Consider the following 144179-nt stretch of genomic DNA (forward strand, 5'->3'; position numbering starts at 1 on the left):
CAAAATTAAGAAATTCCTCAACTGTTTCAAAATCATGTTAAGAAAATGTATGCCTGGAGCTAAAAGGCATTCTGGTTCACTGCCACCCCAGCTACTGTCAACAGGCTGGAGCACCAGAGTGCACACCAGGGCCTCACCTGACTGCCACGCCACATCCCCACTGGGCCTTCCTTCCTAGTTACTGGCAGCCCCCAGAACGTGGATGCATGCACACACTCACACACAGACAGATGCCAGACACCAACTGTCTGCAGAAAGCCAGGCTTTGTGGCTGAGCCCCAGTTGGAGATATCACCCTTGAAAGTCATCACAGGTTTTGGAATGTGTGGAGACAGGGTCTGAGTTTTGGCTCAGCTACTTACTACCTACTTTGGTCAAGTTATTTTGTCCATTAAACTCTGCTTCCTTTGCCTGTAAAATGGAGCTTTTTGGGGGCCACATGTGAGAATTGAATGAGGTTCGGGCATTGGGCTGTTGTAGTATGAATCTTAACAGGTCTTATTAATAAAATCAAACTTGGGGCCAGTTATTGAGGTGAATGCTGGAAGATCAGAGAAGCAGATCAAGCCACAGCCATATCACCACAGGCTGTTGGTTCCACCAAACAGCAGTTAACAGTGAACAACACTTCAAAGGATTATGACAGCTGGGGTTTCAGGCTTGTGTGGTTCTTCAAATTTAAGAATATCAGTAACTATCCCAAAGCCAGCACTTGGGGGGCAGAGACAGGAGGATTATTATGGGGTTGAGTCCAGCCTGGACTAAATAGTAAAGTTCTAGACCAGACTGAACTAAGAGTGAGATCCTATTTTGAATGAATAAATGCATAAATAAATCAGAAACAATACCTAGTTACAGGCATTAACAAAATAACTGTGAAGCAATGGAATGCTATTCATTTCCAACCCTGTTTCTTGGATCTGGCTTCTGTGTGGCCCACCTCACTCCATGACTTCTGGGTCAAATTTGTGACTACGTAACTGGAGTTTAGTGCTCCACCTCCATGTCCTCTGTACTCCTGGGGTCAGATGCAATCTCAGGATTTTCCCATCAGACACCTCAAGGAGGGAGAAGTGGCCCCCTCTTTGGGTTACCTGTGCTTTGGGAGCCCATGCTGTTATTGGCTGCTGATGTCCCGGGGCCGTGGCCTGTGGTGCTTTCTCAGCTGTGACTTAGGCGGTCTGGTCAGTGGCGCATTCTGTCTCATCCTCCAGAACCTCCTCATGCCCTTCCCTCACTCATAGCAGCTAGGCCTGACCCTTCCTTCTTCTAGGGTGTGGGCTGAGTCATCCTTCTAAGGGAGGTGGGTGTCACCCAGGTCTCTGCGGCTCCTTCTCTCAGCTGACTATGAGCTCACGGAGCTCTACAAGCTACATTTGGGGCTATGAAAAACTGGGTTCAAGTCACCATTCTTCTGGCTTCCCTTTTCCAGAGGGTGAAAGGCCCGGATGAGCGAGTTCAACTGGGATGCAGAGCCCACTGCGTGTCCTTCGCTCATAGCCATGTCCTCCCTTTCAGGGACACAACACAGTTCTTCTCTGCTCACGTCAGAGCTCACAGTGAAAAGAAAGGGTAATTTATTAGTTACCCCCTGCTCTTCCTCTGTAACTCTCTCTTCCTCAGCACAAAGCTTGACTACTTTGTGTAAGTTGCAATCACACACGCACACATTCACTTGCACACACACACACACACACACATCCACTTGCACACACTGACCTTCACAGTCTCTCTCTCTCTCTCTCTCTCTCTCTCTCTCTCTCTCTCTCTCTCTCTCTCTCTCAGGAAAGGAACTGATTCTCCAAGTTTGTGGGTGTTTTCCTGGTTCCTTTACCCCTCAACCAGCAGAGAATAGAACGTCTTTGAAATGCTGCGCTAAGGAGTTTGCCTCTCTTGTTATCAACAGCCATTTATGGTGATTAAAGGGATCAGCGGGCTATGTGAGTGCCCAGCTATTAGCTGCCATAAATGGATACTCTTCACATTCTGTCTTCTCATAAGTTACACTGGTTATCACTGAGCTCGTGGTGGAAAGAGGTCTGCCAGGCTGCTCAGTCCTGGAGTGCACAGACTTGCCTCCAGCGAGCTCAGTCTGCAGAGGGCTCAGAATCCAATCTAACTCCTGCGTCTCATTCTGATCTTTCTACTGATTTTATTTTTGCTTTTTAAGGCAGGGATTCTCTGGGTAGTCCTGGCTATCCTGGAACATGTTCTGTAGACCAGGACATTAAATGCCTCTGCACTTGAGAGGCAGAGGCAGGCAGATCTCTGTGAGTTGGAGGCTAGTTGGTGGTTTACACAATGAGTTCCAGGACAGCCAAGGCTATTACACAGAGAAACCCTGTCTTGAAAAACAAAACAAAACAAAAAGTCACTCTAAGGTAGATGCAATGTGTTTTGACAACAGAACAGCCTACATCGCAGCTGGATTAGGCAGCATGGATCCGTGGAGCATGTATGTTTGTGTGTTTGAGGCACATTGTCGATAAGAAGCTAGAACTCAAAAACTGTTTTGAAGATATTAGGCTTCTGAATTTGTGAGGTTTTTATTACTCTACTTATACAAGAATAGATTTTAATAGCTAAAAAAGATTAATGCCACCACTCTTGGCATGTGAGTACTTCCTTAGGGTGTTTGAAATGCCAATTCACTGTCTGTATAATGTAGATTGATGTTAACTTACACACAAGCATGTATCAGTGTTCATACTGAAGCTTTTTTTTTTTTTTTAGAAGATGCTGCCCCTTTATTTAAAAAGTTTTTAAATGAATTTAAGCAAAAGTAATATACATTTGTACAACAACTGGCCATTTCTGGAACAGAAACCCAGCATTGGTAATATTATTGAATAAATGTAAATGTTAAATAGCATTATTAAGTATTAAATATTAAATATTAAGTAGCATGTATCAGTGTTCATACTGAAGCTTTTTAATCAATTTTTCACACAGTGTAACAGTAGACCTTCTTGTTCTTGGTTTAGCCCCTCATTATGATGAAACACATCCTATAAAAAATCCTATAAAAACTTCCTAAGAAATGGTTTATGGAAAATAATACTTTAAAGGTGTTGTTGTCTTATGATATACTTTGAGATCTTTATTTAAATTTTTTTTAATGTTTTAGTTTTTTGAGACAGAGTTTCTCCATGTAGCTTTGGAGCCTGTCCTGGAACTCACTCTGTAGACTGGGCTGGCCTTGAACTCATAGAGATCTGTCTGCCTCTGCCTCCTGAGTGCTGGGACTAAAGGCGAGGCGTGTCTGGAGTACTTTGAGATCTTGATTGAAAGCATCTTTATTCTATCTTCACAACAGTGGATATTTGGCTGGGTATAGGATTTCAAGTCAGAAATGGCTTTCTCTTAAAGTTTTCAAGCCACTGTTTCACTATGAAACCAATGTTCTCTTTGTGGAGACATTAGTTCCCACATCTCTGTCTCTAGCTCTCTTGGCCTGCAGCATAGCTGCTGTCCTGGTGGTATAGTGCTCGCTCATTAGCTTCCCAAGGATTCTCTTTGCCTCTATTTTTAGTTCATGAAATCCATGTGTCATGTGACCTGAATTAGCCTGGCCATTCCACGTCTTTTAGATTGCTTTAGTAAATACTCATGGACTTTACTGTCTCTCTCTCTCCCTCTCCCTCTCCCTCTCCCTCTCCCTCTCCCTCTCCCTCCTCTCTCTCTCTCTCTCTCTCTCTCTCTCTCTCTCTCTCTCTCTCTCTCTCTCTCTCAGACAGGGTTTCTCTGTGTAGCCCTGGCTGTTCTGGAACTCAGTCTGTAGACCAGGCTAGCCTTGAACTCAGAGATCCGAATGCCTCTGTCTCCTGAGTGCTGGGATTAAAGGCGTACCACTGCCCAGCCCTATAAGTTTCTTCTTGATAATACTATTGAAAAATGACACCATCTCTACCCTTTAAGATCTCTACCCAAAGTTTTAGAATTTTATTTGATATATTGATAAAATCTTACATTTACATATTTTCCTAAGGATCTGGCAAGACAATTCAATCTACAAAATTGTCCTTTGACTTGGGAAACTTTATTACTCTCTTGAATAAAAATCTCCTTTATTCTCTTTTCTGGAGCCCCTGCTGATTCAAAAGCCATACTTCTTTGAGACCTAGCCTACCTAGTTCATCTCTGCTCCCTTCTTTCCTTTCTTTGTTTTTGAGTTGCTTTCTAGGAAATTCCTTTGATCTCATGTCCCAACATTAATGTTGCCTTTTTAGTCTCTTCTGTCATGCTTTGCTAAGAATGCTTTTTGCTCGTTACAGATTTGTTCTTTCACAGCCTTTGCATTATCCCTAATTTCTCCAGGAAGTAGTAACTGCATGTGAAGAACTTTCTACCTTGTGTTGTAGACTTCTCTATATATTTTGGTCTCTGCCTTTTATACTGCAGAACTGCCTCCATTGTCTGGTGGGTGATCCTCAGTTTCCCTTTCATGTTCAGGGATGTAGCGCTAAAAGTCTGATGACCTTTGACCGCTGACCTTTTCCTAAAGTAATCTGAGTCTGAGAACACCAGTTGCCAGCATCTTTAGGTATTTTCTCTTAGATCAGACTTCCTGGGATAAAGTTCCCTCCCAGCTTCCTGAGAAGGAAGAGTGAGAGTTGGAGGTGCAAGCAGGGTCTTCCTATCCCGTGGATCATAACTTCTGCTAACCCACCCCAGCTCAGGATCATCACTTCTGCTAACCCACCCCAGCTCAGGATCATCACTTCTGCTAACCCACCCCAGCTCAGGATCATCACTTCTGCTAACCCACCCCGGCTCAGGATCATCACTTCTGCTAACCCACCCCGGCTCAGGATCATCACTTCTGCTAACCCACCCCGGCTCAGGATCATCACTTCTGCTAACCCACCCCGGCTCAGTTCTCGTTGGTTCCTGTTGTCCCTCTGTTCACGGACCTGTTATGTCCCTTCCAGGACACCATCTTCAGATCAAGCACACTGGGGGTCTGTCTCCTTGAGACAATCTATCCTCCCATCCTTAGTTCTTGCCTTCTGTTTTCAGAGATACCTGCAGCCTCTACTTCCTGATTTCAGCTAAGCCAGTCTCCATCACTCACCTGCCTTCAGCTTTCAAAATGTAGCCAGCTGTTGCTGTCTCTGTCCCATTTCCCCTTTTTCATCTGGGTTTGTGTGCTTAAAAAGAAATCCATTTTCTTCTGTCTCATAAAGGTCTGTGGAGATTGCTGAGATAAAAGCTGTGTTTAATTTGCCACCATTTTATTTTTAAAAATGATTTAAATTTTTGTTCTTTATTTTGATGTGTGTGTGTGTATTATATGTGTGCACACGTGGAGGCCACATGACAATATCAGGTGTTTCCTTCTATTCTCCACCTTCTACTTTCAGAGTCTCACTGTACCTGGAGCTTGGGGCTCAGTGGGTCATCTAGGTGGTAGAAGGAGAGAACCGATTTCTTCTGTTTCTCCTGAAACCTTTACATGTGTGCCATGGTATGCTCATGTGCCTGTGCATGTACACACACACACACACACACACACACACACACCCCGAAAAAGTCCTGGAGCTCACCAATTGACCAGGCTGGCTGGCCAGTGACTTTAGGGATGCTCCTGGAGCCAACTCTCAGTGCTGGGCTTGTATGTGCTTGTCACCATGCTCATGATTTGCCTTTTTTTTTTTTTTTTTTTTTTTTTAGCTGAAGCTTGAACCCAGGGCCTTCTGTAAGCGCTCTACCACAGAGCTAAGTCCCCCCCCCCCCCCCCCCCTTTTTTTTTTTTTTTTTTTTTTTAAAGCAAAAGGGTCTCAATTTTTCTGGTCCCTCTGATCTAACTTGGAAACTATCTAGACTAGATGGGCTGATGCATCACGTTGAATATCCTCTGCAGCCTTGTTCCATTTCTCCCCACTGCTCAGGTTCTCCATACAACAGCCCGAATCCCACAGGCCATCTGCTCTGCCACCAGATTGCTGAACACCAGGGACTGGTGTTACCTCAGAGGCTTCCCCACCAGTTTCAGCTTCACTCTCAAACTACAGTCCTTTGGTACATCCAGTCACTGGCAGTTTCATGCACTTGATCTTGCTAGCAAGTCCCCATCACTTCCCTATTCCTCTGTGTTTTCACCCAGAAATGACTTTGTCATCGTCCAGAGAAAATAAAAGCAGCCGAATGTGAACTTCCTCTACTCTCTTCTTTCCTACCACATCAAAGGATCTACGTCTGCCGCCGACCAGACCTCCCTACTCAGCACATGCTGGCCCCTCTGTGATAGGCTCTTTCTGAACTGTCTGGGCTGTCTCTCCCACCACAGACACCATAGGGTGGCTTTTGGGCCCAAGCTGCCTGCATCTTTCGGAAACTGCCCCGTGTCCTCTGTGATTTCTGTCTATGACCTCTTTAGCACATTCCTTTTAGCTTAGAAACAATGTGAAAATTTCCATCTCTCTGTCTCTGTCTCTGTCTCTCTGTCTCTGTCTCTCTCTGTCTCTCTGTCTCTCTCTCTCTCTCTCTCTCTCTCTCTGTGTGTGTGTGTGTGTGTGTGTGTGTGTGTGTGTGTGTGTGTGTGTGTGTGTAACCCAGGGCCTGCCACATACTGGGCAAGTGTTTCCTCCCTGAAGCACTTCACACAATCGGCACCCACATCCTTGCGCCAGACCCCACAACTCCCCATCTGCTTCTCCCAAGCTTGTAGTGACTCTTTTCTACAGTGTCTTTGGGATATCGATGCCCTCAGGTGTTCCATCCCAGCCTGTATAAGGCTTTCCTAATGGCTCTCATACGAACCCTGCAGCCTTTCCTACCATGTGAATGACCGGCTCTCCTGCCTGGTTTTCTCTTCTGAATTCAGGTCTGCCTTTCCATCCGCTACTGACGGATTCCCACTGGGACACTCCACAGGATGTTCAAGCTCAGTGTGTCCCAAACTGGAATCATGATTTCAGTCCTTAAAATTGTAATGATATGCTTTTGCTATCTCTGAAAACTGAGAAAAGTTACTGTATTCCAGTCTGGAAAACTGCATGACAATAGTTTCCTTATAGAATTAAATGATACCATCCTATCTCATGATGTATGCTGCTATAGCCCAGAAATTCATGTGCTGGGAATTTAGTCCCCATGTGACAATATTAGGAAGTAGAGTCAAATGGGAGGTGTTTAGGTCATGGGGACACTACCCTCATGGATGGATTAATTTCATTATTCCAGGAATGAGTTCACTCCATGTGAAAGGGTGTGGGACCCCTCTTGTCTCTCTCTCTCTCATCCTGTTTTGTCTTTCATAGGATATAATAGCAAGCCCCTTCTAGATGCCTCTTGCTCTTGGACTTTCCATCCTCTAGAACCATGAGCAAATAGGTTTCTGTTCATTAAATTTCCAAATCCAAAATAATATATAGTTGTAGATGGATGAGGTAGGGTGGAGAGGACTGGAATGGGTGGGTCAAGCAGGGACGGGGAGGGATGAGGGAATCGAGGGAGGGAACATGGGGAAAGACAGCTCAATTAAGGCCACTGGAGGGGTGGTCTGGAAACCTAACACAGTAGAAACTTCTAAAACACATACCCATATATGAAGGTGACCTAAATGAAATTGCCAAATAATGGGAGAGACAAAGCCCCAACTGCACATATCTTGTTACCACATGAGGCTTCTAGTACCAGGATGGGTTACATCTAATTAAGGGAGGTGGTTTGTTTGTTTGTTTGTTTGTTTGTTTGTTTCAAGGCAGGGTTTCTCTGTGTAGCCTGGGGTTCCTGGAACTTGCTCTATAGACCAGGCTAGCTTTGAATTCACAGAGCTCCACCTGCCTCTGCTTCCAGAGTTCTGGGATTAAAGGTGTGGGCCATGACTGCCTGGCATACATCTAACTGAGTTATTGACCAAAGGGGTCCATGGGAAACACCAAACAACCTAGGCTGTTGCCAAAGCTATAGGCTGCTCTCCACAAACTGACAGCAAGGCCTTATTGCTGAAGACAACATCTACACAACTCACTGAACACAGAGTGTTGAGCTGGTGCCTGACTAGATCCTTTACCCCCACAGGCTAAAGTTTTTGGTACCAGAAAGCACTCTGCATGCTTCCGAGGGAAAAATGTAAATACAAACCCAGCTATGAGCCCTTTGATCTTCAATGGTGTCCTGCCTGCAAGGTATGCTACAGCAATAGTGCCATAATGTTAGGGAAAGTAACCAACCAATATCTGATTTAACTTAAGGCCTACTCCATGAGATGGAACTCATACTCAGTGCTACTTGGGTGACCAAGAACCTGAGACTAGAGACCTAGCTTAAAACAAAATGCTACTGTCTACTAAAGGAACATAGCAACAAAATGACACCTAATGACATTCTGCCACACTCATAGATCAGTGCCTTTCTCAGCCATCATCAGCGACACTTCCTCTGCAGCACATGGGAGCAAATGCAAAGACCCACAGCCAAACAATATGTAAAGACCTTGGAAAACACATGCCTAAACTGATGTCTCCATCAAATCCATCCCCTCAGGGTTTAGGGAACTCTGATGAAGAGGAGGTCAAAAGAATGCAAGAGCCAGAGGGGATAGAGGATGCCAAGAAATCAAGGCCTCCTAAAGACAACAGGCTAAGGCACATATCACCTCACAGAGACTGAGGCAGCATGCACAGGGTCTGCACAGGCCTGCACCAGACAAGTTCCTAGAGCTGACAGCAGAAATGGACACATGCCCCATCCCTAACCCAGAGGGTATCTTCAACTGATAATCACTTGCAAATGAAAATGTTGTTTTCTCCAAGGAAGTTCTCACTGGGATAATTAGCCGCATGACTAGCAGTAGATGGCCAAAAGTAAACAAATGCAATGGTATGTTTGGTAGTTCCTTATCTTACAATGTTGTGTTAGGGCTCTTTCTTTTAATTTTATCATTTCTTAATTTCTTCCCTTTTTTTTTAACTGTATAGGTCCTTCATGTATATATTATGACTTCTGGTTTTGTGTTTTTATGGGACTCCTGAGTGTGTGAACGAGTGGGTCTCTGTGTCTATATCTGTTTCTTGTGCTTTTTCCTGGGCTCTTTTCCTTCTGTTTGTTTTGTCCTATTCTGATGTATTTGTGTTTGTTTTTATCTTTATTAGATTTTATTTTCTATTATATTACTATCCCTTAGAAGCCTGTTTGTTTCACAATGAGACAGAAAGGGCGCAGATCTGGATGGGAGGGGAGGTGGGGAGGAACAGGGAGAAGAATCTGCAGTCAATATATATATGAAAAAAAATCTTATGTCGCCTTCTCCTAGGGCCCGCTGTGGAGTGGCCATTATCAACTCTACTAACAAGGGCTTGTAATGTGCCTGGAGGTCTAGGTGTTGGGGTCTGGTCTGCTCTGTCAGATCATGAAGGATCCTGTTTGCCAATCCATGCTCTGCCTTTATTCTTGGATGAATGCTCAGCTCCAGTTGTTTTTTTTTTTTTTTTTTTTTTTTGTTGTTTGTTTTTTTTTTTTGTTTGTTTGTTTTTGAGCTGAGGATCAAACCCAGGGCCTTGCACTTGCTAGGCAAGCGCTCTACCACTGTCAGCTCCAGTTTTTAAATTGCTCCAAGAAAAACTCCTCTTCAGTCACAGCTCTGAACAAAACTACCAGACCTATCAACTCACTTTGCAAACGGAAAGAGATTACTCCAAGGAGGCCATGCTGATGTGGACAAAGTTCCTTTTGTCCTACGTCTGGTGTTCCTTCTACTGCATCAGAGTCCCAGACTGCGTCGGTAGAACTGACGGTGCCAACAGGCATGCCTTGAGAGCAGTGTCCTGCCTCGAAATGAGCATAACATGATTGAGGTGAATTCAGTTTAATGTACTTCTCAGAACCTTCCCTGCTAACGTGCATCTGATTCTCCCAAAGCAAGCACTCGTAGGCTATGCTTTCCAAACTCAGGGACAGAGAGTCTTCGGGAACAGTTCTTGACCTCTTATGAAGTTGGTATAGTGTGGAACAGTTGGAGAACAGCTTTCCCCCGCAGCAGAACTCTTGATTTGAAGAAACAAGGGGCACTGCAATAAGCAAGAGCTTCTGGTACTATAAACTGACCCTCCAAGAGATTGTGTTTGTCAGGAAGAAGGGAGAATCTCCAGAGTCCTGGGTGGAGACGGACTCCAAAGAGAAAGGACATTTGGGGTAATGACCCTACATAGCACAGGCTTTGGAGGTAACAGAACTTAGCAGAAGGGGTCTAAGAGCGAAGCTAGATTATCAAAGAATGTAAACCTTCTAACTAGCAAGGGTCCCTCTAAGCACAAGAATGATAGCACCCTCATTTTGTTTTCTCCAACAAATAAACTTGTCTCTGAGGCCTCGTCACCATGGTCCGTAGCATATCCTGTGACACTCATTTCCTGTGTTCTCTCTCCTTCTCATAGATCATTCTGGAAACCAAGCTTGTCAAGTCAGTAACACTTGGGGGAGATGACTTCTGGTCTTGGGGTATCCCCAGGATAGTCAGTAGTATAGCTCTTGTTAAAATGTAGGCTCCAGCTTAGAATGCCATTGTCTCTCCAGTCAGGAATCTGAGATGATCCTCCAGGCACTGTATCCCAGACAGAACTCAGAGACTGGGACCCTGGCAGCACTCAGGGCAACTGCTCAGTGTCCAAAGACAAGCTCCTCATGGTACCTGAGATGCTCCTCTTCGAAGCTGCGGTTGGCTGGGTCTACACCTTCTTGCCTGGAAGCTTTGTTCCCATGCCACCCATCTCACTTCCACTCTCAGAACATCCAATTCACCTTCTTCAGCATCACCTCCCCATCCCTCACCCCTGGGACAGGCTTTCTCTGTGTAACAGACTCGGCTGTCCTGGAACTAACTCAGTAAATCAGGCTGGCCTTGAACTCACAGAGCTCCGCCTGCCTCTGCCTCCCAAGTCCTGGCATTAAAGGTGTGCACCAGCAATGGCCTTATTTATTTTTTATATAGGGTTTTATATAGTCCAGGGTAATCTCAGATTTACTAGGTAGTCAAATACAGCCTTGAATTTACAATCTTCCTGCCTCTGCCTCCCAAATACTGGAATTATAGACACATCTCATAGATCTGGTTTATGCTCTGTTAAAGATCAAACCCAGGGTTTCATGTATACTAGATAAGCTCTCTACTGACTATATCCTCTGCCCAAGGACCCTTTTAAATGGGGGAAATGTCTCTTCTTTCTTGGGCTAATGATGTCTCTGACAGTACCATTTAAAAAAAAAAAAGGTGCTTTCTGAAAACACACTATATCACAAAAACACAGAGAAGGCTCATAGAGTGGCTATCATTATATTTTTATTATATTGTTTTGAGACAAGCCAGTCTCCAAGGTGCTGTGAGATCAAAACACCAACAAAAGGGCAAAGAGATTCAGGATTACACAGAATGTAGTTCATCAGGTGACTTGCTGACAGCAGTCAGTCCTGGGCTGCAACAAGACCAAGGGGACCCTTACAGTTTGGGTCAGAAGGAGAGCTGCATGTATTGGCTAGGACAAAAGTGATCTCATGAAAGTGGAATGTACCTGGTTTATCTTAAGCTAGTATCAAAGAGACAGGCACATTCCTAGCACCATGGCCCAGCTGTAAAACTCCATATGCCACTCTAATGGTTGTGTCTATGTACAGTTTGCTGGGAAACTATGCAGGAAAACTCAATCAGGTTATTCTGGGCCTGATATTCTCTGCTACAACTCAAGATGGCTGCCATTATGTCAAGATGAATTCATCCAATAAAGAGACCAGCAAAAAGAAATCCACTTCAATGGGGCCCAGTTCCTGTGGGAACTCCTTCGCTAATGTTTAGAGGAAACCATGGAATGATTCTGACATGAGTGACAAGGACATTCCTGTGATCTCTGCTATAGCGCAGGTGTCTGGAAAGTGTCACGCACAGGAGTGAGTGTGTGGAGGGCTTGTTTGATGGCAACAGCAGTGAATAGCATAAATATGGTGGCCACAGGAAGGCTGGCTGTGATGCTTGAAGCACGAAAACTTGATTAAGCTATGGTGCCCAATTGTTTGGTAAATACCAGTGATAGTAATGACATGCAAATATATTTTAGATGTAATTAATGTTTAACTCTGTAGACTCTGAGATTACTTTCCACTGGGTGGGTGGGCCCCATCTTGTTAGTTGTAGCCCTAACAGCAAAGACTGGTTTCTATACAACAAAGGAACCTGGGCTGAGTTTCTAGTCCATAAGTTTCGGCCTCAGGGCTTGAACATTAACTCTTCCCTCTATGTTCAATGCCTTTGGCTGCTACAGATTTCAGCCTTGCCTGTCCCACCGTCATGTGAGCTAATTCCTTAAAATCCCTCTCTGTCTCAGTGTCTGTGGCTCTCTGTCTGTCTTTCTCCACACATGCACATTCATACTATTTTGAGCATGACCATATTCATGCAATTCTTAATTAAAGGGACGTCTAGAATGAACAGGACCTCGGGTTTCATTCCTAACACTTCAAAACCAAACAAATTCATAAATACCCGCCCCCCCAAAATGAAAGAGAACTTAAGTGACCAGATGGAAGCAGAGAGCAGAGGAGGGGCATGCTTATTACCCCTGCCCCCAATCCCCAATCCCTTTCCTGAAGTTGGGGACAACACAGGAAAGAGAAGGGACCAGTGAGGCAGGGAAGCAGACTTACCCACATAGGTGGAAAACAAGAAAGTATCTAGGTAGTACCATGCCATTTCTGGGTTCTGAGAATCAAAAAGCAAACTCTTGGTGAAAGAAGAGCACTCACCTGGATCTGAAGGCCTAGAAAGTTCCATTGGTCTGCAGGGAAGTTTCTCTTTCAGCAGGTCCCTAATCCTTTGCCCCAGGCAGCCATTCTCAGCTGGTGTCAGCCATGAGCAGCAAACTCAAGCATCCCAACTGTATTTTTCTTCCTCTTTTTGCTCTCTATACCACCCTGCTCTTTCTCTGGCTCTCATATAGGATCCATATCTTGCCGGGCATTGGTGGTGCACGCCTTTAATCCCAGCACTCGGGAGGCAGAGCCAGGTGGATCTCTGTGAGTTCGAGGCAAGCCTGGGCTACCAAGTGAGTTCCAGAGAAGGTGCAAAGCTACACAGAGAAACCCTGTCTCGAAAAACAAACAAACAAAAAAAGAATCCATATCTCAGTTTTCTTTATGGCCATAAACGCAGGTGCACTCACCGTGGCTTGTAACACGCTGCACTGCTGACGGGCAGGTGCTTCCCAGTGACTTCTGTAATCATATGAAAACAGTGCAGTGGTGACTGCTTTGGTTGGCACTTTTCAACTTGACACAAACTCAAGTCATCTGGGAAGAGGAAACCTCAATTGAGGAGCTACCTCCATCAGATTGGCCTGTGAGCAGCTCTGGGGAGAAGGGTGCATTTTCCAGACGGACGATTGAAGCAGGAGGGTGCAGCCCACTGTAAACAGTGCTGCCCTGGACAGGTGGTGGTCCTGGGTTGTCTAAGAAAACAAGCTGAGCAAGCCAGAGAAAGACGTTTCATGGTCTCTCCTTTAGTGTCTGCCTCCAGGTTCCTGTTTGAGTTCTTACCCCGAGTCCCCTCAATGATGAACTGTGGTGTGGAAGCATACAAATAAATGGAATTATTTATTTATTTTTATTGTTTTGGTTGGTTTTTTGAGACAGGGTTTCTCTGTGTAACAGCCCTAGCTGTCCTGTAGACCACACTGGCCTCAAACTCACAGAGCTCCGTCTGTCTCTGCCTCTCGAGTGCTAGGATTAAAGGCATAATGGAATAAACCCATTCTTTCCCAAGTTGCTTTTGGTCCTGGTGTTTATCACAGCAATAAAAAGCTACCTAGGACCGTAGCCTCACTTGTGCACCTGATGTGCAAACACATCTTCAGATTGAAGTACTGGAAGTGGAAGAGCTGAGCTACAAAGAGTATACGCCTGTGAAGTGGAGAGATAATTGTCAAATTATCTGTACAGGAGCCTCCAGTGATTTTTCACTCTATCAATCATGTATGGAAGTACCTGTTTCCCCACACTGTGACCAATACCACACTGTCAAACTGCTAGAAACTGGCCCAGTTTCTATTGGTCACAGTGTTTTATATTTTTTTTATTGTTTTGGTTGGGTTTTTGAGACAGGGTTTCTCTGTGTAGCCCTAGCTGTCCTGGAACTAGCTTTTGTAGACCAGGCTGGCCTTGAACTCACAGAGCTCCACCTGCCTCTGCCTCCCCAGTGCTAGGATTAAAGGCATGTACCACCACCACCCAGCCCATGGTGACTCTTAAAAAGGAAAACATTTAAATGGGGGCTTGCTTACAGTTTCAGAGGTTTAGTTCATTATCGGCATGGCAGGAAGCATGGCAGCATGCCTGCAGACATGGTGCTGGAGAAGGAGCTGAGAGTTCTACACTTTGATCTACAGGCAGCAGGAAAAGATCTGGCTTGAGTTTCTGAGACCTCAAAGCCCACCACCCTAGTGAGGCACTCCCTCCAACAAAGCCACACCTACTCCAACTAAGCCACACCTCCTAATAGTGTCACTCCCTATGAACCTATAGGGATCATTTTTATTCAAACCACTACACCATCTAATCATTAGATTAGATTCTAATAGGTTAAAGTATAGATTATTGATTAGGGAAGGTTAATTTTTCTTTTTCACTATGGTTAAGGATGCTGGAGAGACTGCTCAGCTTTAAAAATACTGACTGCTGTTCCAGAGGGCCAGGGTTTGATTCCCAGAATCCACATGGTGGCTCACAACCATCTGTAACTCCAGTTTCAGGGCATCTGACACTTCTGTCCTCTGTAGGGACTGCATGCAAGTGGTATACAGACAAACATGTGGGCAAAATACCCATACACGTAAAATAAAAATAAAAATTTTAAAAGACATTTAGAATTAAGTGTTTTAATACATTTCCAAATTATTTGCAATTTCTGTGGATTGTCTGGGGTTTTTTTTTTGCCTATTTTTATTGTTGTTGAATTATAGATTGTGTGTGTATGTGTGTGTGAGTGTACACCAATGTCTGTTTATGTCAGCTGGCAAAAGTTCCTCACATAACACAGTTCTTTGACTGCGGTGAAACTGCAAAGATTTCTGTCTTTTGTTTTTTGCCTTTGTTTATAGTTATTTTGTCATGCAGAAATATTTTATTTCTTATGAATGGATCCCCTCAAAAAATTGAGAAATCATGTAAAAGAAAGCAGATGGTATCAAATTAGCAGCAAAACAAGATCAGAGAAAACCACGTCGTAAAACACACCCAGAAAAGGTCCTGCTTTGGAGGTGGGAGTGACTTTGGAACAGCTCCAAGTTCAGGGTCAAGGGACTCAAAGAAGGGGAGGGTGCCCCTGGGCAAACACCAGCTTGTTTAATTTAGAGCATCTGGTTGGAGGATCTTCATTCTGTTCCTCCTGTGCTGAGCAGGCCTTAGCAGCAGAGTTGTCCCCTGGAGAGTGACTTCTGAGCTGAGACCAGGGAGGCAGAAGGATGTCCTGGCAGCAAGAAACCCCAGGATAGAGAAAGCATGGGTAGGAAATAAACCTGCAGAGGGTCTATGTGCTCCCCAGAGCACACCACTAGAACCTGCACCTCCAGACACTAGTGGCTGGAGAGATGGTAGAGTAGTTAAGAGCAATCATTACTCTTCCTAAGGACCTGGGTTCAAATCCCAGTACCCACATGGTAGCTTGCAGCTGTCTGTAATTCAATTTCCAGGCTCTTCTGGTTCCATGGCACCAGGCATGAAAATGATGCTCCAACACACATGCAGGAAAACCACCCATACAGAGAATTTTTTTCTTTTTTTAAGTTCACAATACACAAGACCGGGGTGACAGATAACTGATGGTTAGGAGATCATGGAGGAAACCAACCCTGAAAGAGAGCAGAGAAGACAGATGTCCGGAAGAGTCAGAACAGATGTCAGAACGGAGAGAGAAGTTTAAAGTATAGTAACCTATCGCTTTAGACGGCGAACATGGACTCTGGAATCAAATGGTGGATTTGTTCAATGTTCAGCTGTACCGTTCAGCTGTACCATTTTCTAGATGTATGGAAAGTATTGGGACCATTTCCAAAATCATGCCTCATTTTTCTCATCTATAAAATGGGATCTAAATAATACCAATCGTATGTGATTAGTTTGAAAATTAACTGAGATGATTAGATAAAAACACTTAGTTCAGTAATGGGTTAATAATAAATGCTCGGTAAACACAGGTTTTATTTTTATTAAATCTACAGACAACTTTGGCAGTTGGTGCTTGCCTTCCATGAGGGTTCCTCTTGTTCTTTCTGCTGCAGCACGTTACAGTAAACAGAGGTGTGCTGGCATTGTGGGGAAAGCTGGGAAATTAGGCTAGCTGCTTGGCTTTAGAACCATCTCCTGCTCGTCCTCACCAGGATTGCACTCAGCTACAGGAGAGCACTGCTGTGGGGTTCACATCCCCAACTGTGCAGACACTGTCACAACTGAAAAGAACAGTCTTTGGGTTTTCTCTCACTTTTTCCTTTTTCTTGTGCCCCCAAATTTCAAATCTATCTTTTTTTTTTTTTTCTTTTTGGCTTTTCAAGACAGGGTTTCTCTGTGTAGTTTTGGTACCTGTCCTGGAACTCACTCTGTAGCCCAGGCTGGCCTCGAACTCACAGAGATCCACCTGGCTCTGCCTCCCCAGTGCTGGGATTAAAGGTGTGTGCCACTGCCGCCACCCAGTCTTTTTTTTTTTTTTTTTTTTTCCAAAAAAAAAAAAAAATCATCATCAAGTCCTTGAAAGGACTCTAAAGCAAGCATCTAGTCAGTAGTCTAAAGTCATGTGTGGCTCTTCTTACCTCAGGGAACAGTTGCTTGGAATGTGAATAAGCTCAAATCAAGTGCAGACCTGCAGGTGGCTTTATTCAGAAGACTCTGCTAGGCTTTCTCCCTAAATAAAGGCCTGTGTTCTGATAAACAGATTAAACACTTTGAGTACAGTAAGAAAAAGCCATCGCAGCAGAGTTCCCAGTGGCTCCAATATGACAGAAACTTCCTTCTCACGTAAGTCTGCCCAGGCGTAAGTAAGCTGATGAGTAAGGAGTCACAGGCCATTCCCACTGTCCTGCTCCACCTCTGTTCAGGCCCTGTGCTCACGAGGCCGCCACACCAGCATGAAAAGGAGATCACAAGTCGCAGAATCCCACCTTGTGAGAATTTAGGTAAATCGCAAGGTAGGCTGGGGATTGGCATAGCCAAAACTGTATGAGTGTTGACAAAGAGGAGAATGGATTCAGGGGGCAATGAATGTCTCTTCCCTTTGGCTCCAATCACATCCCTAACCCAAGGTCCAGGTGGTCACCCACGTCCATCTTTTCTAAGATACTCATGATAGATCATAAATATGGACACCTTCTACTGACAGACCTCCAGGCTTTCAATCTTCTGGCAGACAGTATTGCTAAAGTTATCTCTAATATTAACTCTTATACAAATACACAGATATATGCATAAGGTTAACTCCTTGATGCTGAATCACTGGGTCAGTAGGTATCAGCTTTTGTAGCCATCATGCCATTGTCAAACTGCCTTCTGGAGGATTTGCATCAGTTGAAACCCCAAACCAGCAATGTATTAAAGTGTCAGTTTCCCCACATCTGTGCCAATAGAATGTGTTAATAAACTTTTGACTTTTGCTGTACTGGTGAGAAATAGTTCCTCACTGCAGTTTTAATATGACTTCTAACCCAGCCACTCTGTTCCTTTTACTATCACAAATAGGCATCTCCAGGCTTTAGTCCATGGAACTAACTAAGAAGGATTCTCATGTTTTTTTTTTTTTCTTGAAAAAAAAAATGGGGCTGGAGAGATGCTCAGTAGTCAAGAGCACTTACTATTTTTGCAGAGGATCTGGGTTTGATTCCCTGAACCCACATGGTAGCTTACAACTGTCCATAACTTCAGTTTCAGGGGGATCTGATGCCCTCTTCTGATGTTAGGTACAGACACCCACATGATTCATAGACATACTGTGACAAAATTACTCATACACATACACTAAAAGAAATCTAAAAATAATTTTTTATTAAATATGTTTATTAATTTTTTTCCATTTTACATACCAACCCCAGTTCCCCCTCCCTCCCTTTCTCCCACCTCCTCACCTCCTTCCCACTCTGCCCCCATCCACTCCTCAGAGTGGGTAAGGCCTCCCATGGTAGTCAACAAAGTCTGGCATATCAAGTTGAAGGAGAGCCTAGCCCCTCTCCATTGTATCAAGGCTGAGCAAGGTATCCCACCACAGGGAATGGACTCCAAAAAGCCAGTTCATGCATCTGGGATAAGTCCTAGAAATAATTTTTAAAAGTAATTTTATTTAACTTTATTTTATATGCATTGGTGTGAAGGTGTCAGATCTCCTGGAACTGAAATAACAGACAGTTGTGAGCCACCATGTGGGTGCTGGGAATTGAAGCCGAGTCTTCTGGAAGAGCAGCCAGTGCTCTTAATCACTAAGCCATCTCTCCAGCTCCCCCAAATAAAATTTAGAATAAAAATTACATATATGCCTGTATTTGTGTGAATGTATGCACACACATGCACACGAGCACACACACATGTAGAGGATAGAGGTTGATGCTTGGCATCTTCCCCAACTGCTCAGCTGCTTATCTTTTTGAGACAGGGTCTCTTTCTGACTGGGATGGTTGGTCAGCAAGCCCCAGAGATCCTCCTGTCACTAGTCCCCACTGCTCTGGTACTAGAAGTATGTAAATATCTGGTTTTTCTTTTCTTTCTCGTTTTCCTTTTCTTTTCTTTTTTGGTTTTTCGAGACAGGGTTTCTTTGTGTAGCTTTGTGCCTTTCCTGGAACCCACTCTGTAGGCCAGGCTGGCCTCGAATGCACAGAGATCCGCCTGCCTCTGCCTCCCAAGGCGTGCGCCACCACCGCCGCCCGGCTATATCTAGCTTTTTATTAAGGTCTGGAGATTCAAACTCTGGTCCTCAGAGGTGTGTGGTAAGCACTTTACCAAACTGAGTGGACTCCACATCCATTTCAAATGCCAATGAAATGTTTTACTTTGATGAAAGTTGTATCATTTTGTAGCATTTCTTTTACACTTTAATAAGTCTGGTGTTTGTGGGTTTTTGCTGTTTATAAGAGACAAAGACCACACTACGGCTGTTACAATCACTGCCTGCTTCAGTGTCTGCTTTGTGTAACTCATGCAATTAGTGAACTGTTTAAAGTGCGGTGAAAAAATGTAACCCATCCAAATGAAATCCCAAACAATCTGGACGTTCAAGCTAGACCATCGCTCCCCAGTAGAAATACAGGTGCGCTAGCTGGGTGGCTTTCAAGAGGGTGAAAAAGAAACAAGAGAGAGGAATTTTAACAATGTAATTTAGCACACACTATGTAAAATAGTATCACTTCGCCACGTGACCAGTGTAACTCAGATGAATGAAACTTGTACATTCTTCCAACCTGGTGAGAATTTTCATTAGCAGCCTATTTCAGTGGCTACCAGCCACGCATCAAGCACTCATCTGCCACCCGTGCCTGGCTGACATGTTTGGTCCCACGGGTGGAGTTCTGGAGAGCTCTATGTGGAGAGGTGGAGAGGAGGAGGTGGAAGCAGGTGAAAGTTCTTGTTTTGCTTAAAGTTCCAGAGAGCTACTGAGTGGGATATGCAATATTCGGTATACGATACACGATGTTGTCAACAAATGGTTCCCCATATGGAAAAAATAAAACTGTGTCATATGCTGCGCATAAACATACTTTCCATTGGATGAAGAAACCAAATTTTTTTTAAAGAGAAAAGAACAAAAGCATTAAAAGTACAAAAAATTATTAATTGGAAGGTCCTTCTTAAGCAAGACACGAGATACAGAAACCATAATGGAAAAGATGGACAGTTAAAAAAATAAAAACCCAAAGTGAAAGGAAAAGGGATATAGAGAAAGAACTGCAAATGAGTTAGACAACCAACCAAAAACCGTGCAAAAGTTACAAGCACTCAGTATTTTATTTCTAGTGTGTGTGTGTACGTGTGTATGGGCATGCACACACCATGGTGCATGTGTCCTTTTACCTGTACATCAGCCCCAGGGATGGTCAATTCCAGGACTGAATCCTAGTCATCAGGCTTGCTTGGCAGGTGCTTCTGCCCACAGAGCCATTCACAGCCCCCTTAATGGACACTTTAAAATGCAAATTAAAGAGCACAAATCATTCTCGCTATACATATTGGCTGTGTAAAGGATGCAAGTGTACAGAATGCTCAAGCTAACTTCTGATTGAAGGCAGTAAAGATCAAACAATAACGAACCACTTTTTTTCTTCCAGTTACTGTGATAAAACAATGACAAACCATCTTGGGGGAAGAAAGGGTTTATTTGGCTCACAGCTTACAGTCCTTCATTGAGGGAAGCCAAGGCAGGAACTCAAAGTAAGAACCTAAAGTCGGAACTCAAGCAGATACCCTGTCGGAACGCTGCTTACTGGTTTGCTCAGCTTGCTTTCTTATACCCAACCAGGACCACTTATAGGGTGAGGCCCTGCTATATCAACCACCAATCAAGAAACTGCCCTATAGACTTGACCAAAGGCCAATCTGACAGAGGCAGTTCTTCAAGTGAGGTTCTGTAGCAGGCTTTCTCAGAAAACCAGCCCCCAAATCATGACATAGAGACTTATTGTTAGTTATGAATGCTCGGCTTTATTTTATACCTGTCCCACTAGCTCTTATAACTTAATTTGACTTGTTTCTCTTCATCTATTCATCTACATTTTTTTGTTTGTTTGTTTTTTCGAGACAGGGTTTCTCTGTAGCTTTGGAGCCTGTCCTGGACTAGCTCTGTAGCCCAGGCTGGCCTCGAACTCACAGAGATCCGCCTGGCTCTGGCTCCCGAGTGCTGGGATTACCACCACCGCCTGGCCTTCTTCTACATTTTGCTTCAGGGCTTTTTACCTTTCTTTCATTCTGTGTGTCCTACTTTCCTGCTTCCTCCATGTCTGTTTATCTAGCGGGTTGCCTGGCTGGCTGGCTCCAGCCTCTCCCTCTCTTTTTCCCTGGTACTTTCTCAAGCCTACATTTCTCCTCCTATTTATTCTCTCTGCCCACCAGCCCTGCCTATCCCTCTACTGCCTAGCTATTGACTGACTGTTCAGCTTTTTATTAGACCATTCAGGCACATTAGGCAGACAAGGTGAAACAAATGCAACACACTTTACATAGTTAAACAAATACAACATAAACAAATGTAACGCACTTTTACATAGTTAAAGCAATATTCCACAACAAGTTTCCTTCCTAGATGACTCTAGTTTGTATCGAGTTGACAACAACGAACACAATTACCTTTTAAGCTCTCTGGTAGAAATGTACACTGGTAAAGTCTTTTTAGGAGCAATTGAAAAGAATATCAAAATTAAAATGTAACTCCCTTTGGCTCAGTGATTTCATTTCATGGAATCCACCCTCTGAAACATCTACCTATGTGCACCAGGATGTGTGTGCAAGGAAGTAAAATGTAGTGCTGGAGCAGGTTAGATCACTCAGGGTCCATCCGAATCAGGAGTACCCAGGGTGTCTCTGGGTACTTTGTCATATGAGACTCCTTAACATCTCAAGTTATTTTGATGAGTTAAAGGAGCAAACCACGGGGTTAGGAGAGGAGCCTGGTCTATAGAGTGATTGTGGAGCATGCATGAGGTCCAGAGCTTGTTCTCCAGCACGCAAATAAACCAGGCATGGTGGAACGTGTATAATCCCAGCACTCAAGAAGTGAAGGAAGGAGGATCAGAAGTTCAAGGACATCCTCTAGGACCTTGAGGTCAGCCTGGGATAGCAGCCCTGTCTCCTCTCTCTCTCTCTCTCTCTCTCTCTCTCTCTCTCTCTCTCTCTCTCTCTTCCTTATAAAGGAAAACATTTAATTGGGGGTTGGCTTACAGTTCGGAGGTTTAGTCCATTGTCATCATGGTGGCAGCCCTGTCTCAAAACAAAACAAAACAAAACAACAAAAACAAAACAGACAAAAAACTAAAAAAAAACCCCAAAAACAAAAACAAAAAACCCAAAGAAAAAACCCCACCACAATCACATAAATCATGATTTTATGTATGAAATGGAAAATTTTAAAACACAGTTGTGGCTCTAATATGTATGGCTGTGTTAATGCCTAGAGAAAGGGCTGTGGGACAGGCACCAAGCTAGGTGGTAGGGAAGAACAGTGAGGGTACATGAGAAGGGGAAGTTCACTTTTTTGTTTGTTTGTTTGTTTTGAGATATGGTTTCTCTGTAGCTTTGGAGCCTGTCCTGGACTAGCTCTGTAGCCCAGGCTGGCCTGCGAACTCACAGAGATCCACCTGCCTCTGCCTCTTGAGTGCTGGGATTACAGGCGTGCACCACCAGCCCAGCATGGAAGTTCACTTTTTATGCCATGTTCTTCTTTGCTGTCTGACCTATCTGCAATGGAGAAAGGTTTACAGAGTGGCATCCTCAGGTGATGCAGCAGATGATGCCAGTGGAGATGTAAGCGGGTCAGGGACAGGGGTGCTGGCATCCCTGGCTCTGTGAATTCTAGGCTGCCTGGATATCTATCTTTGTGGGTACCAGCCAGTGGAGACACCGAGGCTATGCCAGAGCCATGCAAAGAACACCTGTCAACTCTATCTGACCAGCCTGCAGTGTTTCCAAGCACCCATCCTGTGGCATCTCATGCCTAAAGCTGCCCCGCTCTTACAGTAGTGAATACTGAGTGCTATGGTATTTTATGACTTTTCTTAATTTTGTCTTCTGGAGAAGAATAAGGTCAACCATGGTGACAGGCAAAACCAAGGAGGCTGGGGGTGGGTGTGTAGAGTGTGGTCATGGCTGTGGCTTTCATTTTCCCTGGGGGCAAAGAAGCCTCAGGCTGAGGTCGGGGAGCTTCCCAGCATCTAGATGTTGAGGCATATTGGGAAATGTCAGAAATTGCCACCCACACCTTGGCAGGGAAGGGAAGAGGCTCAGAGGGCTACATAGTGTGGAGACCTTTTCTTGACATTAGGAAGAGTCTAGGATTAGATTCTGAGAGTGCTGTAACAGTGTTGTTATTTTATTCTTATTCAGAGATTAACACGTGAATATAGATGTGAAGGAGGTGAGAAATGAAGCAATATGGATGTCAGAGGGAAGAACATTCCAAGGCTGAGGAAGGATTGTGTCTAAGGTTGGAAGAAGAGCCAGAAAGCCATTGTTGCCGCCATGGTAGATGAAGGAGACTAGGAGGTACCGCCAGAAGGATGGGAGAGAGGTAGGCCTTTGAGAACTGCCTCCTTCACAACTTGAGAGAACTTTGCCTCTCCCCCCTCCCCCCCTTTTTTTTTTGGTTTTTCGAGACAGAGTTTCTCTGTGTAGCTTTGGCACCTTTCCTGGAACTCACTCTGTAGACCAGGCTGGCCTTGAACTCACAGAGATCCACCTGACTCTGCCTCTCAAGTGCTGGGACTAAAGGTGTGCGGCACCACTGCCGGGAAAACTTGGCCTTTTATTTTAGATGAGCTGGGGAACCACAGGGAGACAGAAAGCCAGTGAATGACACATCAGGCTGGTGTTTTAGAGGATGCCTCTGGCTGGTGTGTTAGGAACACACTGTGAGTGAGGGACAGAGTGGCAGGCAGGCGCCCTGGGGTGGTAAGGGGTGTGGGTGTGGGGGTGTGGGTGTGGGGAGGCACCTGCAACAGATCAAAGGAGAGGCAGGAGCTGAGCCTTTCTTAACTGGGTGGCCAATACCAGAATCACCTTTAGGGCTCATGAAAACACAGGTTGATACCCAATTCCAGTTGCTCCCTCTCTTAGTCTGGGGGAGGCCCAGGAATTTGCATTTCTATAAGTCCCTGGTGGTGCAGCTGGTTTGGAAATCACACCCAGGGACCCTGTAAGTCTCCTTCACAGCACTGATGAAAACTTGCAATTAGTAATTAATTGCTCATTGTAAATACTCAAGGAAGCTCTTTGTCATTCCTGTGTCCCTAGGGCCTCACATGAGGCCCAGCAGAAATGGGTGTTGGGCACAGGCTCTTGGCCATGCTTGGGATTATCGAAGGAACTTTTGGAAGATTCCTCATTTGAACTGTTAGATAGCGTTGGTGATGAAATTCACAGAAGTGGTGACTCAAGGGAAGGATTCATGGCGCTTACCCAGTGTCTGCCCAGGTGCTTCTCCAGCTAAGTCCTTGTAAAAGCCCTGCAAGTCAGGCCTTAGCGCTTCTGTTTTACGAAGGAAGAAACCAAGGCTCAGAGTTTCATTTTCCCAAGGCCACACCATTAGTAAATACCAGAACCTAGCCTGGCCTGACTGACAGCTCTGGGCTGCATTATATCATACTGTCTCAAGATGTCACTGGCCAAAGATGTGGAAGGATGAAAGGCCCGCTAGAAGTCTCAGCTTCCTTTCTTGGAGAGTATTAGCTTGTTGCAAAAATGTAGACACCGTATCATCGCCTTAAAGGACCCCCCCCCCCCACCTCCCTTTTGTTTTCTTGAGTAGAGAGCCCTGTTCACACAGCATGTTCCCAGCCTCAGGTCCTTCCTGGTAGATCCCTGGCTCTGCACTCGGGAGCAGCGGCCACAGCTGACTTTTCTGTTTTTCATCCTTCACTGATGGCATGCTTTTCTTCAGTTCATGCCCACTTCCTAGTCTCTTCCTGCAGGGCTATGGGCACTGTATTCTGTGCTGGGAAACTGAAGCTTGACAAATTGAGGCCAGCTTGTCTCCAAATGGAATCCATCCCTCTCACTACAGGAGAGAGTCGGGGGGAAATCATGGTCCAATACTTCCCTCCCTCCCCAGCCTCTCTCTATCCTGGCAGGGGATAAAAATAGCATCTCTCAGGACCTGAGTGTGGATGGGGCAACTGTGAGCTTGAAGCTGGGCAGGGCAGAGAGCAGCTGCTCCCCACAGGCAAGGAGGGAGGCATGTGGTCAGGGCACAGGCCACAAGGATGGAATGACCCTGATCTGGAGGAACTGAGGAGGGAAGCCTGAGAGCCAACCTGAGTGGCTCTTGGAGTGATCTTGACTGTCATGGTCAGGGGCTCCCTAAAATTCTTTATCAGTGTCTCTGGGGTATATCAGAGATTCTTAACCTGTTTAGGGAGACAAGGGCTTCCTAGAGCAAGCAATGAAATGTAAAAACCACTTTTGCATATGTGGAAGCATCCATGCACACAGACGGCAATTCACAGCACACATTGTCACATACACTGCATGCTTTGGGGGGAGGGGCTGACATGGGCCACAGGTTAAAACCCCAGATACATGTTGACTTACAGCGAAGTAGAACTAGAACAAGAAATTCAAAGAACACACATAAAAACAAGCTTGCTGTGCTTGTTTACGGAGCACTTGGGAAGAAGAGGCAGGAAGAGCTCTGTGAGTTTGAGGCCTGCCTGATACACATAGCAAGTTCCAGGCCGGTGAGGGCTACATAATGAGACCTTGTCTCAAAAAACGAAAACTCATGCCAAAACAAAAAGCAAAACCCAAAATACAAAATAAAATAAGCTTACTAAAGTTTGCCAAGGTCTTTCTGGAAAGTGTGTGGCATACAGATCCCAAGGAACAGACGCGCTAATGTAGAGGCTGACCTCTGATGATGGTATTAGGGAAGAGTTCTCTTTAGAAAACGCATCCAAGACTTGGGGCGCACCTGGGGAAGAATGAAGGGACCGGAGGCTTCACTGTAAAGTAGACCAATTCAGCCCAGGCCTCCACAACATGGGCCGGGGACTGACTATCTTTACAGAGGGTGCACCCAGGCCCTTTCGCCTGGTCAGGTCAATTTTTTTGATTAATTTGTTCCTCTTTATTTCATTTCTTTGCTTGGCGCATTTCACACACTGTAAACAACGTACGTTATTTATATCAACCCCGACGCGCGGACTTCATGTCCGCGACGCCCCCGCGGGCACGCGCGCTCTAGACCCGGGCGCTCTCGGCCAGGCGGAGCGTGCGTGCGCGCCCTCGCGCGGCCGGGCACGCGCACGCGCGCGTCTCCGCCGGCAGCTCCCTCCCCCCGGCCCTCCCGTTCCCGGGCGGCCGGTCTGAAGCGGCGGCGCAATGAGCTGGCCGGCCGCCCCCGGCTCGGGGCTGTGAGGCGCTCGGGGCCGGGGTGCGCGGCGGCGCGGCGGGCGGCGGACGCTCCTGCTCGGCGGCGGCCATGCGCGCGGGCCGGGGCGGAGTCCCGGGGACCGGCGGCCTGAGGGCCCCGCCGCCGCCGCTGCTGCTGCTGCTGCTGGCGCTGCTGCCCGCCGCCGCCCCGCGGTCCCCGGCCCTGGCCGCCGCTCCCGCGGGGCCCAGCGTGAGCCTCTACCTGAGCGAGGACGAGGTGCGCCGGCTGCTCGGTGAGTGGCGCCGCTCCCGGGGCCTCGTGAGCCCCGCGGTGCTGCGGCTGAGCCGCCCGCGCGCGCAGTCTCCGCAGCCCCTCTGCGCGTGTCACTCTAGGCCGCGGAGCTCCGGAGCCTCGGAGTCGGCGCTCGGGACCCGGGTGGCCGTCCCTTAGCCTGCTGTGGGTGGCCCAGAGGCCACGCTGCTGCGCGCGTGCTTTCTGGTTAGCGAGTGGGGGCAAGGTGAGCCGGGCGCCCCGGGTGTGTGGGCATCCTGCACACCTTCGGGCCGACCCGACCTGCAGCTCGGAGGTTTGGCTTGGGTTCGTTGAGTTTGACCTGGTGCTGCAATTCCAGGCCACTCGCCTGCTCTGCAGACCCCTGAAGCGAGAGAAGTTGGCTTTGGTTCCGTGGGTGGTTGCGTTTACCTGTTTAGCTCCGTTGTTTGGGGAGTCTGTTTGGAACACGATTCTCCCCCTCCGCTTGGAACTTCGTGGATTCTGAGAGCAGCCCTTCAAAGAAGGCCTGGCCAGCCATCAAAAGGAAGTCTCTGGTCGCTGAGGATACCCAACTTTCACCTTCTTTTGTGCATTAATGCAGTCCCTTCACTCTCAGGGTGTGGCGTTTCTGAGTGGAGTGTTGGAACGGAAAAGTTCGCCTCCTAAACATCCATTATCTGTCATTTTTATTTTAGTGGGCGCGCATCTCCATCTCTCTCTCTCTCTCTCTCTCTCTCTCTCTCTCTCGTGCGTGTGTGAGTGTGTGTGTGTGTTGTGTTAGAGGAATTTCTTTTCTTTTCTCTCTCTCTCTCTCTCTCTCTCTCTCTCTCTCTCTCTCTCTCTCTCTCTCTTTTTGAGACAGGGACTCTATGTAGCCTGGGCTGTACTGGAACCCACTATGTAGACCAGGTTGGCCTCAAGCTCAGAGATCCACCAGCCTGTTAATCTTTTAGTGGAGTTTCTTAAGGTAGGTTGAGAGAGCTCAGCATCGGAATGAAATTGCTTTTAGCAGACTGTTTAGACATTGCTTTATGTGTGGGTTGGTACTCTTTAACCAAAGAGAAATTGTGTTTTTGTAACGTCCTGTCTTAATCCTCCTTAGAGTCTAGTTGAATTAATTGAATTTTGTCTAGCAGAATTGAAACTGCATCCAAGTTACTCCTGGAGCATGGAAGAAGGGCTTAGGAAAAATAATGATTGTAAAGCAACTCATAGGCATGCTTTTGTAAAGTGTTGTCTTTTGTTGTTGCTGTTTAAAGAACTTACATAATTGTGACTTTGTTGACATGTACTTCCTCTCCTCCTGTCTCAGCCAGGATTGCAGGGGGACAGAGACAGCTAGCTGCAGACATGGACAGTGTTTGTATGTATCTACCACTGCACTTTAGAATTTTGCTACTCTGTCTGTCTATCTATCTATCTATCTATCTATCTATCTATGTGTGTACCATGATATGTTGTGTTTATTTGTGTGTGTGTGTGTGTGTTGTGTGGAGGTCAGAGGACAACTTGATGGAGTAGACTGTTCCGCTCCACAGTATGGGTCCCAGGGCTTGAGCTGAGATGATACAGCTTGACAGCAAGCCCCTTTAACTGTGAGCCATCTTGCTGGGGAGCAATGTGGATTTATATATGTTACTTCTTCTCAAGTTCTTGTTACCCAGTGGGGTAAGCTTTAAATAACCTGCTTACGGTAACAGGACTTATTTCATACATTACATATATAGTTTCTACCCACACAGAACAGTGCTTGCTGGCTGCAGACTAAGTTTAAGGCATGAAGATATTGTGCATATGGAAGTTTGATTATGGCATGTTGGAAAAGAGACCACTTCTCATTAGTACCTGAAAGGATTCTTTTGTAGCCAGGGACTGATTTTCTTAGGATTTGTAGTTGCATAAGCTCCTGATGCTGAGCACTTGGCGAGTATGTCCAGAAGTGAGCAGTGTGTGGAGTGGAGGTGGGAACTGGCCTCCTTGAACTCTCTCATCCCCCGTGGGTATTTTCTGCCGTGCAGACTGAGTTGACCTGTTACAGGGTGGCCTCTAGAACGTCACCTACCAGAGCTAGGGCCTCTTGCTGTCCCTTAGCGTCTCCCTCAATATGCTGCCTTTGTCTGAGTGGCAAACAGTAAGGAGTGGGATGTATCTAGGGCCTCCTGAATGTGGCTGTTATGGTGTGCAAGACTACTTGAGATAGTGCTTTCCTACTGCACTCTCGAATGCTTAAAAGGTTGAGTGCCTTCCAGAAGCTTAGACAATCTTCATTTCACAATGTTTCGTGGACAGTGGATTCAGAATGCCGAGGAAAAGCTTAGAAGTCAGTCGTGACAACTTTATATGTTGAACTGGTTGTGTTTCACAGAAGTGGTTTTAATGCAGTCACTCCAAGCACACAGCCAAAACCAATCCAATAGTAAAAAGGGGCTGAAACCAGAAACTGCCAGCAACCCGCCTTTGGCCTCTTTTTACCTGGGCCCCATTCCCCAGTGCTCATAGTTCCCTAAACTGTTCTTCTGTTTATTTTTCCTTGTTTTTCTTTTGAATTTCTAGACCAGTGTGCAATGAGCATTTGTCTGCTGGAATCATCCCTGTACCCTGTACTCTCTAGTGCACTTTAAAAAAGCAAGCAAGCAAACAAACAAAAACAAAACAAAACTTTAAATGACTTATTTTTATTTCATGTGCATTGGAGTTTTGCCTATATGAGAGTGTTGGATCTCCTGGAACTGGAGTTATAAACAGTTGTGAGCCACCATCTGGGTGCTGGGAATTGAACTCGGGTCCTCTGGAAGAGCAGCCAGTATTCTTAACCACTGAGTCGTCTCTCCAGCCCCTCCAGTGCATTTTAAAACCAGCAGTCAGTATTGAAATTACTGTGTACAAATACATTGCCCTTTTCTGAATTAAATAGAAGCTGGTTGCCCCACCCCCACCCTGATTTTGTTTTCCCCAGAGCAAATAGTTGGATTTTAAGCTTTTCTGATTAGTCTGCTTTGCGTCTCTGCATATATATTCCCTCAGGTACATGCCGAGTGCCTTTGGTTTCCCACCCCCACTCCAGGTAGCGTATCAAGACATCTGTTAGTTCCATTGGATTTTTCTTAGCGATGTCTTGATTTAGTGTCATCCATACTCTTGCTTCAGGCTAGACAGTAGCACTTGGTGTGCCTCTCTGTCCTCTCTTGGTCTTGGTCGCTTGTCCTCTGTTTCCTTGATTTGCTTTCCTTTGCTGCCTGTGTGTGTGTGTGTGTGTGTGTGTGTGTGTCCTCAGTAGAGTCCTAAGGATGGGGTGCATGGGAAAGAACAATTATTTGAGGTCCTACATGCCTGAAAATTTTCATTTTATCCTCATACTTTGTAGATGGTCTGGCTGACTTTAGAATTTTAGATTGAACGTGATTTTTGTTTACAATTCGGGCTGTATCTTCTCTTATAAGAATTTCAGATAAAAAAATCCAAAGCCATTTTTAAATATCCCTCCCCCCTCCCTCCCCCACCAGGTTTTAGAATTTCAGAGTGTTTTCCTCTGGCATTCTGAAGTTTTATAAGCAGGCATGTGGGGTTATTTGTTAATTTGGATGCAAAGCCTTCAGATTTGGGGAGTGTCTGCTCACTTTCTAAGTAATATCCCATGCCTTATTTTTTTTTTTTCCTATGCTTTTTCTGAGATGGCTGTCCTGTGTCTGTTGATTCTCCACGTTGAACTTCCAATTTTTTTCATCTTACCTTTTACTTCTTCGTATTGAGGCTGGTGGACAGAGTTCTCCCTCTCGGTTTTGTCTTTCCACCTTGTTTAAAAAGATGTTTGTCATTTTTAGAATCTTTGTTCCCTGCGTTTCATTGTGTCTTACGAGTGTGTCATCTTCATTTTTTCTCTGAGGCACATGTTACTTTTTATTTTGGCTTTTATGTTTCAGTTCCTCCGTTTACAGTCATAGATGGGTGATTCTTGGTTTGTGTAGTGGAGAGTGAGATGCTGGGATTGACCGGAGAGATGTCGACAATTCCCCTTGTCTGTTGGGGTGCAGGTGGACTTTGCACTGGAAGCCTGTCGAAATACCAGAACTTTTATCTGATTAGGGTTCTGCTCAGTGTCGGTGAAGACTCTAGAAACTTCCTGTCTCTGGAATGCTGGGTGATAAATTAGCTGTCAGGATTTGGGTTACCTGGTTGGGGGAGGAATGGAAGTTATCACCCTTCAGGCTATAGACTTTGACTTCTGGTTATAATTTTCCCGCCCTTTGCCTCTATTTCCTTAGACCTTTGGTCTCCTGCTGAACTTGGGGACCTACAGCTTTGAGTATTGGCACAGTGGCTCCTTCCTTGTGAGGCCTGAGCTTCTAGGCTACCTTTGGTACCTCCTAGATACTTCCAGGGCTGAGCCCCTTAGGGGTCATGGGGGTAGTGTTCTTTCCTACCTGCTTTCCATCATTCAAAAGTTTGCTAAAATCTGATGTTTCCCCCGTTACTATCTAAAGGCATTGGTCATTCTTGGCTGAGTAATGGCAGCTAAGCCTGGGCCTTACTGAAGATGACATGTGGACAGTGGTGGTCAGTAGTGGTGGACAGAGTGCTGCTGATGTGTGGTGGGGGTTTGCCCGTGTCAAATACATAGTCCTTTACCCTGTACAAAAGCAGGTGCTGATACAAAATTCCATAAATGGAAGTGCTTAGAAGCAACAGAAATGTACTTTTCACAGTTCTGGATGCTGGGAAAGCCAACATCAATGTGCTGGTGGCTGGGTTTCTGGTGAGGGCTTTCTTTGTGCTTCATAGATATCCTTAGCTGTGTTCTCACACAGTCGGTGTGTGAAATGAGCTCTGTGGTCTTCATTATAGGGGCACTAATTCCACTCACGTCTTTATGGCCTAATTCCCTCTCAAAGGCCCTGATTGCTTATCTGTCTTCCAATGGGGGTTAGAATTGTAACCTGAATTCTGGGGGACACAAAGGTTTTTACCTTCGCAATGAGCGAACAGGCTTGTAATGGGTCCTTGGTCTGTGCCCACTGCGTGGAGTCCTGGTGGAAGTCTGCTTTTTCTGAAGACTTCTCAAATCTTTGGAGTGTTTAATCTCTGTGTAGTTTTCCCACGTCACTGGGCCCTGCCTCCTGCCTCTTAATATTATCCTCAGCAGACTACAGTACTGGCTAGCTGTGTCCACATTTTAACGATGAGGACCTTGATTCTGAGTGTTGTGGACATTGAGAAGGCAGTTGTCCTTGAACCTGAATCCCTGCTGCTTCTGTCAGCCCTGGAGCAGCTGCAGTTAAGCCAGAGCGTAAGCAGTGCTGGTTTGTGGTCCTGGTGACTGTCAGTGTGTGCTCCATACTTGCTGGAGCAGATGCCAGTGGGTGGGAAGTCATGGTGACAGTGATGGCCATGATAGGGAGTTGTAGTCTCTAAGGATGAAGACAGCTTCTGAAAGAATGGGCCAGTTAAACATTTCCTCTAGAGAGCTTGCTTCTTTCAAACTAAATTGCTTCTGGGAGCTTCCTGATTGTTCACGTCTCATTTCAAGTCAGTTCACTCTAGTCTTAGACACTTGCTCTTCAGTCTAGGGAAGAAAATGGAAGTCAGTGTATTGTAGGGAGATGACTGACCATGATTAGATTCCTCTCCTTGGGGAGCTGAGGATTTTGTGGGGGGATTTTTCCACGTAGGACTGTAGCTCTGAGATAAAGAGTTCCAGTGTGGATTGATACGATATTGGAGGAGTGATCACTTTTGACTGTGATTGATAGGGCTAAGTGATGGGCTTTTTCTCTGGCTGATGGGAATTTTTTGTAGGAATAATTACTTTTAAGAGAGGGAAGAGAGGCTTGTAGAATTTGGGGAAGGAGACCCAGGAAAGAAATCATTACGCCTCGTCCCAAGGTTGAGCTGGACAGCAGAAGAGAGGCACTGAAGGCCAGGGAGAGCGTGTGGCGGCAGATGTGTGTGGAATAGAACTCAGGAGTGGCCGGGGTGAGACCAGTGAGCACAGAAGAGGCAGAGAAGACAGCTGGGAGGTCGGCAGGTGGTGGATTAGGGATTTGAACTGTTTCTTAGGGAATGGAAAAGTATTGGAGTATTTGGGCAGTACTTCAGAGGTGGAGGCAGGAGGATCAGGACTTCCAGTCCAGCCTTGTATACGTGAGACTCTTGACTAGTGTCCCCCCCCCCCCAAATAAAACCCAGCCAACAAAACAAAACACCCCAATACAAGGAAAGCAGGATTTAGGAATGGAGAGTGTAGTCGGTACTGGATTATAGAAAGGATAAGACACCTGTCATGGTATGTGGGTTGGGGGAGCAGGTGAAGAGGTGGGGTGGATTTATTGCAAAGAATTGGGGTGCTTAATGGAGGGAGACCTCAGGGCTAAAGAGAAGGTGTTCTCCAGAGTCCATGGTTTAGATTTGGTTGTCTGAGCCAAAGGACCCTGTCTTTTTGGGAAAGGCAGTTGAGGAGAAGAAAAATGTGATGAGCCAAGTATTCTTCCCGGCCAAGCTCCTCTCTTTCCTCCAGAATCTCAGGCCAAATACTTGATTGGGGAAGGATGATGTCCTCTATGCTGGTGGCACTGGCATAACCTGCCACAGGGTGGCTTTGGCAGGAGTGCGTTAGCATCCTGAATTGAACCCTTAACCCTAGGCGTTACGTTGGGGTTGGTGGTATTGGCACAGCTTAATGTGAGCCCATGTGTTCTTCATTGGGAGAGCGGGGCTGAGATATTGCGCAATTGTGGGTTTGGATTTCTTTCTCCCTTGCACATATGGAGGAAAATTCTATCCAATTATGGCTAAACTTGTCCCCTGTGAGTCACATCCTGAGTTAATGAGTGAATTCTGAAGGTGCTGCCTAAAATGCTGCTTGGGTTTTAAGGTTTGAGAATAAATGGAAGGTGCCCATCTTCCGCCCCCCTCCCCCAGCACGTAGAATTGAGAAGCTCCCCAGCATTACTTTGGTTTTTTGCTGTAGTGATGTCACTGTCCTCACAGATCTTGCCAGCCTGAGAGATAAGAATATCCTGCGTTTGAGACCAAACCATTCAGTTACTCTGAAGTTACAGTGGAAATACACTTTTTTATGTTATCCTTGTTGATGTAAGTGTGTTCTAATCTGGTTGTTTCCAGACAATGTTCCCCTGTGTAGGACTTCCTAAGATGTTCCTTGCCAAAACAGTGTGTGTGTGGGGAGGGGAGGGGTCAGATAGTAAACGCTTACTGAACAGTTTATTTTGCTGTTCCCAGCAATGAATGACAATGTTGAGTGACTGTTATTCTTACATACATTTTAAGCTGGAATACAATGCACACAGTCTTAACTTGGGAGATATCTGTAATCTAGAGAGAACAAACATGTCTTACACATGCCAGATACTTCACATATGTTCTTCAGCAACATCAGGTAGCATTCGTTACTATTTATTTGTTTGTTTTTCAAGACAGAGTTTATTTGTTTAGTCCTTGATCCCTGGAACTCACTTTGTAGACCAGGCTGTCCTTAAACTCAGAGATTTACCCACCTCTGCCTCCTGAGTGCTGGGAATAAAATGCATGCCCCACCACCACCTGGCTATCTATCTATCTATTTATTTATTTTTATTTTATTTTATTTTTTTGTGGAGCTGAGGATCGAATCCAGGGCCTTGTGCTTGCTAGACAAGCGCTCTACCACTGAGCTAAACCCCCAACCCCTTATTTATTTATTTTTAAAAGATTTTATTTATTATGTATACAGTGTTCTGCCTGCATGTATGTCTCTGCACACCAGAAGAGGGCGCCAGATCTCATTACAGATGGTTGTGAGCCACCATGTAGTTGCTGGGAATTCAGGACCTTTGGAAAAGCAGCCAGTGTTCTTAACCTCTGAGCCATCTCTCCATCTCCCATTGGTTACTTTTTAAACAGATAGAACTGAGATTCTGGAAATACACGATTTGCTGGCAGTCTCAGATGTGTGCAGTTATGCAGCTCTGAAGTGTATTCTTTCTACCCTGTTGCTGGGAAGGTTAGTCTGTTCGGGTCCTACTGAAATCATCTGGGGAGCTGCAACAACATGCAGATTCCTAGATGTATGAACTGGTGTAGTGATCTGAATTGCTGATCCTCCCGACTCCCCTTTCCAAGCCCTGGCCTTCCAGGTGTCCACCACACCCGGTTCCTGTGGTGCTGGAGATCAAGCCAGGGCTTCATGAATGCCAGGTAGGTGCTGTATCAGCTGAGCCAGGTCCTCAGCCTCTGTAGTTGATCTGAGATGGAGCTCAGAAGAGTCAGCCTTATGATTTGAATGCTCTGCTTCATTGCCTGTAAGATGCACAGCTTGGAACACTTGCAGCTGTCTTACAGTTAGTGGGAGTCTTTAGTTAACGGGCTGTTTTCCTGTTAGGGATAGACTTCAGATAAAGTGACATGGGCTGTTATCAAGAGGTGATACAGGTGGGGTCCAAACACAACTTCTCACTCTTGTATAGCAAACGTGCTACCAGCTGAGCATCTCCTCAGCCTGCCTACCTGCCTTTCTTTCTTTTCCTTCTTTGATATTTTTGCTTTTGTTGTTTTAGACAGGCAGTTGTTCTGTAATCCAGACTGGCCTTGAACATGTGGCCCTCCTTCTTCATTTTCCTAACTGCTGGAATTGTAGGTATGTGCCAGCATGCCTGGCTGCTGAACATTTATGTAGTCCTTTAAATATTCTTGGATTCTGTTCTGGGGTGCAGTTAAATACTTGGAGACAGTCTGAGCCTTCTGGGTGTTGCTCATTAGGCTTGTTGGATGGGACAAAAACAGTACGAAGTAATCCGGCTCATTATTCCCTGCCAGTGAGTCAAGACACTTCTGTGCTTATCTTCAATGATCTGTGAAGCGTGAGGCCCTCCAGCCTGGCTGTTGGGAATAGATTCAAATTCCAAGTGCTGGCACTGTTCACTTTTACTCTTTCTTTGCCCTCAAATGGCTTCCTAATATGCATGCCCCTTCAGGACTCATGAGTGCTGGAGCTCAACCCTCCTGATCTTGGGTTTCTTACTTTGTTTGGCTCTCCTTTCTAGTAATTTGTTCTGTGAGCCATTTCTCTAGAATCTTATCTTTCTGGATTTTGATCTTTTAAACATTTAAATCTTTTTTTTTGATTTTTATCTTTTGGGTTTTTGAGATAAGATCTCACTCACTAGCATAGGCTGGCTTCTCAAACTCACTCTTGTCTTAGCCTCTTGAGTACTGGGGTTACAGATGTTGCCACAAGCCTAATTTACCTTTGTCACCTTCATTTCTTCCTCATCTGTCCATCCATCCATCCATCCATCCATCCATCCATCTCTCTATCGTCTACCTATCCATCCATTTATCTGTGTGCCCACACCTGCCACAGTGTTCGTGTGGAGAACTCTGAGGAGCCAGTTCTCTTTCCACTGTGTATGTGGGTTTTGGTAATCGAACTCTGGTCATCAAACTCTGTGGTCGCCTGCTGAGCCATCTTACTTGCCCTCAGTGCCGTCCCTTCTCTGTACTGTAACCTTAGAACTCACCTACTTGTGTTCTCTGTTCAGGGATCACTGTTGCCTTGTGGTGAGTGATTTAAATCAGTTGTGTCCAGTCTTGATTATTTCAGATGAGAGGATCAATCTAGCTCCTATTACTCTAATTAAATGCCTATTGTTTATATCTCCCCTAAGGTGAATTCCTTAATGATTTATTAGAGGAAAGAAGTAGTCTGCTAAAAAAAGTAAGGTGTAAGGTTTGGATCTGTTTGTGCATGCACACTTGAGCAGATAGTGGATAGCAAGTATAGAAGAATTGGGTTGGGAATCTACATACGAGTGTTCATTCCATCCCTTCCTTCACTTGGAATGGGTGGCCATGTGAGGTGGCTAATCTTGATGGTCAGCTTGACATACCTGGAGAGAGGGAACCTCAATTGAAGAATTGCTCCCATCAGAATGGCCTGTGGAATACTTGTGGGGCATTTTCTTGATTAATGATGGATGTGGGGAAGCCTAGACCACTGTGGGTAGTGCCATCTCTGGGCAGTCGGTAGTGACTCATGTCTTTTATCTCAGCACTCAAAAAGCAGAGTCAGGAGAATCTCTGAGGCCAGCCTGGTCTACAGAGTAAGTTCCAGGACAGCCAGAGCTACATAGAGAAATCCTGTCTTGAAAAAACAATAAAAACAAAAAGCCATCTAGCACGAGCTAGCAAGTGAGCCAGTAAGTGTAGGAGAGTTTGTTTCTTCATGGGTTCTGCTTCAGTTCCTGCCTGGACTTCCCTCATTGATTGATTGTGACTTGGGGGTTATAAGCTGAAATAAAACCCTCATTCCCCAGCTTTCTCTGATGTTTTATCACAGCAACAGAAAAGCAAACTGGAGCAGCATATAACCAGTGTTCTGAGTATCCCTTTCTGCATGTGTAAGATGGGTTGCTCTGTACAGCTGCTATAATGCATTTGAATAAGCTGCGTGAGCCTCAGAACAATTTATTTTAGTCTCTGGTGGGGATTTCTGTATCTTGGTATTAAAAACAAATATCCAAACATTTCAGGTTGCTGCTTTTCTGGTTGGGCCCCACCAAGGAGGGTTGGCTGGCACATCTGTTTGGTTATGAGAAGGACTTGGAATAAGCTGCAGGAGACGGAAAAGGAACCTATTGATCATCCCAGGAAGGGCCAGAGAACTGCAGCTCCTGAGCTCCCTCCCTCATTTTCAACTGCAAGAGGAAATACTGTATGCAGCCTGTTGTCTTAGGCACAACCCACTGGAGTGGCTACTGTTTGCCACTGCTGTACCAGACCACGCTTCAGGTTATTGGCCCATTTAGATATTTGGTTGGTTGCCTTCAGTAGCAATATTCACTTACATGTGTAACATGACCTTATTTTAGGAGTGTAGGGTCTATTTTTGGTGAATAAAACAGATAAGGAGCCTGCCTTTGTGCAACTAACTTTTGGCAGAGAGCTATGTGATTTGCCTTTAAAAAATTCATACAGTTTTCGAATTGAATTCCTGAGATAGTACTCTGCTGCATTCTGCTGGCAGAGAGAAGCGATGCTTGTGACTTCCCTGTGTTTTACGATACCAGCCTAGATGAACGGGCAAGTCTGAGTCACTCCAGCCTCTGAGGTGTGTTCCTCTTAGGAGTGGCTGTGGGAGAAGTTGGGCAACGCTGTTGTGAAGCATTGGGTACATCCCTCTACCTCTGACTGTGTTGGTGGTACAAGTGTGAACTGCTCAAATCACTTTCTTATTTTAGGTCAGGGAACAATGTAAGCAGACTTTTCTTTCCCATGCGCCAGTTCCCAAATAACTGACATGGAGACTTAATATTAATTATAAATGCTTGGCCAATAGCTTAGGCTTACTACTAACTAGCTCTTACAACTTAAATTAACCCATTTCTATTAATCTACATTCTGTCACATGGCATTCCATCTCTTTCATCTTGCATCTCCTGTTTCCTCCCTGGGTCTCCTCTGACTCCGCCCTTCTTCTTCCCAGTGTCCATAGTCTGGTTTTCCCACCTAACTTTATCCTGTCTAGCCATTGTCCAGTCAGCTTCTTTATTAAACTGATCACAGCATAATTTACACAGTGTACAGAAGGATTATTTCACAAGAGAACAACACCAAATTATTGTGCAGAGTGTCCGTCTTACCAGATGCTGGGGATTCTGGCTTCATGGCAGGGAGATTGTGTTTTATGTTTTAGTGCTGGAGCATGTGGCTTACACTCTGTTGTCGTCCTTGAAAAGGACTTGGGACGTACCTTTCACACTCTTGGCTGTTGTACAAATGACATTTAATCACATTTTTAAGGGGAATTGTCTTAGGCATTTTTCTTTGACCTATATTTTCATTGGGAGTGAAAACTTTTTATTTATTTATTTATTTATTCATTCATTCATTCATTCATTAATTCATTCATTCATTCATTTATTTATTTATTTATTTATAATCTTAGCCATTTGCTACGTATTTGCCAATGGGGGAAGGTGGCAATGCATCTATTTGAAAGCAAGTGACCTTACTCTTCCTCCAAGTCCACCTAACTTCTTCCAGAGCACTAGCAGTGGCAAACCAGAACACAGCTTTTGTGATGGGTAGCTTTGGTTTCTGTGATCAGGTATCACAGAATTACCATGGGTTCTGTGGAGACAGGTCATGGTCTGAAGGAGGTATCCTGAAATAAAAGGGCTGCAAAGTGAGGGCATAGTAATCTTTTATTGATCCTGGATGCCTTTTTTTTTTTTTTCCTTTTAAAGCACCTATTCTTGCCTCGTGTTCTCTGTATGCAATTATACACTGTTAATTCAATTCTGCCAAGATATTTAAGGTTGAGAGAGAAATAAGTGAAGCAAATACTGGATGTGGTGGGGTAGCACATTACAATTCTCAGTTTCTGTGATTTGTGCTTGAGTAGTGACAAGGCTTGAAGACTGTACTTTTTTAATTGTGAAAAAAAGAAATTCCTTTCTTGCCATCATATGTTGGGAGTTTTCTGCTGTGAGCCACCATGTGTGTGTTGGAAACTAAACTCAGAATCTTCTGGAAGAAAAGCCAGTGTGTTTAACCACTGAGCCATCTCTCTAGCCCTGGCAATCTCTGCTGCATGTAATTAAATAGTTCTCAATAGATTTTCTTGGCATAAATAGATTTACTAGATTTTGATGAACAAACTTATTTATTTTCCTTTTTTCTGTTTTTTTATTTTTCAAAGAGGGTTTGTGCAGCCTTGGCTGTCCTGGAACTAGTTCTGTAGACCAGGCCGGCCTTGAACTCACAGAGATCTGCTTGCCTGTGGCTCCTGAATGCTAGGATTAAATTGTGTGCCACCACCACCCAGCAAACTTACTTATTTTCAGTTTATTAGTTTACACCACCCAGCAAACTCTTTTCAGTTTATTAGTTTATATAACTTAGAAACATTTGAAGCTAGAGCTTTTTATTTTTATTTTGCATCAGTAGTGGTTTATGATAGATACATTGATTACTTTTCTCTGATTAGACCTTAAAGATTGTTTTGGTTTCATGAACTTTTTTTTAAAGTTTTGATTGATATGTAGGAATTATGGATGATATCATGTAATATGTTTTGGCTGACATCTGGAAACTACTGGTGATGTCATAAAATTAGAGAATTTTTCAGTGAAGGAGGGGATTAACATCATCTGGTCTACCTCTTTTGTCTTATAGTTGAGAAAGTTGACTTCTAGAAGATGGCTCAGGCATTGAGTGCCAAAGGCCATTCAACTGCTTAGTCTCAGAGCCAGGAAAGGACTTCTGTACTGTAATGCTGCTTTAGTTCCTTGCCGCAATGTTACTTCTGTTTTCTTATTTTAACTGATTCCTGGCATTTAAAAAAAACAAAAAACAAAACAACAACACAACAAAACAACTTTTCCTTAAAATCCATCTTTGGTGTAGTTGATTTTCATCAGTTGCCAGCTATTCATGCATCTGGTGTTGAATGCTGCGAGCATGCCAGGTAGAGGAGGTTGCCCGGCATTCAAGCAGCGCTTCGAGGAGTTGCTTTCTGGCAGGGGCTGTGAAGGTGGCACTGTTTGTAAAGGGAGATTTCTTCACTGAGGTGCCACTTGCCAATAGAGTGACAGCATTGGGGAACCTGTAGTTAACTGTCAGAAACATGTATTTGGAAAAGGTTTAATTAGTGGATTATTATTAGAGTTTGTACTAAGCTGGGCAGGTGACCCAGGAATTAAATTTGGGACTTAATACTGTATAGTGAAAAGCATATTTTTCTTAATAGGGTCATGAGAGTTTTGCAGGAATAACTTAAAATTTTTAGCATCAAATATGGGTTGTTTAAAAATCAAATTATGAATAAATGTTATCCTTTCTTAGGAGAGAGCAACATCCCTACTTTGCTGGAATTGGCAGCAAGAAACTTAAGTCTGGTTCATGTAGTTGAGCAGTTGACGTGTTTATCCTAAGTCTGAATGGCAATATTCTGTGTGTTGTGATGACAAAATGCTACCTAGTCAGTTCATGGCTGCTGGCCTTTGCCTTGTCTGCCTCCACAGGGCCCTTTCTGTTCTGCCCATTCTGCTTTCCTGTTTTCTTTCCTCCCCCTCTTGGCCTCCCCCGCCTTTATATGGTAGAATTTCAGCTCCTGAGTCTCCTCTAAGTCTTCATAGTTCTGCTTACTTTCAAAAATTTATCTCTGACTGTCTGTCTGTCTGTCTGTCTAGTTTGTGTGTGCATGAGTGTGCAGGAATTGGTTCTCTCCACTGTGTGGTTTCTAGGGATCAAACTCAGGTCATCATTGGTGGCAGGTACCTTGACCAGCTAAACACCTCCACTGACCCTGTTCTATATATTTATATAAGTGGATTCACACACAATGTGATGTTTTATCTGGCTATTTTCATGTAGCATAATGTTGTGGAGGTTCACATATATCTTTTCATTCTGTTTTTAATACCACAATTAACTCTTCATCTGTTTGTGGACATTTGAGTTGTTTATACATTTTGGCTGTTATGAATAATGGTGCTGAGAACATGCAAGTACCCAGTTGGATACATGTTCAAGTTATATATATACTTAGACTAGAATAATGAATCATCTGGTAACACTGTTTAACTTTTTGAGGCACTGCTAGACTATGTCAGTGACTGTTTTACATTCCTACCAAGACTATAATGGTCCTGTTTCCCTACATCTTTGCCAACTCTTGCTGTTTTCTGCTTTTTTGGTTGTGGTTATTCTAAGGAGTATTCTGAGGAGAAGTACCTCATTTTTGTTTTCACTTCTGTTTCCCTAGTATTGAACTATATGGAGCATCTTTTTCATGTGGTCCTTTGTGTGGCTTCTCTGGAGAAATGAGTGTTTGAGTCCCTCGTCCATTTTTAGGTTGGACTGGTGTACTGTTCTGTTGGTTTAGATGGCTGCCCTTATGCTAGAACTATTAATTACCTTCTAAAACTTTTTGAGGTTGTAACTACAACAATAGTCTTTTGTTGAATTGTGAGGCTTGTGTATCTATCCAGAATTCTTGACCCTTACCAGGTATGATTTGCAGGTATCATCTTCCATTCTGTGTGTTGTCTTGTCTTCTTTGCAATAGTACGTTGTTTGTTTTTGCATAGAACTTAACATTTTTATGAACTTTGGTACATCTTTTTTCTCCCATTGCTTGTACTTTGGTACCCTGTCTTAAGCCATCACCAAATTCAAGGTTATGAAGATATGCCTCTATGTTTTTTTCTAAGAGTTTTATGTCTTTTAACTCTTTCTAAGAGTCTCTATATTTTAAGTCTTGTGTTTAAGTCATTGATCTATTTTGAATTAATCTTTGTATGTGGTACGAGGTAGGGTTCCAGTTTCATTCTTCTGACTGAATATCCAGTTATCCCACCATTATTAGTTGAAGGAAGATAGTCTTTCTCTGGCAAGTGACCTTGGCTGGTGCCCTTATTAAAACTTGAGTCTTCAGAATTTTATAACTTTATTTCTGGGCTCAATTCTGTTCTGGTGGTTTAAATGGCTGCCCTTATGCTATAACCATGCTATTATTACTGTTTTAAAAAACTTTTTGAGATTATAATTACATTATTTCTGCCTTCCCTTTCTTCCCCCTTAGCCTTTCCACATAGCCTTCTTCTCTTTCAAATTCATGGTCTCTTTTTTCGTGTGTGTGTGTGTGTGTGTGTGTGTGTGTGTGTGTGTGTGTGTTCCTAAATACATAAATACAACCTGATCAGTCTGTATAATATTACTTTTATGTATATTTCCTTTATTTCTCCCTCCCTCCCTCCCTCCCTCCCTCCCTCCCTCCCTCCCTCCCTCCCTCCCTTCTTTCTTTCTTTCTTTCTTTCTTTCTTTCTTTTTTGGCTTTTTCAAGACAGGGTTTCAGTGCCTGTCCTGGAACTTACTCTGTAGACCAGGCTGGCCACAAACTCACAGAGATCTGCCTGGCTCTGTCTCTAGAGTGCTGGGATTAAAGGCGTGCACCACCACCGCCCGGCTTATGTATGTTTTCAGGGCTTACCATTTGGTATGGAATAAGCAGTTGGTGGGCTTGTCCCGGGGCAGACTCTCTGGCTCTCAGCTTCCCTTAGTTGCTTACAGTTGTTCGTGTAGAATTGAGGCCTTGTGCGTGAGCTTTCTCTTGTCCGTTTTAGATGTCTGTTGTTCCTGTTCAGCCCATGTTTAAGCAGTCATGTTGGTGAGACTTTACGGGTGTGGATTCTAACATTCTCGCAGCAAACTTTCTGTTTCTCTGGTTCTTACAGTCTGTCCTTCCCCATCTCCACAATGACTCCCGAACCTTAGTTGCAAGAGTTGTGTTGTGTACATGTCTGTTGGGACTGGGCTTCACAACTCTGCATTTTGATTGGTCGTGGCTTTCTGTAATAGTCTCTGTTGTAAAACAGAGATGTTTCCTTGACGAAGGGTGAGGACTCATCTGTGGTTGTAGGATAAGTATTTAGAATATGATTAGGGTTTATGCTGGTTTAGTGAAGTGGCAGCTGTAGGTTCTCCTCCAAGATCCATGACTTCACTAGCCCTGGTTCCAGTACCAGGAACGATCTCCCTCTGGTTGAACAGGTCTTAAATCCAACTGGAGAGTGTTGGTTACCACCAAGGTGTGTGTGCCACTCCTGCACTGCTTTGATCTAAGTCACTTTGTAGTGAGTTTTGAAGCTGTGAAATGTGAATCTTCTGTATATGTGCCTTTTAAAGATTATTTTGACTATTTGGAGCAACTTTGCAATTCCATATCCATTTGAGGATCTATTTTATTTTATTTTATTTTATTTTTCTTTTACTTCTGCATAAAAGGCAGGTGGAAATTTGTAGAGATTGCATGGACTCTGTACATTTGGGCTACATTGCCATCTGACTAACCCTGTTGTCTTCCCAACCATAAACATGAGATGTTTTTCTGTTTATTTAGTTCTTTCAGTGTTTTGTATTTTTAAACTTAGCCTTATTTCTTTGGTTACATTGCTTCTTAAGTGTTTTATCTTTTGGGATGCGGCTATAAATGGAATTGGTTTCTTAATTTTCTTTTGGAATCATTCTTTGAGGAACTAGCTCTTACCACGCATTCTATCTTTCTTTCTGTTGTTTTGTCCCAGGATGGTGACTCAGAATCCTCTTCTCTTTTGTTGTATGATCTTTACTTTATATGACCTTCTGCCCTTTAGTATTGGAGTCAAAAGACCTCTACAAAGTGGTCCCCAAAGACTTTGTTCTCTAAATCCAGTTTCCTTATTTACTTTCCTTTACCCCGCCCCCCAATATTAGAACCTATTCTGATTTTCTTTCAGCTATTCCTCTTTCCATCATGATGGCCCCGATTTCTGGGACTCTTTTCTAAAGGCGCATGTTGGGGTAACTAACCTTTAGACTCATCTTCTTCTTGTTCTGACCCAGCACTGAGGCTTCCTTCCACTACTTTTCCTGGTTCCTGATCTATAGCATTCCTGCACTTAGGGCTGGCAATGAACCTGGCTCACTGGTGTACTGAGGAATGTGCTGCTTTCCTGTCTGCCTCAGCACTACTCCTCGGTGTCTGTTTGAGCTGCTTGACGCATGTCCCACCATTCTCCATAGTTTATCTGCCAGCCTCTATCCCTGAGCTCAGTCTGCATTTAATTACTGTGGTTACAGTTGAAACATTGATAATTGGTAGCAGTTGGAAAGGGGTATTTTGTATTATCTTCACTTGCCTTTTTTCCCCTTTGAGTGTATGATGGGAAAGAAAGAAAAAGGAGATTAAACCCAGATATATAAAGTATGTTATTCCCTATAAGTTTAATATTTGTCAGAAAATCAGACTAAAATTGTTTAAAATTCTTTTTACTTTTCCTAATTTTATTTCCTGGATGTCAGTGAAAAACATAGTCTTTATTGACCATTTGGAAAACATATGTTCATGCAGAAGAAGAAAATAATTAACATTCATTACCAACTTTTGGTAAATAATCTTTCTAGCTTGTTTTCTACATTCTTGTTTTTCTTTATGTGGGTGAGCACTTATAAAGGTGAAGAATGCAGGTAGATTTATAACCTATATGTGTTTTCTGTCTCTGCCTTCTTCTTACCCACTGCTGACCAAATTGTCGCCTGTACATTTTTCTGCCTTAAGAAGTTGATTGTTCATTTCCTTATAACTGATAACTTTTAAAATTAGAAAAAAAAAATGCTATTTTATAGCTATGGGAAAAGATGTGGCACCAGAACACAGCTCTCAGCTCTCCACTGTGGGCTCTGGGTACTGAATTCAGATGACTAGGCTTGTTCAGCAAGTGCCTTCTAGGCCATCTCATCAGCCCAGCGTTTTGTTGTTTTTGCTTTTGTTTATAAACCCTGTCTTATATGGTTCAGACTAACTAAAAATCTGGTAAGTAGCTGAGATGCCCTGGACTCCTGCTCCCTCCACACCCCAATTGCTGGATTACTAGTGTGTCACCAGCCTGGCTGCTGATAACTTTATATAACTGTCTTGTGGGTGATTTGAGAGGCGATGATTTTAATAGTGTACCAATCTTGACTTGTGCCAAAATTATGGCTATACTAATTATAGATGTGTGTGTCTTCTGTTCTCTGTGTACTAATTGCACACCCCAGTTGTACTTAACATTGGGTTCTCTATATGTTTAGAAATGCTTTAAAAATTATTTATTTTATTTTGATTGATGTGTATGATTGTCTGCATGTGTGTATATGCTCCATGTGGATGCAGTGCCTATGGAGACCAGAAGAAGGCATCAGATCCCCTTAAACAGTAGTTACAGATGGTTGTAAGCTGCCATATGGTGCAGCCAGTGCTCTCAACCATTGAGCCTTCTCTCTAGTCCCAGAAACGCTTTACATTTTGATTTAGAGCAATGAAGATTGACATTTATTGGGGCTGAAGAGATGGCTCAGAGGTCACTGGCTACCCTTCCAGAGGACCCAGGTTCAATTCCCAGCACCCATATGGCAGTTTACAACTGTCTGTAATTCCAGTTCCAGAGTATCTCACACAGACATACATGCAAGTAAAACACTAATGCACATAAAAAAGATTGATGTTTATTTTATTATAAGCATCTTATTATAAAGGATTCTCTATTCCTTGTTAAAAAGGAAAGTTTTATGCTCTCTCAGTATGATTTAAAGTTACTTCCTGGGGTAAGAATATGCAATTGGCTGTATTCTGAGGCCTCTGAGAATATGCTTTCTTGTCATAGGATCAGAATTTGTTTGGAAATGGACTTTCTTGATGGCCTTTTTGTCCCTGGAAAACTCTCATTTTGCTCCAGCATTCTAGGTTTTTCCGTACTAGTGTCCACAGTGAACAGGGTCAGTCTGAAGCTTTCTTTCAAGATGCTATCAGTCAGTGCTCTACGTGGAGATCCTTCCTAAACGTCAGTCTTTTGTTCTGGCGCTTTACCAGAGTTTGCTTTTTGATATATTGGGATATTTTGAGGGAAGGTGGTGGAAGGGGTTTTAGTTATTAATAATTTATTATTAGTGTTAACTTTAATATACCAATGATGATGTCTTCACAGTGATTTTTTTAAGTGAAAAAAATTGGGATTGGGGAACATGGACAGTCATTTTCCCAGCTCTTACAAACCTTAATGGATTTTTTTTTTTTTTTTGAGCTGAGGGTCGAACCCAGGGCCTTGCGCTTGCTAGGCAAGCATTCTACCACTGAACTAAATCCAAGAAAGTGTTATTTTTTTTGTTACTGTGAGGAGACACCATGACTCAAGGCAACTTGGAAAAGAAAGCATTTAATTGGGGGCTTGCTTACGGTTTCAGAGCATGGCCATCATGGCAGGGAGCATTGCAGCAGGCATGGTGGCCTACAGAGAGCTCACTGGAGTGGTGTAAGCTTTTGAAGCCTCAATGCCGCCTCCAGTGACACACCTCCGTTAGCTAGGCCACACCTCCCTGTCCTTACATTTCCACCATCTGGGGACCAAGCATTCAAATATATGAGGCTATGGGGGCCATTCTCATTCAACCACCACAGAAAGTAATTGGATTTTGGTTCTTGTGACTTGCTAAATGCTACATGCATATTTCTTTAAATGTTTTTGAAAAACCTTTAATTTTTTTTTTAGTTATAGTTCATAGAAAATGTGAACTCTTTTAGATGAGTCTCAGGATATTGTCCTGGCTGTCCTGGTGTGGAACTCATTATGTAGGGTCTACCTGCCTTTGCCTCCTAAATGCTGGAGTTATAGCATGTACCACCATGCCCAGCCTTCAAAGAAAACTTAAGGAGAAAGAAAATCATAAAGGGTACGTAAAAGTCTCTCATAATCCACTATTTATAACCAACTACTTAGTGTATTCTGATACTTTCTTTAAAAAAGTGGAACATACATAATATGCATATTCATATCTCACTAATATATGTTTAATGTCTTGGACATTTATTGAACACTTTTAGGTGCTAGGCATTTTTGAAAATTTGCTGAATATTGTTTGAATCTTGCCTGTTTTCCTTTAGGGTTAAGTTCTGGACAAAACTCAGTTTATCACACTGTATTTGTAGGAGCCCTGCTCATGATGTCAATCTTTTCAGAGTTTTTTTCATTTAGTTTTCCCTCCCTCCCTCCACCATCAGAGTTACTTTGTGTTGCCGGGACAAAAACCCATGGAAGCAGGCTGAGGAAGGGCAGCCTGGTCTGGCCTTGCATTGCAGAGGTCCAGTCTGTCCTGACAGGGAAGGCATGGCAGCAGGTGGGCAGTGCTGGGTCCACAGGCAGCAGGCGGGAAGCAGAAAAGGCAGGCTGGAAGCCAGTGGCCCACACCTCTAGAGGCCTGCACTTAGTGACCTACTTCTGACAGGTAGAGCGCCAGCCCTGAAGGCTCCTTCCACAGCTTTCAAAATAAACATAAGCTGGGAACCTAGCATTTAAAGCATAAATTTGTGGCAACAGACAGACTCAGACCATAACAGGTGTCCAGTATATTGCATGGATGAACGGGGAGGGATTAGATTGAAAGGCCATAATCCCTGGGATGCCACCTCAGATGGTCTTCTACAAAGAAAGACATGTTTCGAATCATTGTTTTCCGGATGTGACTGTGGTTTATTAATCACTGCTGTCTTGCTAGGATTTTATATTACTTGTAAGTTTACAGTCACAAATTGCTGCCACACCCTGTCTAATATTCAGTGTTGTATTTAAAGAACATAAGCATTTCTGTTATAATATCAAACCCACTCCTAAGAAAACTTTCAAGAGTGCTTTTTCACTAAAAATAACAGGATTATGGTGAAAAGAAGGTTCAAGGCAGACCACTCAAGACTTCTGCTATTTCAGGCCAGAGAGCACTAACAGAAGCAGAATTGGTACCTTATGAGGCCAGGTGGGTCGCCCAGTCAAACCACTTATTGTGGCTAAGGCTGCCTGAGAGCAGAGTCAAGCCATTCACGTGAGAGGATGGCAGTTGCAGGCCTGTGGCTGTGAGCAGTGGGGCTGCCCAGGAGTGGCACGGGAAGTGCAGCTTGCTCTGCCGCCGCCGGCGCAACCGTGCATAGGCCAGTCTGTGCTCCTCTGGGGAGAGAGCCCTTGTGCATGTAGTCACCTTTAATAGTCTTGACATGGAGCTGAAAGAGCCCTGGCTTGGCGGGAGCTGTTGTCACTGAAATGGAGGATTCTTTTCCTGCCTCAGCCCTTTGTTGTGTGTCAGGAACAGAGTCCTTATTTCCCTGGAGAAATGTTTGATGTTGAAAATTGGAAATCGATTACTTACAGCTAATCTTTCTATTTGCTGGTGCTGTCCTATTCTGTGATGAACAGTTTTTTTGAGATTCAAATGAGGTAAAGATCTTTGAGTGTTGTCTTTCCACTCCTCTCAGAAAATGTAGATAAACTTACATGAAATGAAATGCATGGGCTTTCTGTGTTCAGAAGATTGAGCTTTGCAGATTGAGATTGCAGAGAATGGCCGGGCAGCAGTGGTGTAGGCCTTTAATCTCAGCACTTGGGAGTCAGAGGCAGGTGGATCTCTGTGAGTTCAAGACCAGCCTGGGCTAGAGAGCAAGATCCAGGACAGGCACCAAAACTATTCAGAAAAGCCAAATAAAGAAATGAATGAATGAATGAACGAATGAAGGAAGGAAGGAAGGAAGGAAAGGAAGGAAGGAAGGAAGAAGGGAAGGAAGGAGGAAGGAAGGAAAGAAATGCAAAGAATGTAGCTCAGTGATAGAGTACTTGTTTAGCCTGTGGAAGGCCCTGAATCCAACCTGTAGCAGCAGCACTGAAACACCACCCCCACACCACCCCCCCCCCCCATACCCCCCCACCCCACACCCCCTACCTCAGGACTGGAGAGGTGACTCAGTTGTTAAGAGCACCTACAACTCTTGCAGAGTACCCATGTCAGGAGGTTAACAACTGTCTATAACTCTAGTTCCAGGAGACCTAACACCCTCTCCTGGATTCTGCAATCACCTGCACTCACATGTGCACATACCCTCACCCCTACTCCCAAGTTAAAAATAAAATAAGTTATTTATACACAGCCTTGTGACCTAGACTCAAGTCAAGATATTGAACATTGCCATTATCACAGGAAGTTCCCTATAATCTTCCTGTCTCCTATCCTTCTTTCTAGATGACCATGGTTGGGAGTTGTATCACTATGACTTAGTGTTGTTATGTTCTAGAAGTTTTATTTAACTAGACTCAAATAGTTGATATTCTATATTCCCATTTGTGGAGTTTCTTTCACTTTGAGAGGTCCATCCTAGTTACAAAGTTTGATTTTTATTGTAGAGTAGTATTCCATTGTTGAATGTTAACAATTGGTATCAAGTTCAAGCGTTTACATTGTTTCCACTTCTGCTTATTAGGCATAAAGGGCTTATGAACATCTGTACACAAGTGTTTTGTGGATACAGTGTTTTCATTTCCTTTGCATAATTACCTCAGTTGGAATCGATGGTCACAGAGTAGGTGTGTGTTTAATTTATAATCAACCATTAGCTTTTCAAAGCAGTTGATCGGATTTTTTTTTTTTTTCTTCATGCTTGCCAGCCAGCCTTGCCAGAATCAATTGTAGTTATTCCCTTGGGTGCTAATGGTTTTCATTGTACTTCTAACCTTTGTTTTTTTGAAGATTAATGATGTGTTTTAGCACCTCTTCACATTTTCACAACTCTGTGTCTCTTACTATGAAATGCACCAATCTCCTTTCTGCTCATATAGTGTGGCTGAAAGCAAAATTTACTTGGGCTTGAGAAGAGGCTCGTTCCTTGTGGTTTCTTTGCACAGCTCTATCTAAAACATAGAATATCTTGGAAGAAGGCTGACTAGCATTTAAAGGGGCAGCAGATCTTTCCCCATAAGTGGAGTTTTCTCCTAAAAGCACTTGTCTAGCACAATTCTCCACTACTTGTTTTTCATAGTATTTAGTAGATTTTCATCGTGTTCTATATCTATAGTGTCTATAATGTCTTGTCATTCCCTAGTATGAAATTGGGTAGAAGTGGGGACATCCTTACCTTGTAAATGAATTTAAGAATTCACCATTGAGCATGCTAGCTATATGGCTTTGTAAATGCTCTTTACCATATCAAGAAAATGTCTGTTCATTCATTATTTGTTGACTATTTTTTATCAGTATAGGCTTTTAATCCAAGATGCCCTCAGTGTTTTGTTTTAAAACAGGGTCTCATGTTGCCCAGGTTGGCCTCAAACTTGCTAAAAATTGCCAAGGGTGACCTTGAACTCCTGACCCTCCTGCTTCTGCTTCCCAAGTGTTGGGATTACTGGTGTGAGCCACCACACCTGCTTTTATTATTTTTTCCTTTTCTACTAGTGTGGTGAATTCTGACTTTGTTGGTTATGATATGCTTTCCCTCTCATATACTGTTGTATTACATTTGCTAATATTTTGTGGAGAATGTTTGAGCGTGTGAAAAACATTGGTCTGTAGTTTTCTATTCTGTAATAATATATTTAGTTCTTGGCTTTGTGCTGGCCTTGTGAGTAAGAAAATGATCTTTTCTCTTATTTTCTGATAGTTATTTAAGATTGGTGTTTATCTTCTGTAATGTTTTGAATTCACTGGTGACTAGCGCTTTCCCCTTGGGTGGATTCTTGATCATTTGGGGCTTTTAATTTATATTGTCTTTTGGTAAATGATGATACCAAGGATTTTCTATTTGATCTGATTCATTGAATTTCTTGTCATAACATTCTTAGTAGTCTTTATATTTTTAATACCTGTAAGATTTGTAATGATATTCCTTTCTATTTCTAGTATTGGTAATATAGCATTTTATATTTTTAAAACTCTATCTTTTAAAGGCTGTAACTATATTCAAAGGGTCATTTTTGGCTTTATCTTTTTGGTTTTTTTCGAGACAGGGCTTCTCTGTGTAGCTTTGCACCTTTCCTGGAACTCACTTGGTAGCCCAGACTGGCCTCGAACTCACAAAGATCCGCCTGGCTCTGCCTCCCGAGTGCTGGGATTAAAGGTGTGCGCCACCACCGCCCAGCGGCGGCTTTATCTTTATAAGTAATTTTTTTGTTATATTTGACCAGAGAAGGCAGGCTACATGATATTTTTGTTGTTGTTAAGAATTTTTTTAAAGTATGTATTATGATTAATCTCCTTTTCATATTTCATAATTGTTCAAGTCACGAGTCCACCTTTGGGTTCTGGGGGACTGTTAGTCTGGGGCTGTGGATTGTCTGCATCATCTGTCTTCTCTCTTAGCTTTTGCTTTCTGTGTAGAAAGCTTTGTTTGTTGCTATACAGTATCCTTCATAGCTTTTGTGTATCGAGATCCCAGTTGTAAGTTTCATTAACTAATGAGTGAGTTGTTTCACCTTGAGTTCTAATTGTGTGCTGTCACTTCAGCTTCATTTTTCTTTGTTTATTTTTGTTGTTGTTTTTTTGAGACAGGGTTTCTCTGTGTAACTCTGACTGTCCTGGAACTTGCTCTATAGACCAGGCTGGCCTCAAACTCACAGAGATCCACCTGCCTCTGCCTCCTGGGATTAAAGGTGTGTGCCACTACTGCCCAGCTTTTTTCTTTTTCTTTACTTGACACATATTTCTGAACTTTGTTTTAGCCCTGTTTTTATAAATCTACCTAGACTAGCATATATCAGGCTTAAGTGAATTTTTGTAAATATTTTATTATTTTTATGTGTATAGGTGTTTTGTCTGCTTGTGTGTCTGTGCACTACATGTGTGCAGTGCCCACAGAGGCCAGAAGAGGGCATTGAATGAAATGCCTGGGAATGAGGCAGTGAACTGATGTGAGCTGCCTGCCATGTGGGTGCTGGCAATCAAACCCAGGTCCATTGAAAGAGCAATCAGTACTCTAGCCCCTTAAATGAATTGAAACCATGTATTATTGTGATTATTGGTGTTTTCTTTGAATTCTTCTCCCCTTTTTGTTCAACCCTACATCCTCCTGCCTTCTTTCTGTCTTCCTCCACCTCCACCAGCCCCAACCTCGTTTCCTAGCATTTCCTGTCCTGTCAGCAGGGAGAGACTTCTGTACAGCTTCCAGCTTTCTCCTGCTGTATCCTGGCATCCCATGCAGGATGCATAAGATAGTGCCGCTCAGATCTCGTTTTTTTTGACTTAAAGGTGTTATCAGATCTGAGTCAGAAATGAAGAAGCAGCATGGACAGGTGAACTATCCGTGACACAGTTGTTGCTCTTTCTCTGTGTGATTAGGAGGTCTGAGGTGTCCAGTTTGACCTCTTTCACACCACCCTTGAGTTTCAGACCTGCAATGCATGCTCAGTGAATGTGCAATTTAAATTTCAGTTTGCCCGAGTACTAGGGACATCAGGACTAAACTTATCAGTGAATCAGTGTAGAGGATGTTACCCTGCCATTGTCCTTTCAGTTCTTTGGTTCCTTGCCTGTCTCTAACACTTGCTGATACCTCCCTCTCCCTTGTGTCAACAGAGCCCAGGGCTCAAGTCCGCTGCCTTGGCAGTACCAGTAATTAACTTAGTACCATTGTTTTATTTTCCTTCCGATTTCTTTCTTTTTCTTTTTTTTAAACCATGTATTTTTTCCCAGGAAGTTGACTTTCCATTGAAGGTAGTGATTAAAAGTTTTCTTCAGGGCTGGGGAGATGGCTTAGAGGTTAAGAGCATAGCTTCTTAGCAGTGGTGGTTCACGAGCTTTCGTCACTCCGGTGCAGGCCGTCCCCCTCGTTTTGATGCTTTCTAAGTCTGGGCCAGTGTTGGTGAAGCAGGAGTATTTCCTCTTTGGTGTCCAGAAGGCCGGTGACTGCAGGTGGTCCTGGCATGGCTGTCTCAGAAGGAGAGCTACTTCTTGGGTGCCGGTTTCTCTGTTTGTGAGCTGTGATGCTGCAGTGTCCTGCTTCATGAGGCAGCTCACATGTCAGCTGTCTACAACGTACACTTGTGCATCAGTGTTTTCTTGCTGCGCTGTACTAGTGTTTGTGATACTCTGAAGACACTTGGATGGTTAACTGTTTTTCCATTTTTTTTCTAGGTCTTGATGCAGAACTTTACTATGTGAGAAATGACCTTATTAGTCACTACGCTCTGTCCTTTAACCTGCTAGTGCCCAGTGAGACAAACTTCCTGCACTTCACTTGGCATGCAAAGTCCAAGGTAAGAGCTGCTGGCAGACGGGGTGACAGGGTCACCCAGTCTCCATAGACAAGGGCTGTCCCTGAGGATGGGCCTTCCTCTGCACCAAAGGGTCAGTGATGGTACACACGTAGCACTGGGTCTTTTCAGGTTTAGATCTTACAGATGCAGTCTTCCTGTTTCACTAAAACTTTAGATTTAGGTGGCTACCAGGTAGATGATCATCACATAGGACTGGGCCCTTTCAGGCCTTTCCAGTGGGATCTGGATCCAGCTCAGGAAGAGGACAGTTGGTTCTGATGATGACCCTACTGTTACGGAGAAGCCATAGATGGTTGGAGAATGGGTGTGGTTATGTGGGGGAGAATATTGCTGAGCTGGCTCTTCCAGACACAATTGATGACTTGAATATTATTTTCACATTCACAGTGAAAGCAGAGTTTAGTGCTGGCAGCCTCCTGCATGTACCACACTGAGCTCCAGTAACCTTAGAGATTGAACACAGGGACTTAGCAACTTCTTGCCTGGTTTATTCATTGGTGATTCTTCACATCTCTGACTGCCTCAGTTACAAGAGAAATCTTACATCTTCATTTCCCAGATTTGCAAAATGAAATTGTTTGTACCATTTACTCCTGACTCCCTGCCCATGTTTGCCCTTGAACTGTTTGAAAGTTCATTGAAAACATTGTGTTCCTTGCTCCTAAATACCTTAGTCTGCAGGACATTGGTGTTATTTACATAATCAGAGTACAGGTACCAGAATCAGGAAGTTTAGTTCTAAGTCACAGCACTCACAGCTCATCAGTTATCTCCAGCATCTTTCTGACTAATGTCTCACTAGTTGATATTACTTTAGTTTGTGTCAATCTGAAGTTTGTTGCCCTGTCCACGTGTTTCAGCCCTAAGAAATTATTGGTAGTGGGGAACCTGTTATGATGGAAGTTAGCTTGGAGGGATCTTCTATGAATGTATATGCTTTCAGGGTAAACACTAGAGGGGCCAGTATAACTCTAATTATTCTAATATCTTGTAGATTTCTTTTCTTTTCTTTTTTTGAGACAGGGTCTCACTCAATAGCTCTGGCTATCCTGGAACTCAGTTTGTAGACCAAATTGGCTTTGGACTCATAGAGATCTGCCTGCCTCTGCCTCACAAGTGCTGGGATTATTAAAGGTGTACACCACTACACCTGACAAGAGCATGTTTTTAAACTATAGCTTTAGGCTTCTTCTTAGTGATATTGCAGTTCCTAATTCTAATTCTTAGATCATAGTATCTGGTGATTTTTAGCATGGTTGACTAGTTGCAGTTTGTTTATTTAAAAAGTTAATTATATGAGTGGGCAGTATATGGATATGGTACAAATTCCAGAGGCATGTAAGAGTATACAATGAAAGGAAGGTTTTCCATTGTCATAGTAGCATGCTGAGCAAGCCCATCCAAGATCTTGGTCCTCACCGGGCATTATTGCCTGATTCTTGTCTCCTAAAGAAAAGTAGTGTATGTGTGTATGTGTGTGTGTGTGTAGTGTGCATATGTACACTTAAATGCTTCATATTTTTGTGTAGTGCAGAGTTCTGAGAAATGTGTCCTGGTAAAGGTTCTCTGTTCCTTTGTATTGATTGTGTGTTTTCCCCTTCAAATAACTTTATCCTATTTTCTTGTATAGCTGTGCTTTGATTTATTGATCATTTCCTGCCAGAGGAAACTGGGATCCAAGTTTGTGAAGGACTTGCTCAAGTGAGTTTGGAGGCAGAAGAAGCAGGAACTAGCGGTGACCTGAAGTGGCCGAGTCACCCGAGAGGACAGTGTGCTGTGGTGATGGGGTCTTTTGATCATTTGGCTCTGAGATGCAGTCATAAACTTTCAGAAGGAAGGCTGCCACTCCCAGTTTCTGACACTCTATCAGAAACTCTCCATTTGGACTTTTTAAGATCTTGCCAGAAGATGAAACCTTTGCTTCTGAGGATCCCCAGACTCCCTGGTGTATCACTTGAGCAGTACAGATGCTTTAACTTCAGTTGTTCACATCAAAGCTTTTGGTGGCAGTGTTTACTTGACTGGTCTTGCCAAAGATTTTAGTTCTTCAGAGGCTGGAGCTGTGTGTGTCCTTTTCTTAACATCTGTCACGCGTGCCTTAGTGAGTGGTAGAGAACGTGTTAACTGTATTTTAAGATGGGAGTAGAGTTCTGGTATTGATTCTTTCACAAGAATAGACTACTAGGCGGTCTTAACAGATAATTAGTTTCTTGTATGTTCCAGAAAATTCCCCAGTGTTCAAGAAAAAACATGAACTGTGCCTGTTACGTGTCAGTAGATATGCTTGAGTGCCAGAAGGCAGAAACATACTAAGATGTGGCAGAAGACTCCACCACCCACTCTCCTTGGTCTCAGTCCAGGAGAGTGTGCAGGGAGCTTGTCAGAGCTCCAGCAGCAGCCTCTGGGGGCCGGCTGCTGTGTCCCAGTGGGGTGGGATAGCTGTGAGAGGCAGCTCTGGCAACTTGAGAGGAATTAAAAGGCTGTTGGACCGCAGGCAGGCACATTCACTTTAGATCTGTGTTCCAGAGGAGACAGCTTTGCTCATCATCTGCCTAGTCACATAGCCATGTGTTCCAAGTAAGGGAAAAATACCAAACATGTTGATTTTTTAGCTTACTCAAATATTTATAGTTTCTCTAGTAACTTTTCTGAAGTATTTTGGTTCATTTATTTTTCTGATAAACAACTGCTGTTCAGAGTATTTTGTTTGGTAGTCTGTGATGTAGTTTCTAAATAGATCTGTTTCTTCAAAGGTGATTGACAAGTGATGTTCCTTACAGATTAGTGCTTGCCAATGTAGAGACAATTGGATTTCAGTAATTGGCAGTCTACTCTGACTCCGAAAACTACATTTAAAAATTAGGTACCCTAAGGACCCGGGTGGGAGGAGAGAGTTGCCTTGTGATGCTTCCCAGGTTCATTCAGCCTGTCAGAAGAAGTGGTGGGCAAAGGGTCGGCTTCCATGCGTCTTCCTGTGGTTCCTCTAAGCCACCGTGGATTGTCTTGGTGCTCTCCCCAGCCTCTCTCACCTTGTCTGCTTCTGCTCCTCATTTCTTTTCTCTTTCTCCCTCTCCCTGGGGCTACACTGAGATGCCCCTTGCCCTCAGCTCTGCCATGAGGGCCCATCGACTCCTTGGCTATACCTAGTCTTTGCTCTCCTAGGTGTTTTGGTCCCTGGGCAGCTATTCCTCTGTTTATAACTGAGACTTTTGATAAAGGAGACTGAAAGGTTTTGTTTTGTTCAAGAGGGACACTGCAGGGGATTGCTAGGAAGTAAGGAGTTTCTAGAAAAGCCGTTAATGCCATGGACAGACAGAAGCAACAGTCTGGTAGGGGCCTCAAGGAGAGTTCAGGCCCTAGTACCAGAGACTGAGAGCATGGCAGGGTCTCTGGAGAGGCGTCAGAGCCCATGTGATAAAGGTGGGGTCTTGTTTTTATATCTGAGGATGGAGTAAGTTCCAGAGCATACACCTATATCAGGTTCTCTGATTCCCAGGCAGGAGGCAGGGAAGGGAGTGGGGAGCAGCTTGTGGCACCAAGTAATTAACTGCTCAAGTGAGAGATCCTGGCCCCAGAGTGTTTTTTAGCTAGGAATTCAGTGTCTCAGAAGGGTGCCTGTCTGTATCTATAAGAGGAGACCGCTAAGGACAATGGCCTGAGGCTGGATTCTAGCATGGCATGCTGCAGAAACTTTGTGAGTTTGGTAAAAAGGGAAGCTCAACTCTGGATTTTAGATTTGAGGCTGTAGGGTTACAAGGTGGATATGTCCAGTAGGTGGTTGGAGGGAAAGGGGAGTGAGAGACAAGTTGAGATCTCATCTGTGGCAAAATGGGTTGGAGCCTAGTGTATGGGGAGAAGGGTTCATCCTCTGATAAGGAGGCTGGAGCTTTCCTTGGAACCAGAGTGAAGAGTTCTGACAGATCTGCCTGATGCTGGAAAGGACAAAAAAGATTCCTCTGTGCTAGCAGAAAGTGAAGGAGAAGGTAGCATGTGGTGCATCAGTAAAGAGTGTCACTGAGGTTGAAGAAGGAACAGCCACTGAGCACAGGACTGGGGGTGGTGGGTCCTCATCATGTGTAAACACAGTTCTCCAGGGTATCCCCCAGCAAGCTCAGCCAAGGGCAGTGGGCCTGCAGGGGCTGCCATCCCAGCACGTGGAACAAGGAGTGAACCAGCGGAAGGTGTTAGAATGACTGTGTCAGTGATGTCCGTGCTGGGGCACAGGCTGCAGGAACATGAAGCCAAGTGGTCTGGCTGTGCCGGGAAGGAAGGAAGTAGTTTAACTGACCACTGCCTTCCCCTTCTACAAGCACAACCCTTGGCTCATAAACATGCCTCATAAATGTTGTCTGACTTGAAGTAGTGAACACAAAGAATGGCTTTTGTAGGGACCAGAGGTGGGTGGTCAGAGGTCGTGCTGGGACCTTAGATGGAATGGACAATATTTTTGTATCTGTTTTAGACATGGAGAAGTTGAGTGATATGTCAGAAAGAACACTGCGTTTCAGAGTTAACAGAAAGGTGGCAGGGGACAAAGTGAGCTAGCGGTCAAAATCTCTGTTAGCATGTTAGCGTGTGGATGGCACGGGTGGAAGTGAGCTTCAGAGTAGGAGGGGTGATTTCACAGGACAGCTAGCTAGGGCCTTAGAGCCTTAAACGGCTGCTGACCCCACGTGTAGACCCAGTGGTCAGGTGTAGAAAATGGACACCAGGAAGAAGAGGGTGCCTGAAGGGAAAGCCACGTTGGGGGAGAACAGGAGGAAGATGGCTGTGAAGAGGTTGGGAGTATGAGAGGCTGTGAGAATCCTGAGGTTTCTTACATGGGGAACAGAAAGGCACGCCTCAGTGTTGACAGCACAGAAGAGGAGGTTTGTGTGAGAATCCCCGGGGTTGGCAGGAGGCTGGTGAGCTTCTGAGGCCTCCAGGTCTACAGTTAGCAAAGGGCCCTGAGGCGCTGTCACAGGTGTGCTATGTTGTCAACACATTTGCTCCTCATGGGGAATGATCCTCATTTTCTAAAAACCTGAAGCTTGGGAAAGTTGCTTATTTGTGTAGGTCACATGGCTTCATGATCCTAGATCCATGCTAATTTCCTTCATGCGCCTTCCCTGGCTTTATGGTCCTGTTCCGAGATAACTTTGCCATAACTATTCGGTCATCCTCTTGATGTTTTATTGTTGACAAGCCTGGGGGCACCTTAGCGATAGCTCTCTAGCACCCCTTGGTGGCAGTCAGGGTGTTGTGGTGAGTTGTAGAGGGTGAATGCTTCCTCTCCAGGGTAACAGTAAATCATTGGCTATCTCATTGTTGTCAGGAAGGCTGGTAGCTTTTAGTGAAAGAGCGGTCCTGTTCTATATACTAAATAGCCTTTGGTTGAATTTTCATCTGGTTGAAAATTCCTAGAATGATTTTAGTTTTATTATTTTTATTTAGTTTTTTTGAGAAAGGTTCTCACTTTGTAGTTCTGGCTGTCGGGGAACTCACTATCTAGGCCAAGTTGGCCTCTAACTCTCCAAAGTCTGCCTTCCTCTGCCTGTGAGTGCTGGGATTAGAGAGGCTTGCTCTTTGGAATTTTTTGGTAGTGGGATTGTTTGCACCTGCGAATAGCTCATGTCCTGCTTAATTAATGAGCTCATTAACGAAATCCTTCCTGTTGTCACAGGTCCAATGCTTTTATCTCTCTTCATTTTACAGGTTGAATATAAGCTGGGATTCCAAGTAGACAATTTTGTGGCTATGGGCATGCCCCAGGTCAATATTTCTGCTCAAGGGGAAGTCCCACGCACTTTATCAGGTGAGCCAGTGAAGACAGACTTAGCATACTGCTTTCAGCTGTCTCCCTCATGGCCCTCCAAGGACAGTTTACTGAGTGCCTGTCTTTGAAAAGCACTTTTAATGAATCCTGTTACGTCTTTGTAGAACTATCTTTGCTTAGCTCCTCCTTGGCTCCTTTTCTGTGTTGCTGGCATCTCCATCTGAGTCCCTGCCTCTGCTCTTACTCCCTTTGGTTTGAGTCCTACCTGATCCCATTGGCTTGGGGTGGCCACTGTACATTTGCATCTGACCACAGGGCATCAAGTCCTTCAGTGCCTCCTGCTCCAGTCAGCTGGCTCATTTCAGACTCCTCAGCTTTTCCTGCATCCATTAACACCTGCCCCTGGCCACTGCCCGTGTTCCAGCACCCCAGGAGTCCACTCTGTGTCCAGTTCTTATACTCTGGGCCTTTGCACACGCCCTGGCATTACAGCAGTTCCAGTTTGTATATAATTTTCACACCCAGGCCTTTGTACATGTTGGTTTCAATTTGGAACTGTCTTTCCCTTATTTCTGCTTGGAATTCCCATCTATCCATTCTATAAGATGCAAAGTCTGCACCATCCTTTTCCTGGTCCACTGCCAGTTGTTAACTCCTCTGTGCTTCCTGCCCATACCAACTTGCATGTGACTGTTAATAAACTTATTACAGTATCTGGTTATTCCTCGCACAGCAGTTGGTATGCAATAGGTGCTCAGTATGTGGCTGACTAAATGGACTGAATGTTTTATTTCCACCTCCGTCACAGCATACAAACAGACCCTTTGAAAGATGTCCTGGGTGGTTTTTGGTTGCTGTCATAATACCACTTGGGGAGGAAAGGGTTGATTTCAGCTTTCTAGAGTCCATTCTCGAGGGAAGTCAAGGCAGGAACTCAAAGCAACAACCTGGAGGAGGAACTGAAGCAGAGATTGTGGAGGAGTGTTGTTTGCTGGCCTGCTCTCCATGGCTTGCTTACTCATGGCTTTCTTATTCGACCCAGGACCACCTGCCCATGGCTGGCACGTCCTGCAGTGCTGGCCTTCCCGTGTCAGTCATTAATTAAGAGAATGCCCCACAGCGAGCCTGGCCAGTCTGATGGAGGCAGTTCCTCAGCTGGAGGGTCCAGTCTCCGGGACTCTAGTTTGTATCAAGCTGAGGAAAACCAAGCAACACAGAAAGGCTCTGGGACGTGGGATATTTTAAGATGGATTGTTGTTGTTATTATTATTCTTTTAAAGAAAGCGTAAGAGAGTTTCCTGGCAGTTTCAGTCACTTATTTATTCCCCCATTCTTAGTGGCACACGTTCATCTAGGCTTTAAGACAGTGCTGGAAGGCGGGTTAACTTTTGTTGGTTAGCAAGGATGTTCAGAAATGCCTAAATCTCTGACCCACTCATATAGATGGTGAAATAACATTTTCTTAATTTCTGAGAAAGGAATCTTAAGCTGAAAGATAAAAAAGTTACTAAAATCTACTTTTTCATCATTAGTGTCACTAGAAATACTTTTTAAAGCTGATCCTATTAGAAGGGCAGTGGTTTTAATTCATATCAAGAATTGTCAGTTTCATTTATAGGTTTATTAAAATTTATAGGTTTATTATAATTTCATGTATAGGTTTATTATAATTTACCCCAGTAACGTCTTTATTTCCTAGGGGTACTTGTTGGATAAGACAATTTTTTAATGTGATTACTAAATACACATACCCATTTTCCACAGAGAGTACTTACAAACATGCTCTTACTATGTCATTGAGGTGTGCTAATGTATATATTTGCACATCCGTATGTCATAGCTCTAAGTCAAATAGGAACTCCCGGGCCACCCAGTTCAGTGTGGCTTTGGTTTCCCCCCATTTTGTTAACCAGACAGCAGGAAAGGGTGCCCCTGCTCTAGGAATATGGTGTTTTATTTTGGGCTTCTCATATCAGCCCTGCGACAGCAATGCATACACTCCCTTCCTGACAGGTACATCCTCCTAATGCTAGGAGCAATATATGATTGTACTTGGTACTGCATAGTCTTTCCTTTTACTGTGTAATTTTGTTCCTGTTGCTAGTGAGACTAGTCAGCAGGTCAGCAGAGTTTGCCTTGTCATTCTGTGGCATCAGTGTACTGGAAAGCAGAATGTATAAGACAAAATCACAGGCAAGCCTTGCTTTCCTCCTCAGCACTCTTCAGTGAAGGAAATAGAAATGCCCAGAGCTGTGGTGATTTGGTCTCAGAAAGCTTCTCTCTGGTCCACTCATTTAAATGTATTCATTTGTTTTATTTGAGGGCAGAAATAAAACGTTGAATGGTACTGTTGGGGCATTGATCCTGGTGTTTAGCACTCTAAAATATTTTCTTTCTTCTTTTAAACAGTGTTTCGGGTCGAGCTTTCCTGTACCGGCAAAGTAGACTCTGAAGTCATGATATTAATGCAGCTCAACCTGACAGTAAATTCTTCAAAAAATTTTACAGTTTTAAATTTTAAACGAAGGAAAATGTGCTACAAAAGTAAGGCATTTATTTAACAAAATGTGTTCCATGTAAATGAGAGGTCCATGGAAGATTGTGTTGTCTGTTTACAGACTTAATGATGGCCAAGTCTTTATTACAGTTGTGAGACAATGAAAGCACACTAGTAGATGGAATTCTGGGCTAGCCCCGGATAGTGTGAGCCTGGATCTCCTTCAGCCCCACTCAGCCTGTGGTTCTCAGCTCTGTAGAACTGCTTGAGTGTTTCCATTAGGAGTGTGAAGTGGAGCCTGTGTGGCTGAGAAGTGGAGAGGGAAGATAAACCTCATGAGGGCCACAGCGGCTGTGAGCTAAGCCTTTGCTCAATGAACTTGGCTTCTGCAGGAGCTTCACTTTGGGGTGTCATGTGGGCCTGGGTTGGAACCGCATCTCTGCTCTTCTCAGCGTGGGGGATAAGTTATTGCACCTCTGTGAGGCTCAGGGTCTCAGCTGTAAAATGTACATGGTGCTGTTTCAGAGAGGGTTTAAAGATAATTAAATCTAGCCTAGAATTAGGATGTCACATGTGGGTACTTAATAATTATTAGCTATTTGGGGTTTGGATTATATTGTCAATTGCTCAGAAAATCACCACAGATACTAGTGAGTTCTAGCCCACCAAGGCTGAGTTTTGAAATTTTAAGAATTCTTAAAGGTTATCTAATCTCCGTGTAGCACAGAGATTAAGTTTCTGAATTTACAAATAGGTAGAAGTGTTTACTGTTTAAGGTAGAAACAAAACAAAGCATAAATGTAGCAGGAATCTTAAAGGTACTTATTAATAAAATCAAACCTGAGGCCAGTTATTGGGGTGAATACTGGAAGATCAGAGAAGCAGAACAAGTCACAGCTACCTCACCTTGCTAGTTCCTCAACTGGTCTTGTTTCCTCAGACTGCAAGCTTCTGAGTTCTTATCCAAATTGGCTCTCAGCTGAACTGCTGCTCCAAAACCTAAAAGCTTAACCAGCCAAATGCTTAACTAGCCTGGTGCCTGGTTTTCACGCCTTATATAATCTTTCTACTTTCTGCCGTCACTCCCTGGGATTAAAGGCTGGATTTCTAGGATTAAAGGTGTGTGTCACCATGCCTGGCTGTTTCTAATGTGGCCTTGAACTCAGAGATCCAGAGGTATTTCTGTCTCTGAAATGCTAGGATTAAAGGCGTTTGCTACCATTGCCTATCCTCATGTTTAATATTGTGGCTGTCCTGTTCTTTGACCCCAGATAAGTTTATTTTGGGGAACACACAATATTTCGGGGAATACAGTACCACCACACATAAACTCGATGGATGCTTTTCCATGGTCTGTAAGCTCTACGTGCACTAAACTCATGTAGCCTTACATTAGCTCCAGGTGGTATGTTTTTAGAACATCTGAGTAACCTGGCCAAGCTCAGACAAGGTGCTGCAGCTGAGAGGCAAACCTGTGTCCTTGGCTTCTTTATGAAACTGTCCATTTACAAATTTCCCAGTTGAAATTAGTGCTGGGTGTTATCCAAACACTCAGGGTCAGCAAATGAATTACAGTGGCAGATGTTAAGATACATAGCAACAAAGAAGCTATATTGCATTGAAAAGAGACATTTTAAAATAACAAATTAGCACCCTTCGCTTTAGTGCACTTTTAGTTCTATGAGTTATATACCTGCTTTGATATAAATAAGTTTAAAGCCTAAGGGGGACTATAGAGGCTCTACTCCAACCTTATCTTTATGTGATTGGCATGAGGACACTGGGCCTTGAAGAGGCCACCTAGACTTAGTGAGAATGGATGGATGGAGGGTGGATGGATGGATACTAGCGTTGGACCCAGGGTGTGCTAGGAGAGTGCTTTACCACTGAGCTGCATCCCAAACTTTACTTTAGCATTTTTATTTGAGACAAGGTCTTGCCAAGTTACCCAAGCTGGCCTTGAACTCACTATGTAACCAAGTCAACTTATGATCCCCCTGCCTCAGCCTCCTTGGCAGCTGAGGTTAAGGTCACCCACCATGCCTGACTTCTGAAAACTGTTCCGTTTTAGATTTAATATATACCACCTTCTTAATTTGGTGGGCGTAATTTGTCCACTTAAATCAGCTAGTTTTTTTTTTTTTTTTTTTTTTTTTTTTTTCCTCGTGACTCTTAACTTTAATATGTGATCCTATTGTATTTATCTGGTTTCCTAGCCTACGGCACTTAAACATCTGCACTAGCAAGCACACCTGTGCTGTGTGGAATGCTAAGAGTTGTTACTCCCTGGAAGTTTATCTTGTTGGTGAGAATTAAGGGTCAGGAAGTTTTCATCCTCTAGAATTCTAGAGCTTTTCCATTGAGCTGGTTGTGCTGAGAGTTTCCATGATGACAGTATGAGTGTGTGGGTTTCTCTACACTCTTGACCACAGAAACCTGTTTCATTGGGACTCTATAAGTAACCGGCATAAGCTGTTTCTTTATTGATGATTGCACTGATGATTATTGGAATGGTACAGTAGTTTTCATTATCTTATAAGCAAACACCTGTGACTTAGTTCAATGTTCAGAAGATGTGTTAGTATATAAGGATTCTTATGGAAAACAATTTCTGAAGTATTTTTATTTCCTTTTTAATCTAGAACTTGAAGAAGTAAAAACTTCAGCCTTGGACAGAAACACTAGCAGAACTATTTGTAAGTGTCACTGTCTTACCTGTCTCCATCCTGAGTGAAGAGTGTCTGAGTGCATGTGAGCATGATTGCATGAAGCCTGAGGCCTGCCCCAGTGCTGATGTTAGTTTGCAGTTTATTTTGCTGGTGGCTTGTAGATTGACACATAGATCAAATGAAGCTATTAGGATACTGAAGATTGTGAGAATTCAAACTCATACATCTTTTACAGCACCAACTAACTAATGCATACCTTTTGGGAACAATAATTTATATTGTGCTTTTTCTCAGGTAGGCCCAATAAAGGAAGGAATATTAAAAATATAAGACAGCCATTAGCAGAGTGTTAGAGAATCTGACTCACAGCCTGGGCCCAACCCGTAGCTAATTTCATCTAGGTGAAAATGCAGATTTATGTTATTTATGTTGTATTTTGAGAGAGAGAGATGGCTTAGTTGGTAAAGTGCTCACTATGGGGGCATGGAGACGACTCGTTCAGATTCCTAGCACCCTATAAAAGCCGGGTGCTGAGGTATGCTCCTGTAACATCAGCACTGTGTGGCGTGGGATGGTGAGAGGTGGTAGAGGGGCAGAGACAGGCCCTTAGAGCTTCAGATCTTCAGAGGCAGATCTTCAGAGCTTGCTGGCCAGCCAGCTTAGCCAGCCAGTGAGCTCCAGGTTCAGTGAGAGATCTGTCTTAAAAAGTAAGGTAAGAAATGATAGAGGAGGATACTGTATGTCAAATTCTGGTCTCTACATATGCACACACATATAAACACCTTCCTATAACACACACACACCAAGAGAAAGAGTCACAGTGACAGAGACATAACACACACAATGGGAGAGATGGGACAGACATACAGACCAACACTCTCTAGTTCAGGCTGGCCTGGAGCTTTGTATGTTGTTGAGGGTGACCTTGAGCTTCTGATTCTCATTTCTCTACCTCTGGAGTGCTGGGAATTAAACCCAGGGTTTCATACATGCTAGGCAAGCACTCTACTGACCTGCTCTCCCAGCCCAAGTTTATATTATTTAAGCACACAGAGAAGAAATTTTACTAAGCCTATTAAATTTGTTTGTTTATTCCTGCTATGGATAATACTTAGGCACTATTAACAGGCTTCTTTTTTTCTCTTATGAACACATTATTGAGTTCTTCTTTCCCTAAGATAGCATTAGTACCAGATGATCTTTATAGAAATAGACAAGATTTTCAGGGAAAGTTGCAAGTATGTGGAAGTTCAGAGTATGCGTTGGTGGATATTCACGTCTTAAGTAATGATCCCATATACCATGTTCTTCCATGCATCACTACTTCCAGTTTGATGGGTTAGCGGGGAGTTAAAAAGTGTTTTAAAGCACATCCCAAATATCACATTATTTACTCATAAATATTTCACTGTAATAAAAACCCCTAGTTACCCAACACACACTCATTTTGATTTGTCACATTTAGCAAAATAGAAATTCCTTAGAAACTTTGCCTAATGTGTTTAAATTTACCTAAGTGTGCCTAAACTATCTATCGTTTCCTTCTTCAGGATCTAAATGAAGCCTCTACACAGTGGTCAATATATATTTTATGTTCACCAGAAACACTCCTTCTTTATTAATTGATCAAATTGTATCTTTTTTTTTTCCTATAGAGTTTGTCATGTATACATCCTTCTTGTGTTATTTAGCCTGTTTTTAACTCTCTTCTAACTGGTAGCATGTTCTAAGGGAGATGGAGCAGGCTTGGGCAGTGACAGCAGCACAGTGTGGTGGGCTGAGAGATCAGGAGCGCACAGGGGAGGGGTGTGTAACCCCCCTCTGAAGGAGAGAGGCAGCAGCTGTCTGAAGAAAGTGCCTGAGGCTCGCAGGGCAGCTGGGTTCTGACAGCTAACGTCGGAGTGAGGAGCAGGAGCAGTTATACACGCTGACAGAGTGCATGTGGACAGTCTGCCCAGCGGACCGCTCCGCCCTGGCCATGCTTGAGTCACATTGTCCGTGCAGGCCTTCGATCTTTTCTGCCCCTCCCGAGACTTCCCAACGCTCCCTGGCATGCAGAAGCTCTTAAGAGTCTTGTCTTCACTTGGGCCGCAGCTAGGCATCCCACTCCATAAATTGTTTGGTTGTTGGTTTTTGAGCATAGTCTTACTATGTAGCGCAGGCTATCCTCAAGCTCAGAATCCTGCCCTGCCTTCCTCCCAGTGCTAAGATGTCACCATGCCCAGCCTGGAGTTTGACTTTTTTTTCCCCCAAGACAGGGGTTTTCTGTATAACAGCCCTAACTGTCCTGGAATTTGCTCTGTAGCCCAGGCTGGCCTCGACTCACAGAGATCCACCTGCCTCTGCCTCCCGAGTGCTGGGATTAAAGGTGTGCACCACCACTGCCTGGCGAGTTTGGATTTTTGACACAACCTTGTTTCTCCTTTTACTGTTTTAGAAAATATGATATTTTTAGTTATTTTTTAGGAATTTCACAAATGTATACAATGTATATTGATCATATCCACCACCACCCCATTCCTACTGGGTTTCCCTTCCACACAAACCCTTGCCCCTCCTTTTAAGAACTGTAACTTTTAATTTTTTGTCCTGACCTATCCTACGTTTCTGTATCTTTCTTTTTAAATGTGTGTGTACATGTGCGTGCACGTAGCACGCTTATAGAAGTAGAGAAGAATTGGAGGGGTTGGTTCTCTACCTTGTTTGAGTCAGGGTCTCTCTTGTTTCCAGCATACAATGTACTCTAGCTGGCCCATAAACTTCTGGGTGATTCTCGTGTCCCCACCTTCCATCTTGTTATGGGAGTGCTGAATTACAAGTGCACACCGCTACACCTGGCCTTTTGTGTGGGTTCCAAGTTTAGACGGCCAGGCTTGTGCAGCAAATTCTTAACTCACTCAGCTGTTCCCATCACCCAGTACTTGTCTCTTTTAATCTGACATCCCTACAGCATAATTTCAAACATAACTTGTACACAAGGGAAAAAACAGTCAAGAATTCTCCACCTTCTCCAACCTGTTTCTTTTATATCTTTGTCAAGGTAGCACCAAGTGATTCCTTAAGCCAAAGCTTTGCTTCATTTTCCTTTGAGCCTGTAAGATTTGTGACTCTGCTTCACATCTACTCACTCCCCGCCTTCCCCGACTCTCCCAGCAAAGCCACTGAAGCCTCTTTCTTGGACGGCCCTTTAACGTCCGGATCTGTTCCAGCTTCTGCTCTTGCTCCCTCTGTAGCTGCCGCACCCAGCGTGCCTTCAGCAGGCCACCCTGCGTGTCTCTGCTGTGCTTGATACCTGGCAGTGACTGCTCGTCTCATTCGGGATACACTCCACATTTCTTGGGTACTTTTAAAATAGGATCATGATGTGAATACACGGTTGAAACATCTGCAGCTCTGTCTCGTCAGTTTTGCTCATAATATGTATACTTCCGCCTTCATGAGCCCCTTCATAGTTTACCTTCTGCTGCCCTCTGATCAGCTGTGGAGGGAGGAGAGGGGAGAGAGAGAGAGTGAGTGTTGTGTGTGTGGTGTAGTCTTTTGTGCGTTGAATTAATTTTCCTATTCCTGAGCTGTTTCTTTTCTTAGAATAACATTAGCTGGGTATCATCATATTTAATCAATAGAACCTTTCAAAAAAAAATCAAAGAAGCAAAATAGTATTTATTGATCAGAAGAACTGTGCTGTCTGGCCAGCAGGCTGACTGTTAGCTATATGTAGCCTCAAAACTGTAAATTCATTAACATGATATAAAATAGGCTATGGCAAAGTTACTCTTGTTTTTCATGCCACATAGCCAAGGCGGCAAGTGGCTCCTGTGCTGGATGCTATGTTCCATTTCTCTGTTTCTGTAAATGTGCCGCAGAACATTGCTTCACTGCAGAGCATTCTGTGGGACAGCTCTGCTGTATGTCTTATGGACTGTGGCATTTCGTATATACCACTTGTGAGGACTGTGGTTCTTATTAAGCAGAACTTTTATTTAAAATTTTTTCTTAAGACTATAACAAAAACACCAAAATTTATGTGAGCACTACGCTGTGGGTATCTGCTTTTATCAAAGAATAAGTGTGATGAAATGCAGGTCTTTTTTTGTGAGGAACAGGGGCCACTCACTGTGTTAGGACAGAGCGCGCCATCAGCTTTGTTGAAAAAGCCTAATGTGCTTTTTATTTTTGTTTCAGATGATCCTGTACATGCAGCTCCAACCACTTCCACGCGTGTGTTTTATATCAGTGTAGGGGTTTGCTGTGCAGTAATATTTCTTGTAGCAATAATATTAGCCGTTTTGCACCTTCATAGTATGAAAAGGATTGAACTGGATGACAGGTATTGTACATGTTTTGGGAAAGGAAAAAAATAAAATCAGTTGCTTACATATGCATGAGTGCCCCCAACCCCCATCCATGCACACTGACGCAGGGGAGGAGGGAGGATGGCCCAGCCACAGCCAAAGAGGAAATAAGATGCCTTAGTTACTGACTTTATGTTTGTCTTTTTATCCTTTAAATTTTGTGGAGTTATAACCTGGGGAGAAGTAGAGGTCAAATGTTTTACATCTTCATTATCCTGACTTGCCTCCAGACTCCAGTTGCCTTTTGAAACTGCTCCTTTCCTTCCTTCTAGATCCCCCCAACCCCCTCCCCCCACCCCTCCCTCCCACCTGCCTTCCCTCTTCACCTCCCCACTTGAGTATCTACTGTGCTTTAAAGTTTCCTGGATGATCCTAATGTATAGCAAAGTAGAGATACCCTGAATAGATACTCACACTAAGTGTTGGGATTACAAAGATTAATGATACACTTCATGGTATCAAGGTTCTTTGATGTTAACCCATAATTACAGTATAGGATTGATGATTGTGATATGTATAATGTAGTGTGGGAATGCAGAAGGTGCCTGCCTCACCTGGGTGAGTCAGAGATGACACTGTAGCAGAATGCAGTGAGAGGTAAAGATGGAATGGTAGATGTGTGCTCACAACCCACAATCCTTAGTGACTCCTACGCACCAACTAAAGACATTCTCAGCATTGTATTTGACTTTGAACTTTGAACCCTTTCTACCTCTCTTACTGAATCCTTAGTTGTGCTTTGTTGGGTGACTCCTTACCCCTCACCCTGTGCCCTGCACCTTGCCCTTCAGAGCTTTCGTTCATATTTGAGCCATGGTGATTTTCCACCAGTCCAAACCCATAATTCATACTCCAGATCCATCACCATCTTTCCCACAACAAAAATGTCTAAGCTTTTCTCACGCAGAGAGCAATGTCTTTTCTCCCTAAACTCTCTGTCCTAACACTGTATGGTAGACCTGTGTGGTAAACACTCCTCTGGAAAGGTCGGGGAACAGGTTGGATTCAGTACTCACTCCTAAGTACTTCATCTACAGTGTGTTCCTTCCCTTCCTTGAGTAGGGAAAGAAGAGAAGTGATGGGGATGCAAAGGGACGTGTGCAGATGCTCTAGTTGGCTTTTCTGTTGCCATGGTAAAACAGTGACCAAAACCAACTTAGAGGAGGAAAGGCTTTATTTCATTTTACACTTTCAGGTCACAGTCTGTCACTAAGGGAAATCAAGGCAGGAACCTGGGGCAGAAACTGGAGGATGGATGGTAACTGCCGTGCTTTCTCACTCTTGTCCACTTAACTTCCTTATATACATCCCTCTTACATCAATCATTAGTTTCCTCATCTACATAGCCACAGGCCCATCTGATTGGCCACTTCTCAGTTGAGACTCCTTCATATGACTCTAGGCTATGTCAGGTTGACAGCTAGCTAACTAGATTATGGATGCTGTGTTTCAGAATGTTTGGTTTACACTGTGATAATTGAGTTCATTGATTTAACAGATGAACTATCATTTGGAAGCAGTTGAGATAAAAGTGTTAAACATTTTGTATACAGTTTTGAGAGATGATATAAGTGACAGGAGCCACTGAAGAGCAGGATAGTCACAAGTCATATTTTGTGTGTGTGTGTGTGTGTGTGTGTGTGTGTGTGTGTGTGTGTGTGTGTGTGTTTTAAGGCAGTGTCTCATAGAACACGGGCTGGTCTTGGTCTTGATCTTCCTACTCCACTTCCTAACAGGCACAGATCTGTCCTCATGCCCATAGACTTGCATTCCTTGACTGCGAGTATGTGAGTTAAGGCCACAAATTCACACAGGCCTAAGTTGTCGGTAAATTTTAGATTCCGTGAAATACATGTGTCTTCCTGCTAAGTAAGTAGTCACAGCACACGAGCAGGAGCTTCAAACTCTCTGGGTTTCTAGATCCAGTCTGAATAAAAGCAGTTTATATTGTTACTTATTTTTAGGGCACAGCTTGGTAGTTAGGGGCTAGCTGGGGCCAGGCCATCTGTATCTGAAGTCCAGCTCTTCTATTACTAGCCCCACAGCCTCCTCCCCTGTAAAGCAGAGATTGTAGGGTTTGAAGAAACGACACAAGAGGGTAGGAGGTCTCAGCCCTACATACACAAGTGCCGCTGGGAGATTTCATTCTCAGAAAGGTGCAGTGTGCTTATCATGGCTTCTTTACATATTCCCCTTCCCCCTGCAGTTATACACACCAGGCAAGCTAATGGTGGTGACCAGGTTCCTATGCAGTGCTCTGACAGCACTGGAGAGACACCTGCTGCTCCTCTCTGCATAGAGTCTTCTTGCTAATTGTGTAGTTGGGACCCAGAAGCAGGTTAAAGACAACGACTTCTGGGTTGTACTGTTATGACTAGTGCAGAGCAGGAAGTCTGCATTCTGTTCATTTCTGTATTACATTTATATGAATGCTTGCTGTATGCCAGGCTCTGTTCTGGGGAGGCTTGATGGAATCTGTGAACTGGGGCGGGCGGGCAGGGGGAGGGGGGCGTGTTAGAGAGTTCATTTATTGTGAGCACCCAGAAGCCAGTGTCATGTTTCTTTAGAGGCAGAGGGTGGAGCTACCCTGAGGTGTGTTCTCATCAGGGACACATGGAGTCCATCATATGACTTTCCCTCTCCTAACACAGCAAACTGATCTGTAGTCTGTTACATCAGGTGAGTTTGTCCTAAAGAGGCAGAAGAGTGTCTGTCTCCCCCAGAGAGATGGGTCTGCAGCTGCACTTGGCGGCCTCCCTGTTAGTGACTGGGAGATCAGTTCTTTGCATATGAGATGCTTGGATGTGTTATTTGGCAGTATTTTCACTTTCCTTTTCTTCTTTCCATTTTTCTCCAGCACCCCACTACCTTCACCATTACCAGTGACAAAGTGTTTCTGTTTTTCCTGTATTTGTATTTATACTTAATGTTGTATCAGACTGGCATATACAGTAATATACAGAGTCCTAGCATTCTTTTCTTCTTTGAGATAGGGTTTCTCTGTGTATTTAACACACCCAGCTTAGAGTTTCTATTGCTATGATAGAACACCATGACCAAAAGAATTTGGGGAGGAAAGAGTTTATTTTAATTAGTAACTCTCAGATCATACCCGATCACAGAGGGAAGTCGGGGCAGGAACTGATGTAGAAACCATGGAGGAAAGAGTGCTGCTTACTGGCTTGCCCAGCCTAAAGTTCAGGGACTGCACCACCCACATGGTCGTTAATCAGGAAAATGCTTCACAGGCTTGCCTCAGGCCAGTCTGATGGGAGCATTTTCTCAGTTGACTTCCCTCTTCTGAAACAGTTCTAGCTTGACAAAAAACTATCCAGGACACTCAGCAGCTCTTTTGACTGAAGAAAGAATAGAAGAGGAAAAGTCAATTTACTACACTAAATAATCCCACATTCACCATGTATCAGCAGCTCATGTCAGAAGCAAGCATTCTACCTGGTTTATGTCTTCCCACTCCATGAATGTGGCTTCTCTTTCACCGGGTAGTTAACTGACTGTGTTTTGTGCTCCCATAGGGGCTCATTTGGTCATACAATGCTAGTGTCTGGCACTGGTGTAGGTGTTGGAGAAAGCAGGGTGAACAGGTACTTAGCTGTCCCTGTAGAGTTTGTGGTCTGCCTCAGTGAGACGTTCAGCAAGAAGTCCCAGCTGTAACATAGGGTGGGAAACCACATAGTGTTCACTGCTGTGTCCTCAGCAGCCAGAGCTGCACCTGTCACCTGATCGACACTCGATAAATTGAATAAATGAATGACTCACTAAAAACAGAGAGTAAGAATTTAGTATTTTGAAGATCTTTGTCTACATTCTTAGCTTATTCTAAACCAGGATGCTTACTTGCTTATGAAAAACAAATTAATTCAGACTAGTCTTAAACTATTAAGCGTTAGCAAATACACGTTTTAATCTGTTTTCTACCACGTGTGATGTAGCTATGCAGGTGTGGGCTTTAATGCGTGTCCAGGGCAGGTCTCTGACTGTACCTTGCTTTTCTCATAATAGTAAGTTTTGGGTTCCAAAGAAAGTTTCTTTCTCCACCATTGCTTTGCTCATTTCTTTCTTGGGCATTTCTGACATAGATAGCCCTGAGGCTACTTGACTGCTCACAATCTTAAGCATTTTTAGGTGACCCAAGTGTGCCACCTACTGTTCAGTTGTTGAAGTTTATTCAGCCATAGGTACCTTTGCTTGCAGGGCATATTTGTTGAGCTTTCACATGCATCATAAATTTGAGCCTCACAGAAATCTTGTGAGGTAGGTTTTCTTGCTCCACTTCTGTGGAAGAATTTCCTCATCTGTTTCCCCTTCGAGATGCAACCCTTCACCCCTGTACTGAATACTGAACCTCTAACTAATTTGACTTTTAGTGGTATCCTTGAGAAGTACCCAGCAAAAACATGTACCTTATAGGTTCTTATCATTCTAAGACTGGGGACATGATGCATGATATTCCTCGTGATAAAATAGTAATAGTTTATTACTGTCACTATTATTACTATTACTATTAGTGTGTCTGAGGGCCATGTAATGTCTTCAGTGCTGTACTTACTTACACATCTTCCATGGAACTCTATTAGCAGTCTTGTTGGGAGTAGCTTTATGTTCCTTCCACCCCTAAAGAGTTTGAGGCTCCAGAAGGATTGAATAGTTTGCCTAAGCTGTGCAGCTGGTGGTGTTGGCAATTATGATTTAAAGGTTTATGTTCTCCATTTGCTTATGACCAACAACATATGTAAACTCACATAAATCACTACTTAATAACTTCCAGAACTCTGACCACACAATGTCCTGACAAATCTTTGTTATATTCACTGAGTTGAAAGTCCTTTCAGCAAAGTTGCTTGGAAACAAAGCTGATTGCAGGCTCACAGGAAGATGGTAATCTGAAATGTGAGCATCTCCAGGGAAGGCATGCTGAGGGCATCCCATTAGACACACAGGCATTTTCAGATGGAGGATGTGCTGAGCAAAATGGCTTGTGTATACAAATGCTCTCTAAATATTTATTTGAAGACACCCCTATCTCAGTACTTTAGCCACAGTAGTGGGTAATTCTAAATTGTATTGTTAGTGCCAAAAGGCTACATAGAACTTACAGTACTCATTGTGTGGATATTTTATTTCTATGTCTTTCACATGTATGTTTGGTCTCTTGAAACTGATAAAATAAAATTTATGTGTAAGTGTTCCAGATTATATGGCATTGATCACCAGTTTCCTTGTGATCACTAGGTTTTGAAAATATAGCGATAAGGTACTAAGAGCAGTCAGTCCAAAGTCTGTCCATACATTGGACATTCGGAGCCTCTCCTGGGCTCCACTGCCTCTGTAGTGACAGGAGTCCTATCTGGCTATCTGGTTTTACTCTCTGCTGAATCTCTCTATTTTACTTCCCCACGGCTACAAAACTAAAAGAAATAAGGCAGTGAGACCAGGATGTGACCTGGAACGTGGGTGCTACCCTCTGGAAAGATGGAAGAATATTTGGGAACCACTGATTTATAGTAATTGCAAACACCTGATTAACAAGATCTTCGCCCACTGCCTTTGGGTCTCCTCTTACTTAGGAGTATGCTGTGATATAATGTTTCAAGTAGTAGAGATTTCTGAGTACTGTGAATTCCAAGAAAGTGGGGTGAGGAGAGGTGATGAGGGGAAACGTGTATAATTAAACAATGAGCCAGTTAGGATACTGCTTCCCACACTGTGCATGGCACACTGTTTTAGATTGTGACTACTTCATCTGAAGTTTGTCTGATTTGGGCTGTTACTTAAAGGAGCTTGTTTCTCCCCTCTTCTGAAAACCAGTTCATCTGAACGACATGGGCTCTTTTCTAGAGAGATGGGCCATAGTTCCTTGTCATACTCTGTGTGAGGTTCAGAATTGCTCTCTGAGGACTTCCACCTACATTTCTGAACAGTTTTTCTATGGTGACATGCTTGGTCATTTTGGAAATACAAATGAAAGACTAAGTTGAGTCCTACACTGTGAAGTAGCTTTGGAGTTCAGTATGGAATGCTGATAGGGATGTATGCATTTATTGTCATCTCTATCAGAATTTTTAGGCAGGTTATAAAGCCACATGCATTTTATATGTATGCAAAAGAAATTTCTCATTGAGGTTTACTTGTCAAATATTTCTTTCTTAAAATTGTTTGCAGCATCAGCGCCAGCAGTAGTTCCCAAGGGCTATCTCAGCCATCCACCCAGACGACTCAGTATCTGAGAGCCGACACACCCAACAATGCGACTCCCGTCACCAGTAAGAGTTAATTTAATTCTACAGCTGTTGCAAAGCCTTGTATGGTCTCTGTCAGTCGTCCTAACGTGGTTAGTGTATTTGTGGAATTAATGTACAAGCATCTAACTCGTGTAAAAGTTGGTCTGGTTTTCAGTTTTTGTTTCCTATAGCATTGAATAAAACATTTTAAAATTGGAGTATGCTATGTAAAAATTAATTGTTAGAGCTAGTTTTGCTTTGGGGAGATTTCCATAATTAATTACATTAAAAGAGCTAATAAATCAATTCTATACAAATCCAAAATGAAGGTTTTCAGGTAGTTATATAGAATAAGCTGGTATTTTCACAGGGCACATAAGGACTTGCAGTGATTGAACCTGGGGTCTCCAGCATGCCAACCATGTTCTTTGTCACAGAGCTGCCCACCAGTCCTTCACATGGACTTCTGATCTAATACAAACTAGTTACTGTTGATATGTTATGTGCATGGAATTTTAAATTTTTTCTCCCACCATGCTGGGATCAAACCCAAGGGCCCTCACACATGCTACAGGTGCTTTACCACTGACTGACATCCCTAGCTTTTAATTTCCTTCTTTTTAATTTTAAAAAGTTGTGTGTGTGTGTGTGTGTGTGTGTGTCTCGTGGTGTGTATATGTACATGTGTGTGCAGGCTTGTGCACATGAATGCCAGTGGAAACTACCTGATTTAGGTGATGGGAATTGAACTTGGGTCCTTTGGAAGAGCATTGAGTGCTCTAAGCTACTGAGCCATCTCTCTAATTTCCTTTTTTTTTTTTTTTAAATTTCCTTCTTATTAACAGAATTTTGATTAATGTTTTCACTTAACTGGTTTTTGGCTCAGGCTAGCCTGGAACTCTAGCACTTAGCTTACATTGGCCTTATGTGGGCAACCATTTTCAGCCCATTTTTGTTTTCATGCACTTCATTGTTAGGTATTTTTGGGAAAGTAATTATTTTTTTATTTTAATTTTTTTAGGCAAGGGTTTCGAGATAAGGTTTCTCTATGTAGCCCTGATTATCCTGGAATTCACTCTGTAGACCAGGCTGGCCTCAAACTCAGAGATCTACTTACCTCTGCCTTCCAAGTGCTAGGATTAAAGACATGCACCACCACTGCCTAGCTAAAGTAATTCTTTAAAAAAAAATAATTACTTGTCAGATTTATTATATATAGTGTCATGTGAAATATGCATGTAATGATGTAGTCTTTGTTGGAATATAATTTAGATATAGTAGGGAATCAGGTAACATAAAAACAAAACAAACAAACAAACAAAACAAGATAAAGAAAGCCCAGAGAACCACAGATAAGGTCTTGACTTGGAAAGGTGGCTGATAAATTAGGATTTTGTAGGCAATTATCTGTCTTCCTTGGGCTGGCATTTTCTTGTTAATAAAGTTAGACCAAGACTGTCTTCTTCGCTATCTTACTCAGTGGTCTATTTCTGTGAAGAGATACCACCACCAAGGCAACTCTTATAAAAGAAAACATTTAATTGGGGGGTTGCTTACAGTTTCAGACATTGTCATCATGATTGGAAGCACGGTGCTTGGACAGCAGCTGAGAGCTACATCCTGATCCACAGGTAGAGAACCTAGGCCTGGCATGGACTTTTGAAACCTCAAAGCCCACCTCCAGTGACACACTTCTTCCAACAAGGCCACACCTCCTAATCCTTCTAATCCTTTCAAACAGTTCCATTCTTTGGTGACTAAGCATTCAAGTATATGACCCTATGGGGGTGGGCATTCTTATTCAGACCACCACACTCTTATGGTCCTTCTAAATTTTGGTCCCACCAAAAAGAATCAAATTTGCTAGGAGAAAGAGCTGATTCCAGGTTGGGTCAGGAAATGAACAGAGTAAATCTGAGACATGTTGCTGCAGATTGAAGCTCCTGCTGACCAAGGATGCAGCCATTGCATAGCCAAGAGAATAATGACTGCAGTGGATTGGAACAAAAGATGTGTAATAATCCATAAATGTATATTGCTTTGCATAATTGATAACTAGAGCTCCATCAATACCTTATTATTCTGACAGCTGGCTAAATGAATTGTATTGCAGGATAAAGAGCTCGTACTGGGTGACTAGGACAAACGTTTCTTTACAGAAGGCTCCCAGCTAATAAAAGTGAAAGGAATGATGCAATTAGAAAATGACATTTATAGTCTTTAGCAAAATACTCTATTTAGGAAGATCATCATTGATGAAACCCCTAAGAACAAAGGGAAATGGAGACTTTACCGTTAGGTAGCCCAAATCCTCCCCTAAATCCACTGATGAAACAGCTGTACAAAAAGTGCAACAAACAGATATTTTGTACCTGTGGATGTGATGTTCCAACCCAAAATAATTAGCCTGGATGTAATCAGGGCTATAGGACTTGCAGTGTTCATGTAACAAAGGGAGACAGGGAAGATAAATGACAGCCAAGGAGCAGAGAGGCCAGTTCTGCATGACTGACCTGTTTCCTTCACACAGACAGTGGCGAGAAAGATCCTTAGAGCACCTACTGTCCCTCAAGAAAGAAGAAATATAATGAGCCCTTCATGAAAATGCCATGGTAGATAAGAAAGTCATACCTGCTCAGAAAGGTGCACCATTGCTTTTAAGATTTACATGCCAGGTTTTGCTTATTAGGGCCTGTGGAAATGACCTTACAAAATAGATTCTTCAGTGACTATATGTGCTAAATTTTTTTCTTTTAAGCAAGGCAATGAAAGTATGTTTACATATTAAAAATTTGTCATTAATATGAAATTTACTTATTTTTGTTTTTAATTGTGGACATTACTATGAAGAACCAGATAATTTATTTATTAATAGATGCTGAAAACAAAACACTTAAAATTTTTTTAATCTTTAATGGTATTTTATATGTCTGAGTGTTTTGCCTGCATGTATGTATGTGACCATGTGCATGGAGTGCCCGCAGAGGTCAGAAGAGGGCATTGGTCCCCTAGGACCAGAGTTACAGACAGCTGTGAGCTGCCTTGTGGGTGCTGGGAATCTAATCTCTTACTCTGTAAGAGTAGCATGTGCTCTTAAACACTGATCTTTTTCTCCATCCCCCACAAAACACTGTTCAAAAAGCTTAATATAAGCCAGGTGGTGGTGTCGCACGACTTTAATCCCAGCACTCAGGAGGCAGAGACAGGTGGATCTCTGTGAGTTTGAGGCCAGCCTGGACTACAGAGAGAATTCCAGGAAAGGCGCAAAGCTACACAGAGAAACCCCGTCTCAAAAAAAACCAAAAAAAAAAAAAAAAGCTTAATATAAATACACATTTTATGACTAAAATAAAAAGGCCAGACATGGTAGTGCCACACTTTTAAATCCTAGCACTCAGGAGACAGAGGTAGCTGGATCTTTGTGAATCTGGGGCCAGCCAGCTTTACATAGTGAATTTCAGGTCAGCCAGGGATACATAGTGAGACCCTGTTTAAAACAGAATAGTAACAGGAAAAAAGGAGTGGGGTGTATTGGTACATACCTATAATCACAGTACCTGGGAAGCTGAGGCAGATCATGAGTTCTAAGTCAGCACAGGCTGCTAGTGAAAGAAAGAAAAGAAAAAAGAAAAGGGAAGGGGCAGAAAAAACACACTCGAAAACAGAAGACTTACTGGCCAAGAATTTTCCAGGGTAACAGAACAGACCAAACCACAGATCCACAACACTCAGAGAACTTTAGGTAGAATTAAACTTACACAAATGACTTATCACTGGGTTCAGGCATTGCCAGAATACTTCCATTATGAAATTATAGAGCCTTCATATAGTCTTCTGGCAGCCTCTGATGCTCATTGTTATGATCCATTCCTTTTTTAAAAATGAAGATGTAATTGTATCATTCCCTCCTTTCCCTTCCTCTACCTGCCCACCCCCACCTTGCTTGCTTTCTATTACCTGTCATTAAAAATGCCATCTTGGTTTCTATTGCCAACACTGGTCCTTCCTTTTATCCTAATTTTTTCCCCCCAGAGCTGAGGACCAAACCAGGGCCTTGCTAGGCAAACTCTCTACCACTGAGCTAAATCCCAAACCCCTTTTTATCCTAAATTTTTTCTTGTCATGAAAACTTGAATTTATGGCTGTAAATTCTATTTTTGTTGTCATTGTGTTGAGAATGGATGGAAATTGAGTGAACTTAAATTTGAACCTCAAAATGACATGAGCAGGCTAGACTGTGGGAGTCCAAATGAGTAATTTGTTAGAAATGATCTGTTTTAAAATATCTCTTCATTTGAAAAGGTCTTTTGTTACATGATTATATTGAAAATCATTTGGAAGGAAGAACTAAATAAGAGAGGGATTAAAGTCTGTAATCAAAGTTTATATCATTTGTCTCAAAGTCATTCAAAGTGATAGTAGTCATATTTTTAGCATTTCTTATTTTAACTCTGTATTTTGACATTTTGGGGTAGTTTTGTAGTGGATGGCAATGTTTTTCCTTAATATCCTTTAAATTTTATTTTTATTTTATGTATATTGATGTTTTGCGGACATGTACATCTGTGTGAGTGTGTCAGATCCCCTGGACCTGGAGTTAAAAAGTTGTAAGCTGCCATGTGGGAATTGAACCTGGGTCCTCTGGACAAACAGACAGTTCTCTTAACCACTGAGCTCTCTCTCTCTCTATTCCCTTTTCTTAACATCTTGTGTGTCCTTCATAAGTAGCTTCCCTGGTTTGTGTATACAGTTGTTTGCTTTTATATTGTTTCAGTATTCATTGCTGTGCCTTAAGTCCTGGGGTTGTAAATGACTAACTGACTCCAGTGCCATAGTAGGGTATTTATATTGCTTGGTCTGGCTTTGTTGGCTCCTCAGGTTATCCTACCTTGAGGATAGAGAAGAACGACTTGCGGAGTGTCACTCTGTTGGAGGCCAAAGCCAAGGTGAAGGATATAGCAATATCCAGGGAGAGGATAACACTGAAAGATGTTCTTCAAGAAGGTATTTATTTTCTCTAAATTTTCAGTTTTGTTACAAAAAAGATTTTGTTTTGCTTTTCTTTAGACTTCATTCAATGTACCCTAGCAGCTTTGATGAACATCTTGATTTTGAATTGTGATAAAACACAGACAAGTATTTGTTATCTGTGTGTATTTTGTATTTATTCTTATTTAAATGATCAGTACCCAGCAGGTATATTTGAAATATTCAGATTAATTTTTTATACTCATGGATTGTGGGTAATCAAATGAATGGATGGGCTTTGGGATTAGACACAGATTTCATCCCCAAGATTTGTCACCTCTGTGACCTTAGAGAAAGCACACAGTATCTTAGAGTTTCTGTAGAATTGACAACATAGTGGTCTTGATCACTCTTGGACTAGTTGAGAGGTGAGATGAAACTATGCACATGGAGGACTAACAGAATTTGTATTGACATATCCAGTCCTCTTTCAGCCCTCTTGCAGGTCCTTGCTTTCTGTTTTGAGTTTTAGGGTCTTGATTAAGGAGATGGTGAAACAGAACAGCAATTCACAATAAAATACTGCGCTGACCTTTTCACAGTGTTAGATAGCAGATCTGCGCTTCCTCCACTGCAGCTCACCATGGAATGGTTTTGGTTGTGTGAATCCATTCTGTTGGCTGGGACTCCTGGAAGTTAGAAGGAACTTCAAATGCTTTAAAAGCAAATGGTCCTTCATGGAAGCAGGGTTTTGTTTTTTGTTTTTGCTTTGTTTTGTTATTTTCCTGGTCTGTTTCTCAGTGTTGGTTTTCTAAGAATAACTACTTTTTAGATCTGTCTGCAGTCTGGAGAGGGTAACCAGACAGCATTTCCTACAGGATTAATGGTTATGTTTACAGTTTTCTGGGTCTCCGAACAGGATGGAGCAAGTAACCTCACTTGCTTATAATTTGAGGAAATTTGGAACCAGGCATTTTCCTTGATGTTTTTGGAACTTCCGCTTTCAGAAAAGAAAACATGGCTGGCTAATATTTTGTAAAGTGGTCAGGTTCACTGGAAATCTCATAAGTACAAATCAAACGATAGTTTACATGCCACTTTTCACCTGTCAGATTAGACAGAATTAAAGAGAGCTATCCAGATATCCAGACAGAGTGTGAGTGAATTTGTACACCGTGACCTGTGGTAGGGTGATCTGTGTACACATGTGCTTCTAGTGTGGGGTTCGCCCAGTTAGTTTTGCCTTGAAAGTTTGTGTTTGGGGTATGTAAAGTGGGGCTAGGTGTGGGGAAGAGGAGACAGCAGCAGGTCATTCCCACTCTACCTCAGAGGAACTCCCTTGACTGTGCAGAGGCACAAAGGACAGCCCCAAGCAAAGGTTCTCTGAAGCCTTTCTGCCTGCGGCATCCACGTTACCCTGTCTCTGTGCCTCAGTGGGCCCTTCCACATGGGCACCAGTAACTTCAGCACATACAGTGACAGACTTTATAAAGCCCAGGGTGTATGTGGTGTCCACAGCAAAGCTTAACCATTTCAAGCATTTCTTTTAAATTATGGAAGGACAAAAGTTAAGAAATAGTCTTGTGTGAAAGAATAATATGCCATTAATTTTTTTTTGAAGACCATCTCAGTAGAAAGCCTTTTTAATCCAGGATAGCCAGAGCTACACAGAGAAACCTTGACTCACAAAACCAAATGAAAAAGAGAAAGAAAAAGGAAAAAAAAAAGATTAAAATTAAAATATTTTACTAATAAATCTGTGCGGATTTTCATATCTCTGTTTTAACCACTGCTTTGCCCCACAGAAATGTCATAATTTCTCTGCTATAAGAGCTTTTTAGGAACACACTTGACCTATAATGACCTGAGAGTCCAGTCACCTGTCTGAGACTTGGTGGTACAAGGCATGGAACCCCTGAAGTCAGGCTTTGCTTTCCTTGGCCCTTTCCTCACTAAAGTCTGCAGCAGCAGAAAGGAGAAGCCCTTTCTCTCCCTTTGTGGTTGCTTTGAGGTGACTACCTGGGCTGACGCCTGCTGCAGCTCACCTGACTGGGTTACTGGTTTACACATTGCCAGAAAGCTTTGTGATGTTGGGAAGATGATCATGTGACCTCATTAACTTATTTTTCCTTTTAGGTACTTTTGGGCGTATTTTCCATGGGATTTTAGTAGATGAAAAAGATCCAAATAAAGAAAAACAAACATTCGTAAAAACAGTCAAAGGTAGGGTTTTCTTGTGTGCTGTTTCCATAATAGTTTTTGTGTAGGTGACTCAAGGTAGCAAAACTTTGTCTTCTGTCTCAGTGTGTGCCCGACACTGGAATTAGTTCTAGTAGTGGGACTCACAGGCTCACTTTTGAGAATGGAGTTTTTCTCACAAAGTAAAGGACACATTTTTTATAGTATTTTTATTTTATAATTAACTTAATTTCACATCAGCCAGGGATTCCCCCCATCCTCCCTCCTCCCACCCAGGAAATAGTTTTCTAACTTAACTAAACATTTATTAGTTATGGTTCCAACTGTAGTTAAATTACATTAAATTAACTTGTCTGTTGCTATGTCTAATTTTGGGTTTTCCCTGTTAAAACTCTCTCATACCATCTGTTATCTCATCTAAGAAAATATTGTCATTAGTTTACTTTTCAATACAGACATTTACAAAGAAAACAATTAAATGTCCTCAGATCCCAAATACCTTAGATATGGGCTGTTTATCTTTCATTCCCTCTCCATCTTGTCCGCTTACATACTGTATAGTGCCCTAGGAAATGCCTGCCTGACACAACCCCCCCATTACTACTCCCCTACCCCCACCCCGTGGGTGAACAAACGTATATATACATGCAGAGACCAGGGGTCAACCTTAGATTTCTTTAATCAAGTGCTATTCACCTTGGTTTTCTTTGTTTTTGTTTTTAAATTATTTTTATTTTATGTATATGAGTGTCTTGCCTGCATGTGTGCATTTGTAACACATGGGTGCCGCAGTCCCCGAGGAGTGTGTCAGAACCCCTGGAACAGATCGTTGTGAGCCACCATTCAGGTGTTGAGAGTTGAACCTGGGTCCTGTGGAAAAGCAGCCAGTACATTTAACAACTGAGCCCTCTCTCCAGCCCATTCCACCTTTTTTGGGGGGGGGGACAGATCTCTCTGTCTGGGACCCAGGACTTTCCAGTTAGGCTAGGCAGACTGGTTAAGGGACTCCAGAGATGCACCTGAACCTGCCTCAGCAGTGCTGGGGTTACAAGCACATGCTACCATGCTGGCTTTTGTACTCCACCTTCAAGCTTGTTCCCCAGGCTGGAAGGCAAGTGCTTCACAGATAAGCCTTCTCCTCAGCCCAGTAAACACTGATTTCTGAAAAAGAAATTAAACACTTGCAGAGATTGAGGGGATATTACTTTTGAGTAGAGGTGACAATTTTTTTTGAGACAGAGTTAAATGATAATAAATGTTTCTAAATTTACTTAAAGGCATACATGGGAAGGATGGAGGGCTTATGTATATTATTTCTAAAAATTTGGGTTTTACTAGTCTTGTCTGGAATTTATTGCCTGTAATTTAGCAAAATTACCCGGTTAAGGCTGCTGCAAATGCTTAAAACCCTCCACACTCCCCTTAGCTTTTCTAAACAAATGGTTTAACTTGCTATTTTGTTTAGTTTTTGTTTATCAACTCCCTTTAGCTCCCAAAACATTTAATATTTTGTTAGATTGTAGTGGGCTTTCTGATTAGTTTTGAAGGATAGTTTATATGACTCCTTTTATATTTTACTCTTTATAAATAGGAGGTTTGAGCCACAAGTTTAGTAAAAGAAACTGCCTTTTGTTTTCTTACTTTTTTCAAGGAAATATTTTATTTTAATGCTGATATTTCTTTGGATTTATACTCTATGGATCATAGTGGATTAACAGAAGAGGTTTCCACACAGCATTGGTTTGATTTAGGGTTGAAAAGGAAATAATAGCGATAAGAAAACACAGCACGGATCCTGCAACTCTGTGATAAGCTTTCTCTTCTGTGCCAGAGTTGTGGCCACTGCTCAGCCTCCTGTAACTACTGCGCTCTCTCTGATTGGAGGGCAACAGGAGAAAGCACATGGGTCCTCAGCATCCAGTCATGGCTTGTGTGGGGCCGAGGGGATGTTTGCATAGAGTGCTAATTGTCAGTTAATGTTCAATACTACCAACAGACTTCCCTCACAGGGTGTGTGCTTTATTTTTGGACAAATAGGAGTTCTATGAAGAATATATTTTGGGTTTTGTTTTAGAGAACACATTTTTTATGGGGAAAAATTGGAATTTTTTTTAAGTTTAATAATTTTATACAGAGAGCTAATGGATACCCAATGCCACTTTCCAAAGACTGAATTCAGATATGTCACCTGGACTCAAACCCATGAATTTAGAGCTAGCTAGTAATACAATGGAGTCAGACAGTACAACGTGACTATTACAGCATCTAGGAGGCTGAAGCAGGAGGATCAAGAGTTGGAGGCCACCCTAGGCTACACAGTGAGACTTTGTAAGTTCAGAAAGCTTAAACAGTATAGGAAGGTGCAAAATATAAGTTATCCTGTCCCAAAAGAACCAGCATAAGAGTTATGCTCTTTCCCCAAGTCAGGGAAAAAACATGCTTCTGGGTATTTTTTTTTTCCAAGTAATTTTGTTTTTAATGATCACACATACCTTTGCACTTTGCTTTTGGAATTTAATGTGTATTTAATTTAATGACTTCCACTGGCAGTGCATGCAGACCTATCTCTGTAGAGTACTCTAGGGAGCCCATGTGACTCTTGATGGCTCTGCATTTGGTGATGATGCAGGTGCAAATGTGTTCTCACTTTTTTTTTTTTTTTTTTTGACATAAGGTTTCTCTTTGTAGTTTTGGTGCCTGTCCTGGATCTCACTCTGTAGACCAGGCTGGCCTCGAACTCACAGAGATCCGCCTGGCTCTGCCTCCCGAGTGCTGGGATTAAAGGCGTGCACCACAACCGCCCGGCATGTTCTTACCAAGAGTCTGCTGATGAGTCTGTCTCCATCCATTCTTGCCCAAACCGGCGGGCAACTGAATATTTGTCTCTATTAGTCTGATGGGAAATGGCCTCTCCTAGTTCACTCCTGGTATCTTCACTCAGTGGACCCGAAAGTCATTTTATAGTTTTGTTGGCTCCATCTGTGCTTCAGTGTTTCCCTAATAGTTTGTCTGGCGTCTTTATGAAGAGGGAGTGAGCCTTCTGTATGTCTCATGTGTTTTTCCAACTGCTGCTGCCTTTTCTCCTTGGCTTATGGAACCTTACTCAATTCCTGTCATCTGTGCAGGAGTTTCTGAGAAAGCTGTCCTATTCAGGAAGGTTCTGTCTGCTGCCATGAAACTTTAGGCTGTATCTCTTTGGATTTACTTGTAACTCACAATAAAAATTTACCTGGAGTAAAAGATATTTACTAGTAAAATGTTAATGTCATAAATACAGTGTTATTCAAGGCAATGTCTTCTCTTTATATAGATCAAGCTTCTGAAGTTCAGGTGACGATGATGCTCACTGAGAGTTGTAAGCTTCGAGGCCTCCATCACAGGTGAGAGCAAAGGCCGCATCTCAGCATCAAGCACAGCTCAACTCTGAGCTCTTACTTATTTTTTAAGAATTGAAGACTTTTTCAGTAACTTGTTTTTGTTTTGTTTTGTTTTACTTTGTTTTTCTGAATATGAAGAAGGTAAATGCATGCTCATTGAACACATTTGAAAACAGTAAAGTACAAAGAAGATAGAGAGCAGTGTATGAGCCACATAAATAATAAATGGACACAACCAAGCTTTCTAACATGGTCTATACATATTTATGCACCTGTCTCCCCTTAAAAAATATGACAAAGTGATGCATACATTAAAGATAATTGTAATGAAAATTTCAAATGTATAGAACATCACTGACAAAAATAGTAGACTAGTCTTGGATGCAGTGAGGTTGGTGGTCTGCCATGTTTGCTGTAAGTGTGCACTAGTTGTGCGTGCGTGTGTGCGTGCGTGTGTGTGTGTGTGTGTGTGTGTGTGCGCGCGCGCTGTGCATGCCCGTGTCTGTGGTAGAGGTTTATACATCTAGAAATAGCATCTATGTATTTGTCTGTAGAGATATTTTATAATAAATTAGATATTCCAACATGTTAGTGTGTTTCCAGTATACATTTAAAAAGGGATAGTGTTATCTTTTTTTTTTTTTTTTTTTGGGTGGAGCTGAGGATCGAACCCAGGGCCTTGCGCTTGCTAGGCAAGCACTCTACCACTGAGCTAAATCCCCAATCCGGATAGTGTTATCTTTAATAAAATTAATGCATTTCTTATTGTAACAAAAGAACTGTTTCTAGGTTTTCATGTTGGTAACTATAAATCCCTGTCCCTATTTAAAAGGCTACTTGGTGGTTTACTGAATGGCTGTATACCACATTTTATTTAACTCATCTCTTACATATGCTCTTAGAATCATAGTATGATTTCACAACAGGTACTTGGGAGAAGAATTCTAGATGAGGAATCAACCAGGGACAGCAGCATCAGTATCATGGCAAAGTTTTTGAGGCAGGGTCCCTGGCTGTTCAGGGACTCACTTTGTAGACCAAGCTGGCATCAAACTTACCAAGACCTGCCTGCCTCTGCCTCCCAGGTGCTGGATATAAAGGCATGTGCCATCAAGCTCAGTTGGCAAAGTTTTTTTAAAGCACTGTGTAGAGATCTGATGGGTGGTGTATGTCTATGACCTATGGGGACTATGGGAGTCCAGCCCCTCAATAGTCCCCTCCCAGGGTCTGGGAAGAATCTACAACCAGCTGATAATTAATCTTTGATGAAAAGAAATGAATCTATGTACACGAAACTCCTTAGTCCACACACTTTATTATTCTGTCAGTTCTCTTTCTACAAGCTTCAGTTCTGTTCTCGTGCCTAGCCCCTTTCTTGCCTGATTTCTCTCTATATTCATCTACTGCTCCCTCTAAGTTCTATCTTAATTCTCTCATCTTAATTCTGCCACACCTAGGTCCTTCTCATCTCGTTCTTACCCAGCTAGTACTTCCCCATCTGGCTCTTCTTCATCTTCCATCTCGTCCACACGTTCTCTCTGGTCAAAATCCTCCTTATCCCTCTCCGTTCTCCATCTCTCCATTCTCTCCAAGTCTCTCAGGAGTCCAGTTATAAACCCAAGCAATAGCAATCCCCTGGTCTAGCAAGGTCACCAGGCTTGAATTCTGTGGGGTCATAAAGGCAGGTAAGAATTTTCCTCAGGCAGTGACCACCAGGCTTTCTTTTACAATCCAAAATGGGAGTGGTAAAAGAGGAGGCCAACTCAGTTTTCATGATTGGTTAGTTAGTATATGAAAAAGGGGGTCTGTGTGCCCAGTCTACATTCTGAGAAGTGGTTAGGTAAGAAGTTCGGAGTCTATAAAGTTATTAAGGCTGTAAGAAAGGAGGATCCGAGCTAAATTGTGTAAAGCTATTACTTAAGGTCCACCTGACCTAGGCGGTGTCTCCTTCTGGAATTTACCTTAAATCAGGAGACTAGCATGTGGTGGTCTGGACTTGTTATTTCTGTTAGTCCTTGAAAGTGGCTAAGGGAGATATCCAGTGCTGAAAAGGGAGAAACGGATGGGCTGGGGGAAAGGAAGCCTTTCCTGAGGCTGTTCTCCAAATACCTTGAATGTATATGTCCAGAGAGAGGTCAGTCTACACTATTAGCACTTCTTAGGGAAAATCAATTGGGAAAACTATGAAGGCACACATGATTTTCCTAACAGAAGACAGCTGGTATATAACAAGCCAAATAACACCAAAAACTCCTTGGAATTTGTCTTCCTCTGAAGGAATTCCTTGATCCCTTCAGGTAGTGGCTTTGCCATAACCAGCTGAGTTCTTATATTTTCCGGTGGCCCGTAGCAGTTCTTATAACATTTTCCTGAGGCCTGTAGCAATGACCCAGAGTTCTTGGGGTACAGACAAGTAGATATCTGGAGCTCAATGGCCAGCCTAGCCAAATCGGTGTGCTCCAGGTCAGTGAGAAACCAAGATGGAGAGCAATCAAGGAAAGCACATGATGTTGACCTCTGACCTCTATGCACATGCTTAAACATGTGCATACATATACACACACAACCACATGTTCATTCACCACACACAAGTACTGGATATACTTACCTTAATTTATATGACTAATGAGAATTTCACAGGTTCAAAAAATGAACCAGGATTCTACATGTCAGAAGGGTCGATGGACTTCTGGGAAAGGCAAGTGGTGTATGCAGAGAGCACCATGGATTTCCATTTCAGTAGACTTGGGCAGTTGCTTCAGCTCTGATAAAAATTATGAATATATAGAACTTTGTTCTTTTCATTTTGTTTTTACTTTGGCTTTTGAGGGCCTAAAAAGATGACAGCCACATAAAAATAAGACTGGTAATGAACAGGAGACAGATTTCTGGCATTGTGTTAGTAGAAAAGAAAATAAGCCAAGAGTAGAAGACAACTGTTTGGGCTCGGATTAAACAACATAATTCTTACCTTCCGGTCAGCTGAGATGAAAGCAGCATTAAAATCCAGTAAATCTCAGTAGCAAACAGAAAAGAATACTTTGTTTAGGAGGTTAAAAAGGTATTTAGTTTCACATCCCAAGACAGATGTCACATTAGGCTTGTTATATAATGTAGACACTGACTAATATAAAAGTAAGTACTCATTTTTAAAAATTTCATTGAAAAAACCCAGGCTTTTGAAAAAGTAGTTAAATGCAGTATTGAGAAAAAGTGAAAGTATATTTGGAAGAACTGAATCACATGACTCAAGAATGTTGCCTTTCATTGGCCAGATTCAACCCCAAGTGCAGGGGTCCTCACTTGTAGAGGAGTGCATGGACAGGCCCTTCCTTTAGTGTATGTTTGCTTTTAAAACATAGTTATAGTTGTTAAACAAAATTAAACACAACAACAACAAAACCAAAAACATGTTTTGTGTCCTCGGGGCTTTTGGAGTACCCTTTTTGACAGTGCTGTGAGTGAGTGCTTGATGTTTCCAGCAGTGTTTCCCAGTAGTCTCCCATGCTAGTTGAGGACTTACACTCCTAGCCAGTTCTCCTCACCCAATGAAACCTGTACCCATCAGCACAGAAGTATGGGCAGGGATAAACAGGGACAAAGCCAGGTTTTCCTCAAGAGATCTGCCATAGCCCTGAGCTTGCCTTGGTTAAGCAAGCCCAGGCAGGCATCTGCAGCGTTCTTTCCTGCAGCTGCGGACTGTATGGTTTCTAGCATCCCCCCACGATGCACTAGCAGTCCCACTACACCCCACAGAGTGGAGCTGAGTGGTATTGATTTGGAACAGTTGACGCTGGATGAGAGGGGAGGCTTGTAAAGGCGAGTTATATAGTTTGGTCAGAGTTCATTGTCATCTTGTCTTGGAAGTGACATCAGGACTCCCAGTTGTAGGAATAAAATGGTTAGTGTGCGGCATTCCCTGTAGCACTTCATCTCACTACACTCTCTTTTTAAACAAATATGCATGGCTGTGTGTTTGTTCTCTTTGATTTAGTTCATTAACTCCCATTTTGCACTCAGAACTCAGCTGGGTACAGAATAAAATGAAACAGTAATCTTAGATCAGTACTATGGAATTTTTTGTGCAGACTTCACTCAGCAATTACTGTTACCTGTTTACAGATTTCACCCTTTGAACTGGTTGTGGTCTATAATTCAGAAGGTTTGCTCTGTTTTAACATCTGTGAGGAAGGGTGTAGAGGCAGTGATGCATTTTAAAGCATCTTTAAATTCTCTATTTTTTGTTTTTATTTTTCCACTGGAACTTATAAGCATAAATTTTTAACATAAATAAATACTTATATAAATTAAAAATAATCCAATTTCATTACTTCATGTCAGAGCATCCCTAAGCCATTTCTTGTGGCTTGAAGTCCCCATTGGCCCAGGATGATGACATTTGTTAGTGCTGAATGACACACAGCTTTAAGGTTGCAAGAGTGCTCAGCATGGGAGGCAGTTGTTCCCAGCCCGGCATCTCCACCTTGCCTCTGCCTTCTCACCACACCTCCTTTACACCCACCCATGCATTCTGAGATATCTCAGGCTTTTCCCTTTGTCCTTTCCTTTAAGATGGGTGAAGTGGCCGGGTCGTGGTGGTGCACACCTTTAATCCCAGCACTCGGGAGGCAGAGCCAGGCGGATCTCTGTGAGTTCCAGGCCAGCCTGGTCTCCAAAGCAAGGTCCTGGAAAGGCGCAAAGCTACACAGAGAAACCCTGTCTCGAAAAACCAAAAACCAAAACCAAAACAAACAAAACAAAACAAAACAAAAAAACCAAAAAGATGGGCGAAGTGAAGGACAGTCATGTGTTCTTGAAAGCATTTTCATAAAGCTTATTACTGCTTCCAGAGTTGTTTTTTTCCCTTTTTACTTTATGTATATGGGTGTTTTGCATCCATGTATGTCTGCACCACATGTATGCAGTACCCTGGGGGGGGGGGAGGCAGAAGAGGGCATCAGATCCCCTGAGATTGGAGTTAAAGGCAGTTGTGAGCCACCATATGGGTGCTAGGAATCAAACTTGGTCCCTCTGCAAGAGCAGCCAGTGCTCTTAACCACTGATCCCAGAGGGTTTTTAATCCTGGCGTTGTGGAATAAAAGTTTTTATTTCATTTAGTGTATTTGTTGTGTGGACAAAATGCCATTAATTCTGCTAAATAATTTCAGTCTTGAGGGAAGGAACAGAGATAATCCTTTAGGTTTAAAGAATGAGCCAGCTCGCATTGGGGATTTAGCTCAGTGGTAGAGCGCTTGACTAGCAAGCACAAGGCCCTGGGTTCGATCTTCAGCTAAAAAAAAAAGAATGAGCCAGCTCACCTGCCCATTCTGAAGTCAGGGTTTGTGTTGGCTGCCCTTAAGGTAAGTCATGATCTGTTGTGTGCATGGGGGTTGGTGGGAAGGTGTGTGTGTGTGTGTGTGCAGTCCTTCCTGTGTTCTCCTTTTTTCCTGGGAGGAAATGTCCAGCAGCCCAGGGGAAAGCTCGGGTTATGGAATCTTATCACACCTGCATTTTCTTCTCTTTGTACTTGATCTTTGTCCTTAGGTTCCCTAACCTTTCTCCTGGCATGGCTGCCAGTGATGCAAGCAGAAGCCCTGGAGGGTCCAGTGCCTCTTAGAGACCAGTGCTTCTTACAGTTCTGCTCAACGGGGACATTCTTAGGACATAAAGAAAGGCTAAGCAGACATTAACTGTAGTCTTACAAGTCAAAAACAACTCCTCTTGGTACATTTCTGCAGTTTTCCCTGTCTTTGTGATTGTCCTGTGAATGTGTGTTTTGTGTCTCAGGTTTTTTAAGCTCTTTTCATGTTTTCTTATGTTTCTTTTTGATCATTGAACCGTCACGTGTTATTTTATTATTCTTGGGCATTCACATAGGTGGCAACTTTTCACTGTCGATAACCCATTGACTGTTTTGTTAATGTAGCTTTTTATGTTTGATATTAATTCTTTATTAAACCATCCTTAGAAACAGAATTTACTAAGTGATAGTGCTTTTAGGTTATTGTTATGTGTGTTTCAAATATGTATTAAATATCGTAATGGCACAGGATGTGACACACTGCATATGTAAATGGAGTCTTTGATTACTTCTGGCTTAGTAAAGAGGAGGTGATTACTTAAATAGTTACAACATTGGGGAAAATTAGTTATTTCCATATATCAGTAGGAGTGTCATTCCACAGGAGAATGGTGTGTGTGTGTGTGTGTGTGTGTGTGTGTGTGTGTGTGTGTGTGTGCGCACGCCTGCCACAAAAGGTGAAGTGGACAAGATTATTCACCATACACTTGGTTTATTTTGCATATAAAACTGTTTGTGGTTGGTGAAATCCACATGTTACAAGTTTGAAAACTAAGGCCAAGGCACTTGCTGTCTGTCTTCCTTTCTTCCCCCTCTCACCCAGATAGGAAATTTTACTTTTAAAAAATGGATTCCAAATTCTGTGTGACTGCAAACATTTTACTTCTGTGACAGTTTCAGTCTGTTAAAGACCTCTTTGACGACCATACTTTTATTCACAGTCTAGAGTGGGCCTTTTTATTTCTAAATGTGATGATGAAATTAGCGGGACAGCATCATGACACACTCATAGCCAACCCGTTTTTGGCTGTCTGCAGTTATCCTTTGGGGAAGAGAATCCAGTACAAAAGGTTCATCTGTGTTAGTAATCTATCCTACGAAGAGAGCTCGTCTATATGGAGACTGTTTATGTATGGGTCAAAACACAGAACATTTGTAAATAAGAGTTGTAACGGATATCTTTTTAAATGTTTGGGGGATTTTATTTTGCTTTAGATTATCTTTATTACTTTTAATTTCAGATAAACCCATAAAGTTTTAGATTTCATTTGTATTTTTCCCAATTTATTATTTTACAGAAACCTTCTTCCTATTACTCATGTGTGCATAGAAGAAGGAGAAAAGCCCATGGTGATACTGCCATACATGAACTGGGGGAATCTTAAATTGTTTCTACGACAGTGCAAATTAGTAGAAGCCAATAATCCACAGGTGAGAAAATGTCCCCAAATGATGGTTTCTGATGTCTTTTGAAGTAGGTATTAATAACCACACACGTGTCCTAAAGATCTTCAGAGAAACTCAGAATGAACCAGGCAATATTTATAAGCTGTAGATTTAGAGGAAAATAGGATGATGGCGTATGATTCCTCCTGGAGCACACTTGGCCGATGCTGTTTTGCTTTGTTGGCTGTGTGTTCATTCATAGTCACCTCCGATGGATGCCCCGTGACAGCATCTCAGTCCTGAAGACGTGTGTCCAGGATTCATTCTAGAAATGGAAGCTATTACAAGTCTGTCTGACCATATGGTGCCTACAGTGGTGCTGAGTAGAGGCCTGGATTGTGGGAGATAATTGGGGTATCCTTAATGTGCTTGGCTGTAAGATGCCCCCATTTAAGAGTTTCTCTCTTGTCACTGCCCATGTACTCTGCTGTGAGCATCTGATCAGATTCTAGACATGTTATGATAGTGGTAAGAAAGTATGCTGCGTGTTTTGCTCTTTGCTATATTTTTTGGTTTTGTTAAGTTGATTTTAAGATTTATAATAGCATACTTATTGTAGTTAATAAGAAAAAGACTCAGATCTGCATTGAATAGTTGACTTAATGTATATGATACATTGTTTAAGCTAAAAGGATAAAGCTGTGGTTGGAACCATGTTCCTGGAGGCTTTGGCCCATGAGCATCACTAGGGGGAGAACTTCCTTCCCTAGCCTGCATGGCTGGTGTGCATCTAAAGGAGCATGTCAGCCAAGAGAGAGAGCTTTGGACTTGTTTAGTGGAATGACCCTCAGGGGAGAATCTGGTAAAACCTACTCCTGTGAAAGAAAGGAGCAAATCATTGCCGCACATACTAAAATAATGCTTTCGAGGTTCTATTTTCATTGAGCAGAAATCACTGAGAAGCTGTTCTGTAATGCTGATTTGAGAGAGATAAGTACAAAAGATAAGTTAAGTCACAAGATAAATTCATATAGATGGCAAATCCCATTACAGATCAGGGGCTATTGTAATAGGTGAGCCATAGACAATGCTCCAGAGAAATCTTGGTTGAGAAATAGGTTTTTAAAAACTCAGTAAGTAGGTGCAAGGAAGTGCTTTAGGGTGGGACTATGGACTCAGGTAGTCAGATCCAACTAGCTTTGTACTGTCAGCAAACTGTGTCTTTTTTTTTTTTTTTTCCTGTTATGACAGGCAATTTCCCAGCAAGATTTGGTACATATGGCTATTCAGATTGCCTGTGGGATGAGCTACCTGGCAAGAAGAGAAGTGATCCATAAAGACCTGGCTGCTAGGAACTGTGTGTAGGTGTCAAGGGCTTGCTGCTGTCACTAGATGGGTGGTGCTCCCTGGATTTGGGGTTCTGTTGGGAGTCGTTGTGGGACTCAGACTGTTGATGGGTAACCGTGGGTCTTCTGGACACCCTGATGCCTGTCATGTTCGTGTTTTTACTTCTCAGCATCGACGACACTCTTCAAGTGAAAATCACGGACAATGCCCTTTCCAGAGACTTGTTTCCCATGGACTACCACTGTCTAGGGGACAATGAGAACAGGCCAGTACGATGGATGGCTCTGGAGAGCCTGGTTAACAATGAATTCTCCAGTGCTAGTGATGTGGTAAGTACTGGAACCCAGGTATCAACAGCGTGGAGAGGAAAGCCTCCTGTTTACAATGTTCTGCCATTTCATCCTTTTAAAAAGCTTGTTACTGTTCCTTGAAATTTTCATCCAGAGAGCATGTGTAGTTAGCTCCCTTTTGACCCCATTAAAACAGAGAAACTGGCTCAAATCCTGGGCTGGTGCTGTGTTCTCCCTGTCCACAGAAGCTGACACTGTGGCAGGCACTGGGTTAGAGTAGGCACTGAGGTTTAGAGGCCGACAGCAGCTCATTAGCTCTCTAGACAAGTCTCGGATGACCAAGGGGGTACTAAAGCACAGAGTGCATTGCTCTCTGCAAATGGCCTCTTCTCAGTTGAACAGCAGGCTACCTCTCTGTAAGTTCGAGGCCAGTCTGGTTACACAGAGAAACTCTGTCTCGAAAAACCAACCAATCAAACAAACAAACAAAAAGAATGAAAAACAAATGTGTTTTTTCTTTTTTTAAAAATGATTTGTTTATTTGCATTGGTGCATTTGTGTAAGGGTGTTGGATCCCCTGGAATTGGAATTACAGACAGTTGTGAGCTGCCATATGGGAAGAACAGTCAGTGCTCTTAACCGCTGAGCCATCTCTGTAGCTCCCAACTGTGTTTTTATGTCTCTTGTCTGTTACATATTGTAGCTGTATATTTGGGAATTTGCTAAAAAGTTTTGCTATTAAGGTCCTTAAATCATCACTCAATAATATTGTATTACTTGTAAAAATGATTGGGATTTGTTCTAACATTTCAATATTGAAGAACCGGGCATATTGTGTTTTGTATCCTGGTATATTTTATTTATAATTCAGAGTTGCCTTTTTATTTCAGTTTGTATGCTTTACATATTTCTCTTTTAATAGTGTATTACTGACAGCAGTTTTGCTAGTCCATTATTTACATTGATTAGTGTACACTCATTGTCATACACTCAGTATATTAGTTTTTGCTGGTTGGTATAACAAGTTACTACAATCTCAGTGTTTTAAAACAATTTATTCTCTCCTGGTCAGTTCTAGAGGCTGAAACAAAGGTGTTGGCAGGGCCATGCTTTTTCCAGAGACATCTGGCTGCTGGTGACAGTCTTTGGCTTGTGGCTCCATCTCTGTTCACGTTCATATACAGGTTCTTTGGATGCTCTTCAGAACTCTCTGCCTCTCTCTGACAAGGCTGTAGTGACTGCCTACACAGTCCAGAATAAGCTTCTCCTTTCAAGGTCCCTAGTCACACTTTTTTCCATAAAAGATAATGTTTGTTGGTTTTAGGGGTTAGGAAATGGATCTTTGGGGCTATCATTCAATTCACTGTACTCAGTAATTGAAATTATCTAAGATTTCCTTATTGAAAAACAACTCTAATTTACAATCCTTGAAAACAGAATGATTTGATAAGGAGAGAAATCTCATTAATTATGACCTAATTTTTCCTCTTTCATAAACTGGGTGCTATTTGATGTATTTCTCCTTTTATATACTAAGTATTGTGGTAAAATTTGTTCACTTGATGTGAATGAACAATTTACTGAGTTCTTAAACTTTTCTTGTTAAAGTTATATATATATGTGTGTGTGTGTGTGTGTGTGTGTGTGTGTGTGTGTGTGTGTGTTCAAAATCATTTTTTTATTTATTGTAAAATTAACTATTCTCGGAAAAAAAAAAAAAAAGAAAAAACATCCCTGACATCTGAAATGTGCAGAGTAAGTGCGCATGGTTGTAAAAATGGGTGCTACCTGACTGAAGGAGAGGCTGCAGGGGTGGCACCAGGAAGAACTTGCTTCATGTTGCTCACAGAGAAGCCCAGTGCATGCTGGGAAGAAAGTGGCAGGTGAGGAAGATGAATGCAGAGTTGTAGATACTGTAGGGGTTCAACTTGGAGGATAGTTGAGAGCCGGGTCTGGGCTCTCTCCAGAGCTTCTTGTCAGGAAACAGTTTCTCTAATGTTAATGTTCAGAAGTAAAAGTTCCAATGAAATCAGTAGAGAATATTCCTTGCCTGAAATCATAGTTTGTGAACTCAAAACTATTCGGGCAGAAAAAGGAGGCATTTCTTAGATGATAACCTGTAGGTATGTTGTGTTGTTTTAAGGTAAACTTCAAGAGACTGGGACATTTTAAGTTTTTTTCTTGGTAAAAGGAATATTGATAGGTAATATTTCAGAAGGGGGAGGAAGAATTGTAGGAGCCAGAGGGGTTGAGGACACCCTGAGAACATGGCCACAGAATCAACTAAGCAGAGCTCACAGGGGCTCACAGTAACTGAATCGACAAGCACAGACCCTGCATGGGTCTGAGCCAAGTCCTCTGCATGTACCTTAAGGTTGTGTAGCTTGGTGTTCCTGTGGGAGTACGGGGGGTGGTGGTGGTGGTGGTGGTGGTGGTGGTGGTGGTGGTGGTGGTGTGTGGAGGGGGTGTCTCTGACTCTTTTGCCTGCTCTTGGGATCCTTTTCCTCCTCCTGAGTTGCCACATCCAGCCACGACATGAGGGTTTGCCTAGTCTTATTATGTCTTGTTAGGCCATGTTCAGTGGCTATCCCTGGGAGACCTGTTGTGTTTGTGTTTTTTTTGAAGGAGTTGATCTGGGGGATGGGGAGGGACTAGGAGGAGTGGAGGGAGGGGAAACTGGTCAGGATGTAATGTATGAGAGAAGACTAAAAGTTAGAAAGATGTTTCAGAAGGGTGTGTAAGATGTCTAGTAGTGCCGTAATGGGAACTGCTTGGTGTACCGTAGTTCTTCAGGACGGATTGCTTGGTTGACTTGTTTGTTTCTGTGTAGGCATTCCATTATATAATTAATTAACAATGGGGTTTTTATTTTATTGTTTTATATGTATAGGTATTTTGCCTACATGCATGTCTGGATCCCCTAGAACTGGAGTTAGAGACAATTGTGAGCTGCCATGTGGGTGCTGGGAGTTGAACCTGGTCTTCTAGAAGAGTAGCAAGTGTATTTAACTTTTGAGCCATCTCTCCCGCCCCAACAATGGGATTTTTAAATCACACTAATGATCACATACTTTCTAGGACTCCTAAAACAAAAATAAGATGAATGTGTGGGATTCAAGTTAGTGTCATGCATGTCTAAACGGTTCAGATAAACTGAACGAATGGGGCTCTGGTTAACATAATGCACGTCTAAACAGTACAGATGGTGTCTCTTTAGGCATTGTTTAGACATGCATTATATTAACTAGAACATGAATGCTGAATTACTGAATGCACTGCTCTGGGCTACTAGAACATCATGCTTTAAAAAAATCTCAAAGTCATACTTACAGTCAGTTACCTTTACAGTCATGGTATTTTATAAAACTTTTGAACATTCATATTTGTGCAAGAATTTATTTTAATCAGAATGCCATTATACTAATACTTCATTTCTATTTTTTGACAGCTTTTTTTAATATTTAAAGTTTTTTTTTCACTTTTTAAGTTGAAAATATTTTTTTTTCATATACAGTATATTCTGAGTGAGGTTTCTCCTCTCTCATCTTCTCCCAGGTCCTTCCCACATCCCCACCCACCCAACTCCATGCCTTCTTTCTCTCTCTCTTTTAGAAAACAAGCAAATACAAACACACACACCAGAATTTTAACAAATAAAACAAAAACAAAGAAAAAGCATAAAAAACACACGCAGAGACACACATAAACAAAATAAAACCCATAAAAGCACAAAATCAGAAATCATAATATATAAGCAAAAGACCTGTAAGATTAAAAAGGGAAAAAAGTCTAAACAAAACAACCTGAGATCAGAAATATCACTGAGTTTGTTTTGTGTTGACCGCCTACTGCTGGACATGGGACCTTCCCATAACTGTTTACATACCCAGTGAGATCCATCGGAGACAACTGATTTTCCCTTTGTAAGCAGTTATCAGTTGGAGATAGCTGCTGGGTTAGGGATTGTGTGCACCTTCCCCCTCAGTCCCGGAACGCCATCTGACTTGGACCTGCGCAGGCCCCGTGTGTGCTGCCTCAGTCCTTGTGAGTTCATATGTCCATCAGTCCTGTTGTGTTGGGAAGATACTGTTTCCTTGGTGTTGTCTGTCCCCTCTGACTCTCATGATCTGCCTGCCTCCTTTTCTGCATAATTCCTTGAGCTCTTAGGGAGGGTTTGGTGAAGACATCCCAATTAGAACTCAGAGTTCCAAAGTCTCAATGTCTACACATTGTCCAGTTGTGGGTCTCTGTATTAGTTAGTTCCTGTCTATTGCAAGAGAAAACTTCTCTAATGATGACTGGGCAGTATAGGCAGAATGTCATTAGGAGTCATGTTATTGCCAAATTCCTTTAGCATTAACAGCAGTATTTGGTTTTCTTATAGGGCTGTGGTCTATCTAATCTCAGGTACTTGGCCACCTAACCAGTGTCAGGCATGAATTCTCTCTCATGGAGTGGGTCTTAAATCTATCAGATAGTGGTTGGCTACTCCCACGTTTGTGCCTCTATTGTACCAGCATAGTGTATTCTACAGGCAGGCCACCATTGTAGATTTCAGGGTTTCTAAATGGGTTGATGGTTACCCTTCTCCTCCAGTAGTGTGCCGTGAAGACTCTAGTTAGGCGCCAGTGTGGCTTCTCCATGTTGAGTGAGTTACTGTAGGCTTACCTTCTTGCAATAGGTCCCTCCCATCAGCTTGGGAAGAGCAACCAGTAGCCTTGGCAGTAGCCTGAGTTGTTTGAGGGTGTCCATGGGGCCTCTTTTGGCAACAGCTCAACTAGATGTAAAGCATTCCCATCACTGAGGGTTCATTGATGGTGAAAGATATCTAGTTGGGGCATTCTGTCCCCCATTATTTGATGACCCCATTTAGATTTCTCTCATAGATGTATATATTTTAAGAAACTTCTTGTTGTAGGTTTCCATATGACTCCTCAAATGGCCTAACTTTATTTTGTTTTAATTACTATGAGTTCAATAATGGACATCTTAACAGAATTCTCTAAACTCACAATACCATCGTCTGTTTCAATAACATTTTCACGCTTGAACATGAAATCTTGCTTCAGCCTCCTAAGTGCTAGGATTACAGGCATGTGCCACCATGGTTTAAGTATTACTTTTTTTTTTGTCTTACTCAAAATTCTTTTGAGTTGTGCTTAGCATGTCATTATAAGAATGTCTCTTGGTTACATTTAATGTGGCTGACTTTTTAAAATGTTCAGATTTTTCTCTTTAAATTCTTACAGATTCATCTCATGCACTTCTATAAGTGTCTTTTGCCTTGAATAATTGGGACTGAAAGGAATAATTATATCTTTTTCTGTGACTATGATGGCCTATTAGTGTGAAAATTCTGCCTTTCAGTTTGGGCTATTGAATATTGTTTTAAATTCTGAAAGATTATTAAATGTTACATTTTAATGTTGGGGTTGAAAATCCTAACAATTCCATGAACACAGGCTGAGTTCCTTTGCCCTCTATGGGTGGAGGTGCGGTTTCATTTTATTTATTTTTCTAAATAGGGTTTCTCTGTGTCGCCCTGGCTGTCCTGGAATTTGCTCTGTAGACCAGGCTGTCCTTGAACTCAGAAATCCACGTGCCTCTGCCTCCCGAGTGCTGGGATTAATGGCGTGTTCCATCCACCATGCCCACCTGCGGAGGTGGGGTGTCAAAGTTGTCCTCACTGTCATTTTTAGGGATGCCGGACAGTTTTCACCATCATGTACCAAGTAAATTAACTTCACCCACAGTGGAGTCTGCAGCTGTAAAATGCACACTTGTAGGTGTAAAAAATGCACATTCACAGGAGTAAGGACCCTTTTCTTTCCTTGAAAGAACCTTAACAATTCTGCATTTCTTTGTAGTTTAGAATCCTTCATGATTTGCTTAGAAACACATTGGGTTTTTTTGTTTGCTTTTGTTTTCTTTTGTATAAAAGTAATACATTATGACTTTGGGCTTTGTTTTTATAATTCTAATCAGGAAACTTCCAATATTTTGGTACATTAAGATTCTAATAGTGTTAACATCAGCTTAGGAAATACACACAACCAGATTCTGCTAGTTACGAAGGTCTCTATTATTCTTATGTGACCTCACATAGGCCCTCTGAAGACCGTCTGGGTATTGTTCTATATTTTCATCAAATGTAGGCACAACCACAGATTTCTATTGTGACTTTCTTTTCCTTTATTTGAAAAAAATATTTTTTGATTGATGCCTCCTTTGAATTATTTCGATAATTATAGTAGCTAACATAGTTGAGCTGTCAAGACTCTGCCTCCAACTGAGGGGTGAATGCAATTAGGGAAACACAGTTGAGAGTTTCATGTTGGTTTTCTTGTCTTTATGCTACTACATTGTGTTTAAAAAGCATTTTCTTGGGAAAAACAAATCAAGGAAATGACTTCCATGCTAATTTTACCAGTGTGATTTATGGCCGTCAAGAGATCCTTTTTAAGGCATTTGAACAGTTTTTAGGCCACAGGGCAAATCAAATGTGCCCCATGTGCCTTGCTGTTTCTTTGTAGATATTGGTGGATATTTCCTAGGAGGAGAATCTCTAGTTCTCAAGAGCTTGCATTGCAGTGTGTTTCTTCATCTTGTTCCTGTTTGCCAGTCGGTGTTCTAAAGGCCATTGCCACCAGGTACTGAACACTCACTCGGGAGAACCTCAAGTTTACAACATTTTCACTGAGAGCAGTCTTTGTAACTCTGGAATCTAAGTGAAATCTGCAGTTATTGGAAGATGCTTATTATTTTTAGAAGTATGGAATGCTTTCTGTTTTATATTTTGCATTCCTAAGTTTAGAGTAGTGCTTAGAAGATTGTTTCCCTCATAGTTGTAGATTCTACACATCAACAATCTTGAACCTATTAAGTATCAAGTTTACATTAAGGAAATTAACATAAAGGCATAAAGAGCAATATAGAGATCAAAGGATGAGTCCAGACTTTTGTTTAGGAAATAGAGACCTAAGATTTAATATTTTCGATATTAAGATACTGTTTATTTGTATTATTCTAACTTTAGTTGTCCTGATATTTCCTAAGAATGAGGAGTGTATGAATTACTTTAAGAACAGTTCTTGTGCCCCGCAGTGGCGGCTCACACCTTTAATCCCAGCATTCAGCAGGGCAGAGGCAGGCAGATCTACAGAGGGAGTTCCTGGACAGTTAGGGCTATACAAAGAAACCCTTTCTGGGGTGAGAGTGGGGGGCAACAACCAGTTCTAAGACCAGTTGTTGTATTTCCAGAGGTGAGCAGTTGCCTCATTAGTGTGGTCTGTAGCTCTGCCTTTCAGGATCTCATGTGTCTCTAAACACTCCTTCTGGTTGCTTTGGAGACTTATTTGTATGTACACTCTGCTTCATGAACTCCCTTAGAAGACCCTGATGTTCTGATGAAGCCATGTGCATCTGTGGAGAATGTGGCACAGTGGGATATTCCACTTGGGTGGAGGTTTGGAGGTGTAAGGACTAGTCATACTTGGAGCTACAGATTGCTGACTTTTGAGGTTAGGTGGTGTCTGAGTAGATTAAGCTGATATAACAGACTGAGTCGCTTAAGACACAGGCTGCATTCATCATCTCCCTGAAGCCTGGGAAGTCCAGTTTGAGGGATGGATCAGAAGTGACCTTCCTGCTGTGTCTTCACACAGCACAAGGAAGAGGGCTTTGCTGAGATCTTTATAGACACCAGATTCACTCCTGAGATCTCCGCCCTCATGATGGGAACTCCTCCCAGAGCCCCGCCTACTGACTTCATCACACTGAGGTCAGGAGTTCAACATGTGTGTGCCTGAGGTACACACACACAGTAAGTACATCATGTTCTGCCACTGAGCCTCCTAAATACACCCTTCATATAGTAGATTTCCTTCATTTCTTCCTAAGAGCCCTAAAAGCCTGAGCTCATTTGCCTAGAATCAGAGTCTAATCAGATGTGAGTGAGCCTCGAGGTAAGATTTATACTGAGGTAATTTTGTCTTCAGCTCTAAGTTTAGGAAACCAAGAAAGTTACTGACTTCCAAAATGCAGTGGTGGGGTGGGTTTAGGTTGGTGCATCTGTCTCCAAAAGGATAAATCAGGAAAGGAAAAACAACAGCAATACAGTGTCTGATTAAAAAAAGCCAGAACCCAACAAACACAGTGATACCTCAGACTCATGTAATTCTCTTTAGCTGGGTAACTTGCCATTCAGGTCTACTGGAAACTTCACCCACAGCTGCTCACTAAATTTCCTTGGTGGCTCTCTGCCAGGGTCCCAGCCAGGCAGGGCAGAGTATAAAAGTGTATTTCATTGAACTACTTCCCCACTGAATATTCGTATTTATTTACTCTCAGTCAGCTGGCTAGGGGAGACTGCTATGTTAAACCCAGTCTGGCATTTTAAGTTCCCAGAGTAATCAGTCACAGAAGTTTCATTACCCAGTAGCCTCAGCCTCATACATCAGATGAAAACAATTGCATACTTTATGACAAGCCATATATATGTTGTGAATGAAAAGAATAGTTTTATGTTCTTCATCTTAAATGGCAAGATCATAAGCTGTGTGATCATAAGCTCATGTCTGGAATCCCAGCACTTTAGGAAGCTGAAGAAGGAGAATTGCTGGAGTCTGAGGCCAGCCAACGTGAGAGAGAGAGAGACCCACATATACCTCCCCCCAAACAGAGAATAGCATTCATGTGCACGTGTTACTTACATATCCTTCTGCCAAAGCAACCCCAAGATCAGGTGTCTGTGGTGCCCACTGCATGAGGAGACAGCAGGTTCTGAAAGGCTGGAGCATTTGGCTTTGATGTTCAGAGTTAAGAGTTTGTATAGCATTGTATGGTGGATTGGATTATATCACCTCCCCACCCCAATTCTCCAAAAGATATATTGGCAGTCTTAATCCCTATAACTAGGAATGTGAGGAGAGAGGTGGGGGAGGGGAGGGGAAGGGAAGGGAGGGGAGGGGAGAGGAGAGGAGAGAGTTTGTATTACACTACCCAAGTCTAAACACAATTCTATTTTGTGTGATATTTTTAATGATTTTGTGCATGAAACAGAGTTTCATGGTATGAAAATTTCTTCATTGTTGTATCAGCTCTATAACTTGGATTTTGGAGCATTTTGGATTAGGGATGTTATACCTGTGAAGGACTTTAAAAAGAACAGTGCTTCCAGATTTTGTTCATACTGAAAAGCCGTAACCTCAGGCGTATTGCACTGCGCTTGGATTTTACAGAGAGACTTTGTAGTTGCCTGTGTGCTCCACCCCCAAGTTCTGCTCTTTTACTCATTGAGAAATGTGTGGTTGAGCAAGCCACGATTTCACCTCTTCCCTCTCCTTATAAACCTAAGCTACCAGTGCGAGCTTCTTGAGGTTTATTGTGAAAATTGAATGTGATTGGAGGCTCATTGCAAAATACTGTGAGAACGCTTGAACTCTTGGCACACAGGCATTATTCTTTCCCTGGCTTCAGTGATTATGAGTGCAGCCTTTGCAGGTGACAGCAGGCTGGAGATTGTCCCTACCCAAGCCCTGCCTGGTGGCATAGCAGCAGCTTTGGGTGCACATTCTCCAGGAGCTACTGTGCAGCCAGGGCTGAGCTGAGAAGGGAAAAGTCAGTCCTCCAGTGCTTTGCTGCCTCTGCTTAGGTTCCCTCCTTACTGGTCATTCATCTGCTGGTTTTAAGGAACTCTGACCTTTCACTCAACTGGTCGATGTTTTCAGGGTGTTCCCATCCACTAACCAAAAGTTGTTAATATAGAGCTCGTAATGCACCCCAGTGGCTGAACAAGTGCTTTGTGTACACAGTACCCAAGTTCCATCCCAAATCAGAACCCACGACTTCTTATATAATCTAGGTTGTTTTCCATTTCCCAATGTAATTAATTAATTTCAGGGTAGCATGATTCATAGCCAGCAGTAAAAATGCTTTCATCCAACAGACCTATTTACTCAGAACAAATAATACCAATATTCGTATTAAAGAATGAATTCATTAAAATATTCTTTTCCATAACCCAGCTAGAGAAACTAACCAGCATGATAGATTTCTTTTTATGAACAATATTCTTCTTTAAGAGTTTGTTCAGCTGCTGTTTTTGGCCTGTAGCTTGCTCTAGTCACCATACCCAATTTTAAAATGTCCTCTCATTATGCTGCTGTTCCTCCTAGTGGGCCTTTGGAGTGACACTGTGGGAGCTCATGACTCTGGGCCAGACGCCCTACGTGGACATCGATCCCTTTGAGATGGCCGCTTACCTGAAGGATGGTTACCGAATAGCCCAGCCAATCAACTGCCCTGATGAACTGTGAGTGTTTGGGATCTTGGACATGAGCTTTGATGCATTTACTTTATGATTATAAAAGTAGGAAAGTAAGTTCCTGTGTTCACACGGAGCCTTCTTTCCCCTTTGAGAATCATGAGTCTTCAGATGTGACTTAGATCTTGTGGAAAACCACAAAGTCACTGTTTAATGCCCTTAGCATCTTATATCAGTGGTATATAATCTTAATTACTAAAAATTGGCCTGAGAATTTAACATAATAATGAGGAAGCTGATAGGATATTATGTCAGTTATGGGACTTTTGTTTAAACAGGCATGTTTAACAAGATATGGTTCTTAGAAAAGCTTTTCTCAGGGTCCAAATTTGGATGTCCAGCACCCACTAAAAAGACACATATGGTACTGTGTGTCTGTGACCATACCACAGGGTGGGTGGAGACAAGCAGATCCCTGACAAGCTCATTGGGTAGCCATCCTAGCTACATCTATGAACTCCAGGTTTAGTAAGATATCCTGTCTGAAAAAAGAAAACAATAGAGATGATACTCACTGTTGACCTCTGGCCGCCACACATATGCATACAACCACACAGACGTGTACATATACTACACGAGCGATCAGAGACAGAGAGACACACCTTTCTCTTTATGATATTGCCTTGCCAAGCATCAGTGATGCTTAAGGAAGATGCTCTGGGCTAGCAAGTGACAGGTGCTTCTGGCCTCCATCACATAGCTGACCTTCTCCATCATGGCCATGGGGTGTACAGAGTCTGGTTGGGGAAGTGGATGCAGAAGTGAATGTTGTCTACAGAGGCCCCAGAAGGTTTCTCTGCCAGTTTTAGGCAGCGGCTTTGCTATACATCCAGGAATCTTGATTTCAGATGACACCTCCCCTGAGTTCTTCTCCCACAGCGACCAGGAGGACACAGGCTGTTATTTTGACTGTGTTCTGTGTATTTACATGAAGCTCTGAACTTGCTAAGTATTTTGTATTTTCATGAAGAACTGACATCCATGTTTGTAATCCAAATAAATCATCTTAGCTCTTTTCAGTGTTAAAACTGCCAACATGTAGTCAAATGAAGCGATTGTTAATAGGCTGTCTTCTCCACAGCCACATTTGAACAGAACGCGAACTGGTAGAAACTGAACGACTGTTACCAGCCATGTTTCCATGTCACTCTGCAGGTTTGCTGTGATGGCCTGTTGCTGGGCCTTGGACCCAGAGGAGAGGCCTAAGTTCCAGCAGCTGGTCCAGTGCCTCACAGAGTTCCATGCCGCCCTGGGAGCCTACGTCTGACTTCACTCCCAGCCCCACAGCCCAGAAAAAAGTGCCTGATGCAGATGCTGTGCATGCAGCACAGCGCCTGCAGAAGCCCCCGTGTCTCCCAGAACACCGTGCCTTAGAATGCTTCCAAACTGAACTTTAAAGACACACTTCATGTGGAGTATTTTCTAGAAACCACTTTTATTAGGTTGAACTGAAAGGGGTTTTGTAAATTTTTTGGCCAAAATTTTTTTAAAAATATAGTTACTTTGGACTAGGGGGTGCATCCTTAAAAAAAGTAAATAAACAGTTTTAAAGATTGTTTAGACACAGATGTTTGGAACAGCTGTCTTAGTACCAACTTCTTTTATTTCTATGTTTTGCTTCATTGAGGTAATGAGGTGACTCACCTTTAAAGCTATTTTAATATTTTTGTCACTGCTTTTGGGAATGGTTTGTCTGCAAAATGTGGTGCTTTTCCTAGGAAAAACAGCATAAAAAGATGTCTGGTTTGCGCTATACAAGGAAAGATAGTATATGAATAGAAGGAAAATTGAAGACAAGGTAAAGAGAAAAATATAAAAAGCAACAACAGCAATAACAAAAACCATATTGCCCCTGCATGGAAAATTGCTTGTTTAGTGAACGTTGCTCTGCTTTCGTTTCGGGAAGCAGTGGCTGAGTTCATCACATCTCAGCTTTCCTGTGAGCTAGAAGAAGGCTGAGGGCAGATTTGTAGGAAACAGTGGGGGCTTATTTATTTTTGCTTTCTGGGCAAAGAGATGGTATGGTTCCTAAAGTGAACCCTCTCCACGCCTGCTGCTCCCTCTGTGTGCACCTGGGCTTGTGCTATGCACAGCTGCTGCTTCGGTTGTGGGCTTGGGTAGTTTTTGTTTTTCGTTTCAATTGGTAATTTTTATGCTTATCTTCAAGACTGGCTTTAGTATAAATTTGTTTTTTAAAACACTTGAAAAATTAAAGGACTCATTTTATATGACGGTATTCAAATACTGCTCCTAATGTGTGGTTGGTGGTTGTGTCTCAAAACTCTTTGAACATGCAACTGCTGGATGATCATGCTTTATTTCATGAGCATGTGCCTCAGGTTCCAAAACCCTAACAGGAGGGCAGCTGACTCTGTTTGGCCTCTGTGGCATGTGAAGTTGAAATTACTGTCATAAGGAAGTGTCACACAGAGACATCTCTCCGGAGCCAGTAAATGGCACGTGTGTAGCTATGCACAAGTTTAGTTGACCTAAGAGAGAGTCAAGTAGGCCTGTGAACTAATTGGGCCTTGCAGCTGCCTGCCTCTGTGCCCATCCTCTCAGGGATATAAGGGAGAACTTGGGTCTATTATATTAAAATAAGCCTTATGAATAAGCAGAATATCTGAAAAGACAGCTCCCACAGTGCAGGCTCCCACAAGCAATCAGAACCTCAATGTCCTGCATCCAGTGTCCTGCACATGGCCCAACGTGTTGATGTTTTGTTCATGATGTGCTTCGTCCCCAGATGTCTGGGTTTTTAAATGCTTCTTTTGATTTGTTTGTAACGTGGAGATGGTTTGTTAGTAGCCTACATCTTTGAAGGCATCCAGTCAACAAATATTAGGGTGTACAATACCTACATAGAGCAATTCAGCTCTCCCTCCTTTGCCAACATTCAATGCATTCTTTTCGTCTTCAAATGAGAGCAATGTTAAGAAGTCACAGTTCAGTGTACAAGAATTGCCCACAAAAAAAAAAAAAAAAGTCAATGTGCTGGGGCTGGAGAGATGGCTGGGTAGTTAAGACTGCTCACAGCCCTTCCAGAATACCTGAGTTTGGATACCAGAACACACAGCAGGCGGCTCACAGTCACCTGGATGGAATTCTAGTGCCAGGGTTCCCTCTAGCTTCCACAAGAGCCAGGACACATCATACACACACACACACACACACACACACACAATTTGGTGTTTTTGTTTTCTTTGATTCTCTGTGTAGCTTTGGAGCCTGTCCTGGAACTTGATCTATACACCAGGCTGGCCTAAACTGAGAGATCCGCCTGCCTCTGCCTCCTGAGTGTTGGGATTAAAGGCGTGCGCCACCACCGCCTGGCACGATTTGTTGTTAAGGTAAAGTGAAGATGTGCTTCCGTTTTCTTTGGGTTTTGTTAAGCTCTTTTACCTATGTCCATGTGTGTGTTTGAGTAGATTTGTCTGCCGAATTGTTTGGAGAGAGTGACAGAGGAAGAAAAGAACAGTTTCAGGTTTTCCAGGCTGATTCCTCTAGTTGTGTGTGCACCTTGTGAACACTGCTGAGCATGATTTCCCCCAGAAAACATAGGTTCAAAAGAAAGAAGCAGATTAGTGAGCACAAGATGTGGTGACACTGTAGACTGTCTCTACTGACTGCACTTTTAAAAGATGTTTGATGTAGCATCTTGCTCTGTAGCCCAGGCTAAGCTCAAAACTTGCAGCCATCATCCTGCCTCAGCTATTCAAGTGCTCGGATTGCAAAATAAGCACCACATGTCTGGCTAAAGTAAAAAACAGCTTGTAGTGATGTAGTGATTGTTTCTAAAGTAGTAAGGACATCTCCGAAACTATTAAGTATATATACGTGTATAAATAAGCACCGTTTGAAAGTTACCATCTTGGAGCCTGGAGAGATGGCTAAGAAGTCAAGAGCACTGGCTGCTCTTCCAGACGTCCTGAGTTCAATTCCCAGCAACCACATGGTGGTTCACAACCATCTGTAATGGGGATCTGGCGCCCTCTTCTGGCATACAGTGCAGGCATCCATGCAGGCAGATCACTGATACATAATAGATATAAATCTTTTTTAAAAAGTTAGCACCTTTAAACAAAAACTTGAGATTAACACCAGGATGCTGAAAGTTCCATTTGGAGTCAGTGTTTCTGGTTATCTTTTTTACATTTTGGCTTTCTGCTTTCTTGCCTCTAAGAATTAGCACAGGCTAATGCTAGGTAGAAGCTGGCCTCATACTCAGAGGTCTCCTGCCTCTGCCCTGACTGCTAGGATTGAAGACCACCATGCCCAGCTCCATCTTAGTTTTCTTAAGACTAAGCATCTCACCAAAGCCAGAACTTGCCAGTTTGCTAGCCTGGCTGTCCAGCTAGGTCCAGGGAGCCACCTGTTTGTGCGTCCGCAGTCCTGGAAGCACAGTCACACCCCGCCACTTCTTTTGGGCACTAGGGATAGAACTTAGGCCCTCTAGCCTGGCGAGCTGGCTCAGTTTTGTAAAAGTGCTTGCCGTCAAACCTGATGACTGGAGTTCAATACCCCATGGTGGGAGAAGAAATCTGGTTCTTGCAAGTTGTTGTGTGTTGCGGCACGCATGTGTGTGAACTCAAATGGGTAATTGTCATGAAGGAGATGGATAACAACTCAGATCCCTGTGCTTGACTGGCAGACACTTTTCTAACTGAGCCATCTTCCCAACTCACATGCTGTGATAGGAATGAGAACTAGCTAATGAGAATTAGCTGGGTCCTTTTGTGAGGAAGCTACTAACATTCTTGTAGGATGTTTCTGCCAACATCTTGCTGGAACTGCAGCACACAGGTATGCATGGCTATTAGGCATTCTAGGAAAAAAAAATTGAGAGTTATTTTTATTTTATGTGTATGAGTGTTTGCCTTCATGTTTATATGTGCACCACATGTGTGCCTGGCACCCGTGGAGGCCAGAAGAAGGTGTCAGATGCCCTGAAGTTACAGATGGTTGTGAGCCGCCATGTGTGTGCCAGGAATGGAACCTGGCTTCTCTGCTAGAACAGTGAGTGCTCTAACCACCGAGATGTCTCTCCAGCCCAGAAGTTATATTTTTTTTTTTTTTTTTTAAAGTGGCTTTACTAATTAATATCTTACCCATTTAAAGTAGATGAGTTTTTTATATGTTCATTGTTGAATGGTCATCAACCACAGTCTAATTCAGTTTATTTTATTTTAGTATTTGTTTTATTTTACTTATTTTGTCTTAGGGGTTTTTTTGTTTTGTTTTTTTGAGACAGGCTCTCACAGTGGGGCCCTGGAGGTTCTCAGGCTGTGTGTGGCCCAGGCTGGCCGTACATTCTTCCTGCTTTAGCTCACAAATGCTGGAAGAAAGGGGGGCACCCCTATGCTGTTCTCCACTTTAGACTTGTTGCCCCCCAAAGAAACTCAACCCTCATTTGCAGTTGCTCACATTCCTTCTCCACCCTTCGCTCTAGGCAGTTACTCATCTGCTTGTCTCTAGTCTGAATCTTCCATTGTGTGGGTCATATAGAGAGTGGTCTTTTATGTTTGACATCTTTTACTCAGCACATGCTTTTCAGAGGTTGTCCACACTGCAGCGTGGCCAGCCAATACTTGGTTCTGCTGAAAAAAAAAAAAAAATCCCATGTAAGGATATGCAACATGATCGGTTGACACATCCTTGAGGAAATTGAGTTTTTGTTTAATCCTGTTCTCTCCTGGACAAAAGAGGCTCTCAGTGGGTCAGGATGGGGAATGGGACAGCCATGGGGAGAGATGGACTCTTACCTGGCTTCCTTCAGTAATGTGCTTGCACATCAGGAGCTGTCAGATGTGAAGGGAAGCAGGGTGATTCTAAGGAGTGCTCAGTTTACTTGGATTCAAGTTAGCAAGGACCAGCACTGTTTGAGGTAAAGGCTGGTAAGAATCAACACCTATGTTTCAGCCTTTAGTCCTTGGTTCAGAAGCTTCCAGTCCATCATGGCTCTTGATACTTTCACTTCTGACCTTCCTCTTTTGTACCAATCTGTGTTTGGGCTTGCCAAGGTGAGTATGTTCACTGAACTTGGCATTGTAAAATCCACTTCAAGGTGCCTTTGCTCTAGTTTTGTGATATAACTACCTAGGACCTTTGACCTGGAGGAAATCTGGAAATTGGCCATATGCCTATGCAAAATTTCATAGTAAAAGAGCTTAAGCCTTCACCTAATGACACAAATCTTGGACTGGTCTTATGTCTTTATATTTATATGTACAAGAGGTTTGTTAACATTTTCTTTTGGAGACCAAATCTCACTATATATCCTAGAACTCTTGATCCCCTGGCCTCAGCAGTGAAATTACAGGTGTGCAGCATGATGCCTAGCTAGACATTTTATTTTAATTTAGTTTTATTTGTCTGTCTGTGTGTTGTGTGTGTAGGGCAGAGGTCAACATCAGGTATCTTTTTCAGTTGCTTTCACTGGTTGTCTAGACTAGCTGGCTAACAAACTTCATGGATTCCCTTGTCCCTTTCTCCCCAGCATTGGATTAGAGATTTACACAGCCACACTTGACTTTTGTGTATGTGTTGGGATTAAACTCGGATCCTTGTGCTTCTGTGACAGGTGCTTTGCACACTAAGCCATCTCCCCAGCCCCTAGAGGTCTGTCAACCTAAACTAGCACTATGTAATCATAGAAGTAATGTATCTAAAGAGCACTTCAGGACTTGTCTTCAGAGATTGGCGAGCTCAAGGGGGCATTGGTCACAGTTTCTGGCTTCAAAGAAACACCAGAGTTACTATTATGAGTAAAGATCCTTCGGCCCCAACTTGTCTGGAGCCAGAATGGCTTTGGCCTGACCAGGTCAGGAAGTGCAATGCACGGTGTGTGGGTTTGAATTGTGTGTTGGAATCTCTAGGAGTGTCCCTCTGGCCTTTGCTCCTCTCTTTCCCTCAAGACTCACAGATGCCTTAGCTGAAGGAGAGGGTGGTGTATTTGACCTGACACAGCCATTTGGTCACCTAAAGAGATCCTTGTTTTGTGCTAAGTGCTCCCATAGGATCCTCGGCTCTTCTGGGAAGGCAGGAAATGGAAGAGACAGCCTGGCCTGCTGGGCTTGGTGGGAAGCTCCCCATTCCACCTTCCCTGACCCTTCAGGTCTCTGCACGCTTTAGGCACCCTTTGTTGTTGGCCTCACCCTCTGGCTCATGCTCTGCATGTCCTTCTTGAAGGAACTCTGTTCTCTTTCCACAGGATGTGGCCCTTAGGTGCATTAAAACAATATAAGATCTGGTAGTAGATATAAATACTGGATTTTCCCATCACTGCCCCAGCATAGTGCTGTGTTTTAGAGATGGGAAGCTGATAACCTAACTCCCTTATTTTACAAGTGAAGGAAATGGAACTCACTATTGCTTGCAGATATAAGATGTACAAAGGCTGCTTCTTGTGTTGGTGTATTAAAGGAGGTGGATGTGCTTTTCCAGGAAGGGAAATTAATTTGATAGGACACTGACCTGTACTCCATTAGTAGTCATTTTAATGAATACCTGTCATATGAGTACAGATTCGTGTATTTGGTTTTCTGGACCCATGGGCAGCATACTATTATTTGTCAAAAATGAGGATGCCAGGGAGAGAAGGTTGGGAGGTAAGTGGGCAGATGTGCCATGAGGGTCTAACATCAAGAAGTTCAGACTTTGGTCTGGAGGTAATAGAAACTCACAAAAGGCTCACATCAGAGAGCGATACAGTCACTGTTTTATTGGTGTTGGTGACAGGCAGCTGTTGCCACTGTACATCAGGCCTGGGTTGAGCTCAGTTGCATAAGTATTCTGTGTTTTAATCCAAGGAGTCTGGCCCAAACACTGTCCTTGAGATGAGAGGAAAGATTTGCAAGGATAGCAGGACATCTTAGGAGATCCTGCCTGCTATTCTCAACATTTCTAATGATGTGAAAGACAGTATTATTGATTGGAAATGCAAGGTTGAGTCGGGGCTTGTAAGCTTCATAGGAGCTTGAAGTCATTACAGAGGAAAATTGGAAAGGGACCTGGCCAGGAACAAATAAAAATGGAACGGAGCGAAGGCAAGTCATATTGGTACTACCCTGGTTGGTCATCACATTTTTCTTTAGAAATTTTGGTTATAGTGGAATCTGCTGTAACAAATAGTAAAGTAAAGGTGTAGCCGGAAGTTTCTCTGGCCCCACCCATCCCTGTGGTCCCAGAGCCACTTCTAAGCCAGAGGCTTATAGTAATTACAAACTGTATGGCCAATGGCTTAAGTTTCTTGCTAGCTAGCTCGATCATCTTAAATCAACCTATTTCTATTAATCTGTGTTTCGCCATATGGTTGTGGCATTACCAGTTTGCTGGCATGTTGTTCCTTGGGCAGTGAGCTGGCCTCTCTCCCGCCTCTGCCTTTCTTGTTCTTGTCTCTCTCTTGGATTTCCTGCCTGGCTATAACCTGACTCGCCCTAGGCCAGAGCAGCTTCTTTATTAACCAGTCATAGCAACACATATGCACAGTGTACAAAAAGACCATCCCTGGGTTGGGGAATTAGCTCAGTGGTAGAGTGCTTGCCTAGCAAGCGCAAGGCCCTGGGTTCGGTCCTCAGCTCTGGAAAAGAAGGAAGGAAGGAAGGAAGGAAGGAAGGAAGGAAGGAAGGAAGGAAGGAAGGAAGGAAGGAAGGAAGGAAGGAAGGAAGGAAAAAGAAAGATCATCACCCACAGCATAAATGTTTGCTTCCTACATTGTAGTCCAAAGGGAGGAGTGTCTTAAGGACCATCTCCAGCCCCTTCCATTGTGCCCTTCCGTATTGGAGGGCCTTTTAATGTGCCTGCATGGCCAGTGCTGGGTTGTGACTACATCACTGCAGCTCCCAGAAGAGGGTACACGCAGAAGTAAAAAGTAACTTTCTTATAAGTAATAGAAAAGCTACCCGCCTCACTTCTGCTGACATCTGTTGGGAAAGACTTGAGCACCAGCTGCAAGGACATCATCTAGAAAGAGTCTTAACTAGGCAGCTGGCTGGGAGAAGATGGGTTTGGAAATAGCAGTCTACCAAAGAAGAGAAGGGTTGATGGAAGAGTTAATGAAGAATTCGGGGTTTTCTGGACAGCTATGAGGCCAGCAGCACTCCAGAATTTAGGCTGGTGGCTAAAAGGAATTACCTGGTCATGCTCTCAAGTATCTGGACCAAGATACTGAAGATCTAAGTACCATGAGCCTAAGAGTTTCCAGGATAAATATGGGAGTAAGGCAGAAAGTAGGTGAATGAGAGTTGGTGGTTCGTAGCTAAAGTAGAGTCTGGGTTTGAGCCCAAAGTGTCTTAGTTCTGGAAGATAAGAGCCTGCAGCCATAGTTTGGGAGGTGGAGGGACTGGGGTGGAATAGTCACTGCATGGCCGTGGTATCCTAGTACACAGCACCCTCTACTATCTGTTAGCTTGCTCTTACACAATAACTGAGGTGACTGAGGGAAAGAGGAGAGCTTATGCTCACTTCCAGTTTGTGGAGGCTTTAGTTCTATGGGGCCGACCCTCTTGCTTACAAGCTTGTGGCAAGGTAGTATGGCATGGCGGGTTGATGGCATGGCAGGTTGCATATCGTGAACTAAATGGTTCCTTGATGGCAGCCAGAAACCAGAGAGAAAGGAAATGCCAGGGTCCCAGTGTTCATTTTAAAGGCATAACCCTTTTTGGCTGGAAGGCCTCCAAATAGCTCCCCCCCCCCCCCCCAAGGCTCTTCCACTTCACAATGATGCCTTGAACTGGAGACCACGCTTTAACATAGGGACCTTTGTGAGGACATTGGCCCAAACTGTGGCATCATCGGGTCCCTGATCCTTTACTTCACATGTGGTTTCTTTTCTACTTGTCACGTTGAATCAGTTCTTCACACACACACACACACACACACACACACACTTCTTGTGCCTTCACATGTAATCTCATCTGTGTAGTGCTGTTCCATACCTACTGTAGTCTTGGCAAAGCTTTTGTTGTGTAAAACCTACTTCTCAAGATCTTCTGGATCCTTAGCCTCTCGAAGTCTGTTTTCAGTCTGGCTACCATCAAGTTGCCTGTGTTCCTACCCCATCCCATTATTTATAGCTTATAACGTAAGTGCTACTTGAGGGACATTTTGCATTTAGATTATGTGACAGACTGAGCCTGATGGTAACCGTGCGTGTGTTTTCTAGGCAGCTGGCCATGCTAGAGGCCCTCTTGACCACGCGGGCACTGCCCAGTTGGCATCCCAGCTATGTCGCGGTCCTCTTCTCTAGTGTCTTCCCCAGCTTCCCTTGAACTCAGCTCTAGTCAACAGCTCCTCTCTTGCCAGAGTGTTCCCAAGATACCTTCTGCATTTGCCCCTGTGCTCTTCCTGGACACACACCCACACACACCCACACCTTGTTTTCTGTGTGTTTTTTTTCCTGCCAGTGACTTTCTCACCTTCTGACACCCTTTCCTGCCTTCCTGTGGGTACATGTTGAGTTGTCGTTTCTCGGTGACTCCCCTCCACTCCACTCATGGTCTGCTCTGATTTGGGTCCAGGGTCCTTACTTCCTGGGGTGGTGGCTCCCTCTGTAAGCCCCAGACTCCACAGGTGCCACATTCAGTGACACTGTCTCAGTGACATCTGTCAACACATCATTCTGCTTGAAATGCCTTCCTTCCACACTTAGCTGTTCTCCTCGGGATTTCCGACTTCCTGTGGTTCCTGTTTCCGTCTTGAGCACCTGCCTCTCAGTGGCCTTTTCTGTGCTCAGCACCTCTGAAGGACCATCTGGCATCCCTCACCCCAGCATTGAACTTAATCCCTCCTATACCCTCCACAGTGCCACCAGGGAGCCAGCCTTACTGCTTTATAGTTCTTCCTGAGTCATGGTGGGTGGAACTTGTGGCCTCTTCAACCTTCCCTAGACTCCATTGCCCCAGGCAGCTTCTCCCCTGCCCCCAGGTGCCGCAGAGGTTACAGGTTTTGATTATCTTGTGTTGATGATCACTTAGGCTCTAAAAAATTGTTGTGGGAAAATAGTTTTGTTCAACCATTGATACTCAGAACCATGTGAACAAAGTGTGTATGTGTGTGGTGTGATGAGAGAAAAGGAGAGAGAGAATGTATGTGTGTGCTCTCTATTGTAAGCTCCTGAAACAAGGGCTACCCCACCCACTCCTCCGCAATTTCCATTAGCTTAGAATTTATTAAATATTTCTTGGAGTCGGTCATTTTACTGACTACATAAAAGTAATCCTGCTCCTTCTCACTGAGGAAATACACTTATGGGATTCATTATTCTAAAACTTTTTATTGGCAAGGAAAAAATACTAAATATATTCAAAAGGCTTAGAGGAAGGTATCCATAGACAAGGCTAGCAATCCCACCCCACCCCCCAAAAAAACCCAAAAAAATAGAAAAACAGAGATAGACTTAACCTCAATGTTGACCTCCAGAGGGAGCCGTGTCTAGGTTTTTTAGTTTAGTTTTGTTTTTTAAATGAAAACCCTACAGGTAGGGGGGCTTTTCCCACAGCCTGCCATTATGGTCCTGCTCATACTGTGGCCCATAATTACTCAGCCTTCAGTACAGCTAGCTCCAACAGTTGCTCTTCTAGTAGAAATAGAAACTTCAACACGATGACCCTGACTTCTGCATCCAGGCCTGAGACCACAGGGGTTGGGTTGCAACCTATGGCTGTGAGCCACTGAGGAAATGGCCTGTGACCTGCTGTCAGTCACATGGAGCTTCCTCGTTTTACTCACAGGAACGTGAGCTAGAAAGCCGCTCCAGAGTTGACACTGTTGGCTGCTCTGCCCTGGGGGAAAGACACTGCCCTGCAGGATGACTTTGCAACAAGTAGCCTGTCTCCTCCCTGCCTGGGAAGTTGGGTTCCTTGAGACAATCTTCTGCAGTGAGATCAGTACACAGTACCTGTTACAAAGTTGCAAATACCCTTTCTTACCAGGTACAGGTTACTGGAAAGCGGCTTTGGAATTGTTTTCTCAAGTTCTACTGACAGTGTAGATTTTTGGAGCCTTATGTACTTGCTACAGTGAGCATGATTCCCTTCCTGTGGGAGAGAAAATGTCAAATGCTGAATATAAGCTCAGAATTTATGGCTGGGTCAATAGTCTTGGCAATAAGAAAAAAAAGGCTAGTTTTGAAGGTTTCTATGGCCCCCTCTTCCAGCAACCCTGTCTGTTAGGGATATTTTAAAATATTGCTCCTCATGTTAATTCTGCACTCAGAGTAACAATGCAACTCCTTGTTTCCTTTAGCTCTGTCTTTATCCACTTCGAGATGCTGCACTTAGGTGTGTTTTGTTTCGGTTTTTTTTAAAAAAACAGGGTTCTCTGTGTAGCCCTGGCTGTCCTGGAACTCGCTCTGTAGACCATGCTGGCCTTTAACTCAGAGATCCACCTACCTCTGCCTTCTTAGTGCTGGGATTAAAGTGCACCAATATGTGTAGCATTTCTTAAAATTCTTAAAAATTTCCTTTTTACCTGTTGTTATTTGAATGTTTGTTTTTTGAGAGCAGATTGTACACCACTACCCCTGGCTCTCTATTTTCCTTTTCTTTCTTTCTTTCTTTCTTTCTTTCTTTCTTTCTTTCTTTCTTTCTTTTTTCTTTCTTCCTTCCTTCCTTCCTTCCTTCCTTCCTTCCTTCCTTCCTTCCTTCTTTTTTCTTTCTTTTTAAACTGTGTTATTACCATTTTTGAAGCTCTTGGAAGCTGCGTATGCTTTTACTGTCTATTCATGGTGGCTTCTGTCCTTGTATGGTTTCCCTGACCCTGTTCCTTGTCTGACAAAAGCCATCAAACACATGTCTTGTTTGCTGTGTTGACTCCTCCTCATGATTTATCTCACTGGTTGCTTCTAATACTAACTGGTCAACTGGTAGCTTATCTAGACCATGACTGTGTGATTGCTACAGTTCAACCACATGCAGTGACCAGCCTGAGATCATTCATTCCTCGAGGTACTTTTTCTTGCCCACTCAGAACCCAGGATGAAGATGAAGTGTTACCTTTCTCTCCTTTGCCTGGTGGCGAGCCAGCTTCGGATGACCCTGGCTATCCTAAGGACTGTTCTCAGTGTACATTTCCAGGTCTGAAACTTCTAGAAGCTGGGGCTTCAGGCCAAAGGCTTTAGAGTAAACTACTGGTTGTGTACGGTCGTAAGTGAACTCTTCTGGAAGTCCTGGAAGTAGGGAATGACAGTAAGGACCCTTCATCATTCTAACTCAGGTCACCCAATGTCCTTTTTGTTCCTAAAGGGGTGGAATCAGTGTAGAGAATGCCCTGTATTGGCTGAGCCTCTTATACAGGATGATCGCTGGCTTCTGCTGCTTAGAGGCATTGCAAGCTGTGACTGTTACTGTTAATTATTAATGTCACTTGGAAGGAAGCCCTCTGGGTATGCCCAAAGGAGATTATCTTTTTTTTTAAAAAAAAAGATTTATTTATTTATTATGTTTACAGTGTTCTATTTGCATGTATTCCTGCATGCCAGAAGAGGGCACCAGATCTCATTACAGATGGTTGTGAGCCACCATGTAGTTGCCGGGAACTGAACTCAGGACCTCTGGAAGAGCAGTCAGGGCTCTTAACCTCTGAGCCATCTCTCCAGGAGATTATCTTGATTATGTCATTGAGATGGAAAGATTTGCCCAATGTAGATGACACCATTCCTCGCATGGGATCCTGAATTGTACATAAATGGAGTAAAGGAGTGTAGCAGTAACATGCATTCATCCTTCTCTGCTTCCAGTCCATCCTTTTCACTGTGAGCTAGAATAAACCTTTTCTCCTTCAAGTTGCTTTACATTTCTTCCCAGTTTTATTTTATATGTGGTGGGGTGTGCATCCATGCCAAGGCACAGCACATGTGTGGAGGTCAGGAGATAACTTGTGGGAATTGGTTCTCCCTTTCTACCATGTAGGACCAGCTGATGGAGTTCACATCATCAGACTTGAGCCTTCTGGTAGCCCCACAAGCTGCTTTTGTCAAGTGTTAGGACAGCAACAAAAGAAACTAAGACACTAGCCCCCTCCATCAGTCCTGCCCGTCTGTAATTTAGATCTGCGAAGGCTGTTTTCATGTGTTTGATTCCACCAGTCAGACAGACCCCTTCCTGGTCCTGCCAGGACAGATTCTTCAGGTCATTTTAGGTCACATGCTTGGTGTCTACACCCTCCCTGGAAAGCCAGGCACACTTACACATTTCTGTACTCCCAGAACTGTGCTACATGGAAATTTCTTGTCTCACCAAAACAAACACAACATAGAAGTGGGAAAATGGAAGTTCAAGGGAAAAGAGTAAACCACCACTCGGAATATTTCTGGGGATTACAGAACTCAGCTATGAGTTTGTCTTTCAAAAGAAGACCTCAAACTTCACATGGCCCTCAGCATCCTTGCACAAGTTCACTACTGCTATGGTTAGGATGTGGAATGTCTCCCCCAAAGTTCTCCTGCTATCATTAGGATGTGGAATGTCCCCCCAAAAGGTTCGTGTATTGAAGGTTTTGTCCCCGGCTGGTGGTGCTGCTTGGGAAGGTTCAGGAACTTCAGGAAGTGGTCGGTGTCTATCTGGAAGAGGTAGATCACTGGGCATGCCCTTGGGGATCTGCCATGAAATGAGCTGCTTTTCTCTTCAAGATGCTCCCTGACGGGATGTTTAGCTGTGTCCCAGGCTCATGGCAAAGGAACTAGCTCAGCATGGGCTGAAATTTCAGAAACTGTGAGATAAAGGAAGTCATTCTTCTGTTGCGTGCTTTGTCAGAGATGAAAGTCGGTTATATTTTATGTCTTTTCATAAACTCACAGCCACCCCTTCTCCCTCTGCTTTTTCTTTCCTTTTTCTTTTTCTTCTTTTTTCTCTACTCACTGAGCCATCTTTCCAGCCCACCAGTAACAATTCCAATACAGTTCTTAGTTCAGATACAGAATTTGGTCAGCTGGAAAGTTTAATACATACACTCATACATACCAAATATGTACAAAATAACAAATTACCAATTTTTGAGATATCGCTAAGGCAGTGCTTAGAGGAAAATGTATAGTGTTGAATGCATAAGTTAGAAAATCTAAACCTAGTAACTTAAGCCCATCCATTTGAAAACTATAGAAAAAAGTAGCCTGATGAAAGTAGAAAAGAACAGTAAGATGGTGGTGGAAACCAGCAAAACCAGAAATAGGAGCGTGATAGGTAAGAACAGTGCGACCCAAATCTGATTCTCTGGGAACATGAACACAATTAACTGATAAAGTTATGTTGATTCAACACACGAGCATTTATTCATTAATGCCATGTTTTCAGATGAATGGAAAACATAATGTTGCCTCGGAAACCTTAAAGACAGCATTGGATAACTCAGTACCTCTTCACAAAAGAGTCCCTAAAGGACTCAAACCAGAAAACACTTAACTTCAGCAACATCACATGCAGTAGTTGGAGAGGTGGCTCCATGGGTAAGAGCACTTCTTCTATAAGCGTGGAGACCTGAGTTCAGATCCCAGCACCCATGTAATAGCTGAGCATGGCTACATACCTGCCTACAACCTCAGTGCCGTGGAGGGAAGAAATGGAAAGATCCCTGGGGGTTCTCTGGCCATTAGCTGAACTCCAGTTCAGTGGGAGACCCTGTCTTAAGAGAATAAATGTGGAGAGTGATGGAGAACACTAGAGCTTCTCCTGCCCCCACACGCATGCTCAGACACGTGGACATACCACATACAGAAAGGGGAGAGAGGCATTTAGCATGTGGTTATAGCATCAGGATATGGCATGGATGCAGGGCCCCATTTCTGCTGCTCACTGTCTTAGGCTTTTAATTGCTGTGATAAAACATGACCAAAAGCAACTGAGTCGAGGAGAGGTTTATTCTTACAACTTTCCAGTCCCACTTCATCACTAGGGGACATCACAGCAGGAACTCAAGCAGGAACCTGGAGGCAGGAACTGAAGCAGAGGCTGTGGGGGAGTGCCGCTCACTGGCTTGCTCCCTAAGGCGTGTTCAGCCTGGTTTATTATAGCTTTTCCCAGGAGTGTCACCACCTGTAATCATCTGTCAGGAAGATGCCCACAGGCTTGCTCATAGGCTAGTCTGGTGAGGGAGTTTTCTCAGCTTCCTTTTCCTAAATGACTCTATCTTATGTCAAGTTGACATAAAACTAGCCAGCATATTCATCCTGACAGTGAGACATGGACAAGAAATAATGGGAGTGGGGGTGATTTGCAGATGATTCTGTAATGACCCTGGAAAGTGGAAGACAGCCAATCACCGATTAGAATAAATTTAAAATACTAATAACCAAGAGACCTGGTAAAGAGAACTTACCTAAGTGTCTTACTTTCCAATAGCTAATAATAAACAGAGTAACCATTTTTAGAAGAATTGAGTAAAAATAGCCTTTAAAACAACTGATACAAATAAGGAATAAACAAATCAACAAATGTGTGACACATGCATGGAAACAGCAAACTGAAAACAGCTCTGATTACACAGTGATGTTGACTGTGTTTCTGATGCGGAGATCCAAGATCATAAACACGTCACTCCTTCCTAAGTTTGCTAATGCAGGCCATGCAGTTACAACACAGACTTGGCACAGGAGATCTAACATTCATGTGGAAGAAGAACTGGTAAGAACTGGAAGAAGAACAGTGCACATGGCAGTTTTCCTTTCTGTTTTGCTGATTGGGAAACTGAGGCACAGAGACAACATGACAGACAACCCTTGAGGGAGAAGATGTCACTGCTCACAGAGGGTAGTATTCTGGAGATTGCACTGAGTTGGTTGTCCCTATTATAAGACTCTTAACACTAGAAGTGATTGGAGAAGTGAATGATGATGATTATTCAAGAATGATCAGAAAGCCAGAGAGCCTGCTGGAGATTGCATCTGGGAACTGGAGTCAGGGTACTTGCACCTTACACTCTGTACTGTTCAGTCATTTGCTCATGGTAAGGGGCAAATTGATTACAAGTAATAAACATCACTGTGAGAAGTACATGGTGCTCTGGGGTTGAAAAATGAGTGAACTGACCCATGTCGGCGTCAGAATGTCCAGGCGGCATTGTGGGTGGAGGGCACCCAGAGATCTGTTGTGCTGGTTTGCAGAGAGCACTCTGTTCTTTTTGAGTCCTCAGGCTTACAAAAATAGCCAAGCATTCTAAAGGAGCTTGATTCCCACTTTACATAACAGTGTGAAAAGATTCGTTGTCACTAATCATTTTTACTTGGGATAGTTTGTGACACTTTATGGAAGTGGAGGGCTTAATGCCTCCTAGCTTTGGCCCACTCATAGCCTGATGATTGCAAGTGTCTTGGCTTGTGAGCTGGCCAGCTCCCATTCTGGCCTCAGGACTCAGCCATGGCTGTGAGTGATGACAAGCAGCTTTGCTGGAGGCCAGCCTAAGGCCTGAGAGGAGAGGCCGTGGGATCATGACTTCTCTTCCTCTCCCTGGGACTCTGAGATCTTGGTCAAAGCCCATGACCATGTAAAGTGTCTTTATTGGAAGAATGGTGGCGCTAATCATCTGCGTTCTTTTTGGATTCAGTGTGATGGTATGGCAGACAGTACTCTCCAAACTTCCCTGAGAGGAGCTGGAGAGCCTAGTGGGATGGACTCTGAGAATGGGGATGTAGAGCTCGGTTATTACTATTGATTAAATCTGTGCTGAACATACAAAATGTTACATTTATCAATGTAGCCTCCACCCCAAATCTTTAGACAAAGGCTAATACCAAATAAAAAGTTCTCTAGGCATAGCTGGGGCTGATCTCTGGTGTACGAGCAGCCCAGTGCAGGAAGTTGAGTGATGGGAGGGCCTTGAGTACAGCATGGTGCATACATGGCTGTCTGGCTTACTGTTACAGTCCAAATGACAGAACTGGCTATGTATGTCTCAGCCTAAGAGGTATATGGTACTTGGGAAGGTCAGTGAGGCTTCTTGAGGTAGTGTGGCCTGGCCTTGAAGGATGGGTAGTATTCCTCTCAGGAACTCCAACCCTTTGCGGGTTAGTCTCATGAGGCAAGGGCAGTGAGGAGAAGGTTGTCACATATCCCAGCCCTCAGCCCTGGAATGAAAGCCATACTGTTCCTTTCAGCTGCATCCTGTGGTTAAGATAGCCTGGCTCCAAGGGGCTCAGAAGGGCTGAGTTTGGTTCATAGGAATTGTCTTAGGGTTTCTGTTGCTGTGAAGAGACACCATGACCATAGCAACTCTTATAAAGGAAAACATTTAACTGGAGTAGCAGCTTAGAGTTCAGAGGTTCAGTCCATTATCATCATGGCAGGGAACATGGCAGCATGTAGACAGACATGGCGCTGGCTACATCCTGATCAGAAGGCAATAGGAAGTGGACTGTGTATCACACTGAATGAAGCTTGAGCATGTATGAGACCTCAAAGCCCACCTCCACAGTGACACACTTCCTCCAACAAGCCACACTTCCCAATAGTGCCGCTTCCTTTAGGGGCCATTTTCTTTCAGACCACCACAGGAACCATATGGTCCAATGGAAAGATTTCCCAGAAAGGCACTGGGCTTCAGAGAGGGTTTCTCTCTTTCGGTGGACATTCCCCACAGGTCTCACAATCTCAGACTGGCTTTCTGTAAGATACTGAGGGCTGTTTAAGTCTGTGACTGGGACAAGCAAGAGGAGCCGGATATGCTTGCTTATTCCTGAGGTAGGTGCCTGACTAAGGAGCCAGCATAAAGTGTCTTCTTACCTCATCAGATCTTTCTGTAATCCTCTTGGCTGATACAGTTGGGTTTCTTGACTGTGGGGAACTACAGATTGAAGAGCTATGGACTGTTCAGGGAGAGGCACCTTAAGGAAACAGGCGCCAATATTAGCAACAACTGGAGCCAAGCTACCACAGCCAGAAGGAAATGGCTCAGGATGCCATGAATTGGGAGTATCCGCAGAAGGAGGGAAGGCGGATGCTGGAAACATCTTCACAAATCCACTATTGCTGGTGAGTTTTCACAACATTCTTAAATGTACCGTGCATGAAATTCTTTCTGTGTTCTTCGAGACCTTGGCAGCATGATTAACTATGTGGTGCACACCTTGCTCATCTGCTTGGAAGCCTGGGCTTAGTTCCCTGGCTCTAGAAACGTGGCGTGGGTCTCTCTGAGCTTCTTTGGCCCAGTGTGTGGCTTTGACAGTCACAGCCACAGCCACATTCTTCCCCTCGTCACCACCATTGCTATCAGCACCACCACCATCACCACCAACAGATCCACTACAGGGCCTGACAGGAAGCCATTTGGAGATTATGAAACTGAATGGGCCTTCCCCTCAGGCCAGTATTCCTCAAGGCATCTTTGTGTTGAGCCTGGTGGTCCTCAACCTAATCACCTATCATGGGCCCTAGGGAGCCAGGCTATTTCTTAAGGCTATTTACCTCATTGGCTCCTAGCATTGATATCATCTAGCTTATCATCATCCAGCTTATTGTCTAAAATAAGATAATGGTACACTGTCACCATTAACCATCTACCACTATCATTTCTACCAAATGTTGGTCTTGATACACTCTCTCAAAGCCACCAATCCAGTGACCAAAAACATGTTGCGTCATAAAATGGCTTCTGGCTACATGATGAAAAGCCTGTACCTCATCTCCTTATTCTCCTCCCAGCCAATCAGAGACAGCTGCCCCAATAATGGGGGGGTGACACCCCTTTTCTCCTTTTCCATTCTTGAGCCCTTTTTTTTTTGGAGTTGAGGACTGCACCCAGGGCCTTGCGCTTGCTAGGCAAGCGCTCTACCACTGAGCTAAATCCCCAACCCCTCTTGAGCCCTTAAAAACAGTCATGTGCCAGTCACCATCACTGTCTCTGCTCAATCTAGAGGCAGTCCCCACTTGTCCCTCCAAATAATAAAATCTCCTTTCTGCTGAGAATCTGGTGTCCAAGTGTGTCCTGTACTGTATCTGGGATCACTCTCTCCTCCCTCCAGACTCCCCACTTTAATTCACCAGCACCAGTGTCCACCAACACTCCTATTTAAATATCCCTTCCCCTTCTGACTCCAGCTGTAGCTTCCACTCCTGGGCCTCTCCTAGTGAGCTGTGGACCTCTAAATCCACTGGTCTGTCTCCCTGCTTTTCAGTGCAGCTTGTGTTAATCCTTTGATTCACCAGAAAAAAACAGTTCCACCATTTTGAGCCAAATTTGAAACAAGCTTTATTTAAATATGAAATACTGACCAAGGTAGACTTTGGTCAGGACCATTCCCTGGAATTTTCCAGCTCAGTGGTTCTGAAGCATGTATTACACAGCTATTTAAGGAAAACTCACATGGCCATTGTACTTTCCCATATGGCTTTGTTGTTATTTTCCAAGAACTACAACTCCCGGCATCTCTGAAAGTTACCTGGTCTTTGGACAAGTGAGGCTTACAGGTTAACTTAGGGTATTACTTAGGGTTCCCCCTGGAGTTGTATCCTGGGTCAAATCTTTTGACTCCATAATGGCTACTTGTTTATATTTGGATCTAATAACCATCAGCTTATGTACCCAGATAGGAATTATCATTTAGTTATTTTACCAATGATGTAAGAGCCAACAGTAATTAGCAGAAGCAGGAAAGCCAAAGGCCTTGTGATGAATAATATCTCCTTGTTCTGCATAAAGTAGGCCAAGAGTCCTATCATATTGTAGAACTGTTTTAGTTAATGAATCTACCTGTTGATAAATCTGAGCCCTGTAAGCAGAGGCAGAGCCTTTTTGTCCTGATTGCCCAGTCCCAAACAAACACACAGAAGCTTATATTAATTATGAATGTTTGGCTGATGGCTCAGGCTTACATTAGCTAGCTCTTACATCTAAATTAATCCATGTTTCTTATATATGCTTTGCCATGTGGTTTGTGGCTTGTTACCTTATTTATTTAATTTTTTTTTTTACATGTTTTGCTTCCTTGGCAGCTGACTGGCATCTGCCCCAACTCCACCCATCTCCCTATATCTTCATTTGGCTTTACTGCCCAGCCTTATTCTGCTTGACTATAGGCCAAATCAACCTTTATTATCAACCAATAAGAACAACACATATTCATAGTATACAGGATCCCACAGCATTTCCCTCTTTCTGTCTAATTAAAAAGGAAGGTTTTTAACTTGAACATAGTAAAATTATATACAACAAAAACAAGTATCAAGAATCAGTTATAATATCCAGTCTATTTGTATTTGGCAAAGTTAAGAAAATGCTCTATCATCTATCCTATCTTTGTGACTCTAAAGTTTTATATCTAATTTGTCTTTTATTATAACTAAGGAAAACTATAATTATAACTATCTAGTCTTCAGCTCCATCTAAGACCCCAGAAGGATATAATATTACCTGAGTAAACAGGAAGTACATTTCAAGCAATTTCCAAAACTCCATAAATGACAGAGACATCTGGCTGCCTGGACAGTCACCCAAAGTTCTTCTGTAATGTTGGGGCACCCATCTTCAGCCTACAGGCCTAGAGTATCTGGCAGGCTTTTCAGTGAAGCAGGAAATTTGAAGGACTGTCCAGCCTATATTGGCAGAGTTCATCAGTCAGTTTCCTCTGTGTCCTGCAGAATGTCTGGCAGTTTCTTCTGTGAAGCAGGAACCAGAAGGACCATCCTGTCTTGTTTTGGCAAAGTTCAGTGGTCACTCTCCTGTGGGTCCTGCATGTCCAGTCTATACAGCACACTGTCAGCAGTCCAGGCAAGAGCAGTTTCTTGCCCAAATGGCTAGCATTTGCTATAAAGAAAACAAACTCCATATGGAATTTCTTTGATGTCCATCATCCCCTTTGAAGTAATTGGTTTTGCCAGGAGCAGACATGTCTCACTATGGAAAAAAGTCTAAGTTCTTAAAACATTTTAAATGCCATATTCTACAGATCTCTGAAGTGTTTGAAGATTGCCTATCTTTCTGAAATATATCTCTGTATGATTTTGAAAACATACCTAACATGACTATAAGTTTGATTATTATAGATGACTATTAATCTGTATTTTTAAATTATACATTACATTTTTAAATGAGCTGTATAAGCACAATACCTTAAACAAGAGCAGAAATATACATACAGTATAACAAAATTGCCTTTAAATTTGTATCAATAAACTAAAATCTATACCAATGTAAAATACTTTGAGATTAACATTTTAGATTAAATGGATTCAATAATCTACCCTTTTTTCATAATAATCTACTCTCTTCCCCTTCATTTCTATACCATATCCCCCTTTCTTCTTTAGAAAGAGATTAATTATGCCCATTAACAATTTATAACCAACTTGTTTAAGTGAAATAAAACATTCATAACCAATGTTTAGGGGATTTGGGCATAGTTCTCTAAACTACTTCCTGCTGATTAGGTCACTGGTAATCTTATGGGGACCCTGAGAAAATTTAGAATTATGATCAAGTCCCTGACTGATGTATTTTGTGTGGTTGGTCCTTCTCAGCCAGCAGCCTTGAAGCTGTTTTGAATGCAGAACTCAGAGGAAACTCCAACAGGAGTGTATTGAAACCTGATGTTAGATCATCTGGGCCATCCATTTTTATTAATATCTGGTCCCCTTGTTCTGAAAAGATATAAACTTTTAAAAGTAACACACACACACACACACACACACACATGTCTGTATTAACATAAATATAAACTGTGTATTGTACACAAGCCAGCCAAAGATGAGTTGGGTTTTTGTTTGTTTGTTTGATATATGTCACATGTCTTGTAGTTACTTTAGGTTTATTTTCCCATGTCTGTAGTCAGGATTTTCAAGGGTTCTTCCTCAATCAAACCTGATTTTTACTAATTCAGAATAAATCCACAGACTCTCACCTTGACCATCACCTTCTGTAGAAACAAAAGTAGAACCTTCTTCCCAAAGCAGCACATCCCCAGACTCAAATTTTGAAGGCAAGATATTTTTAAAATATATAGGTTGGTTTAACCTAGCAATATCCATAATCAAATGTCTCTTGACAGTTAGCTCATTAACAGTCAAAAAATCCAAAGAAAACACAACAGCATACATAGTCCAGACTCTCGATGTATTTTTCCATCTTTACGTGGCTTATTGTATTTTTTTTATTACTCTATTTTAAGGACTTTTTCTACCCCTTTTCCTTTCCCTCCCAAGCTTATGTATATTTTTAAACACGTTGTGACCCGTTTCCATCTGAATCTGTCTTTATTGTGTATCCGTAACCTTTTCTATCTGCGTGAGCAAAAGAATTGCTGTGTAACTTAGGTCATGGCATGCTGGTGCTGGCTCCTCGCCTTCTGTTCCCTAAGAGGCTAGTCTTTTCCAGTAGCTCTGGGTGCCATGTTTATGTCTCCAACTCTGGGAAGTTTCTGGGTCCATGCCACCACCAGGTAGTTTGCCACTAGCTGCTCATAAACACCATATAACTGTTTGGTAGTAGGGCCTCTTAAAAGAGCCACCTGTTTTTGCCACTAACACTGAGCCAGGGAGCTGTCTTTTAAAGGAGCCGTGCCTCTGCTTACCACCAGCAAACAGAGCCCACCAGTGAAAATGCAGCTACCAAGAAGCTGTGCTTGACTCCATTCTTTTGTGTCTAGAATCCTTTATTAGCTTTGTCAGGTTTTATGTGGAAATTTCGGCCACATGTTGGTATGCCATATATAAATGGAGGTGGAGCTTTCTGTCCTATATGCCTGATTATACCCAGAAGTCAGTTCCCAAATTACCACTCAGATGCTTATATTAATTATAAATGTTTGGCTGATGGCTCAAGCTTATTACTAGTTAGCTCTTACATTTAAATTACATTTTCTTACATATGTTTTGCCATGTGGCTCATGGCTTGTTACCTCATTTTCTATACATCTTGCAGGTGACTGGCATCTGGCCTGACTCCACCCTTCCTAATCTCTAGTTTGATTGTACTGCCTAACCTTATTCTACCTGGCTATTGGCCAAACTAGTTTTTTTTTTTAAGTCAACCAATGAGAGCTACACATATTCAAAGCATAGAGATAGACCATCCCACAGAGCCCACTTTTCCTGGTATGCTAATTGGCACTATTTATAGGTAACCATTTCATCACCTATGTCTAGGAGTTTTCTTCTGATTTAGCATTTTAGCTTGTTAAGTGGGACAAGGGATGATGTACTCGCTTCTGTAAATACTTTCAGCTGAAATTGGGGTGTCAGTTGTCAGGGCCCAGGAAGGCTAAAATGCTAGTCAAAAATTGGGCAATGGGGGCACTTATCAGAAGCATCTGGTTAGCTGATCTAGCTGAAGAGACAGGGAACAAGCACATCAGATTTCAACAAGTTGAGAGCTCAGCAGTTTGCAGTCTGCAGGTGATCCCTGGATGGTGTCTGTCAGCCAGGTGGAAATCTGCTGAGACAAATAGAGAGTAGGGACAGAAATTAAAATTTAGGAACTTAAAAGAGAGCCTTACATTTGGAACTTTCAGTTCCAAACACAGTCCCAGTAATTGAGGGACAGAAGGAATCCTAAGAGCAGTGGAGAGAGTCCATTTTCAGGAATAGACAGGTAAAGAAATTTAGGCTGTACTTATCTGGAATCGATTTGACCCGTGACAGGTGGATCCAAGCCTTCTGACCTCTTTGACTCCCTGAATCTTACATGAATTTTTAATTTACAAAAGACATTTTTAGTTTACAAAGGTTTTAGATAAATTAGCATTACCTCTATACTGACATCTACATTGTAGAAAAAGCAGCTAATGGTTGTGTGTGTAAAACAGCCGGAACAGATTTCTACCTCAGAATCATAACAAAAGACATGGCTTTGGGTTTAAAGCATAACCATTTTTTCCAGTGTCCAAGAGCCAGGTATATAGATTGGACAGGGATGTTTTTAGCTTGATGAAAAGCACCTGTAATCTATACTTAGAAGACAACAAAAGGAAATTTAAAGTCTTGAGCTTGTGGCTAAATAGTAAGTAGTCAGTAGTCTACTAGTTTATCAGAACTCCATTTATCAATGATAGAACTTTGAACCCTTGAAATCTCAGTGTAGCAATATATGTTTATAGCTTGTATTTATATATCTTAAAATGATATATTTATATATAATTTTCCGAGACACTTAGAACTTTTTTAAGATTTTACCTCCTCAGACCTTACATGGACTTTGAACCTCCTTTTTTAAAAAAAATCTAATTGTTTTCCAGAAACATGAGTAGTTATTATTGAGAACAATCATTGTAAAGCCTATTTCTTTGGTGGAAAGTTATACCTAAAACCTGTTATTCCTTAATATGAAGCTGGTGAGCAAGGCAAACCTGTGTGCATTTTCTTAACAAAAGACTTAATAGCTTTAACAAATGAACTGAATAATGAACTAACAAAGTGGCTGCATCCTTGGGGGGAAGGAGCTGATTATCTGCTGTTGCCTAGCTGACAAAGCTACAGTTAGCATGGCCATCAATGTCAGAGATCTGAGAAGGATAAACTGTAGCAGGAGTATAATCAAATGGCTTATGTATCAATTAAAATGACAGAGACTAGTCCATAGTCTGTTACCCAGTCATCCCCAGCTCCTGAAGTCTCCATTGAGTTGGGCAGAGGTATCAAGACAGCATCAGTCTTTAGCTTCCAGGTCCAGAAAATGAGACATTTCTGAGAAACATGGGAGAGACTGACATTACTTTGTTTAGGCAAAGTGGGGCAAACAGCTTTCCAGTGTCCTGCTTGTCCACAGTTTGGGCTGCACCTTGCCTGGAGGCAAGGCATTGGGGAAGTCTTACCAGTGGTTAGCATTACCACAATCCAGGTGCAGTTGTCATCCTGCTGATTATCCTCTTGGAGATCTTGAGGGCCACTGCTAGGATCTGGGAGTCTGTCTGTCATAGTAAGTTTAAACATCTTTAATGCAATATTCAGCAGGTCTCTGACAGTTTGAAGACCATTATCTATTAAGTATATTTGAGCTAAACAACGCTTGTTTGTTTTTAGTTACACATATAGGAGGCTAAATAAAGCTTTTCCTACACTTAATTACATTAATACTTAGCATGACTTCAAGTATAGTTCTGAACATCTCAAGGCTTAATCATCTTTAACAGTTTATAATGAAAGTAACAATTTTTTAATTGAAGCTTTTTTCATGAATATAGGCTGTAAGGAGACTGGCCACTTTATTTTCTTGGTCCTTACATAGTGTATCATTATCTCGAACACAACAGTTCCCTGTATGACTATAATAACCTGTAGCTTAACAATGCTGGCAAAAACAAGGAGGTTAGACATATATTCTTAAGTCAGTCTCTGTTAGTCTGAATAGACCTTAGGGAAGGAGAGATATTTGCTAAGTCAGTGGTTCTCAGTGTTTTTAGTGTTGTGACCCTTTAACACAGTTTTTTTATGCTATGGTGACCCCCCAACCACCAGCTGTAATTTCAAGGAGGCAGGGAGGGGGCACTACAGAATCCAATTCCTGCAGTGCTGTAGTGGGAATGGTCATTGACTTACCAGAGGCTCTGGTCTGTCAAAGCTGTCTGTTAGTCCCAAGCACCATACTCTGTGCCTGACACACACTGCCATCGAATCCCATGCCCCAAAAGCTCTGCCTTACCTGGTACTCTTGCATGTTAAGTTTTATTGCAGTTGTGTCTGGCCTTATTGTGACAGCAGCTTTGGACAATTTAAAGAAGCCTTGAGTGCCCTTGTTCATCTACTCAGTCACCCTGTGTCCCACAACCAGGGCTCCACACTGTCCATTCCAAGTTGTAATACACAAAGACAGACCAAGCACAAGACAAGACACAGAGCCAGAGTGATAATGGATAAACAGAGCTGACATTAAACACAGGACAACAGTTAAGAAGTGGAGTCCCCTTCTTCAGAGGTCCTTTTTGTACAACTCGGACTTGAACCCATCAAAGGCTGGACCTCTCCAGGTCTCCCCAGCCCCCAAATCCATGCTGGGCTTATCCGAATTCTCAGCTTTCACTCCCAGTCTTGTAGAATGCCACTAGAGTTCCTAGCTCTTTTACTGCCAAAGTGCCAGGTCTCTCCGAATATATTTTGTACTTTGGCTCCTGGTCTCACCAGGAGATCCTCAGGACTCCAAGGTCAAGAGAGTGAATCTGGTGGCTCAGACTGAACTCCCCAATTAGCCAGAAAAAAAAATACTGTGAGATGTCTCCCTGTGCCCTGAGTTTGGGTGCACAGATCTTGTCAGGTCCTCCTTGTTCATCAGATAGGGTACCCCAAAAAAAGAATCCAGGAACAAGGCAAGAAATTGTCATAAAAAGCTAGCTTTAAAAAGGGAGGTGGGTAGAGAGATGGCTCAGTGGTTAAGAGCATCAATTGTTCTTCCAGAGGACTGAGGTTCAATTCCCAGCACCCACATGGCAGGCAGTTCACAACTGTCTGTATCCAGTTCCAAGGGAACTAACACCTATGGCAAAACACCAATGCACATAAAATAAAAATAGAATTAATACTAGAAAAAAATTTAAAAAAAAGAGAGACTTCTGTGACTTAGCCAAAAGGAGGCCTCTATTTAAAAAATGCTTTCTATATCCTTTTCTGAGCATAGCCATTCACTGTGGGGAGGTGGGTGGTCCTCCAGAGCTGGAATCAACAGCCTAGCTTCAGAATTTGGGGTGGAATTATCTCTCTGGGGCCTCCAAATGTTAATCCCATGAGTTGCTACAGAAAAACCAATTCCAACATTCTGAAGTGAATTTGAAGCAAGCTTTGTTTAAATATTAAATACTGACCAAGATGGACTTTGGTCAGGACCATTCCCTGGAATTTCCTAGCTGAGTGGCCCTGAAACATATGTTACAGAGCTATTTAAGGAAAACCCATAAGGCCACTGTGCTTTCCCATGTGGCTTTGTTGTTATTTTCCAAGAACAACAACTCCCAGAATTACAGGAAATTACTTGGTCCTTGGGCAGGTGGGGCTTACAGGTTAACTTAGGGTATTATATTTGTTCTATGACTTCAGTTCTACAGTGGATCTAGGAACGGTGATTGTCTTCCAGGCTGCTCAGTTTGTGTGAAAATGAGAGAAACAAATTCCAAGATCTTTACATCTGACCAGAAGTCATAAACAGAACTTTTCACAGAGCTAGAGAGATGGCTCTGCACTCGGTTAGGTTAGGAGCACTTGCAACTCTTGCAGAGAACCCAGGTTTGACTCCCTACACCCACATGATGGCTCACAATCATCATCACTCCAGTCCCAGGGAATGAATGCCCACTTTTGACCTCCCTGGCACCAGATACACACATGATTCATACAATACATGCAGGCAAAACATTCATAAACATAAACAAAACAAAAATAAGATATTTTTTAAAAGCCCTTCTAGATATCAAACATATCTTTTCTTTTTAGGCCTTTTGAAATTCTCTAAATGTAGCTTTGCCATTTTTTTTTAGACAATATATGTCTCAGTGGTTTGGCTATACTGACAAAATTGTGCAGCAATTGCTATAATATAATTTCAGAAGATTTTCTTTGTCCCAGAAAAAAAAATTATACCCACGCCAAAGATGAAGCCAGGGCTAAATTTTCTGAGTGAACAACTAAAGGTTGTTTCACTTTTTCAAAAGTGGGAACTTTTTAACAACAGAGAAAGAGGGAAGGAGGGAAGAGAAGGATGGATTTATCTAAAAACTCATGGCATATCAACAATTAACCAAGGAATGGGAGGGATTCCCAGGGCCCTACCATTTACTATGCATTATTGGCTGCGCAAAGATTCTGGGAGACGGGGCATCACTGTCTTCAGTTATGTTCTCTGCTGAGTCCACCTAATACTGACTAATAGCTCCATATCCATGGTCACACAGATGACCCCAGTTAACCTTTGCGAGTCACAAAATAAAATGAATAGATGTGGATGGATGAGAGAGATTTATGGGAAGGAGGAAGGGAGGACAGGGGACATGGGGAGGTGGGAAGTGAAACTGGTCAAAGCATATATATGTCAAATAGTTTGCAATTAAAAAGCCATGTCATTTTTTAAAAAAAACATTAGTTACAGTGGTAAAGATAGAGTTTAAATAACTGCACACTATTGCATTAACTGAGAGTCCATTGTGAACTCCACCTCCACTTTAATTTGTAACAGAGGTGACTGGGCACTTTAAAGAAAGCGTGAGAGAGTAGGAAGCAGACACTCAGTGCAGCTCAGTAGAGTTTGCTCTATGTAAAACCAGCCAGGCTTGCTGACTGGTACCTATGGAAGTTAGATTCCTATTCATGTGTGGAGCTGAGGGTCAGGGCCCCATTTTCAACCACTGGCTGGAATAGTCAGGAGATCCTTTGGCAGGCCCTCTAAGGTGGCCTCAGGTATCTTAGGGATGCACCTTAAAGTATATTTATATTTAGGGTGCTTGAGTATTTATGTTTAGGATGATGTTGAGGTCCAACTGAGACAAGGCTTCAGAGAAGCTTGGCTACTGTTTATTCATGGGATGAATCTTTGTCCCTCATCAGGAGCAAACCATTCCCCTTTTCCTGCAGGAAGCCACTAGTTTACTTTTTGTCTCACTAAATAGACCTACCTATTCTACATATTTCACATACACGGGAATCACATAATACTTAACTGGCTTATTCATTTAGCATAATGCTTTCAAGGCTTACCTATGTTATAGTGCGTATTAGCATTCCCCTTGGAATGCTGAGTAGCATTCTTTTGAATGGACATACCACATTTTGTTCATCCATTCATCATCTGATGGCCATTTGGGCTGTTTTTACTTTCTGTTATGAATAGTGCTGTTTAAGTAGTTAGATACAAGTTTTTCTGTGAACGTATGTTTTCAAATTTCTTGGGTAGATTCCTAAGAATAGAATTGCTTGTTTGTGGTCACTTTTTGTTTAGTTTTGGAGGAATTTCCATATTGTTTTCTAAAGTGACTGAACCATTTCACATTCCCATCAGTAAGGGAGAGGGTTTTCAATTTCTTCATGTCCTTGCCAATGTTAGTTGAGCATAGTCACACAAGTGGGTACAAAGTGGTATGTCATTGTGGTTTTGATTTACATTTAGCATCTTTTCCATGTGTTGTGATGGTTTGAATAAGAAATGTCGCCTATAGGCTTGGGAGTTTGAACACTTGGTTACCAGTTGGGGGAGCTGTCTGGGGAGGTTTGGGAGGTGCAGCTTTCACTGGGGACAGGCTTTGAGATGAAAAGTCTTGTGATGTTTCCAATTTGTTCCCTGCTTTGTGCCTGTGGTTTGAAGATGTGATCTCTTGGGCTTTCTGCTCCTTCACAGTGTCTGCTGCTTGCTGCCATGATTCCCCACCATGATGGACATTTACGCTTCAGGAATCAGAAGCCAAAACAAGGTTTTCTGATAGTTGCTTTGGTCATGGTATTTTATCACAGCAACAGAAAAGTAACTAACATACATGCTTATTATCTATTTGTATATTTCTGTTCATGTAATGCCTTCAAATTCTTTGCCTGTTTTAAAATCAGTGTCTTCCTTTTTATTCCTGTGATGTGATGAAACATTCTAATGAAAGCAATTCAAAGAGGAAGAGTTTGGTTTGGATCCCAGAAGGGTACAGTTCATCTCAGCAGGGAAGTCCAGTGGCAGGGCCTTGAAGCTGCTGAGTACATTGCATGTACAATCAGGAAGCAATGAATGCATGGTACTGCTCAGCCTTATGCAGCCCAGGATCCCAGCTAGGGAATAGCACCACCCATAGTAGGAAGATCTCCCACATCACTTAATGCACTCAAGATAATCAGAGCCCACAAGCATGCCCAGAGGCCCATCTCCCATGTGATCTAGATTCTGTCAAGTTGACAACACTAGTCACCACAACTACTTTGTTTATTTCTGAGTTTGAGGTTTTTCATTTTGTTTTGTTTTGAGTAAATGCAGCTTTGTCATGATGTATTATTTTTATATATTGCTGAATCTGATGCAGCAGCCATTTTGGTTTATGTTTGTGATAGCGCCCCCTAGTTTCCTCTCCTACTTTCTTCATTATAGCATCAGTTTCCAGAAGGAAAAGTATTCCTTCTTTTGGATATTGGAAGTATTCCTTGTTTCTCTTTCTCTAGAAGAAGCCATATAGTATTAGGATTGTTTATTTCTAGATTAATTGGTAACAGATCTAGAGTTTTCTCTGTGGCAAACCCTATGATTACTGATTAATTTCTCAGAGGATGTAGGACTATTACAGCATTCTATTTCTTCTTGCTAGTTTTTTTTCTCTAAGAATTTCAAAGTCATGTTGTTTTAATATTTATTACATTTTAATGTCCCATGGCATAAATAGTTATTTCATCTTTTATCTTCATTTTATTGTATTTCTTTTAATCTTCTATTCTTCACTAATGGGTCTTGGCAAGTTGATCAGTTTTTTAAATTCTATGAAATAATAAGCTAGTTTTTTGTCATCCCCCCCCCAGTGCAACTTTTTTCTGTTTGTTTGTATTTCATTGAATTAATTTGATATCTTCTCTTTATCCAAAATGCTTGCATTTAGTGCCTTTTCTTTTATAATATATTTATTGCCTGTCTTTTCTGTCATATGTTGCTTCAGTTAAATCCCATGACTTTGCTGTTTGTTCATCATTGTCCTTTCTATTCAAAATAATGTCTCATTTCTAATATGATTGTTTAACCTATTGATTATAAGTGAGTTCATTAATAACCAAATAAACAAAAATTCTAACTATAGTTAGTCAATTTCCAGAGCAACTACATAATGAATGCAGAGTGTTTTCTCTCTATTTCTATTCACATAAAATTTGTTGTTATTTTATAGTTTTATGGTAAATTTCTGTAACTATTTTAAGTGTGCTTGGAAAGAATGTGTTGTTAGGTGCAATAAATGTGCCTGTTACTACACATTTGCTAATTGCATTGCTCAAGTGAGCTCAGGATACTGTTGATGTTTACATACTGGTGTGTAGTGGGTAACCATTCCAGCTTTGATTGGGAAGTTCCAACCCCCACTGAGGCTTTGGTAACTGTCACACCTAAAAGACGGGGCCAAGAGAAGACCCTGAAGACCCAAGATCCAGATGCACCCTCTCTCTTGGTTTCTGGACCCTGGACGCTGGAGGAAGACCAAGCAGAGTTCTCCAGAGAACACCACTGGACTGTGTCACACCTTTCCCAGACCTTATTACCTACCCCTTCACTTGTAAGTTATCCCACAAAATAAACCTCCCTTTTAACTACGTGGAGTGGCCTTAATAATTTCACCAATACTGGTGCAGTTAGATGAAGAGATAAATTCAAAACTGACTAAGCCAGCTTTCATTCTTTCTTTCTTTCTTTCTTTCTTTCTTTCTTTCTTTCTTTCTTTCTTTCTTTAGATTTCTCTCTCTCTCTCTCTCTCTCTCTCTCTCTCTCTCTCTCTCTCTCTCTCTGTGTGTGTGTGCCTGAGTGTGTGTGTGTCTGTGTGTGTATCTGTGTTTGTGTCTGTGTCTGTGTTCATGTTTCTGAGTGGGTAAGTGTATGCTTCATATGTGTAGGTGCCTATGGAAGCCAGACGAGGGTGTCAGATCCGCTAGAGCTGGAGTTCTAGATAGTTGTGAGCCACCTTTTGTGGGTGCTGAAAATCAAATTCTGGTCCTCTGGAAGAGCAACAAGTGCTCTTAACCACTGAGCCATCCCTCCAACCTCAGCCAGCTTTCTTGTCATTGATACTTTCTTGATTCAGTCACTTTCTATACATGTGCTTCCATGCAATCTGTCACTTATAAGAAGCATCACTTGAGGGGAGAGTCTTGTTTGTTACAGTGTAACAAGTAACTCTTAACCTGTTTCTCTACAGCTCACATCTGCACACTAACTACTTGTCCCAGAGTCCCATTTCTATTTCCTTGCTTTTGGCTGAGCATGTTTTAATAGTTTCATTTCCCTTGCCTGTTAGTCGTATTTCAATTATACACATTTGTGTTGTTAGCTGTTCTTCAGACAATCATAATCATCTTTGGTTTTCCAAAGATGAATGTTAATCAGTATCTTTACCCACTCCCTGGGCAATGGAATTGCAATCTTTCCGTTCCATTTGTTCCTTTCCCACGGTTGTCAGGTGCAGTCTGTTCCATTGTGATACATTTCCTTCATAGCAATTAACTCATATGTGATTGATAAGTGATGATGTCAGAATAATTCATAAATTCTACTAGTCTGGGCATGATTTCCCCCAGTGCATTGGTGTTTTGAAGCTGTAAGAGGCAAGCTTTCTTATTATTAAAGATGGATTCTTAGTAATATGTGAATAGGGAGCCTTCAGAGAAAAGGCTGACTAGCCTATAGATGTATCCATCTTCTTCAAAAGCCTCTAGAAGGTATGGTAATTTACCTGGGGAGATCACAGTGTAAGTGAGGACATAGCAAAGATACTTCCTTCTATGTTAGAATAATATTTGATTCATGGGGAAGTCTACTCTTTGTTGTTGTTTTTGTTTGGGTTTTGAGACAGGGTTTCTCTGTGTAGCCCTGGCTGTCCAGGAACTCACTCTGTAGACCAGGCTAGCCTCAAAGTCAAGAGATCTACCTGCCTCTGCCTCCCAAGGAGACGTCTACTCTTGAGTTTATTTTTATAACTTATTTACCTTCTTTAACATGAGAATTTTACTTTTTTTCCCCTGTGTGTCATCCTATGAATTTCAACACAGCCAGAAGTTCAGAAACATCTGCACAATCAGGACACATCATGTTCAAAATGTCATTCCATTCTCTCCTTTTGCTTTGGTTTTTGAAAAGAAATCAGTCGTTTGATCCCCCGTTTTTGTTTTTGTTTTTACTTTGTGTTTACAAGATTTTTTCCACTTGTCTTTAGCTTGAGGCAATTTGATGAGATGATTTTTTGGCACTTACTTTCTCAGTTTACTGAGCTATTTGGAGAGAGTGCAACTTCTGTGTGGTGTGTGTGTGTGTGTGTGTGTGTGTGTGTTTCTATTCCGTGTCTGCCTGTTCTTCTGCAACTTCAATGACACAAATTATCCTACAGCTTCACTGGCTCTATTTTTTTCTTTTAAAATGTTATTTTATTTTTTCTCTCCTTCTTCAGATTGGATAATTTCTACTGATCTACTTTCAGGGTCTCTTTGTTTTCTCTGTCATCTCCTTTGCCTCCTAGTCTATGCTGGAAGATTTTATTTTGCTTGTTGCATTATTTAGATCTGAAATTCCCAGTGCCTTTAATCCCAGCATTTGGGAGGCAGAGTCTCATGGATCACTGGGAGTTTGAGGCCATCCTGGTCTACAAATTGAGTTCCAGGACATCTAGGACTGTTGCACAAAGAAACTGTCTAAAAAAAAAAAAAAGCTTTAGATCTGAAATTCTCATGTTTTTCTTTAAATCTTCAATTCTATCCATTTGAAGAAAGCACATTCTCACTTTAGAGCATTTTATGACAGCTGTTCAAGTCTTTGTCAGATAATCTCAATATCCATGTCATATTGATGCTGGCACTCATTGCTGTCTCTCCCCATGGGTTTTGAGAGTTTCCTGCTTTTTGTGTGCCAGATCATTTTGAGTTGTGTTCTGATCATCTTCAATATGATGCATCAGATCCAAGTCTGCTTTAATTTTTCTAGAGAATAGTGGATAGGCTCTTGCTTTTAGAGCTTATCAACATGATTGGGATCTGCCTGTAAATTCTAACCTGGCCTCTGGAGTTTATGTTTTTGAAATGAGCTCAATTTTCAAAACCTTTGTATTTGCTGGTCAGGTGCTCTATTCTGGGGCATCTAGCCTCACTCTTTCTGTGGTTGTTGGATGTTTGGGTGTGTTTTCAGGGTCATATCTGTGGGGGGCCACCCCTTACCCCTGCATTTCCTCAGAGTACTCTTGAGTAGAAGCAGCAGGAAATATTAGTTAGAAGGTTAGAGGGGAGAGAAAATACAGGATAGCCTAGAGAGGGCCTGGGTCCTAATCTATTAGTCCTCAACTGTCTCTGCCCTAGGGTATTTAAAGGAATGCCAAGGGGTGGAGCAAAAGACCTCCCCCCAGAACAGCCAAGTGCAGACAATCCCAGACACCTGTACTCAGGCCTGTGGTCCAATCATTCCCTTTATTCAGACCTGCTTGGTAAAGTCACTAGAAACCTAAAAATGGGATCCAACAGGTACCTCCTTTTTAATATATAAAAAACAACTCCCCATTAAGAGCTCACAGCAATCTCCATAGCTGTCACACCTCCCAGTATAAGAGTAGAGGATGATAAAGATGGCTTTTCTTTTTTGGAATGGGTCTAAGGTGACTACAGCAGTCTTAGCTGCATCAAGCCCTTTACATAATAAAACTCTTGATGCAATTGCATCACACTTAAAAAAAAATCTCCCTTAGCTTCATCATTAACATTAACAGGTTATAACTGTCATCATAGAGCCTTCATCCAGTAACTGATGGAAGCAGATGCAGAGATTCATGACCAGGCACCAGGCTGGGCTCCAGGAGTCCAGTCAATGAGAGAGAGGAGGGATTCTATGAGCAAGGGGCATCAAGATCATGATGGGAAAATGTACAGAGATGGCCAGCCAAACTAGTGGAAACTCATGAACTGTGGACCAATAGCTGTGGAGCCCCCATGGAACTAGACTAGGCTCTCTGGGTAGGCAAAACAGTTATTTAGCTTGAACTGGTTAAGGGGCCCCCAGGCAGTGGGATCAGGCATCCCTGGTGCATGAGCCAGCTTTTTGGAGCCCAGTGCCTATGGTGGGACACCTTGCTCAGCCTTGGTGCTGGGGGGAGGGGTATGGACCTGCATCAATTGAATGTACCAGGCTCTTCTGACTCCCCATGGGAGACTTTGCCTTGGAGGAGGTGGCAATGAAGGTGGTTGGGTTTGGGGATGGGAGGAGGGAGGAGAGGGGGATCTGTGGTTGGTATTTAAAATAGATATAAAATAGAATAGAAAATTTCTTAACAATAAAAAATAAATAAAAAACATTAACAGGTTAACATAATTCTAACATAAATATTGCTATACATAATTATAATTACCTCAATCTTACAACTTAAAGCAAACTCTTAATAGAACCATTTGAATTTCTTACTAACAAAACATAGGATAAAGTTCTGATGTATTTACCTCAAACTTAAATACTTCCTTAAATTCACCAAACCATGGTGCATTAATATCAATAGGTTAACATAATAATTCTAACATGAACATTACTATACATCATTATAATTCCTACAAACATACATTCAAAGGCAATATTCTCAATATAACCCTTAATACTTTCATACCAACTACATACAAAAACAATTTCTTTTTTTAAAGATTTTTATTATTTATTTATGTATATGAGTGCTTTATCTGCATGTACAACTTTATGCCAGAAGAGGGCACCAGATCCCACTAGAGATGGTTGCGAGCCACCATGTGGTTGCCGGGAGTTGAATTTAGGACCTTTGGAAGAACAGGCAATGCTCTTAACCGTTGAGCCATCTCTCCGCCCCCAAAACAATTTCTTAATAAAACTATACAAAACATAACATTAATTCACTCGAATAGTGCTAAAATATTTTAAAATTAAATATACTGAGGAATATTAACACTCCCCCTTTTCTTTACATTTTTTAAGAAAAATCCCCCCATTTTAAAGCAGTTCCATTTTTACATACAGTTCCATAAATCATCAGTGTTGATAGAGTCTATATACATAGGTACCATTGCAATGAAATCACTACTGTTCATTTCATTTCTTAGGTTCAAAAGAGTTCTGGTACCAGACTTCCATTTCCAAATATGAAGAAACATTTCTCACAACCAAAAACTTTCTGCAGTTAACAATTTTAGTTCAAATAAGCATCTCTGCAACTTTCATTCTCAGGGACCTCTGTCCCTTTCAGTTACAGCAGCATTTTATGACTTTTTTTTCCAGCAAAACTTAACCTTAGGGTGAAGTAACTGCCATAGCAACCAAGTTGCTATGAGCTCTTCCAAAAAGCTCTCTGTGCAGCCAGCAAGCAGATACTGCAAAATTTTTGCCGCTAGCTCTGTTTCAGTCATTTGTGGCTTTCACAGCCCTTGCTTTGGGAGGGTCTTGTTACCTGCTTCACTGGTGGTCCAAGTGCACAGCAAACTGGGTCCCAGAGCATTCAGCAGTTTCTGCAGATCCCCTGTCTGACTGTTCAGCCTGGAGCATGCTTTCACCCCCAAACCTTCTTAGGCCCCCCCATGTCTCAGCTGCTCATCTGGCATCGACACCCCTCTGCTCTTGGCCTTCAGAAGCAGTCTGGTCTCTGCAGTCTCTGTAGCTCATTGCTGCTCACTGCTCACCTTTTCTGAGGTGATATAGGCTTCTGGGCTCTCCACGCTGCTGTCTGCCATTTGACTTTCTTGTGGTGTAGTATCTTGGCTGGGCTTTCCAAGCTGCTGCTTGCCCTTAGCCTTTCTTGTAGCTTAGTGTGTCCACTTCTCACTATGGCTTCCTTTCAGTAGAAAGCATGTAGACCCTAGTGCATCTTCCACCTGCACTGCATTGATGCCTTGAGGGTCTCAGCTTCCAAGACTGTCTGGCTGCACTGCTTGTACTGGCTCATGGCATCTGCTGTTTGAGAAGCTGTGATGCTCCACAGGTCTCAGATGCACATGTTCCGCTGTTGCCTTCTGGAGCTAGCAGTCTCTGAATGTGCTTCTTGTTATTATTGGTGGCTTTTGTAACTGCCAAATTTGCAGTCTATGGATGCTCTTTTCAGCATCCCAGGTTGGGAAAACCTACTCTAATCCCTCTGTTAAATCTTCATCATATCCCTAGACCTAAAGCCTATAGCCTACCTTATTAAGCCTATACAATAACTATGCCTAAAGCTTATTATAAACCTACATTTCTCTGACTTACTTTATTTACACTTATTTAAACTTACATTACAACTAGCATGGTCATTTGCTACATGTATTTACATTAAGCATTTAGACTCACATTCAACATTTACACTTTTCACAAACTAACATTCATCATACACTTATTTAGACTTCTTTTTTTTAATTATGCTAGACTGTTTTATTAAACATATGGACATTTATATTACAAACAATGCAGTAACATTTCTTCCCCTCTGCCATGTGAGGCCCCACATCAGAACCTCATGATCATTAAAACCACTTTCAGCCGTGGGCAAGACAAGTGGAAGAAAAGTGCAATTTTGAGAGTAACACCACAGACCCAGAGTGGGAAACAAAAATAGGCAGAAGGTAGTAGGTTTTTTTTTTTTTTTTGTGGCTTGTAGCCCTATTCTTATTCTTCACCTCAATAAGAAGCCTTTCGAGAACACAAGCTCCCAAGCATGACACAGTTCTGCCCTGCTCTCTGGATTGTGTTCCTCTTTCAATCCCATCCATCCAGCCTGGAGTCCTGACTAGCTTATCTAAAAATTCTTTTAAGGAATCCCACCCTAGTTTACTTCCTTCTCAATTGTCTATCTCCCTTTGAACCTCTAAACAACAAATAACAAAACAGAACAGCAGTAAGTTTCAAGAGGACATAAGATGAGACCTCCTCAATGAAACTTCTGTCCTAGAAGCCACTGGCCAAAACCTAAAGAGCTAGAGACAACAGATGATGGAAAAACAGGAAATATTTCAGATACCTAATGAGCCTAGTTACTCTGCATCTGTGGATTTAAAGTGACCATCGTCCACAGTAGAATACATGTGCTCTTCATTGCACAGAAAATCCACTGCTTGCTTGTGTTGGGAGCTGGTTCCTGAGATCCTGAAAGTTCAATCCTTTGGTTTTGGGCAAGCCTTGATCAAATTCAGCACCTGGTTTTGGATCACAGTGAGGCCATTTGCTGGCATGAAGTTATTCCCACCGAAGTTTCCTGGCTCACCCATTCCTGGGTTGCTGATAGATGGTTTCCCTGCTGAAAGCTGGTTGTTGGATTTACTGAGCATTATGTGTGAATGGACCACCTCCAGAATATGTGCAGTGAACTCATTCATATCTTTCAAGGGAATGATCTTAAAGGCTACCAAGCTCTTCTTGTTTTGGAAAGACCTGAGGTGGCCAGCCACTTTCATGTGTTTCACAGTGTTTTCACCACTGGTATCATCTGTGCCAACCCACTAATGAACATCCATGGATGTAGCAGTCATATCTATTTTATAAACAATATTGGTCAGAGCCTCTCTGCATGTCTGATTATTCCCACAATAGTGACCTGTGAAATCTCAAAATTCCCAATTTTGAACACTTCATCAGTCAGAGTAGCAGAAAGCAGCTGAGATATGGTACAGAGCACCATGTGTTGGGCTGGGACTCTCGATTTCTTCTTGGCCTGCAAAGGGGTGGGCAAACCAAAGCCTCTGGGGGACTGTGTGTAGCAGCCTGCTCCACCGTAGCTGGACCCAAAGCTTTCGAATTCAATATGCCATATCTTGGTCTTTTCTGAGAAGGAGGCAGAGAGAACTGTGGTCCGGAGGGCTCAGGGGACACTTCAGAACTTCTATTTATACTTCTTATAAGCTTATATTCTTCTTTTCCTTCTCCTCCTCCTCCTCCTCCTCCTCCTCCTCCTCCTCCTCCTCCTCCTTCTTCTTCTTGAGGGTTTTTTTTCAAGACAGGTTTTCTCTGTGTAGTTTTGGTGCCTGTCCTGGATCTTGGTCTGTAGAGCATGCTGGCCTTGAACTCACAGAGATCCACCTAGCTCTGCCTCCTGAGTGGTGGGATTAAAGATGTGTGCCACCAGCACCTGGCACAAGCTTATATTCTTAACAAAACTCTATAGGACTACCTTACCAAATATTATAGCTAAGTTCTATCTAACCTCAGGGGATTCTGACTGCTGTTTTCTAAAATAAAAACATAGTTTCTCTGTCTTGTAGCTTATGTCGCTGACTTGGCAGCACAGCTGCATCTGCAGCTAGGCTCCATTGCCTCCTCCTCAGCAGTAGCCCCTCACATCAAGGGAGGCAGTTCCCTTGGCTCTTTGCAGCTCTTAGCCTGCATTCTCCCCTCACCAGAAGCCCCTCCCCTCATCTCTTCAACTTTTGGGGAATCTGTCCCTGCTTTGACTGTCTACCTGCACTTTTTTTGCTAGGCTCTAACTGTAGGGAACTTTTGGCTGCTGCTTTTCCTGGCTTGAAAGAAAGACAGAACGTAGCAGAGAGGTTTTGCCATGTTCTAAGGGTGTTGTTGTTTCTTCTTAGAGTGAACCACAGGTGATTTTCCCATAGAGATCCAGGTGAATCTAATTTTTCTCTCACAGAAAGAGAGACTGAGAAAGAAAGTTCTGAAAGGCTTTTCAGTTTTTTAGAGAGAGATTAAGTTTTTTCTTTTCATAGAAATTAAGAGAGATACAGAAAGAGAGAAGTCTTTATAGAGAAGATTCTGTGCTGCAGCCTTATATTTGGACAT

At 42.7% G+C, this 144179-nt stretch overlaps 1 protein-coding gene and 1 pseudogene across 2 annotated transcripts; one reads left to right on the forward strand and one right to left on the reverse strand.

Annotated features, from left to right (window-relative positions):
• The first annotated feature begins 25962 nt into the window (after positions 1 to 25962).
• Positions 25963 to 106108, forward strand: Ryk (receptor like tyrosine kinase). Of its 2 annotated transcripts, none has more exons than XM_036193010.1 (15): positions 25963 to 26321; positions 52754 to 52875; positions 58591 to 58690; positions 61061 to 61195; positions 63791 to 63844; positions 68000 to 68144; positions 74350 to 74450; positions 79278 to 79412; positions 81513 to 81599; positions 84886 to 84955; positions 91832 to 91964; positions 93171 to 93280; positions 93436 to 93595; positions 103732 to 103868; positions 105036 to 106108. In XM_036193010.1, exons 1-15 carry the CDS (start codon positions 26138 to 26140, stop codon positions 105145 to 105147), a joined length of 1785 nt encoding a protein of 594 aa, XP_036048903.1. In that variant the 5' UTR covers positions 25963 to 26137; the 3' UTR covers positions 105148 to 106108. The 2 variants fall into 2 exon arrangements, with proteins under 2 accessions (XP_036048903.1, XP_036048904.1); XM_036193011.1 differs by having other exon boundaries at positions 79287 to 79412.
• Positions 106109 to 142423: 36315 nt separating this feature from the next.
• Positions 142424 to 144179, reverse strand: part of LOC118587646 — an 8983-nt pseudogene continuing 7227 nt past the window's right edge.

The sequence above is a fragment of the Onychomys torridus genome, chromosome 7 (genome assembly GCF_903995425.1).
Source record: "Onychomys torridus chromosome 7, mOncTor1.1, whole genome shotgun sequence".
NCBI classification, from domain to species: Eukaryota; Metazoa; Chordata; class Mammalia; order Rodentia; family Cricetidae; genus Onychomys; species Onychomys torridus.

Excerpts from the sequence above, each read along its gene's own strand:
- Ryk (XM_036193010.1), top strand. The coding sequence starts at position 26,138 with ATGCGCGCGGGCCGGGGCGGAGTCCCGGGGACCGGCGGCCTGAGGGCC. Across the intron at positions 91,965-93,170 it reads TAGAAGCCAATAATCCACAG|GCAATTTCCCAGCAAGATTT; the intron begins GTGAGAAAATGT and ends CTGTTATGACAG. Across the intron at positions 103,869-105,035 it reads ATCAACTGCCCTGATGAACT|GTTTGCTGTGATGGCCTGTT; the intron begins GTGAGTGTTTGG and ends GTCACTCTGCAG.